This window comes from Bufo gargarizans, chromosome 3 (genome assembly GCF_014858855.1).
Source record: "Bufo gargarizans isolate SCDJY-AF-19 chromosome 3, ASM1485885v1, whole genome shotgun sequence".
Lineage (NCBI taxonomy): Eukaryota > Metazoa > Chordata > Amphibia > Anura > Bufonidae > Bufo > Bufo gargarizans.
Window position 1 is genome coordinate 177,676,205 of NC_058082.1, and position 144,179 is coordinate 177,820,383.

Consider the following 144,179-nt stretch of genomic DNA (forward strand, 5'->3'; position numbering starts at 1 on the left):
TCGAAGTGATGATATTCACGATTAAAATTCGCAATTCGAATATTTGCAATCAACTATAATTTGCAGGAGTTGTGTGCGGTTCTGCTGAGATACCCCATCTATACAAAAGGGACAAACGCTATTAGAATAAATAATTTCAACTGGTGTGATATACCAGTTGCCGCCCCAAAAAAATTGATTGAAGCAAGGGATGTGATATACCTAGAATATACTTTCCAAATTGTACAATTGCAATTTGCAGGAGCTGTGTGCAGTTCTGCTGAGGTACCCCAGGTATACAGAGGGACAAACGCTATTTGAACAAACAATTGCAACTGGTGTGATATAACATTTTCCCCCTAAAAAAACTGATTGAGGCAGGGGTGTGATATACCTATAATATAATTTCTATATATTGCATTTGTATTGTGCAGCAGTTGTGTACGGTTCTACTTAGATACTGCAGCTATACAGAGGGACAAACGCTATTGGAACAAATCATTTTAACTATTGTGATATACCAGTTTTCCCCCAAAAAACTGATTGAGGCAGGGGTGTGATATACCTATAATATAATTTCTATATAGTGCATATGTATTGTGCAGCAGTTGTGTGCGGTTCTGCTGAGATACTGCAGCTATACAGAGGGACAAACACTATTGAAACAACTAATTGCTGGTGTGATATACCAGTTGCCCCCCCCCCAAAAAAAAAACGTATTAAGGGATTTGAAATAACTGATTCCAGCAGATAATTATTAAGCGGTTTTATATACCTGCTTCCACAAATACTGCTCTTCTATAGGGACTTTGTCACAGGGTCATTTTGAAAATGACAGGCAGAGAAGGAGGCCGGCCGTTCTACAGGGGTGGTAGGCATCGAGCAGGCGCACCAGGCTGGAGCCTAAGTAGGAAGTTAGAGAAGGTGCGTGCGATTAGGTCAAAGGACACACCAGAGTTGGTTGAGTGGCTTTCTCAGCCTTCTGCTTCTGCACCCTCCTCACTCTCTGCTGTGTGCACTCCAAAGACACCACCACCACCATAGCCCCTCCACTTGAGTCAGAGGAATTATTTTCCCATCCATTCCCAGACCTTAACAATGCACAGCCATTCTTGGCATCAGATGAGGAAGAGGAGGTAGCAATGGCCGCCACCCAGCGGTCTGACAACAGTACCCAGATCAGCCCAAGGAGGGTGGTCCCCGCTGTTGCTGCCTACTCCTAGGAGCAACTCATTTACAATGAACACCCATGGAAAAACAAAATAGTTTTCTATAAACGCTACATTGATGATCTACTACTAATCTGGGATGGCAGCCTGGATGAGATCATCGACTTCACCGCCCATCTGAATAACAGCAAGTTCAACCTCGTCTTCACAGCCAACTACTCCATGAGATCTATCGAATACCTGGACTTAGTCCTTTTCACCACAAAAAACATCATTGAAACTAAGACCTTTTTTAAAAAAAAAGTAGACGGCAACAGCTATTTGGACTGCCACAAAAAGTGGAAAAACAACATCCCCTTCAGTCAGTTTAAGCGCATTCGCCGGAACTGCACAAAGGACGAAGATTTCAAAAGACAAAGCAAGGTTATTGAAAAAAGATTTGATAATAAAGGGTACCCAGGTGCTGTCTTTAAGGCAGCTCTACGGCAGGCACAAGAACACACTCAGGAAGACTGCCTACCATCAGGAAGCAAACAACCGGCGATGAAGAAAACGGACCCAGACATCACCAAGAAGTATAAAACCTCCTTCATAACCACATTCAACACCAACCATAACATTCTGAGAAACATTTTTAAAAAACATCGGCAGATATTACAAGTGGATCCTTTTCTAACAAAACACATACAACCGGAGCCACACATAACCTTCAGAAGAGCACAAACAATTAAGAACCTTATTGCCCCCAGCCGTTTGCGCCCTCTAAAGAAAGACCCCCCTCCTATTTTGAGTCTATTTCCCAAGGTGGTTGGCAGTTATAAATGCGGACATGGCAGATGCAAGTGCTGCCTCAACATTTCAACCCGAATTACAAAGTTACGTAACAGGAGAAAACTTCCAAATAAAACATTTTTTGAATTGTTCATCAACTTTTGTCATTTATCTACTGGAGTGCACATGTGGACTGCAATATATTGGCCGCACCACCCTCACCCTAAGAGAGAGGATGAGCAAACACCACTGGAACATCATAAACGGCTTTCTCAAACACGGAGTCTCCCGGCACTTAATCCAGGCACACAATAAAGATCCAGGGGAACTCTCTCTGTTACCCATTGAAGCAATTCCAGCCACTGATGGGAACCGTTACCAAAAACTGAGGAGAAAAGAAATGTATTGGATTTTCAAACTCCAAACCATCGAACCATATGGTCTAAATGAATCCCTAGAGACCAACTGCTTCTAATCTCCCAACTCACGTAGTTACTCCTCATCAGCTCCAATATGCGCCACCCTCACCATCTCCCTATCCCACAATTTCCCCCTCCCTCTTACGCGCCCACACATCACTTCATATCTATTCCCAGCATAATAAAAGTTCACCTTACTCTTTTATTCACTCATCCTTTCATTTACTCATTCATCCCTTCATTCACTTTCACATTTATATTTATTTTTATTTATTATTTTTTATATATATATATATATATATATATATTTTAATATATTTTTTATATTTTCTCTTTATTTTATTTGTATTTATTTTCATATGTATTTATATTTATATATGTATTTACATCTATTTATATGTATATTCATTTGATTTTTACTTTCATTTCTATTTTTATTTTTCTCTTTTTTTCATTTTTCATTTCATTCTTATTTTATTTTTTGTTTATATTTTTCTTTTTTTGATATTTCTATATTTATCCATACATTCATCTGTCCATTCACCCATTTACCCATCCCAGATTCCTCCTCCATCTGTCATCCAGTCTCACCATTTTCCCCCAGCCCCCCCCCCTTTTCCCTTACAACCAGCTGCGCTGCATACACCTACACTACGCTATTAATATATCAGCCTGATCCACCCCACGTTCGGCCTGCCGCATCCAACTTAGTGCCACCCCCGGAGCACCAGCCTGAGCGCTCGATCGGCATAATATCACTGCAGCAAGAGGATTCCCCCCCGGCCTCCAGCGCACCAGCCGAACAGCGCCGCCCACAGAGGCTTCCCCCCAGTGACGTCACTGACCCAGTCCCCACCCCCCAAACTTCAAAAGCGCGCGCTCCCAGACACATGGTGAAGCGACACCAGATACAGCATCAGCTACTACAGCAGGAGTCCCCAGGTAAGCCATACTACAGCCCTATAGAACTTCAATGTCTCTTTTCCTCTACAGGTTCTACTCAACTCCCCTCATTTTTTATACCTAAATATTTACTTTGGGCCTCTTCACTCATATACTCCATTATTGACAGCTCATTTGAGCCACATTGCCGCTTCCCTCTGCAGCTTATCCTTATACATCCAGACAGTGGGCGTTTTTATTTTTATTCAATTATTTTATTCAATTGTGCTATCATCCTTTTATTCATTTAATCATCCTTCTTCCTCCTATAGCCACCCGGCCACCTTTTGCCTGTTGCCCCTTGCTGTTGGCGCCCCTAAGGTAAACCCTATACTTCCCTCCTGTTCCCCAATAAAAAAAATTAGGATTAATTACAAGCAGAGACTAGACCACCCAACATCACTATTCCAATAATACCGACATCTATCCACCACACTCCGTTTTATGTCGCCATATGACACCTCCCAAGCACCACATACTATATCATAGGGATGAGCGAACTCGAACTGTATAGTTCGGGTTCGTACCGAATTTTGGGGTGTCCGTGACACGGACCCGAACCCGGACATTTTCGTAAAAGTCCGGGTTCGGGTTCGGTGTTCGTCGCTTTCTTCGCGCTTTTGTGACTCTTTCTTGGCGCTTTTTGAAAGGCTGCAAAGCAGCCAATCAACAAGCGTCATACTACTTGCCCCAAGAGGCCATCACAGCCATGCCTACTATTGGCATGGCTGTGATTGGCCAGAGCACCATGTGACCCAGCCTCTATTTAAGCTGGAGTCACATAGCGCCGCCCGTCACTCTGCTCTGATTAGCGTAGGGAGAGGTTGCGGCTGCGACAGTAGGGCGAGATTAGGCAGATTAACTCCTCCAAAGGACTTGATTAACTGATCGATCTGCAGCTGTGGATCATTGAGCTGCTGATCCTCAATTGCTCACTGTTTTTAGGCTGCCCAGACCGTTTGTCAGTCACATTTTTCTGGGGTGATCGGCGGCCATTTTGTGTCTTGTGGTGCGCCAGCACAAGCTGCGACCAAGTGCATTTAACCCTCAATGGTGTGGTTGTTTTTTGGCTAAAGCCTACATCAGGGTGAAGCTGTCACACCAAGTGCATTTAACCAGCAATAGTCTGTTCATTTTTTGGCCATATACAAAATCAGGGGCAAGCTGCGCCTGTCACCAAGTGCATTTAACCCTCAATGGTGTGGTTGTTTTTTGGCTAAAGCCTACATCAGGGTGAAGCTGTCACACCAAGTGCATTTAACCAGCAATAGTCTGTTCTTTTTTTGGCCATATACTAAATCAGGGGCAAGCTGCGCCTGTCACCAAGTGCATTTAACCCTCAATGGTGTGGTTGTTTTTTGGCTAAAGCCTACATCAGGGTGAAGCTGTCACACCAAGTGCATTTAACCAGCAATAGTCTGTTTATTTTTTGGCCATATCCCAGTCTAATTCTGTCCTTAGTGCTGTAGCTGGGCGAGTTATTTAGTGTCCGTTCAAGCACATTTCTTGTTCTGGGTTGAAATACAATTCCCAATTTAGCAATTTCATAATTTAGTGGTTTCTGCTATATCAGAGCTATTTGAAATCTATCCCTAAAAGGGTATATAATATTCAAGGTGCACATTGGGTCATTCAGAATAACTTCACACACACCCGCTACTGTGTATTTCCAAGTCTAATTCTGGCACTAAACCCATACCTGTCACCCAGCGCCTAAATACTAGGCCTCAAATTTATATCCAGCTAAATCTGTTCCTAGTGCTGTAGCTGGGCGAGTTATTTAGTGTCCGTTCAAGCACATTTCTTGTTCTGGGTTGAAATACAATTCCCAATTTAGCAATTTCATAATTTAGTGGTTTCTGCTATATCAGAGCTATTTGAAATCTATCCCTAAAAGGGTATATAATATTCAAGGTGCACATTGGGTCATTCAGAATAACTTCACACACACCCGCTACTGTGTATTTCCAAGTCTAATTCTGGCACTAAACCCATACCTGTCACCCAGCGCCTAAATACTAGGCCTCAAATTTATATCCCGCTAAATCTGTCCTTAGTGCTGTAGCTGGGCGAGTTATTTAGTGTCCGTTCAAGCACATTTCTTGTTCTGGGTTGAAATACAATTCCCAATTTAGCAATTTCATAATTTAGTGGTTTCTGCTATATCAGAGCTATTTGAAATCTATCCCTAAAAGGGTATATAATATTCAAGGTGCACATTGGGTCATTCAGAATAACTTCACACACACCCGCTACTGTGTATTTCCAAGTCTAATTCTGGCACTAAACCCATACCTGTCACCCAGCGCCTAAATACTAGGCCTCAAATTTATATCCAGCTAAATCTGTCCCTAGTGCTGTAGCTGGGCGAGTTATTTAGTGTCCGTTCAAGCACATTTCTTGTTCTGGGTTGAAATACAATTCCCAATTTAGCAATTTCATAATTTAGTGGTTTCTGCTATATCAGAGCTATTTGAAATCTATCCCTAAAAGGGTATATAATATTCAAGGTGCACATTGGGTCATTCAGAATAACTTCACACACACCCGCTACTGTGTATTTCCAAGTCTAATTCTGGCACTAAACCCATACCTGTCACCCAGCGCCTAAATACTAGGCCTCAAATTTATATCCCGCTAAATCTCTCGTTACCGCTGTCCTGTTGTGGCTGGGAAAGTTATTTAGTGTCCGTCAAAGCACATTTTTTGTTCTGGGTTGAAATACAATTCCCAATTTAGCAATTTCATAATTTAGTCGTTTCTGCTATATCAGAGCTATTTGAAATCTATCCCTAAAAGGGTAGATCATATTGAAGGTGCACATAGGGTCATTCAGAATAACTTCACACACACGCTTCTGTGCATTTCCAAGTCTAATTCTGTCACTAAATCCATACCGGTCACCCAGCGCCTAAATACTAGGCCTCAAATTTATATCCCGCTGAATTTGAATACAATACATTGGGCCAAATAATATATTTGTTGTTGTGGTGAACCATAACAATGAGAAAAACATCTAGTAAGGGACGCGGACGTGGACATGGTCGTGGTGGTGTTAGTGGACCCTCTGGTGCTGGGAGAGGACGTGGCCGTTCTGCCACATCCACACGTCCTAGTGTACCAACTACCTCAGGTCCCAGTAGCCGCCAGAATTTACAGCGATATATGGTGGGGCCCAATGCCGTTCTAAGGATGGTAAGGCCTGAGCAGGTACAGGCATTAGTCAATTGGGTGGCCGACAGTGGATCCAGCACGTTCACATTATCTCCCACCCAGTCTTCTGCAGAAAGCGCACAGATGGCGCCTGAAAACCAACCCCATCAGTCTGTCACATCACCCCCATGCATACCAGGGAAACTGTCTCAGCCTCAAGTTATGCAGCAGTCTCTTATGCTGTTTGAAGACTCCGCTGGCAGGGTTTCCCAAGGGCATCCACCTAGCCCTTCCCCAGCGGTGAAAGACATAGAATGCACTGACGCACAACCACTTATGTTTCCTGATGATGAGGACATGGGAATACCACCTCAGCATGTCTCTGATGATGACGAAACACAGGTGCCAACTGCTGCGTCTTTCTGCAGTGTGCAGACTGAACAGGAGGTCAGGGATCAAGACTGGGTGGAAGACGATGCAGGGGACGATGAGGTCCTAGACCCCACATGGAATGAAGGTCGTGCCACTGACTTTCACAGTTCGGAGGAAGAGGCAGTGGTGAGACCGAGCCAACAGCGTAGCAAAAGAGGGAGCAGTGGGCAAAAGCAGAACACCCGCCGCCAAGAGACTCCGCCTGCTACTGACCGCCGCCATCTGGGACCGAGCACCCCAAAGGCAGCTTCAAGGAGTTCCCTAGCATGGCACTTCTTCAAACAATGTGCTGACGACAAGACCCGAGTGGTTTGCACGCTGTGCCATCAGAGCCTGAAGCGAGGCATTAACGTTCTGAACCTGAGCACAACCTGCATGACCAGGCACCTGCATGCAAAGCATGAACTGCAGTGGAGTAAACACCTTAAAACCAAGGAAGTCACTCAGGCTCCCCCTGCTACCTCTTCTGCTGCTGCCGCCTCGGCCTATTCTGCTGCTGCCGCCTCGGCCTCTTCCTCCGCCTCTGGAGGAACGTTGGCACCTGCCGCCCAGCAAACAGGGGATGTACCACCAACACCACCACCACCACCTCCGTCACCAAGCGTCTCAACCATGTCACACGCCAGCGTTCAGCTCTCCATCTCACAAACATTTGATAGAAAGCGTAAATTCCCACCTAGCCACCCTCGATCCCTGGCCCTGAATGCCAGCATTTCTAAACTACTGGCCTATGAAATGCTGTCATTTAGGCTGGTGGACACAGACAGCTTCAAACAGCTCATGTCGCTTGCTGTCCCACAGTATGTTGTTCCCAGCCGGCACTACTTCTCCAAGAGAGCCGTGCCTTCCCTGCACAACCAAGTATCCGATAAAATCAAGTGTGCACTGCGCAACGCCATCTGTGGCAAGGTCCACCTAACCACAGATACGTGGACCAGTAAGCACGGCCAGGGACGCTATATCTCCCTAACTGCACACTGGGTAAATGTAGTGGCAGCTGGGCCCCAGGCGGAGAGCTGTTTGGCGCACGTCCTTCCGCCGCCAAGGATCGCAGGGCAACATTCTTTGCCTCCTGTTGCCACCTCCTCCTTCTCGGCTTCCTCCTCCTCTTCTTCCACCTGCTCATCCAGTCAGCCACACACCTTCACCACCAACTTCAGCACAGCCCGGGGTAAACGTCAGCAGGCCATTCTGAAACTCATATGTTTGGGGGACAGGCCCCACACCGCACAGGAGTTGTGGCGGGGTATAGAACAACAGACCGACGAGTGGTTGCTGCCGGTGAGCCTCAAGCCCGGCCTGGTGGTGTGTGATAATGGGCGAAATCTCGTTGCAGCTCTGGGACTAGCCAATTTGACGCACATCCCTTGCTTGGCGCATGTGCTGAATTTGGTGGTGCAGAAGTTCATTCACAACTACCCCGACATGTCAGAGCTGCTGCATAAAGTGCGGGCCGTCTGTTCGCGCTTCCGGCGTTCACATCCTGCTGCTGCTCGCCTGTCTGCGCTACAGCGTAACTTCGGCCTTCCCGCTCACCGCCTCATATGCGACGTGCCCACCAGGTGGAACTCCACCTTGCACATGCTGGACAGACTGTGCGAGCAGCAGCAGGCCATAGTGGAGTTTCAGCTGCAGCACGCACGGGTCAGTCGCACTACAGAACAGCACCACTTCACCACCAATGACTGGGCCTCCATGCGAGACCTGTGTGCCCTGTTGCGCTGTTTCGAGTACTCCACCAACATGGCCAGTGGCGATGACACCGTTATCAGCGTTACAATACCACTTCTTTGTCTCCTTGAGAAAACACTTAGGGCGATGATGGAAGAGGAGGTGGCCCAGGAGGAGGAGGAGGAGGAGGAGGAAGAGGGGTCATTTTTAGCACTTTCAGGCCAGTCTCTTCGAAGTGACTCAGAGGGAGGTTTTTGGCAACAGCAGAGGCCAGGTACAAATGTGGCCAGCCAGGGCCCACTACTGGAGGACGAGGAGGACGAGGATGAGGAGGAGGTGGAGGAGGATGAGGATGAAGCATGGTCACAGCGGGGTGGCACCCAACGCAGCTCGGGTCCATCACTGGTGCGTGGCTGGGGGGAAAGGCAGGACGATGACGATACGCCTCCCACAGAGGACAGCTTGTCCTTACCCCTGGGCAGCCTGGCACACATGAGCGACTACATGCTGCAGTGCCTGCGCAACGACAGCAGAGTTGCCCACATTTTAACCTGTGCGGACTACTGGGTTGCCACCCTGCTGGATCCACGCTACAAAGACAATGTGCCCACCTTACTTCCTGCACTGGAGCGTGATAGGAAGATGCGCGAGTACAAGCGCACGTTGGTAGACGCGCTACTGAGAGCATTCCCAAATGTCACAGGGGAACAAGTGGAAGCCCAAGGCCAAGGCAGAGGAGGAGCAAGAGGTCGCCAAGGCAGCTGTGTCACGGCCAGCTCCTCTGAGGGCAGGGTTAGCATGGCAGAGATGTGGAAAACTTTTGTCAACACGCCACAGCTAACTGCACCACCACCTGATACGCAACGTGTTAGCAGGAGGCAACATTTCACTAACATGGTGGAACAGTACGTGTGCACACCCCTCCACGTACTGACTGATGGTTCGGCCCCATTCAACTTCTGGGTCTCTAAATTGTCCACGTGGCCAGAGCTAGCCTTTTATGCCTTGGAGGTGCTGGCCTGCCCGGCAGCCAGCGTTTTGTCTGAACGTGTATTCAGCACGGCAGGGGGCGTCATTACAGACAAACGCAGCCGCCTGTCTACAGCCAATGTGGACAAGCTGACGTTCATAAAAATTAACCAGGCATGGATCCCACAGGACCTGTCCGTCCCTTGTCCAGATTAGACATTAACTACCTCCCCATAACCATATATTATTGGACTCCAGGGCACTTCCTCATTCAATCCTATTTTTATTTTCATTTTACCATTATATTGCGAGGCTACCCAAAGTTGAATGAACCTCTCCTCTGCCTGTGTGCTAGGCCTAAATATATGCCAATGGACTGTTGCAGTGGTGGCTGACGTGAAGCCTCATTCTCTGCTATGACATGCAGACTGATTCTCTGCTGACATGAAGACAGATTCTCTGTTACGGGACCTCTCTGCTCTGCCTGTGTGCTAGGCCTAAATATATGCCAATGGACTGTTGCAGTGGTGGCTGACGTGAAGCCTCATTCTCTGCTATGACATGCAGACTGATTCTCTGCTGACATGAAGCCAGATTGTCTGTTACGGGACCTCTCTGCTCTGCCTGTGTGCTAGGCCTAAATATATGCCAATGGACTGTTGCAGTGGTGGCTGACGTGAAGCCTGATTCTCTGCTATGACATGCAGACTGATTCTCTGCTGACATGAAGCCAGATTGTCTGTTACGGGACCTCTCTGCTCTGCCTGTGTGCTAGGCCTAAATATATGCCAATGGACTGTTGCAGTGGTGGGTGACGTGAAGCCTCATTCTCTGCTATGACATGCAGACTGATTCTCTGCTGACATGAAGACAGATTCTCTGTTACGGGACCTCCCTCCTCTGCCTGGGTGCTGGGCCTAAATATATGCCAATGGACTGTTGCAGTGGTGGCTGACATGAAGCCTGATTCTCTGCTATGACATGCAGACTAATTCTCTGCTGACATGAAGCCAGATTGTCTGTTACGGGACCTCTCTCCTCTGCCTGGGTGCTGGGCCTAAATTTATGACAATGGACTGTTGCAGTGGTGGCTGACGTGAAGCCTGATTCTCTGCTATGACATGCAGACTGATTCTCTGCTGACATGAAGCCAGATTGTCTGTTACGGGACCTCTCTGCTCTGCCTGTGTGCTAGGCCTAAATATATGCCAATGGACTGTTGCAGTGGTGGCTGACGTGAAGCCTCATTCTCTGCTATGACATGCAGACTGATTCTCTGCTGACATGAAGCCAGATTGTCTGTTACGGGACCTCTCTGCTCTGCCTGTGTGCTAGGCCTAAATATATGCCAATGGACTGTTGCAGTGGTGGGTGACGTGAAGCCTCATTCTCTGCTATGACATGCAGACTGATTCTCTGCTGACATGAAGCCAGATTCTCTGTTACGGGACCTCTCTCCTCTGCCTGTGTGTGTGCTGGGCCTAAATATATGCCAATGGACTGTTGCAGTGGTGGCTGACGTGAAGCCTGATTCTCTGCTATGACATGCAGACTGATTCTCTGCTGACATGAAGCCAGATTGTCTGTTACGGGACCTCTCTCCTCTGCCTGTGTGTGTGCTGGGCCTAAATATATGCCAATGGACTGTTGCAGTGGTGGCTGACGTGAAGCCTCATTCTCTGCTATGACATGCAGACTAATTCTCTGCTGACATGAAGACAGATTCTCTGTTACGGGACCTCTCTCCTCTGCCTGGGTGCCGGGGCCTAAATATCTGAGAATGGACTGTTCCAGTGGTGGGTGACGGGAAGCCAGATTCTCTGCTATGGAACCTCTCTCCAATTGATTTTGGTTAATTTTTATTTATTTAATTTTTATTTTAATTCATTTGACTATCCACATTTGTTTGCAGGGGATTTACCTACATGTTGCTGCCTTTTGCAGCCCTCTAGCTCTTTCCTGGGCTGTTTTACAGCCTTTTTAGTGCCGAAAAGTTCGGGTCCCCATTGACTTCAATGGGGTTCGGGTTCGGGACGAAGTTCGGATCGGGTTCGGATCCCGAACCCGAACATTTCCGGGATGTTCGGCCGAACTTCTCGAACCCGAACATCCAGGTGTTCGCTCAACTCTACTATATCAGTATAATACCAATGCATATTGCATACTACGTTCTAACATTATACATCCTTCACACCATTCTCGTGCGTATGTACACATATATATATATATATATATATATATATATATACACCTCACTTAAACAGCGTCTAATTCAGACATTTTGGAGTACACTAAACCCTTGCCAATACAAGTGGTCAGAAACTGTCTTTGCGTTCACGTTTGGGCTAGCACTAGTTCCACCAACTATCCAAAATGTTAAAAACCCAACGTGCAATATATATATTTTTTATACACATATATATATATATTTTGTATATATATTTTTTTTATATTTTCATATGCTGTAAGTTTAATTGATTTATTCACTACAACTGAATTTTATGCGCATATATATATATATATATGTATTTCTCCCATAGATATTTTCTCCCCCCAACCGTGTGGGGGCCCTTTTTGTGGAGTTTCTGTTGTTTTTTTAACTTCGGCAACTCTTCCCCCCCTTTTCTTCTTTTTGTTGTTTCACTTTAGACTTGATAAAGGAGTTATAAACTCCGAAACGCGTTGTCAACTGAACAATAAATATTATTTATACCAAAAAACCTTGAAACTGTGGTCGTCCCTGTGCGCCAAAGAGGTACCCTATCGTGTGTTTTCGGACACAAATTACTCTTCTCCCCCTTAACAATACCAAGGAGTTTTTGGCAACTCCATCCCAAGGGATTGAACGGGTACCAGCAGCACGGACCTCCCTCACCCTCCCGACCTATTGTGTGTCTAAACCTGTTGTGCACGTACACCTGCACAACACTCAAAGGTGAGCACATTCAATCCATCACGGTTATCTGCGTATCATCGCTTACTACCCTATGAGCGCCTCTCCCTTCTCTCTTTTGCCTCAAATTCCTAGATCTCTAATGTCAGTGATGGTGAAGGTCACGATGATGACATGTCGATGGACGTCACGTGGGTGCCCACAAGAGAGGAAGAGGAGGGGAGTTCAGAGGGAGAGACAGAGCAGCAGATAGGGAGGAGAAGGAGGAGAAGGAGGAGAAGCAGGAAGAACTTGCATTGCACAGGAGGCAAAAAGCAGACTGCAAATGTATCTGGAAGCGAGCCATCCACCATGCACAGTAACATCTTGCCCTCCCAGGTTTCTGGCATATGACTCCCCAGTGTGTTTTTTTTTTTTAACTTGTCAGCTAGTAACATATGAGGCCGAAAAAAGACATTTGTCCATCCAGTTCAGCCTGTTATCCTGCAAGTTGATCCAGAGGAAGGCAAAAAAAACAAAAAACTCTGAGGTAGAAGCCAATTTTCACCACTTAAGAGGAAAATAATTCCTTCCCGACTCCATTCAGGCAATCAGACTAACTCCCTGGATCAACGACCCCTCTCTACTAGCTATAGCCTGTAATATTATTACACTCCAGAAATACATCCAGGCCCAGCTTGAACTCTTTTAGTGAACTTGTGAATCGAGAGCAAGGCAGGTGGTTTATCTCCACAACCAGAAAAGAGTGTGTACTCAGTGGTCAAGTTCAAGAAGATTGTATTTACTATAGATTATTGAAGGCAGGTTAATGGTGAGATAATAGGGGTAAATACAAGCAAAATATTCAGAATAACGTAAACAATTCAAGTCAAATGGTACAACAATTTTCACAGTTTCTACATCCGTATTTGCAGTGCAAACACTCAATAAGCAATAGTCCCACAAACTGTCTCTAACTGACCCTAATCTGTACAACTGGGTGTGCAACCTCTTGTTCGGTGGGGCCTGATGTAATCCCTTTCTTCCAGTGAACGCAGGATCTGTAACAATGAAATCCTCCTCAGCAGGCTGGGAAACCAGTTGGATATAATGGAGTTCAACAGCAGATGTGCTTTAGCACTCTGATCGTCCTGCAGAATGTATATAGGTCATCAATATCAGATCGGTGGGCGTCCGACACCCCCCCCCCCCCCCCGGTCAGCTGTTTGAAGAGGAGGTAAGCGCAGTGCCAGCGCTGCCTCCTCTTTGTTGTTTACCTTCTCGCCGTTGCATCTGCAGTGGTGAGCAAGTGTAATTACACCCAAGCTGTCCCATTCATTTCAATCGGACAGCTTGGGTGTAATTACTCCTGCTCATCACTGCAGATGCAACAGCGAGAAAGTAAACAGTGAAGAAGAGGCAGTGCTGGCACTGCGCGTGCCTCCTCTTCAAACAGCTGATTGGTGGGGGTGCCGGATGTCGGACCCCCACCGATCTGATATTGATGACCTATCCTGAGGATAGGTCATCAACAAAAATAACTTGGACAACCCCTTTAATAACCACCCTCTGTTTTCTATTACTGAGCCAGTAAGGCCTCTTTCACACAGGCGTTGCGGGTGACATGCAGTAAAAGATGCGGGTGCTTTGTGGGAAAATGAGCGATTTTTTTCCCCCCCGTAAGTGCAAAGTGTTTTAATGCGTTTTGCACGCGCGTGAGAAAAATCGGCATGTTTGGTACTCAGACCTGAACCCGGACTTCTTTACAGAAGTTCAGGTTTGGGATCGGTGTTGTGCGAATTGTATTATTTTCCCATATAACATGGTTATAAGGGAAAATTATAGCATTTTTAATACAGAATTCAAAGTAAATTAGGATTGAGGGGTTAAAAAAATAAATAAATAAAGATTCAACTCACCTTATCCACTTGTTTGCACAGCCCGGCTTGTCTTCATTCTTCTTCTTTGAGGGCCTGGGAGGAAAAGGACCTTTGGTGACATCACTGCGCTCATCACATGGTTCAATACCATGGTGATGGGCCATGTGAGGCCAGGTGATGGCTCTACGCTCATCACATGGTCCATCACATGGTCCATCACCATGATGATGGGCCATGTGATGAGTGCAATGACGTCACCAAAGGTACTTTTCTCCCAGGTCCTCAAAGAAGAAGAGAGAAGACAAGCCGGGCTGCGCAAACAAGTGGATGAGGTGAGTTAAAAAAAAAAAATATTTTTTTTAACCCCTCCATCCCTAATTTACTTTGTATTCTGTATTAAGGATGCTATTATTTTCCCTTATATCCATGTTATAAGGGAAAATAATAAAGATCGGGTCCCCATCCCGATTATCACCTGGCAACCATGCGTGAAAATCACACCGCATCCGCACTTGCTTGCGAATGCTTGCGATTTTCACACAGCCCCATTCACTTCTATGGGGCCTGCATTGCGTGAAAACCGCACAATATATAGCATGCTGCGATTTTCACGCAATGCACAAGTGAGGCATAAAAATCACTGCTCATGTGCACAGCCCCATAGAAATTAATAGGTCCGGATTCTGTGCGGGCGCAATGTGTTCATCTCACGCATTGCACCCTCGCGGAAAACTCTCCTGTGGAAAAGGAGCCTTACTTACCCACATACAGACATTTTCTCCCAGTCCAAGCATTCACATTTTATATACTAACCTTTTATATACAGTGTCAAATGCTTTGGAGAAGCCCAGATACACTGTACAACATCCATTGATTCGCCGCTGTCAAGTCTAGAACCTATCTCCTCATAGAAACTGATTAAATTAGTCTGAGATGACCATTCTCTTATTAAGCCATGCTGATATGGCGTTAATTGCTTATTTTTATTGAGGTGCTCCAAGATAGCATCTATTACAAAACCTTAAGTTTACCCACGACAGATGTTAAACTTACCGGCCTATAGTTTCCGGGCTCTGTTTTTGGACCCTTTTTGAATATTGGCACAACATTTGCTATGTTCCAATCCTGTGGAGCACTCCCTGTCAGTATAAAGTCCTTAAATATCAGAAATAAGGGTCTGGCTATGACATTACTTAATTCTCTTAGGATACGGGTGTTTATGCCACCCAGCCCTGGCGATTTGTCAGACAGGACACTTTTAAAGGGACACTTCTAAAGGGCAATTTACTTTTACATTCTGCATTTCATGTGACAGTTTATTTTCTTCAGTGAATACAGTAGAGAAAAAAATATTTAATAGCTTTCTCCTCATCGCTCTCTGCTACTCCCCCCTCTTCACTCTGTAGAGGGCCAACACCTTCAGATTTATACTTTTTACCAATTATATAATTGAAGAACATTTTAGGGTTAGTTTTACTCTCTATGACAATTAATCTCTCGGTCTCTAGTTTGGCCACTTTTATTTGTTTTTTACATATTCTATTTTTTTCAGTGCTTCCTCGCTACCCTCCTGTTTTAGTGATTTAAATGCTTTATTTTTTTCATTAATTGTCTTCTTTACAGTTCTATTTATCCACATTGCTTTCTTCTTGTTCCTTAACCTGTATTCCCATAAGGTATGTATCTCTTACAATTTGATTTTTGGATGCTTTTAAAAATATCCAATTTTCTGGCAGTATTTTTATTTTTTAGGACTCTGTACCAGTTAGTTAGGCCTATGGCCTCTCTTAGGTTGCTAAATTTTGCTTTTTTGAAGTTTGGTAATTTTGTTCCTCCCTGAAGAAACACCTTTTTTTAATGATAATTGGAAGGTTATTACTTTATGGTCATTATTTCCCAGGTGTCCCACAAGCTGCACATCTGTTGTTCTGTCAGGTCTATTGGTTAATACTAAGTCTATTATGTCCGTCCCTTTAGTCGGGTCCTGAACCAGTTGGAAAAGGTAATTGTCATTGGTTATTGCCAAGAACCTGTTTCCTTTATGAGATGTGCAGGTTTCAGTTTAACAGTCTATATCTGGGTAGTTGAAGTCCCCCATAATAACAACCTCATTATAATTTGCCACCTCGTCTATCTCGTTTAGTAGCAGATTTTCTGTGGCTTTAGACAGGACTTTACATAAAGGCAGACCCCTCCCCCTCTCCGGTTTTGGCAATCCTTTCTAAACAGACAGTAACCCTGTACATTAACTTCCCAGTCATAGCTATCATCCAGCCATGTCTCAGTTATTCACACTATGTCGTAGTCCTCATCACATGTCACTAATTCCAGTTACCCAGTTTTATTAGTCAGGCTTCTGGCATTAGTACACTACGTGCAGAATTATTAGGCAAATGAGTATTTTGACCACATCATCCTCTTTATGCATGTTGTCTTACTCCAAGCTGTATAGGCTCGAAAGCCTACTACCAATTAAACATATTAGGTGATGTGCATCTCTGTAATGAGAAGGGGTGTGGTCTAATGACATCAACACCCTATATCAGGTGTGCATAATTATTAGGCAACTTCCTTTCCTTTGGCAAAATGGGTCAAAAGAAGGACTTGACAGGCTCAGAAAAGTCAAAAATAGTGAGATATCTTGCAGAGGGATGCAGCACTCTTAAAATTGCAAAGCTTCTGAAGCGTGATCATCGAACAATCAAACGTTTCATTCAAAATAGTCAACAGGGTCGCAAGAAGCGTGTGGAAAAACCAAGGCGCAAAATAACTGCCCATGAACTGAGAAAAGTCAAGCGTGCAGCTGCCAAGATACCACTTGCCACCAGTTTGGCCATATTTCAGAGCTGCAACATCACTGGAGTGCCCAAAAGCACAAGGTGTGCAATACTCAGAGACATGGCCAAGGTAAGAAAGGCTGAAAGACGACCACCACTGAACAAGACACACAAGCTGAAACGTCAAGACTGGGCCAAGAAATATCTCAAGACTGATTTTTCTAAGGTTTTATGGACTGATGAAATGAGAGTGAGTCTTAAATGGGCCAGGTGGCTGGATTGGTAAAGGGCAGAGAGCTCCAGTCCGACTCAGACGCCAGCAAGGTGGAGGTGGAGTACTGGTTTGGGCTGGTATCATCAAAGATGAGCTTGTGGGGCCTTTTCGGGTTGAGGATGGAGTCAAGCTCAACTCCCAGTCCTATTGCCAGTTTCTGGAAGACACCTTCTTCAAGCAGTGGTACAGGAAGAAGTCTGCAAGGTAAGAAAAACATGATTTTCATGCAGGACAATGCTCCATCACACGCGTCCAAGTACTCCACAACGTGGCTGGCAAGAAAGGGTATAAAAGAAGAAAATCTAATGACATGGCCTCCTTGTTCACCTGATCTGAACCCCATTGAGAACCTGTGGTCCATCATCAAATGTGAGATTTACAAGGAGGGAAAACAGTACACCTCTCTGAACAGTGTCTGGGAGGCTGTGGTTGCTGCTGCACGCAATGTTGATGGTGAACAGATCAAAACACTGACAGAATCCATGGATGGCAGGCTTTTGAGTGTCCTTGCAAAGAAAGGTGGCTATATTGGTCACTGATTTGTTTTTGTTTTGTTTTTGAATGTCAGAAATGTATATTTGTGAATGTTGAGATGTTATATTGGTTTCACTGGTAAAAATAACTAATTCAAATGGGTATATATTTGTTTTTTGTTAAGTTGCCTAATAATTATGTACAGTAATAGTCACCTGCACACACAGATATCCCCCTAAAATAGCTAAAACTAAAAATAAACTAAAAACTACTTCCAAAAATATCCAGCTTTGATATTAATTAGTTTTTTGGGTTCATTGAGAACATGGTTGTTGTTCAATAATAAAATTAATCCTCAAAAATACAACTTGCCTAATAATTCTGCACTCCCTGTATACATACATTTGAGAAGTTTATGCATATTTTTTTTACCCTACACATTTCCTTCTGAACTGTTCTAGTCCCTCCATCCATTCCTCCACCAGTCCCATTACCTTGCCCCCAGTCTCTATCTTCCTCTCCTATAATTAATTTACCCTCCCCCAGTCCCTATTTTAAACACTCCTCCAACCTTTTAGCCATCTTCTCTCTCAACACAGCTGCCCCTTCCCCATTTAGGTGGGCTATTCAATTTAATGGCAGGCGACCCTGAAAAATCTTCAGTTCATATTTGCAGCCACCAAATACTTTATAGAAGTGCACAAATAGTCCCACAACATGGACAGTGACATACTATAGGGGAATCAATTACAAAAATTCCAACAAAAAAATATGTATCTTAATCAGAGGACATTTTTATATGTCTTAAAGGGAAATTCTCTAAAATGTGCCCTGTTGGAGCGTAGAAAAATGTTATTTTAGACCACTGGAGTACGGGCCTTAAAAATTTGGTATTCATCTGACATTAAAGAAATTCTTATTATGTGGCTCGAGGTACGTACATTAGTCAATGGATAAAATTTTTACTGTTGGCCACTGGACTACAGGCCCCAAACATTAGGCATTCACCGGACAGAAAATATCATGTGATTATGTGGCTGGAGGTAAATTAAACAGTCAATTGATATAAATTTTACTGCAGGCCTGTACAAATACAGGTCAAATACATATGTTTAAAATAAATAAAAATATTAAATTGTATTAAAAAAATGGCTAACAAAATCCACCCTCTTGAAAAAAAAAAAAGATAATCTGTGGTCGTCACTGGTCTTGAATTCTTCCGAGGCCCCAACAATTTTTCATTCACCATACAGAAAAGAACAAGTAAGTATATGGCTGGAGGTAGATTTCACGGTCATTGGATATCGATTTTACAGCAGGCCAGTGGACTACAGGCCCCAAAAATAATTAATTCACCGTACAGAAAGTAACAAGTAAGTATGTGGCTGGAGGAAGATTACACGGTTATTGGATATCAATTTTACAGCAGGCCATTGGACTACAGGCCCCAGAAATTATGCATTCACGTGTAATTATGTTGACGGAGGTAAATTAGACGGTCAATGGCTATCAATTTTACTGAAGGCCAGTACAAATACAGTTCAAATACATATGTTTAAAAGAACTAAAAATATGAAATTGGATTAAAAATATGGCTAACAAAATCTCCCCTCTTGAAAAATACCTTAATGATAATAGTTGAAACACGTGGTCGTCACAGGTGTTGAATTCCTCTGAGGCCCAAAACATTAGGCATTCGACGGACAGAAAATTACTTTTATGCCTCATTTTTTACATAAGACAGGAACCATTCTTTGTTCTTTGTGTTGTAAGATATGTGTGGGCTGGCATGAGGAAATTCAATTAAATGTGGTCATCGCAGATGTTCAATTCCTCCGAGATCCATGCCTCATTCATTTTGAGAAATGTGAGGTAGTCCACACTGTTTTTAGCTAGGCATGTGAGCTTATCGGTCACGATCCCCCCCTGCTGCGCTGAACGTCCTTTCAGACAGGACACTGGACGAGGGGCAAGCCAAGAGTTCCATGTCAAATTGTGCCAGCTCTGGCCACGAGTCAAGCCTGCACACACAGTAGTCCCGGGGTTCCTCGCTTCTCATAGCATCTAAATGGGCCGTTAAAACGATGTAGTTGAACACATGTCAGTCTAGGCGTTCTCTAAGTCTGGATCTGAAGGGCGGCTGTCGATGGGTTGGCTGCAAGAATGATCTCATATCCGAAGTGACCAACACATCTTCAAACTGCCCTCTTCTTGCATGCGTTATTGGATTGGTACCCGCAACTGTATCTCTGTGCGTGGAAATTCCTCTGCCAGCGCCCGCAAAAGCAGAATGCATCATTTTTCGAAGCAATGCCTGGAAGTGCTGCAATCCGATAGCCCTCTGTCATTTTGTGTTTGTACCGGGGGTCTTAGTACATTTCCACTCAGTACTGGTCTTTGCACTTTATGCTTTTTATGCGGAGGTCCCTCTTCAAACACTGGAGCATGAAGGCCCTCATTTGCACTAAACTGGAAGCGGTGGAGTGGCCTGGCTCCTGTTCATCGTCCAGGATAATGTCATCCTCGGTCTCCTCCACCCAACCACGGAAAACACCAGGGATCCCAGAAAAGTTTAAAGTATGCTCTTCTTGCTCCTCCTCCTCTGCCCTGGCACCATCCTACTCTGACTCCTCTTCAGACTCTTGCTTAATTGTCTCAGATGGAGTAGCCCCCCCCCTGGAAATTCATCCAGCATTGATACTTCCTCATCTTCCTGTTCCTGTTCCTCGACTGCTTAATAAATGACCCGAAAGAAAGCGTAAGGTATGATGTCATTGATGGCACCTTGGCTTCAACTCACCAGTTTGGTGATCTCATCAAATAGCTGCAGAAGTTGGCATGTGGCGTGCGTGAGCAGCCACTGGTGCGGTGAAAAAAAAAAAAAAAAAAAACAAGCTCCCCAGAACCTGTCCTGCCACAGAGTTCATACAGGTAGTCGTTAACTGCACATTTCTGCTGGAGCAGCCTATCAAGTATATACAATACAAGGTGGAGTTCCAGCGCGTCGGGCATTCACAAATCAGACATCTGTCGGGCAGGTGGTATCACTGCTGAGCATCAGCAAGGCGAACCATGGCCGTGTAAGATCTTCTAAAATGGCCAGAGATTTTCCTGGCCTGCCGCAAGAAGTCCTGGACCCCTAGGTATTTTGCAACATATCGCTGCACCACTAAGTGTGCCAATGGCCACTAATTTTCTAAAGGCCTATGAGTCTACCAGTTTATATGGCAGTAGTCGGTGGGCTTGCAGTTCCAACAAGCCAGCAACCAGCCATTGGGAAAGAGGGATATCCAGCGTGGAAGGTGTAGTGGAGGAGAAATGGGAGGAGAGAGGAGAAGGAGAAGAGGCAGGACGTGGAGCGCAGGCAGTGTGGCTTTGTCGGTTCTGATGGTGTTGCTCCCACTGGGCTTGGTGATGGGAAGCCAGGTGCCTTCTTAAGGCAGTCGTCCCTAGGTGAGTGTTGGGGTTATCGCGACTTATGCATTGACAGAACAGGCTGCAGATGGCAACACTATTGTCAGCAGCGGACATGTTAAAAAAAGCCCACACTGCAGAGCCATGTGCCGGCGTCCTGGGAGCGCAAGATGTGACCCTACATGGTGGATGGCTCATTCCAGATACATTAGCAGTCTGCTTTTTTGCCCCCTATGCACTGTAAGTTCTGCCTGCTTCTCCTCCTTCTCCTCCCTATCTGCTGTTCCGTTTCTCCCTCTGAACTCCCCTCCTCTTCCTCTCCTGTGGGCACCAATTGACGTTTATTGACAGGTCATCATTGTGACCTTCACCACCACTGACATTAGAGATCTCAGAGTGGGCAGCAACTGCGGGGACCACCCTCCTTGGGCAGATCTGGTTACTGTATTTAGACTGCTGGGTTTTAACCATAGATACCTTCTCTTTCTGATCCGATGCCAAGAATGGCTGTGCATCTGTAAGGTCTTGTAATGGAGTGCAAGGCTTACTGAGCCACTCAACCAACTCTGGTAGCGCAGCAGAACCACAAACCAATACTACACTATCCAAATGCACTATATAGAAAGTATATTATTGGTATATCACACCGCTGCCTCAATCAGTTTTTTGTGGGGGCAACGGGTATATCATACCAGTTGAAATTATTTGTTCCAATAGCGTTTGTCACTCTGTGTAGCTGAGGTAATGCAGCTAAACCGCAAACAAATGCTGCACTACCCAAATGTGCTATATATAAAGTATATTATGGGTATATCATACCCCTGCCTCAATCATTTTTTTGTTATTGGGCAACTGGTAATATCACACCAGTTGAAATTATTTGTTCCAAGAGCGTTTGCCACTCTGTATAGCTGCAGTATTGCTGCAGAAATGCACACAACTGCTGCATAGTACAAATGCACTATAATATACTTTCTATGTTTTAAAGTATATTCTAAGTATATCACAACTCTCAGTAAGGTGGTCTCTCTCTAAGGAGAGTTAGTTACCCCCTGACCCAGACACAGGCCTCTCACCCAGTTGAGCCAATAATCTCTGCTCTGCACTGGTAAAACTGCTGTCTTCAGATGAGGTGCTGGCTTATTTAATATCCAAGTCCTGTCTCAAGGCTTATTCTAATAGCTGAACATTGACTTATAGGATAGCAGGTGGCATTAGAAGCAGAGCTTGTAAAGAGCTAATTTGCATCCTTTCCATGGCACACCTATACCAGTCCTTAAAATGACTTTTGTGGCCCTATTAGCTAGTGTTTGATGTCTCTAACAGTTTGATCCTGCTCCACACAGCAACCTCTCCCTGCACTGGCAAAAGACTTAATGTAAAATGGCGGCCAGATCGGGATTATTTATAAGGTAGGGGATGTATCCATGTGCTGAAATGTCTCAATTGGCTGTCCTGTACCACCTGATGGATGTGTCATGGGTCAAAATTATTCACAATCTGAAAGAATATGGCGCCAGCGGACCTCGTTATATGTTCGCCCATTCAGCAAACCGCGAATGAGCAAAGTTCCCCGAGAAATGACCGCCAGGCGACCTGCAAGGCCATCTCTGTGTGAATCAGGCCTTCGTGGTAGAATATCTGCTAGAAAACCACTGCTAAGGACAGGCAACAAGCAGAAGAGACTTGTTTGGGATAAAAAACACAAGGAATGGAGATTAGACCAGTGGAAATCTGTGCTTTGGTCCAAATTTGAGATCTTTGGTTCCAACTACTGTGTCTTTGTGCGACGCAGAAAAGGTGAACGGATGGACTCTACATGCCTGGTTCCCACCGTGAAGCATGGAGGAGGAGGTGTGATGGTGTGGGGGTGCTTTGCTGAAGACACTGATGGGGATTTATGCAAAATTGAAGGCATACTGAACCAGCATGGCTACCACAGCATCTTGCAGCGGCATGCTATTCCATCCGGTTTGCGTTTAGTTGGACCATCATTTATTTTTCAACAGGACAATGACCCCAAAAACACCTCCAGGCTGTGTAAGGGCAATTTGACCACGAAGGAGAGTGATGGGGTGCTGCACCAGATGACCTGGCCTCCACAGTCACCGGACCTGAACCCAATCAAGATGGTTTGGGGTGAGCTGGACCGCAGAGTGAAGGAAAAAGGGCCAACAAGTGCTAAGCATCTCTGGGAACTCCTTCAAGACTGTTGGAAGACCATTTCAGGTGACTACCTCTTGAAGCTCATCAAGAGAATGCCAAGAGTGTGCAAAGCAGTAATCAAAGCAAAAGATGGCTACTTTGAAGAACCTAGAATATGACATATTTTCAGTTGTTTCACACTTTTGTGTTATGTATATAATTCCACATGTGTTAATTCATAGTTTTGATGCCTTCAGTGTGAATCTACAATTTTCATAGTCATGAAAATAAAGAAAACTGAATGAGAAGGTGTGTCCAAACTTTTGGTCTGTACTGTATGTATTTGACATCTATTTGTACTGGCGTGCAGTAAAATTGATATCTAATGACTGTCTAATATACCTCCAGTCACATAATTACTTGGGCTTTTCTGTCCGGTGAATGCCTAATGTTTGGGGCCTGTACTACACTGGCCTGCAGTAAAATTAATATTGAATAGCCATCTAATATACCTCTAGCCACATAATCACTTGATCATTTACAGTATGTACGGTGAATGCATAATTTTGGGGGCCTGTAATCTAACTGGCCAAAATTAAAATTGTTATAAGGTGACCGCCTAATGTACCTCCATCCATATTATTGATTGTTCTTATTTGTCCGGTGAATGCCTAATGTTTGTGACCTGTCCTACACTGGCCTGCAGTAAAATTGATATTAAATGACCTTCTAATATACCTCCAGCCACATAATTACTTGTTATTGTCTGCCTGTTGAATACGTAATGTTTGGGACCTCGGAGAAATTCAACACCTGTTGAAGACGACTACGTGTTATCGAATTTCAACTATTATCATTTAAACTTTTTTCGAGAGGGGGTTTCGTTAGACCATGTTTTTAATTCAATTTAATGTTTTTTGTTTTTATAAACATATGTATTTGACATCTATTTGTAAAGATTGGGTAGAACCGGCACTCAACAGTCAGAATACACGTGGAAATTGAATAAAAATATTTATTAAACAATAAACACTATATCCTGTGTGCACCAGGGTAAAATTCATATAAATTCATTTAGATTTTTGTGCCCTAGAAATATATATTCTTCTGGTTGACACATATGTTATATATGCTTTTTATATGCTTTTTATATGAATTTTACCCTGGTGCACACAGGATATAGTGTTTATTGTTTAATAAATATTTTTATTCAATTTCCACGTGTATTCCGACTGTTGAGTGCCGGTTCTACCCAATCTTTACTATATCCACCAGAATCAGGGGGTGCTTCTTTGAACCCGTGCACCTGTCGTGTCAAATCAGAGTGAGCCACCTGCATAGTACTCCTTGCAAACCACTTTGACATCTATTTGTACTGGCCTGCAGTAAAATTGATATCCAATGACCGTCTAATATACCTCTAGCCACATAATCACTTGATCATTTACAGTATGTACGGTGAATGCATAATTTTTGGGGCCTGTAATCTAATTGGCCAAAATTAAAATTGTTATAAGGTGACCGCCTAATTTACCTCCAGCCACATTATCAATTGTGCTTTTCTGTACGGTGAATGAATTATTTTTGGGGCCTGTAGTCCACTGGCCTGTTGTAATATTGATATCCATTGACAAATATACCTCCGGCCACATAATTACTTGATCATTTATGTACGTTGAATGCTTCATTTTTGTGGCCTGTAATCTAACTGTCCAATAGTAAAATTGCTATAAGGTGGCCGCCTAATGTACCTCCATCCATATTATCAATTGTTCTTATTTGTCCGGTGAATGCCTAATGTTTGTGACCTGTCCTACACTGGCCTGCAGTAAAATTGATATTAAATGACCTTCTAATATACCTCCAGCCACATAATTACTTGTTATTGTCTGTCTGTTGAATGCCTAATGTTTGGGACCTCAGAGGAATTCAACACCTGTTAAAGACGACTACGTGTTATCGAATTTCAACTATTATCATTTGAAGTTTTTTCGAGAGGGGGTTTCGTTAGACCATGTTTTTAATTCAATTTAATATTTTTTGTTTTTATAAACATATGTATTTGACATCTATTTGTACTGGCCTGCAGTAAAATAGATATCCAATGACCGTCTAATATATCTCCAGCCACATATTCAATTGATGTTTTCTGTCAGGTGAATGCCAAAATTTTGGGGCCTGTACTCCTTTGGCATAAAAAAATAAAAAATTCTAGGCTCCAGCAGGGCACATTTCTGAGAATTTCGCATAAAGACGCATAAAAATGGCCCCTGATTAAAATACATATTTTTGCCATTGATCCCCCTGTGGTATGTCACTGTCCATGTTGTGGGACGATTTGTGCACTTCTAGTAAGTATTTGGTTGCTGTAAATATGACCTGAAGGTTTTTCAGGTTCGCCTGCCATTAAAGTGAATCTGGCCCACCTCAAACTTGCAGTTTGCGAACATTTGATCACGTTCACGGGATCACGTTTGCGAATCGTCCTAGCCGATGTTCGTCCATCACTACAGCTTGGACATTCAGTAGTTGTAAGGCACTGAGGGATCATTAAGGATGCTGACACGGTCTGCTATGTACTCCTTCACCATCTTCCAAAAATTTTGCCTCCTTATGACACTAGGCCGTGCATCAGGGTGAGGGTGCTGGCGGGTGTCATGAAACTTGCCCAGGCTTTGGAGAGTGCTGCCCTGCCTCTGTTGGAACTGCTGTGTGTTCCCCTTGTCTTCCCTCCTCGGTTGGCCAAGGAACTACAGACTCTGCCGCCAGCTTTGTCCGATGGAATTTTTGGAGCAATTTTTCAACAAGGATCTTCTGGTATTGTCCAGTTTTGCTCGTCCTCTCCACCATAGGAATGAGAGATGAGAAGTTCTTTTTGTAGCAGGGGTTGAGAAGAGTGAACAACCAGTAATCCATGTTGTCTAAAATGCGTAAATCACGCGGGTCGTGGGAAAGGCAGCCTAACATGAAGTCAGCCATGTGTGCCAGAGTACCAACAGGCAAGACTTTGCTGGAGTCATCAGGAGGATCACTCTCAATCTCCTCATCCTCTTTCTCCACTTCTGCCAATCCACGCTGAACAGATGGAATTAAACTTCCATGGGTACTACCCTCTGTAACGGAAGTAACCGTCTCCTGCTCCTCCTCCTTCTCATCTTCATTGTCCAATTCGCACTGAGAAGACAAACTAAGAGAGGCCTGGCTATCACCACCCTGTGTAATATCTTCCCCCATTTCCACCTCTTACACATGCAAAGTGTTGTCCTTAATTGTGAGCACCGAGTGTTTGAGTAGACACAGAAGTGGGATGGTTATGCTGATAATAGCGTTATCGCCGCTCACCATCTGTGTTGATTCCTCAAAGTTTCTTAAAACCTCACAGAGGTCAGAAATCCATGCCCACTCCTCGCTTGTGAAGAGCAGAAGCTGACTGGAAAGGTGATGACCATGTTGCAGCTGGTATTCCACTACTGCCCTCTGCTGCTCACAAAGCCTGGCCAACATGTGGAACGTGGAGTCCTAGCCCATGGTCACGTCACACAACAGCCGGTGAGCTGGCAATTTTAAGTGCTGCTGAAGCATTGACAGACTGGCTGAAGCTGTTGGTGACTTGCAGAAATATGCACACACGCGGCATATCTTCACCAGTAGCTCAGGCAAATTGGGGTAGGTTTTAAGAAACCAGTGATCCACAAGTTTGAACACTTGGGCTAGGCATGGGATGTGTCTGAACTTGCCAAGCTCTAAAGCCGCCACCAAGTTACAGCCATTATCATACACAACCATGCCTGGTTCTAGGTCTAGTGGCGAGAGCTACAGCTCAGTCTGGTCTTTTATCCCCTACCAAAGCTCTGCAGCGGTGTGCTGTTTGTCCCCTAAGCATATCAGCTTAAGCGCTACACTGCTTCCAGCTACCAACTGATGACTGACTAGTGCTGCACGCGGATAATTCGGAGGTGGAAGTGGAGGAGGAGGCGGAGTAGGAGAAGTGGGGGTTGGAGCCACTAACATAGGTGCTGGCAGAAACCCTGATGGAAGTAGGGCTTGCAATTCTTGGCATCGGTAGCAGCTGTGCCATTCCAGGGTATGTCTCGCTACCGGCCTCCACAACGTTCACCCAGTGTGCCGTCAGGGAAATGTAGCATCCCTGGCCGAATGCACTTGTCCATATGTCTGAGGTTAAGTGACCGTCCCAGTAATTGCGTTGGTCAGGGCACGTGTAATGTTGCGGGACACATGTTGGTGTAAGGCGGGCAGGGCACACCTTTAAAAATTGTGGCGGCTGGGGACTGCGTAATGCATGACTGCTGCTGATATCAAGCTGCAGAAGACCTCAGTGTCCACAAGCCTAAATGGCAACTTTCAAGGGCCAGTAATTTGGAAAGCCGCACATTTAGTGCTATGGCCTGTGGGTGGGTGGCTCGGTATTTGTGCTTGCGTTCAAATGCCTGGAGTAAGGACATTTGTATGCTGCGCTGGGACATGGAAGTAGACGTGGTTGCTGATGGTGCTTGCAAAGGTCTAGGTGCAGAGCAGAATGCATCTGAGCCTGTGCCTTCGACATGGAATTGGCCAGCACGTAACACAGTTGAAAAGGAGGCAGTAGTGTGACCCGTAGACACAGATTGTGGACCCAGGCGTTCGTCCCACTTATTTCGGTTGGCGGATCATACTGGTGGTGGTGAGGTTGCTAGTGTTCACGCCCTGGCTCATTTTTGTATGGCACAGGTTGCAAACTAATATTCTTTTGTCATCCGCTCTTTCCTCAAAAAAGTGCCATACTGCCTTTGTACTGCTGTCCTCACTCGGCTTTCCACCTTTGCAAGTTGGGTCAGTGACCTCATCGTCCACTACCTCCTCTTCCACTTCCTCACTCCGATCAACCTCCTAACTTGTTGACCTAACAACAACCTCAGTGATTGACAACTGTGTCTCATCCTCTTCATCAACCTCTTGAGACAGTAATTGCGTTTGACTCATTGGCAGCTGTGTCTCATCATCATCCACCTCATTAAACACTAATTGCCGTTCCCCACTGTCTTATTCTTGTGACTGTGGATGTTCAAGAGGTTGGGATCAAGGCACAAGATCTAATTTCCCTCTTCAAGCCTGCTTGGCAAGAGGGACAAATCAAGTAATGGTGATGAAAAGAGGTCCTCGGAATATCCAAGTGTGGGATCACTTGTTTGGCCAGACTGTAAATGGTGGGAGGACAGAGGATCATGGTGAGGATTGTGTTGACACTCCTGGCTACTGAGACTGGACTTGGTGGAAGACAGTGTGGTGCTTAATTGACTAGAAGCATTATCTGCTGCAATCCAACCGACCACCTGGTTGCACTAGTCTGACTTAAAGAGTGGTATCCTACGCCGCCCTGCAAACTGGGACATGAAGCTGGGTATCTTGGATGATTGTTTTTCTTGTGCTCTGGCAGCAGGCACAGTTTCACCACGCCCATGGCCAAGGCCTTTGTGTGCATCATCAGCATCCCAGCCACTTCCCCATCCCTTACTGCTTGCCTTCTTCATTTTAAATGTGATATATGCTTAAAAGTTTGTCGTACACGTACAGTAGAGTAGGATTTGGAAATGTATGTGCAAAAAATTTTAAAAAGGTATTTGTGATAAGGAAAAGTTATACAGGCTATACAAGTTACGATAAAAATTTGCATTTAGAATATTTGCGTTCTACACTAGGTCAATATCTGACACTGGGAAAGCTGGGTTATAACTCAGTGTAGATCGTGAGTTATTACCCAGCTATCCCAGTGTCAGATATCATCCTAGTGCAGATCGTGAATATTCTAATTGCACATTTTTATTGCAAATTTTCCATGCAAAAGGCTACACTAATTAGCTTGTTATAAGGATTAGTCTAGTATGCTTGTCAGAAGACTATTAAACCTATAGATGGTGACTTGAGTTATGAACAGTGCCCTCTATTGGTTTCATAGTCTTCTGACAAGAATATTTGTCTTGTCATAAGACTATGAAACCAATAGAGGGCACTGGTCATAACTCAATAGTGCCAGCTATTGGTTTTCATAGTCTTATGACAGCTGAAAAACAATGCAGATTCTGCTCATTTGCATGTCTTTCCCATATGACCATGTTTATGCAAATGAGTTTTTACATGACATAACTGTATAGAAAGGTTATTGAATATTATGTTTGGACAATCAGAAAACTTTTTGTCGCCCTAATGATATTGATCTAGGTGTCCAGGTCCACCCAAGCCATCCAACAGATGCAAAATAACTTTGAGGTTTACTGGTTCTCAGTTAGATGATAGCTGGTTTGGAATATCTCATAGTGCACAAGGCTGCCATTGGAAGGTATGCTGACTAAGCCTGTGATCTTTCTCATGGATAGATTGATGGCTTGCACATACTTGGCTTTTGGCATACAGCCTTTGTGTAGTTGTCTACTGTATGTTGTACATAATAGGAGTCTAAGACGCATCCAGCTATCTTCTTAATGCTGTTTCCAAACCATTTTGATGGGGTTTCCATTAATTTATAACCTTTTTTATGAACCAGACACCCTCTTCTCTTCCAAACAGGGGGTGCCTGGTTTTCTCCCATTGCCTTCCATTATACTCGGGTGCTCGGCCGAGCACACAAATATAGCAATGTGTTCGGGCTGAACACCTGAATACTTTGGTGCTTGCTCATCACTATCTGTAATGTTTTATATTTAAATACTGTATATTACTAGTTTTGAGCGAGCATGCTAGGCCAAATACCAGATCGGCTCGAGCATTGCTATGCTCGGCACATGGCGGTACTCGGCCGAGTACCACATGTGCTGAAGTGCAATACTCGAGTCTCTTCGCGCACGTTTTGCCGCTGCTAAGCAGTCAATAAACGTGCAGGTATGTACTGCCCTCACTGTAATGCCAGTAGCCATATTGGCTACTGGCATTACAATGATTGGCTGGCAGGAAGCAAAGCATCATCGGGTGCTATATAGCACCCGATGATGCGTGTTCAGCTCATTCTAAGTCAGGGAGTGCTGAGCATAGGAAGGGACAGAGAGTGTAGGGAGTGTAATTGAATTAAATTTTTCCACAAAAGCATTTCATAGACCCAAAAGTCCTTGTGAGGACTATTGTGAGTGACAGCAACAATATATGTTTATAGCGTAACCTGCGCTAAATTGCTTAGTGTTAGGGAGAGTGGTGCATAGGAAGGGACAGACAGTGTAGGGAGTGTAATAGCAAGATTTTTATTCAAAAAACTTTTCAGAGACCCAAACGTCCTTTTAAGGACTATTGTGTGTGACAGCAGCAATATATATTTTTTGTGCATCCTGCGCAAAATACTGTGTAATAGGCCACTGCAGACAGTTAAATTATTTGCGCCACATCTCCTGTGTAAATTATGCGTATCCCTAAAATATCAGTGACATCCAGTGCACTTTTTCCGTACCCAGTGTCCGCTGCGGACAGTTATTATTTGTGCCACATATCCTGTTTAAAGTGCGCAAATTCTTAAAATATCATTGACATCCAGTACACTTTTTCCGTAGACCGTTTCCGCTGCGGACGCTTAACTTATCCGCGCCATATCACCTGTTTAAAGTGTGTGCATGCCCCAAAATATCAGTGACACCCAGTACACTTTTTCCATAGACGGTTTCCCTTGCGGACAATAAAATTATCCGCGGCAGTACACTTTGTCTATTGTATGTCGTACATAATAGGAGTCTGAGACGCATCCAGCTATCCTCTTAATGCTGTTGCCATACCATTTTGATTGGGTTTCCATCAATTTCTAACCTTTTTATGAACCAGACATCCTCTTCTCTTCTGAGAAGGGGCTGCCTGGGGTTCTCCCATTGACTTCCATTGTATTAAATTGTATTTGAGCACCCAAATTATTCGGCCGAACACTCGGATCTGCCAAGCATAGCGATGCTCGAGCCGAACAGCAGTTTGGCCGAGCACGCTCGCTCATCACTTATTACAGACCAACTCATTTTGACACTTAGTGAAAGGGAATCTGAATTGAACGTGTCTGTATGGTAGACCCAGTACAGTGGGTCTACCATACAAAGGGATCTAAAATACAATCAAATAGCTTTTTTTTCTTTGCACTGTAAAGTACAATGGATGCATAGCATCTGGACACAGGTGGGCAATACTGGCCCACATCAGAATAACAAGATCTTAAACTGTAGAATGAATCCTCATATAAACTGTAGTTTTATCGAAAACTGAAATCCCAGCTTTTCATAAAATTTCACAGTTGATATTCTATATAAAAAAGGTGAAAAGTATGCTGCCTTACTGTTTTGCATCTATTTTAAGTAGCTTCTTGTTTTTTCTACATTGAAATTGTTACCGCAATGTGTGTGAAACCACTGTGTCAACCAACAGTTTTGACTTCGGGATAGTCCCAAGGGCATTATCCTGGCAGTCCCCTTGTATTCATCTTTTAATCACTGTTCAAGGACTGTTGCTGCAGGGCAACCACCAGGCCACTACTTTTTGGAATAGTCTCTGTTTTATTTACAGTTTACCCATGGGGATCAGTGACACCAGTGCAGGATGCTGAGGGTCAGACATAATCATAGCAAGGGACTAGCTGAAGTCAGGGAAGGCAGAGTACCTGCTATAGTCAGAGATCATGATGGTCCGTAAAGGGTCAATACAGAGGTCAGGCACAAGTCAGGTAGCAGAGAGTAATCCAGTCAATGTGCAGAAAGCTGGTACATAGGCAGACAACAGGACAGAAAACAGGACAGTAGGATTTATACTAGAACACCTGTTACTCAGGCACCCTCTCACAGTACCCCAAAGTTGCCAGCCATTGACTGATGAAGATTAGGGTGCATATGTATTGGCCTTTTAAGAGCCAGAGGGAATATGTGCACACCCTATGAACAGAGGAGGAGAGGCCTTCCTGGCAAGTAGTACGCAGCCTGCATGTAGGAACAGAGCAGACATAGAAGGAAACGGGCCTAGGCCATTTAGGGAGGAAAGCAGAACAACTGTACAAAGTTGTATATTTCAATACACATTTGTAATGCCTGTAGGTATTGACAGAAAAGGACAGTAAGCCCTAACCTAGAACTCAGCCCATTCTCTCTATAAGCCCTACTTGGCAGTACCGCAACTGGATGAAGGCCCCCACTGTAAATAAGTGCAGTGATGGAAAAACACCTATAGACAAACAAACATTAAAGACAAGCCAAGGTGAGAAGCACATAGGAATCAATATGCAAATGCAGGGACAGGGAACAAGGAGCTTAGCTAGTGAGGAAAACAAGACTATCACTAGTGTATTGCCAGGAAGTGATTTAAAATAGAGGGCAGAGTCCCTGGATCAAAACCTGACAGGTCCATTGATTCGGTGCTCCATAAGGCAGAAACACTAGTACATAGTAAGAGAGCAGCTCAGCCAATCAGACCATGGCTAATCTCCCCCATCACATGCCCGCTGCAGGGAAAAGCAGAGCATTGTATCCTGTTACTAAGGATGCTGTCACATGACTATGGGGCGTGGCTCTACAACGTGTCTCTCCTGGTGCAACCGTGCCAAGTTTGAGGATCATGCTGCCTCCCGGACAGGTAAGTTTATTGCAACATTAAACATTCTGTTGGTTTAATTTAAACTAGACAGTAGTTTAATGTCATTCCACCATATGATCATAACTTATCAGCTCATGGCATATTTCTTCTGAACTCCAATTATGCTATACAATCTGTCACATTTCTCTGAATAGTTAATTAGCATTATGTAGAAAAGTGGTTTTAAATGCAGAGTAAACTTTTGATGTAGATTTTATTTGTGGCAGTGCCACCAAATAGTAGCACTGTAATTTATATTTTGTTTAAAAGGGAATAAAAAAAATATGGCAGTAAATGTACAACCCAGCACTGAGAATTTTCTCAGAAATATTTCTTAGTCAATACCAAGTAGTCTGTCAATCAAGACTCCTTATTCCATCCTCATTTTCAAGTTTTATTCTTGACATTATTGGCATTTCCAAGGTAACCCCTATAATATCAGCAGTGTTGGTTCTTCCTTTCTTTTACTATTTTCCTGATTCAAGTCTTCAGTGTTTCTGAGTTCCTTGTCGGTATAATTTTCTCAATATTTATTTATTTTATTCCTGATGTATTTGTCTTTTTTTAAAAACCCTTGGCTTATACTATATTTACCTGTGTTTCTCAGCTCTTCTGTGGTTGCTAATGGTTATAGAAAGTGTAGAGTGAATCAAAGTATCCAAAGTGGACTTCGATCCAAATTTCAGTAAAAATTTGATCTTGGCACAGTCAGGGTCATAAATTGCAAATCTATTAACCCATGATTAACCCCTTAGCAGCTGAATGTTAGTTACATATGCCATGAACAGCGTTGAAAGCGGCATCTGAGAGGTTAAATGATGGGGGTTGCATACAATGCAGCAGTTCCATACATTGGAAGACAATTTATGACAATTTGTCAGAAATCAAAATTATTGTCAACATTTTCAAAATATTCGCTCAGCTCTAGTTCGGCTAGGTTCTTTGGATATATCTTCTGTGCATGCAGTTTGACTCCTGATGTACTTTGGACTATAATTTCATTTATGTACCAAACTCTGAGAACAATGACTTGGGACCACACCGCAAAAAATGCCATATCTTTATGCTTAAATGACATACTACCTTGCAGGCTGAATACCAAAGCTTCCATAAAATTCACACTACAATAACACCAGACCAAGTCAGACCAAGTTTTTTGACAGCACCAAAAACTGCTGGACAGCTGAGCAAAAACGACCTCCCATTGTTTTCAGTGGGAGGCTGCAATTTATGACCCTAACTATGCCAAGAAATCTATACCAAATTCATCTGTCAAAAACTGTGTGCAAATAGCTCTGGAAACTGAAATAGATTAAACAGTTTAATATATTTTTAACTATTAGTATATATTGTATTTTAACGTGCACAGTGTCTTTCCTCAGCCCTTTGTGGAGACTGATTTGAGTGCCTTGGGCATATTAATATAAAAAGATAAAGTGATAATTAACATGTAATCTTTCCAAATAAATGTAGCTCAAATTAATAAAATAAAAAAGAGGTAATTGCAGTGTGTAGCACTATTCTTAAAGTCAAATACGATGAAACTGTAATGGGATCCAGACAGATCATGTTATGAGGGTGTTTTTTTGTGGGAAAAAAATACTTTTTTTTTAGAGGTTTGTCATGCAAAATACAGTACATTGATACAAAAGAAATGGGAAAAAGACTCGAAAAGGACTTGAAGGATATATCTTCTTGCAGGATCCATTTCTAACTTTTGCTCAAAGAACTGCATCTAAAACGGCAGTGGCTTAAAAACAAACACACCCTAAATTAGCATGCGTGAGGCCTTTTTGATCTCTAATACAATGGGTCTTTCACAGCATTATGGCTTCCATAATAATCTGAAATGATAAGCGCAATGCAGCCATATGTAGAGACTACGGTAGATTGGGTGCCCTGGCATTGTTTTTTTTTTTTTCTTAAAAAAATAAAATAATAATAATTGTGTGAAACCACACTAAATCAAGAAGATCTGTTTCTGATCATTTGGATATATAATACAGCGGGTCGTTTACATCATCATGGTTTCCATAATGAAATTAAATTATGGTCCTTAAGCTGAAAGTGATGGCAGGCTAACATCAAAGTGAATCAGTCACAAGTATTATAAAAAAATAAAAAAATAAAACATTGATGAAAACTGATATAAACCAATGTACTTTGGAATAAGTTTTAAATAATTGAATTTCTGAATCAACGATACTGGCTAAAAAGGCTGTATTTTTAAATTGTACTATATTAAGGGTAATGTTAACCCTTTCACGTCTGCAATCTGTATATATACGTGATAGCTGCACATACCCCGTGCAGCTACCACGTATATATACGTTCTGGCAGCTCTTTAATCCAAGCGCTGCAAAGCGCTTGGATTAAAGCTTCTGCTCCTGTCCTGCTGCTGTCACGGACAGCATACAGTGCAGTAATGCCGGCAAGGGACCAATCAGAGTGGTCCCTTGCCGGCAATCGATCCGATTGGTTAGTCTGTGCAGACTAACCAATCGGATCGCGGCAGCGTTAAAATGCCGGTTTCAGGCTCTGATCTGCGCTCTGCAGATCAGAGCCTGAAATCGGTAAGGTGTCCTCGTGCCCCCCGATCCTCCAAGCTTTTGGTGCCCGCCTTTGGTGCCCCTCTGTGGTCCCCCCCCCCATCTGTGCCACGCCGATCTGTGCCTCCTGCGCAGCTGCGCTGATCTCCTTCCTGCCCTGATGCGGTCCGCCCCCTCCCCGCCCCCTGCATTAATTTTCTGGCCGCCCCCCCCCCCCCCAGCGCTGCCCCCGATTCCCCATTCTGTGTGCGATGGCGGCGGCTCCATTCCTGAGCCGCCGCCATCAGCAGAGAGTGTCAGCTCTATGCTGACACTCTCCTGTAACCCCATAGATGCTGCGGTTGCGGCATCCATCGGGTTAACAGAGGGAGGGGGCTCCCCCTCTCCACCATCGGGGCTGCAGCGCTGTGATTGCAGCGCCCGATGGTTGCCATGGCAACCGGACGCTTTGCAAAAGCGTCCGGTTGCCATGGCAAAGGCGTCCAGTGCTGCCACCTACAGGCAGTCTGGAAGTATTATACTTTGCAAAGCAAGAGCATTGCAAAGTATAGTACAACTATCAGCCCCACTGGATCTTCAAGATCCAAGAGGGAACTGATAAAAAAAAGTGAAAATAATAAAAGTAAAAATAAATCAATAAATAAATAAAAATGTAAATAAAAAAAAGACATTGCCTTTTCCTATAAAAAAATGAAAAAATAAAATAAAATACACATATTAGATGTCACCGCGTCCGTAACGACCGTCTCTATAAATATATCACGTGATGGACCCCGTCCGATAAACACCATAAAAATAAATTTAAAAAAAACAGTGCCAAAAAAGCTATTTTTGTCACCTTACATCACAAAAAGTGCAACAGCAAGCGATCAAAAAGGCTTATGACCCCCAAAATAGTACCAATCAAACCATCACTTCGTCCCGCAAAAAATGATACCCTATTTAAGACAATCGCCCAGAAAATAAAAAAGCTATGGCTCTCAGACTATAGAGACACTAAAACATAATTTTTTTGGTTTCAGAAATGCTATTATTGTGTAAAACTTAAATAAATAAGAAAAAGTATACATATTAGGTATTGCCACGTCCGTAACGATCTTCTCTATAAAACTATCACATGACCTAACTCCTCAGATGAACGCTGTGAAAATAAATAAATGAAAACTGTTCCAAAACAGCCAATTTTTGGGTCACCTTGCCCCATAAAGTGTAATAATGAATGATCAAAAAATCCTATGTACCCAAAAATGATACCAATAAAAACCTCAACACTTTCTGCAAAAAACGAGCCCCTGCACAAGACGATCGGCAGAAAAATAAAAAACATATGGCGTTCAGAAAACCAATCCAGCACAATCTGCCTTCCAAAAACCGTATGGCATTCCTTTCCTTCTGCGCCCTGCCGTGTGCCCGTACAGCAGTTTACGACCACATATGGGGTGTTTCTGTAAACCGCGGAATCAGGGTAATAAATATTGAGTTTTGTTTGGCTGTTAACCCTCAATGTGTTAAAGAAAAAAAATATATAAAATGGAAAATCTGCCAAAAAAGTGAAATTTTTTAATTTCATCTCCATTTTCCTTTAATTCTTGTGGAACGCCTAAAGGGTTAACAAAGTTTGTAAAATCAGTTTTGAGTAACTTGAGGGGTGTCGTTTCTATAATGGGGTCATTTATGGGGGTTTCCACTATGTAAGCCCCACAAAGGGACTTCAGACCTGAACTGGTCCTTAAAAAGTGGGTTTTGGAAATTTTCTTAAAAATTGTAAGAATTGCTTCTAAACTTCTAAGCCTTCTAACGTCCTAAAAAAATAAAATGACATTTCCAAAATGATGCCAACATAAAGTAGACATATGGGTAATGTTAAGTAATAAATATTTTATTAGGTATCACTTTCTGTTTTAGACGCAGAGAAATGGAAATTTGGAAAATTGTGAATTTTTCCTAATTTTTGGTAAATTTGGGATTTTTTCATAAATAAAGGTGAAATATATTGACTCAAATATATGACTATCATGAAGTACAATGTGTCACGAGAAAACAATCTCAGAATGGCGTGGATAAGTAAAAGTGTTCCAAAGCTATTACCACATAAAGTGACGCATGTCAGATTTGTAAATTTTGACCTGGACACTGGGGCATCAACGACCCTTGGTCATGAAAGGGTTAAGCTGCCGGCTATACAGAAGAATTCATTACTGACCAGATATACTGTAGTTACAGGCAGAATATAGAGAATATAGTGTAAGGACACAACCTTTGAGAATGGTAACACTCAGTTGTCAACTAGGCCTGGCTTACACACAGACTTACTTTAGTACTACAGATTAATTTTAAATATCCAGTTATAGCACAATATATAGATCTTCTATAGAAAATATAAAATATCCTGACATCATTTCATCCCTGATTCTTTGAGTTTCTCTAAAAATAACCATTCTCAAATTCTCTGAAGGTCACATGCATGGTTCTTCAAAAAGGACAAAATTACAGAATGTCTCAAAAGAAAATTGTCCAGGATAGCTGAATGTGCAGTACTAGAGTTGAGCAGACACCTGGATGTTCGGGTTCAACGTGTTCAGCCGAACTTTTTTTTTAATGGCATCAAAATGTGGTTAAGAGCATGGCAAGTGCTCTGCAAACAAATGTGGATAGGGAAATGACTTAAAATAAAATAAAATACGTAAAAATAAAAAAATATATAATCTTGATCTAGGAGGATGAGGTCCATATGGAGTAGAAGGTTGAGGAGGCAGTGGATGTGGCGGTGTAGGTGGAAGCTGCAGTGGAGGAGGAGGAGGTAGCATACACTGCTTTTTTTTTTTTTTTTTAATTTTAATTTTTTATTATACTTTCATAATCAGAAAATATACAATGTAAGCACTACACCTATAAAGGCGTATGAAGACATACATGGCATACACATCGTAACAACAACGGTATAACAGTCGGTATCAGACATATATCCTCTGGAAGAGGCATAACTGGAGAGAATACATATTGATTCTTCAATAGATACAGGTAATTGGACCAATGTTATAATACTAGTAACTGAGTGACACAAGAAGGCTTAACCAGGGGGGGGGGGGCGGAGCTTGCGCCAGCCTGAGATGGCCGCTTGAATCTGAGCTCCGTCTGACTGACGTTCTTTAGCACCAGCTATCTTTTGCTCTTCACCCGAAAATGGTGAAAATAGGTAACCCCAAGGCAGGGGAACACCCTAGCTCTAACAAGGGCCATGTCCAGGGAGGCGAAATGGACAGATTTGTTAAGAAGGCGGCTGCAGCCTTTGTCGCTCGTGACTCCAAGATGGCGCCGACTCAGCAACAGAAAGCGGGCCTGCAGGACAGATCGGACGAGGAGAGTGAAACGGAGGAGCTACAGGGCAGGGGGGCCCTTCCGATTACAAGGAATTATCTGAAGAGCATTTTGAATAAAGCCTTGGAGCCCCTGCTCAGCGAATTTGCCGCACTGCGCCAAGACGTGAGGCAGGTGGGGGACCGAGTTGAGACGCTCGAGAATAACCAGGCCCTGATGCTGGATCACCAGAGGGCTACAACAAGCTCGTTCCGCAGATGTGGCACTTACCTGAACGAGATGCAGAACGCCTTAGAAGACCAGGAGAACAGGGGACGCCGGAACAACCTGCGGATAAGAGGTATCCCTGAGTCTGTTCTCCCTGGTGAGATTCCTGCTACCATCACCTCCCTCTGTGTCTCCCTCCTAGGCCCTGACTTCGCTCCAGAGATCATAATTGAGAGGGCTCACAGGGCCTTACGGCCTAAACCTAAAATAGATGAGCCCCCAAGAGACATCATCTGCAGGTTCTTGAACTTTCAGGTTAAATCTGCGGTGCAGGAGGCAGCCAGAAACAGATCCGAAATAGTGTTTGAAGGCGCACTAGTCTCAATTTACCAAGATCTGGCCCCTTCCACCTTAAAGAAGCGCAAACATCTTAAGCCTCTGACGGAGTGGTTGCGAGCTAATAGGATCCTATACAAGTGGAACTTCCCGTTTGGACTGTCCTTTTCCCAAGGGGGCCGCCGCTTCAATATCACCTCGCATGCTGACCTGGATAACGTCTATGAACACCTTCAAATCCCACCTATGCAGATAGAAAACTGGGAGCAGTTTCAAGACCTCTTTGCCCTACCTACAGTTCCAGAAGTGGCTCCCTTCTCCCTGCACCATACTCCTAAAGCTCACAAGTCAGGGAAGAGAGGCCGACAGTTGACGCCTAAGAGACTGGCTCAAGAATGATACCCCTGGCCCTCCAGATGTAACCGTGGACAGTGGTGGACTTCGCTAGCAGGACTGTAGTGGATCTTTCCAGAGAAGTAGCTCCTTTGTTTAGTTTGTTCATTTCTGCTCGTAGATCCGCTGCGTCGCTCCTTGATAGTCATGTCTTTGATAACTATGATCAGATATTGTTTTAGCATTGCATGTCTATGGGCCAATCACCTCTGTTCACATTTAACACCCAGTGGGTTCTCCTCAATTCGAATTCGAATATCCTTAGAATTTCCTATTGAGGCCCTCCTAGGCCCCTATCCTTCTCCCCATTAGGGTTCCTGCCAGTTCTTTGTTCAATTTCTGGCCCGTTTTCAGGTTGCTCTCAAACGTGCTAAACGTCATGTAAACTGGTCTTTGACCGATTTTCCCCCATGCTTTATACTAGTGGTTCACATTCCACTCTTTGTTATATCCTGTATTTTTCTTTTGTTCTCATTGTTTCCCCTGTCCTGTTATTTTGTTTTAGGTACCCGACACAGACCTCACTGATTCACCAGCAATGCTCGCAGGTTTGCAAGACTTCAGCTTCTCCTCCGGGCGGGGTAGGGCCCCTTCAAAAAGTAAGTGCTCTCTCTTGGGGGACCAGCACACACTATGCTTCTATGTCCACAACACAGATTAGTCATGGCTGATATCCATATAGCTTCCTATAATGTGAAAGGCTTTAACTCGCCCTCTAAGAGAAGCCAGATTTTCTCCATATTGCGCAAGGAGGGAGCGGATGTGCTGCTCCTCCAAGAGACTCACTTTAGATTCAACCATTTTCCCAACATGGAATTTTCTCACTACCCCATTTGGTTCCATAGTGGGGGGGCCACTGCCTCATCAGGAGGAGTAAGCATTGGTTTTAAAAGGAGAATACCTTTCAAGCCTACCAGTCACCTACAAGACCCAGAGGGCAGATTCATTATGGTGAAGGGCTACATAGGTTCCCAAATGTATTCCTTTGTTAACCTGTATGTCCCAAATAGCAACCAGGCTAAATGGCTTTCTTCCATAGCCCAAACAATCTCTTCTTTTAAGGAAGGTATAGTTTTAGTGGGAGGAGATCTCAATACGGCCCTCGACCCGCAGATGGATTCTTCCTCACACAAGACTCCTCAGTCTAGGCGCTCCTTAAAATTCATTAGGAATTTTTTCTGGGACCTACATTTGGTGGATGTGTGGCGCACCTTACATCCTAGTACCCTAGACTATACGTTTTATTCACATACCCATGGATCATACCACCGTATAGATTATATCTTCGTATCCAAAGAACATTTGCAGCTATGCGATAAGGCTTACATTGGGTCTATACACTTGTCAGATCACGCTCCTATTTATTTAATGTTATTATCCCCAACACAACAATCCAAAAGTTTTAATTGGAGACTGAATGAGTCCATCTTAGGTGACTCCGCGTCTGTAGAAAAAATAGCCTTGTTATTAGACGAATACTTTAACCTTAACTCCCTTCCGGAGTTATCCCCCCAAGTTACGTGGGATGCCCATAAACCCTTTATTAGAGGTGAATTCATTAGCATTGGCTCCCATTTAAAGAAACAACGGGAAGGTAAAATTAACAGTCTCCTCTCCACAATAAGGAAGTTGGAGGCAGGCCACAAACAATCCATGGCTGAGTCCCAACTCCAGGAACTATCCAAATCTAGAGCAGAACTGAAAACCCTATTACAGAGTAGATCGGCCAAGTATTACCTTAACTCCCAATATAAGTTTTATGCACATGGTGACAAAGCCACCAAATTTCTAATTAGCAGAATTAAGGCCAGGAGGGCAGACAATTACATACATCAACTCACATCCCCGAAAGGCGAGCCAATTTTTGCATCACAAAAAATTGCAGCTCAATTTAGGGATTTTTATGAGGCCCTTTATAATATTCCTCCTTCTTTCTCCTCTTCTGCTCATTCCTCATTAATTGACACCTTTCTACAACCCTTGTCCTGCCCGACCCTATCAGTTGACCAGAAACGTTCCCTGGAGGCTCCTTTTACCATCGAGGAATTAACCCTAGCTCTGGCCCAAATGCCCCAGGGTAAAAGCCCAGGCCCAGATGGCCTTCCCGCTTCCTACTACAAAACTTTCAAGAAACAACTCCTGCCCCGCTTACTCACTGTGTGCAACCAGTCCTTACAAAATATCTCCCTTTCTAGGGACATGACGATTGCCCATATTGCTCTTATTCCTAAGGAGGGGAAGGACCCCAAAGTGTGCGCTAACTATAGACCGATATCTCTACTCAATATTGATCTTAAGCTTCTAGCGAAACTTCTAGCTAACCGCTTGGCAGTCCTTCTCCCTCTTTTAGTACATATGGACCAGGTGGGGTTCGTTCGCGGTAGGGAAGGTAGAGATAACACGGCTAGAGTTATCAACGTATTTTGCCATGCTAAATGCACTTCCTCCCCACTACTACTCCTCAGTACTGACGCTGAAAAAGCGTTTGATCGCATAAATTGGAACTACCTAGGCCGCGTGCTAGAACTGTTCGGCCTGCCTGGTCCATATATCAAGGCAATATTTGCAATGTACGAACGAGCCACGGCTCGGGTTATGGTCAACGGTGACCTCTCTATCCCCTTTCAAATACGGAACGGTACGCGCCAGGGTTGTCCTCTATCCCCTCTCCTTTTCATCCTAGCTATGGAACCCCTCTTAATAAAACTTAGAGCAGACACAAGGATTAAGGGTATGTTTTTGGGGGGTAGGAGCCATAAACTTGCCGCCTTTGCGGATGACGTCATGATAATGACTTCCAACCCTAGAATCTCCCTCCCCTTAATTCAGGAGCATTTAAGAAGATACAGTGACGTCTCTGATTTTAGGATCAACGAAAGTAAGTCCGTCATTGTTAGCACGGGCCTCTCCTCTCAGCTTAAACGCTCCTTAATGGAAAACTCGCCATTTAACTGGTCGTCCCCAACAGTAACTTACTTAGGTGTGAAGATTGGTCCTAACATTTCTGACCTCTTTTCACTTAATTTTACCCCCTTGAAATCCTCACTATTCGAGGCAGTAGATAAACTCAGCAAGTCAGCACCGACACTCTCGTGGTTTGGCAGGAAAAACATCCTCTCTTCACTTGTCATTCCCCGCCTCACTTACCTCCAACAGGTCCTACCGATCCCTATACCTAAGTCCTACTACGTAGCCCTCAGACAAAAATTTAGTGCTTTCATATGGAATGGTCGTAGACCCAGACTTTCTTACTCGTTTTTGTCCCGTTCTAGAGTTACAGGTGGAATTGGCTTGCCAGACCCTGAACTTTATGGAAGGGCCATATCGATGACTAGAGTCATTGATTGGCTGAGGAATTCAAAGAACAAGTCTTGGGTTGCCCTAGAACATGACATTATAGGCACGCCAGCCCGTGCTGTCTGCTTAGGTTTTGACTCTCCCCCCTCCATCAATCTGCAGTCGTACCCTATAATCAAAGCCACCATTGATACTTGGAAATGGTGGAACCAATCTCATTGTTCAATCCCCTTTCCTTCCCCCCTGATCACAATTGGTGACATTCTAGGTTTGGCCTCTTCTGGACCTCGCAATACCTTCTCGAACTCAGTTAGATCCTCAACAGTCCCTATTCTTCATCTTCTAGAGTCGCCGGGCTCACCAACCACATCAGAAGCTATTGAATCGTTGCTTAAACCCCAACCCCGTTACCTTACTCTTGTCCCACTTATTAAGACATTCATTCGGAAAAACAATGCAAAAGGTGAGCTATTACGGCCTCTTACCTGGTTTGAAGCCTTAATAACAAATCCAAACCCTCCAAAAAAAGCAATCTCACTTATATATAATAAATTGAGATCCCCTCCCATAATTTCCAAACCGGCTTTCATTCGATACTGGGAGAAGGACACGGGCTTAGAAATACCTTTTCAATCCCTCCCCTTATTATTTGAAACCTCTCACAAACTGTCCAGATGTGTTAGAGCCCAGGAAAATGGCTACAAGGTATTGTCACAATGGTACATTACACCCGCTAAGTCTGCACGTTTCACTAGACCCTCCTCCAATATATGCTGGAGATGTCAGGAGGAGGTAGGCACCTTCTTCCACATATGGTGGTTGTGTCCTCTCATCAACAAATGGTGGAAAGAGATCTTTCAGGAATGCAACCGAATTTGCTCCTCCGATGTGCCCCTTTCCCCGTATGGGGCTTTACTTACCTTTTTTGATAAGGAGGCTTCTCCGGCCCCATCGTACCTCTTTAAGCAGCTCCTGCTGGCGGCCCGCTTGTTGATTCCCAAATTATGGCTGCAAACATCTGTGCCCACATTGGAACAGTGGAAGCTCAAGGTGGATCAAATCCATCGATTTGAGGAACTAGCTTCTTGGGAGTCGCGTTCGCACTTGGCGTTCTCGAAAAGATGGGCCCTTTGGACGAACTATAGGTTCCCCCCCTCCTCTCTAAACCCTGCTTAAGTGCGAGGACCCAAGTCCGTCAAACTAAGTGTTAGACCCAGTTCCCTACAAGTCCTGCCTTGGGTGAGGTCAGGGCCTAGGACCTAAACCTGGTTTTGCCCCCCCAATGAGCTTTGGGTTGTTTGCCTACCTACTCTAAGTCCGGAGCTTCTCCTGTCTATATATACTTCTAAGTATTGCTGGAATTGTATTGAATAACTAGGCTGTGCTCTTAGCTTCCTGTATGGTAACTGCTTTTTGTCCATTCCATGTGCAGTCTGTATTTTCATTGCTTTGTATGTGCTCGGTGCCGTGTTACACCATTGTTGGTGTTGTTCACTTTGTATTTTCTTAACTTGAAAATAAAGCATTTAAAAAAAAAAAAAAAAAAAAAAAAAGGCTTAACCACTCTACTCACACTCATAGCTTAACAGAAGAGATGAGATGAGAAGGGGGGGACAATCACGTAATTCAGAGTGGGGGCTAACCACAGACAAATTTTCCTGGAGTAAGATCCCCATATACCATTTTTAGGAAATTAAACAGTCAACAGGTTAGATGATTAGACATTTTAACAATTCGACTCATGAGGTCGCACCTAGCGGGTCTCGTATCATGTCGCCACGCAGCCATCTAGAGGGCTGGTGAGGCAGGACTCGCTCTCGGCATGCCAGCTGAGACTTACGTCTTATTGAACCTATATGTTGACCAAGGGGCCCACTTTTTAGTAAATGCAAGGTGAGTGCGAGCTTGCCATGAGGCCATTTCTTCAAATCGGTGTAACTGGTCGACTTTCAGTCTCCATTGTTCTACCGTAGGTACAGTAGACTGTAGCCAATATTTAGGAATCAGAAGGCGGGCCGCTATTATTAGTTGTTTAAAGAGGGGCGAAGGGGAGGAAATGACGTCTCCACCATAATAAGATAATGGAGCTCCACAAGGAGATGGGCTTATTGCTGTGGAGCAGATAAGATTTGATATAAGGAAGACCTCGGACCACCATTTTTTTATTGGGGAGCAAAGCCACCAGATGTGAAGAAATGAGCCTTCTGTCTCCTGACATCGCCAAAACAATATAGAAGAGGACGAGGAGAAGCGTGAAGATTTAATCGGGGTGATATACCACTGAGACAGAATTTTGTACCCGTTCTCTTGAATTCTGGTGCACCTGGATGATTTATGGGGCGTCTCTAAAAGTGCCGGTAGGTGTGAAAACGGGATATCAACCCCCGTATCTTTTTCCCACAATCTAATGAAAGCAGGTTTACTGGTCATGGGGGGAGTTTTAAGTTTGGTATAAATTTGTGAAATAAGCTTTCTAGGGGGTTTGGTAGTAGAGATTAGGGTTTCAAACCATGTTAACGGGCGTAGTAGCTCACCTTTCGTATTATTCTTATGAATAAAAGATTTTATAAGATAAACAAGGGTGAAGTCGCATGGGCTTGGGTTTAAAAGGGTTTTCAGGGTTTCCGACGAAGGAGGTAAGCCTGGAGGGTCAAGGAGATTTGAGATCGGGATCGTGGACAGTCTGGGTAGATTAGAGGTACTATGGCGTAGTCCAGTGGAAGTAGGACCTAATAAATCGCTAATAGTGACGAGGGGAGATGGGAAAGGGACAGACGAGTGCGATTGGTTCAGCCATTTCCAGGCTTCCAATGTGGCCTTAATTACTGGGAAGTTATGTAGATTAATGTTAGGTGGATTACAGTGGCCCAGGCAAAATGTTCTTGCTGGCATTCCTAGGATGCTTTGTTCCAGCGTCACCCACGATTTGTTCGTTGAGTCTCTGAGCCAGTCCACAATTCTGGATAGCAGAACGGACTTGCCATATAGTTCTGGGTCTGGGAGACCTATGCCCCCTAAATGGTAGGGTTTGGACAGAAAGGAGTAAGAAAGTCTTGCTCTTTTACCATTCCATAGGAATGATCTGAATTTTTGTCTAAGAGACTCGTAGTAGGATTTGGCTATTGGGATGGGGAGGACCTGTAGGAGATATGTAAGGCGAGGGATAATGAGAGACATAAGGAGATTTTTCCTACCGAACCAAGATAAAGTTGGGACCGCTTTACTAATCTTGTCGATAGCATTAAACATTGAGGCTCTTAAGGGGATGTAATTTAGAGAAAAGAGGTCTGAGACGTTGGGGCTAATTTGTACTCCGAGATATGTTATAGTAGGGGATGACCAGTTGAATGGAGAGTTAACTTTTAGAGAGAGTTTGAGTTGGGGAGAGATACCTGCGCATAAAATGATGGATTTATTTTCGTTAATCTTAAAATTGGAAAGTGCACTATAGGTCTTCAGGTGTTCTTGAATTTTAGGGAGGGAGGTTTTGGGGTTAGTAGTCATTATCATGACATCATCTGCAAATGCTGCAATTTTGTGGGTGTGACTCCCAATGTCTAATCCTCTGATACCAGGGTCCGAGCGCAATGTGGACAGAAGGGGTTCCAAAGCAAGTATGAATAAAAGGGGGGAAAGGGGGCAGCCTTGACGCATACCGTTATGGATTTGAAAAGGGGAGGAAAGGTCCCCATTCACCATGACTCGAGCTGTGGCCTGTGTATACATAGCAAAGACTGCCTTAATATATGGATCAGGTAGGCCGAAAGCTTCTAGAGCAAGGCTTAAGTAGTTCCAATCTATGCGATCAAACGCTTTTTCAGCGTCTGTGCTTAGGAGTAGCAACGGAGAGGAAGCTTGTCTAGCATAACAAAGAGCATTTAAGACCCTTACTGTGTTATCTCTACCTTCTCTATTGCGGACGAAGCCTACCTGATCCATATGCACCAGTAGAGGGAGGAGCTTTGCTAGGCGATTAGCCAACAGTTTAGCCAGAAGTTTAAGATCTAAATTTAGGAGGGATATGGGTCTATAATTTGCGCAAGATTTTGAGTCTTTCCCCTCCTTAGGAATCACTACTATGTGGGCCATCGTCATGTCTCTAGATAAGGGCGAACCTAATAGGGTTTGATTGCAGACAGAGAGGAGGTGTGGAAGTAGCTGAGCTTTAAAGGTTTTATAATAGGATGCGGGCAGACCATCCGGGCCCGGGCTCTTACCCAGGGGTATCTGGGAAAGGGCTGAAGAGAGTTCGTCCATGGTGAATGGGGCCTCCAAGGATTGTTTCTGTTCTAACGATAGCGAAGGGCAAGAAGCAGAGGCTAGGAACTCCGCTATTAAGGGGGAGTGCACATCCGATGGTGAAGGGGAAGGGAGATTGTATAGATTTTCGTAAAAATCTCTGAACTGCCTAGCTATTTTGCATGAGGCAAATATCAGGCCTTCTGTAGGGGAGGATAATTGGTGTATATAGTTATCCGCTCTTCTATTTTTAATTCTGTTCACAACAAATTTTGTGGCCTTGTCGCCATGGGCATAATATTTAAACTGTGAGTTGAAGTAATATTTGGCTGATTTAGCTTGCAGCAAGGTTTTTAGCTCCGCTCTAGCATTAGAAAGGTCTTGTAATAAGGATGTAGAATGGGCGCGTTTGTGGTCTGACTCTAACTTGTTTATTTTTAGTAGGAGTTCATTTATGTGTTTCTCCCTAGTCTTTTTTAAATGTGAGCCAATACTTATAAATTCGCCCCTAATAAAGGGTTTGTGAGCATCCCATATAGTTTGAGGGGAAAGGTCAGGGAGTGTGTTCATTTTAAAGTATTCCTCCAGGGATAGGGTTATTTTCTTGATGGAGTCCGTATGTCCCAGGATAGATTCATTTAATCTCCAATTAAAACCCTTAGGTTTCTGAATAGGAGAGGAAATTTTAAGATAGATTGGGGCATGATCTGAAATGTGGATAGAGCCTATTGTTGCTTCAGAACATAACTGAAGGTGTTCCTTGGAAACAAAAAGGTAATCTATGCGGTGATATGTGTTATGGACATGGGAGTAAAAAGTATAGTCCAAAGTGTCAGGGCAGAGTGTTCGCCAGACATCAATTAAGTGTAGATCCCACAGGATGCTTCTGGCATGCTTTAAAGAGCGGTTGGAATGAGAGGTTTTGTGTGAGGATGAATCAACACGAGGATTCAGGGCTACATTGAGATCCCCTCCCAAAATAACTATACCCTCCTTGAATGAGGAGATAGTCTGAGCTATGGACGAAAGCCAAGGAACCTGTCTGTGGTTAGGCGCATAAAGATTAATGATGGTATATGTTTGGGAACCAATAGACCCCTTTACCATAATATATCGCCCCTCTGGGTCTTGTAGGTGCGTGGCATACTTGAAAGGAACCTTTCTTTTAAAACCGATGCTCACACCCCCAGACGAAGCAGAGTTCCCACCACAGTGAAACCAGAGCGGATAATGCGAGAATTCCAAGTTGGGATAATGGTTAAACCTAAAGTGTGTCTCCTGGAGGAGCAGCACATCTGAACCCTCTTTACGTAAAATAGAGAATATTTGGCTTCTTTTGGAGGGTGAGTTGAAGCCTTTTACATTATAGGAAGCTACCTTAATATCTACCATGGCAAAGGTAATGTAGAGCAAAAGGGTGTGGTGTGCTGGTCCCCCAGGGGAGGGCACTTACAGTTTGAGATGAACTGGTCACGTCTGGAGGGAGGTCAAAGGTCACTGGTTCCTGAAAACCTGTATCAGCTAGTACAAGCGTTCGTATCTGGTACCTGAACAAAAACAAAGGGATAGGGGAAGAACTGGGATTGAGATATGTAACCAAAAAATAGTATTGTGAATATCTCGGCACAATACCATAGAACATGGGGGTAGTGTGGCCAATGGACCAGAGAATAAGCCAGACAGCATTATATATAGTGATAACCCGTGAGGGGCTGAGTATGCAAAGTAAACTCAAATTAAAGCTTAGTCTGAAGCCAGGGGAGGCAGGATAGTAAGAAGAACACATTCAAGGCCCAGGAGGGGGAGGCAAGAAGACGACAAGGGGAGGCAAAGCATGTAAGTAATGACAAAGGGGAAGGGTTGCAGATGAGGCAGAGACGATGAGCAGAGGGAGAACAAAAACAGAAAGAACAGAAAGAAAAGGGAGTAATAGAGATCTAGAGCTAGTAGTTAATTAGGTTATGCACAAAGCTCAGGGCCCATCACCATAGGGATTATATCCCTTGCGACAGATACAAACATGTGATGGGGAGAGACTATGAGACAAAATAGGGCCTCAGGAAAGGGGTTAACATATGGAAGACCTGATCCTGTGAAGTCCTCATTCTTGAGAGAGTCTCTTGGGAGTCAGATGCCTGCTCCTCTTACCCACTCTGTGTGCTTTGGGAGTATGCAGCACAGTGAAGGCAGCCACAGTGGGGACTTCTGGCAGCGAAGCGAGGTCCTGGAATAAGTCCCAATTATCAATCTGCATGGGGGGTATCTGCAGGTGTTCATAGACAGCTTCTAAGTCCGCATAAGTAGTGATGTTGAGACGGCGGCCTCCATGAGAGAACGAAATTCCAAAGGGAAAGTTCCATTTATATAAAATTTTGTTGGAGCGCAGCCATTCCGTCAGAGGCTTAAGCGATTTACGCTTTCTCAGGGTGGAGGGGGCTAGGTCCTGGTAGACGGACACTTGTGCCCCTTCAAAAATGATGTCAGATCTGTTCCTTGCAGCTTCTTGAACGGCCGACTTTACTTGGAAGTTCAGGAACTTGCATATAATATCCCTGGGGGGATCTTCTGGCTTGGGCCTCGGGCGCAGGGCTCTGTGAGCTCTTTCAATAACAATTTCCAGTGGGAACTCAGGGCCTAACAGCATGGTGCAGAGGGAGATTACTGCCGCTGGGATGTCACCCGGTGGGACGGTCTCTGGAATCCCTCTGAGGCGCAGGTTGTTCCGGCGCCCCCTGTTTTCTTGGTCCTCAAATGCTGTGTGGAGTTCGTTCAGGTAGGAACTGCACTTCTGAAATGAGGATGTAACGGCCCTTTGGTGATCCAGTATTTGTACCTGATGCGTCTCCAGTACCTCCACCCTGTCGCCCACCTGCCTCATGTCTTGTCGCAGCGCAGCGAATTCACTTAGGAGCGGTTCCAGGGCCTTGCTTAGTGTGGACTTCAGGTAGTTCCTGGTAATCGGCAGCGCTCCCCTGCCCTGCGTCTCCTCCGGTTCACTGTCGTCCTCAGATTTATCTTGCGGCGCGGCCTTCTGTGGAGGGGCCGGCGCCATCTTGGGATCTCGTGCAACGAACGAGGAAGCCGCTTTCCTGATAAACTTATCCATTTCACCGCCTGGAACAGGGTTCTTGGTAGAATTCGAATGTTCCACGGCTTTAGGGTTGCCGATTTTAACCATTTTGGGGTCTGTAGCTACTGATTGCTCGTGCTGTGTCTAGGCTTTCCACGGAGCTCAGAACAAAGCGGCCATCTCAGACCGGCGCTGGCTCCGCCCCCTGCTTTTTGGTTTTAAATGGGAAATATAACCTGGGATAACCCCCTCCAGTCGTGCTAAACACACATTCGGACACTAACTTAGCTGCAGGGCAGGCCAGCACCTCCAAGGCGTAAAGGGCAAGATCAGGCCATGTGCCCAATTTGGAGACCCATCAGTCAGTTCGTGTAGGCATGTGCACACATACTGCCCCACTATGTCGCATGTCACCTTGACTTCCACGATCCATTTCAATATCTTCTCTATCAACTTTCGATGTTCTTTTCTGAGCCTACCATGTTGATCACTGTTATTGGCAAATCAGGGTTCCACGCCAGAGAGGGAGTGTGAGAAAGAGAGACCACATACAAGGGAGATCAATGGATGAAATTTAATTGTGATCGAGCGGACATATGGGAAAAGTTATTAAAGCAGAAGAAGCAAAGGAAAGGCAATTACCCACTCCCGACTCGGGGAGGTAGTGACGATAAATAACAATACAGGACTCTTAAGATGCCCTGTTATTGGAATGATTAATACAAAATTATAGGGAATGTCACTGGGGTATTTAGGATTTGGAAACATTAGACAGGAGAGGCCCTGCTGCCGCTCTAGATAACTTCTGCCTGATCGTACGTCACGTCCACGTTCCATTTGGATATCTTCTCTATCAACTTTCAATGTTCTTTTCTGAGACCACCATGTTGATCACGGTTATTGGCAAATCAGGGTTCCACGCCGGAGAGGGAGCGTGAGAAAGAGAGACCACATCCATGGGAGGTTAATTTTTTTAAATTAAATATGATCGAAAAGTGGGACAAATTATTAAAGCCAAATGTGAGACAAGTTATTAAAGTTTAGGCATTGAATAAAAGGAGGTGGTGCGCATCAATTAAGGAAGAATTTTTTAAATTTAATTTCCTGTCACCTATGCAGAACAGATGATTTTTTGAAATTTACCTATGCAGAGCAGGGGTTTAATCACTGTAAAAATGGTCAAATGTCACCCAAGAATGTAACAGACAAATTAGTGATTTTTTTTATTTTATCTGTTTAATATGGTATTAAGGTATAGCAGTGGTATATCACATCCCAAAATTTGTGAATTTCAAACGAATATGTAACAGACAAATTCATGTTTTTTTTTTTTTTTACCTGTCTACTAAGTATAGCAGTGGTATATCACACCCCAAAAAATAGTGAATTTTTCCCAAAAATGTAACAGACAAATTAGTGAAATTTGTTTACCTGTCTACTAGGTATAGCAGTGGTATATCACAACCAAAAATGTAATAAGCCACTGAGGAAGGGGTCTGCTTTGTAAATCCCCGAAACGCGTCTGGTATCCTTCCCCCCACAAGGAGAAAGTGGGTCTGCAAGTCCGAGAAGCCTGGAAGCTACCATCTGTGGGCCAGAGCAATCACCGGAACCATCGGTGTTGCACCACGCAGGTAACCTAAACCGCGTGCAACAAACTTTTCAACTGGCGCCAAATTTGAAACAAGACATCAATCCTTGAGACCGGTGCAGTATACCAACACACCGTGTCGAGGAATTACTATCCAGAAGCCTCGGGTAAGCACTTGTATACCCCACTCGTAAGCGATCGCATCATTACAGCGGGACGCCGCTGTGCGTATTAGCAGCCAAACTGATATCTAATATAATTAGTTAGCTGCATACGCTTGGGACTCTGATCCTTCTTGCTTGAAAAAATCACTCAAAGACTGGTTGTCGGAGCGGATTATTATACATGGAATTTTTCTTCAAGATTCAACTAGTGAGTGCTTCCATAGTTGATGTATGAACTCAATATTTTAACCATATCCATCGGGATCTTTATCAATTTATTCATTTAACTAGTCATATTTAATCCTTTTTTATTACATTTTATTGTTGTTATATTTATTGCCTATCATCGATAGTACCGTATTTCATTCACTCACTTTTATTGTAACCTTGATATTATATTGCATTATTGATATTTTATTGCGTTTATTGTACTTCTATTGTCTTAATAAATTCAAGATCCCTATACTTTTAGTGAGTGCCCCACTTCAATTTCTTATATTTATCCTCTTTATCAGACTGGGTGCTGTCTGTTAGTGGGTGCACCCCTTTTGGATCCCCTTCACATTTTAGTGTGACATTCCCTTGTAATCAAAGTATCTAAAGCGTGTATCTCACATTGACAGATGCATTAAGGGCTGTAAAATTGAGTATTTTGCCCAAAAAGGGTGTTTTTTTTAAAACCCAGGAGAAATATTGCTGTATTTCTAGCTTAAATTGCACAATGTAGATCGCTGAGTTAACAAGCACTTCAGATTAAAGATTCTTTCCTTTTCTCTCCCTCACAGCAGCAGCATCATATCCCTACACTAAGCACAGCAGAGTGATGTGCAGCGCAACATGACTCCAATTTATATAGAGGCTGAGTCACATGCTGCACTGGCCAATCACAGCCATGACATTAGTATTCATGGCTGTGATAGCTTCTAAGGGCACAGAGTTAAATGCTTGTTGATTGGCTGCTCTGCAGTGACAGCAGGGCAGCCCAGGGAGAAGGCAGGGACAGTCATGTGACCGCCGGGGACTGGGAAGTGCAGGAGCTGTTGGGTCTTCCACAGACTTCGATCACCTTTGCGATTAGGCTGTATAGCGCAGTATTCTGCTGTACAGACTCTCTGGGGGATGTATTTCCTCTGTAACTGGGGCTACTACAGTATGTCAGCCCCAGTTACAGGTTAAATCAATGGTGGAAAAAAAATGTTAAATGTCCCCCAGAGGTCTTGTATGACCTTATGGTGGACACAAAATGTAAAATAAAAATTACACAATAAAGTGTTTAAAAAATAAAATAAAAAGTTTCACATATAAAAAAAAAAAATCCCCAATAAAGTAATAAAAAAAAAATTTAAATAGAAAACGACCGGCTCTATAAATATATCACATGATCCACCCCGTCCAATAAACACCATAAAATAAATAAAAATAAAAACTGTGTCAAAAAAGCCATTTTTGTCACCTTACATCACAAAAAGTGCAACTCCAAGTGATCAAAAAGGTGTATGTCCCACAAAATGGTACCAATAAAACCATCACCTCATCCTGCAAAAAATGAGACCCGACCTAATATAATTGGTTGAAAAATTGAAAAAAACTATGATTCTCAGACAATGGAGACATAAAAATGTTTTGTTTTTTTTTTGCTTCAAAACTGCTATTATTGTGTTGAAGTGAAACAAATAAAAAAGTTGACATATTAAGTATTGCCACATCCCTAACAAACAGCTCTATAAAAACATCACTTGACCTAACCCCTCAGATGAACACCATAAAAAATAAAAATAAAAACAGTGCCAAAAAAATAAATTTTTGTCACCTAACATCACATAAAGTGCAACACCAAGCAATCAAAAAGGCATATGCCCCCCCCCCCCCAAATAGTAGCAATCAAACCGTCACCTCATCCTGCAAAGAATTAAAAAGCTATAGCTCTCAGACTATGGAGACACTAAAGCATCATTTTTTGGTTTACAAAATGCTAGTGTTGTGTAAAATTTAAATTAATAAGAAAAAGTATACATATTAGGTATTGCCATGCCTGTAATGATCTGCTCAATAAAACCCCCTCATTTGAATGCTGTAAAAATAAATAAATAAAAACTGTGCTAAAACAACCAAGTTTTTTGGTCACCTTGTCCCATAAAGTGCAATAATGAATGATCAAAAAATCATATTTACCACAAAGTTGTGCCAATAAAAACGTCAACTCTTCATGCAAAAAACAGCCCCTGCACAAGACCATCTGCAGAAAAATAAATATGGTGTTCAGAAAATGGAGACACAAAAACATATATTTTTTTCTTAAATGCTTTATTATGTTAAACTGTACAAACATATCATTGCAGCCGTAGCAACTTGCTCTATAAAAATAGTACATGATGTACCCTGTCAGATGAAGATTGTACAACATTTAAAATAAAAACAGTGCCAAAAAAGCCTGTTAAAGGGGCTATTAATTATTGATATTTATGCAAATCTCAGTAATTAATATTCATAAATAGGTGGAGATCGTCTAGTGATGACTCCGCCTATTTATGCCTAAATTAACAACAAATCACTACTGATTGCCTTACGCTAATTACTAAACTAGCTGCATGCGCCTTACTAACTATCGCTAGTAACCACACGTTACACAATAGGTATAAATAACATAGTATTTATTAATCCTCACAGAACATAACACACGTAATACACTAATAATACAGTACCAACAATACACTACAACTATTGCTACGGTGCCTTACAACTACAAGGAATATATATGTTTATAACTATATATATCTATATCAAGGGAATTGATATATCCAGTTATAACAGCACACAGCAATATAAGTACACACACTAATACGGTTCTGCCTACACTAACACAGCCCCAATTTCTCCCCAGTATCTAACTATTATTACAATGACACACATACATTCACTTTACCATCAGCCCACCCAATCCTGACAATATACTATCCCTACAGGGAATAACAAGGGGTAAATACAGACACTCAGAAAAAGCAATGCAAAATGAGGGGCACTCCGCGTTTGGGAATAGAGACAGCAAGTGTATACTGGCTAAATAGTATTTATTACATATATATTATAAAAAGCCAATACATCAAGCAATAAAAACATCCATAAAATAATCATAAAATAAAACTTATAAACAATGGATAGGGGCCTCAAAAATTCGCCAGAAAATTGTGAATGTTCATAGATATATAAAAAACATTCGTATTCGCAAATAATTGGCTGTTCCCACAGTATTTTTTTTTTCTTTATGAATAATCGCAGGAGATACTTGTGCACTTGGAGTAATCGTTCCTATCTCCGGCCTGATGTCAGGCTCCAAATAATTTGCATACAAGATCTTACTGTATCAGATAATATCGTACCACACACTGTCCGAATTTAGTCCTCCGGCTTATTTGGATGAGCCGATATATTAGTAATCTTGAAGGAGAACTCTTACCCTGTTTCATCACCAGCTCGATGTTGTAAATCGAAGATTCAGCCGATCATACCCTGCGCGGCGTCCCACGTGGTATGGAGTCTCGAATGTGACGTCTCACGTGACTCCTCGGCTTGGCAGCTGTGAAATCTTTAGATCCTTCTCAATGATTCTGCCTCTGGTTCGAAACAATGGTAATAGTCCATATGCAAAAGTCCACCGGACTTGTAATCTTTTCCTGTAGGTGGGAACGGTTCACTGTCCCAGCTGACCCAGACACGTTTCAGGGTATACACCCCTTCCTCAGTGGTGGTGACAGTGAGCACTTCACAACATTTTATACCTCCCTAAAAGATAAGCTATGGGTGGAACTGATCTGATTGGGACATCATGGAAACCCGGTCCGGAGTCCTATTTTCGGTCCGGAGTCCTATTTTCATTTGTCTCTTCATAAGGAGTGGACCATATTGATCTCCAGTCCTTAAGTCAAATCCTCTTATAATCACAAATTATATCACATATCCATTGAATACTCAATATCTGGAATGATATAATATAAAAGGGGGGGGGGGGGACGCCTTTTTCAACCATTTCACAATTACACATTGTCTTTGTCATTTTTACCTTCACTTTATGGGGGTTGGGGTGTTATTTGTATAAATAAAGCATTTCTTATTTTTGGCATACCTGTAGACTAGTACTGGTCTCCCCATAGGATCACTATCATCGGTCACCTGTATCAGGGTCCTCCAGGGCACTATAGGAGGTACGAGATACGGGATCGCCCCTATCGGGGCGGCCATTCCGTTTTCAGGCAGGGCCATAATTGTAGGGGAATCCAATAGGGATATTGCCCCCTATCATTCACTTGATTGCCTACATCCAAACAGTCAAGTGGGATAGATTTAGTTTTGCTTTATTTCTTTTTCTTGTTTATATCTATTTCTTATACATTATGGGTCTTTAATTTTAAATATAAATATTAAAAGTGAAGCTTTAGAATTAAATGGTTCTTTCTGTGACACCCATGATATAATATAAAAGACAGATGATAAAAACTAATATAAAATATAATATAAAATATATGAAATGTATGGCAATCCCATCATTCCATATAAAAACATGTAAAAACGTATGTGGATATAACCCAATAAAAAAATTATTTAAAAAAACGCACATGCGGTTGCATGCGTTTTTGCTGCATTTTCGGTGCGTTTTTCGCGAAAATGCTAAATCCTCCATCTGGGAGGTCCTCACCATCACACCAGGGGATACAACTTCATCATATTCAGACAGAACTTCTCACATGGTTTTTTTTTTTCTCCGAATTGCATCTACAGCCTATATAGGGTAAAGGGGAGGAGAGCCGGGCAGGGTGGGAGGGAACAGAGTGCTGATAGACAGCCAAACTCTGAACCTGTGTCACCAACCGGCTCGCCCCCCGCCCCTTAGAGGAATCCAAATAGTTACCATTCAGCATTGAGGCCCCTAGGGATTAGGGATTCAAATTCAAAGATGCGACGGGATTCCTGCCTGGACATAGAGGCCACATGATTGCCACCTCTCCAAGGTTTCTTTACCCTCTCCAATGCAAAGAATGACAGGGACGAGGGATCGCAATTATGTACATCTTTAAAATGTTTAGAGAGGGAGTGTAGCACATAGCCCTTCTTAATATTGGCCAAGTGTTCCGCCACCCTCTTCTTCAGTGTCCTCTTAGTCCTCCCTATATATTGTTTACGACATCCACATTGCAGTAGGTAGATGACATCCGTTGAGTCACAGGTCAGACATTCATTGATGTCTAGACTGAACGTATTCAGAGTCAAGGTATTACTAGTAGTTTTCGTTGCAAAATTAGTAGCCTTGCAATTATCACACCTTCCACATCTGCGGAAGCCTCCAGTGGCTAGCCAATTCTGACCTTTAAGTGGACCCCTCCTATCCATTTTTAATGTAGGTGCTACTGTTGCTGCCAGATTAATAGCTCTTGTGTAGGTAATCCTTGGGTCTCTAGTAAGAGAGGACCCTATGATCTTATCATCTAAAAGGAGGTACCAGTATTTCCTAATGATTTTCTCTACCTGTCGATATTGTGAATGATAGGGTAGGATCACCCTTATCACCTCATCCTGTGGGGGTGTGCACTTCTGAATGAAAAAATCCTGCCTATTCATATTTCTCACTTTCTCCAAGGCTTTCTTAACAGTCTGCACTGGGTATTCCCTATCTATAAACTGTTGGCTCAGAGACACAGCCTCTTCTTCAAATCTCCTGTGGTCAGTGCAATTCCGCTTCAGTCGCCTGATTTGGCTGACTGGTATGTTCAATAACCATTTTGGTAGATGGCAACTTGAGAAGAGTATAAAGCTTTTCCTAAATACAGACACTGCTGCTGCTGGGGTAAGCAGGGCAGCCGGGAAGGGGTATCAGGGGTAGAGGCAATATAAGGGTTGTGTTCAGGGGTTATACCAGGGTAGCGGGGTATTTGAGGGATCCTGGTGGAACACAGGGGGATTAGGCTCAGGGCAGGGGAAGGTAAGGATTAATGAGCTGCAGGGGAAGGTAAGGGTTACCAAGGTTTATAGGGGGAAACCAAGGGAAGCAGGGACTATAGGGGAACACAGGGGTTGGTGGTGTAAGGGTTAATGAATGCAGGGGAATCAGGGGATCGTTGGTGGTATAAGAGTTAATGTAGGGAATGCAGGGTAATCAGGGAGCAGGGGATCGTTGGTGGTATAAGGGTTAATGTAGGGAATGCTGGGGAATCAGGGAATATAGCAGGGGATCGTTGGTGGTATAGGGCAGGGGGATTATATATATATATAGATACTTAGCGGTATAATGCTCATTGTCCGGGGGGGGCTCGTATGTCCAGGGGATGCTTCTTCCTGCTCCGGGTGGTCTTATCTGCCTGTTGAGCAGAGCGCCGCCGGCCTATTTAAGCTTGGCGGCGCCCATTCGCAGTCTCCCCATTGCCGCAGTGTGCATGCACACCGCTGGCCTGAACACGTGGGCCGGCGCGGTGATATGACGAGGATCTCGGAGCGTGCTTCCAGGCGGGGGGATCCTTTGATCCTCCCGCCTGTGGAGTGGACGCCTACCTCCGGCACTGTAATTACAGCGCCGGAGGTCAGCCACCCACAGGGGCATCCGAACTCTTTGTTCCCATGTCTCTGTTCGGCACACCATCTCTGGCGCGGCCGGAGATGGTGACAAAGGGCAGAGGATCTTATTGATCCTCTGTCCTTTGTAGAGGCCGATGCTGGACAAAATTGTCCAACTGTCGGTCTCCTCCACCCCCCCACCCAGCAGGCGCATTTGAGCGGGATTATGGCCATATATGTTTATAGATGCTTGGGGCACATCTATAAACATATATGAATGGACATTATATACACAAAGGGGCAGGAATAAGCCCACCTATATAATATACCCTATATCACAGGGGTACATATACATATATATGTACCCATACCCCTGCAACCCACCCCTATAATATACCCTATATACATAGAGATGTATGCTGCCAAGGGGGCACACATACATCTCTATGTATGCATACACATCCTACCTGGATGGGCCCAGAAAAAGGGCCCATATATATATACATATATGTCAGGGCATTTATATATATATATATATATATATATATATACTTGAATATGACACTTCCCTCAACAATCCCCCTGTTGTCGGGAACACGACAATAAACATTTTGGGGGAAGGGTTGGGATGTATTTGTCCCCTCTCAACCGCACTCTAGGTAACACTTCAGGAAGGACTGAAGTAATATGACCCTTAGGTACCTAGACATCACCCATCATGACTAACATCTCCGACCTGCCCTTCACCAAACGTTTCCATCCACCAAATACACCGTCTTCTCTTTGGATAACTTCTTACATTATGATCCTCAGGTGTCAGCCCCTCCCTATGTAATCTATTCCTGACTCCGAAATGGCTTCACCCTCGCCGTCTTTAGATCACTCCACTCAGCGACCATGTTCTCTCTCTTTGCCAGTGTTGTTCTTCTGGCGTCCGTCATCCCCAATGTCAGTGCCGGTAATCCATGTAGCACCTCCTTATGGGGTACGGACGGCCGTAGGCTGGCCTTTTAACACAAGTATGACTTTCATCTTGATTGAAGACTCAGTTGTTGGAGAGGTTCTCCCATGGACAGATACATAAGTTTTTACAAGGCAGGTCAGAATTTCTGGTGAGAGGTGATGTCATAGTACCTAAATTCTAACAGCGGGAAGGAACCCCGCACTACCATCATTCAGTCCAACCCTTTCAAAAAGTCACCATTGTCGATGTTGAAGCGGAAAATACCTTAACAAATGAGGGGCCTGACCCTAGGGAATCTACTCTACCCCACTCACACAAACATGTCACATCCCTCCCAATACAGCCCAATTAAATTCAGCGTGTACCCATAGAGACTCATGCAACCTGGCCTTACTCTCGATACCTCCCAAGGTAGTTAATAGACCCTCGTATCATTGGGGGAATGACTATAGGATGCAAGTGTGCATCCAGCCATATTGTAGTATGGCTGTCGCACACTTGCACCTAGAGTGTCCATCGGTACACGAGGAACTCACATGCAAATAATCAATATGAATCTATACACAATATGATGAGGTCACAGGGTGGCCTATGATTATACCCCGAGCCCTCCTACAAAAATCTACTACAATACGTGATATACATACACACAATGCTATGAGGTCACAGGATGGCTTTGGATTTTCATCCCGACCCTCATAGGAAACAGTATGTCCATGCGATCTCTGGCTTCAGGACTTTGTTGAAGCTAAGTCCTGAGCCTCCTATGATTAACTTTGTGAAGTTCTGTCTGGTTCTGGTTTAGCTGGTCTGCAAGTCTCTTGACCCTCCTGTAGATTAGACACAGTCCCGAGTACATGACGATTACCAGAACCAGAAGAACTATCACTGGGTGTATCAATAGGTTGAAGAAGGATGTTGCCTTTGGACTGTAGCCGAATAGACTTTCCCACCAGGAAACCTTGGAGTCCTTGTCAAAGGCGGTAGTGATTGCCGTTATTTTGTTCTTGTCGTGCGTCAATTGGATGGTGGCCTGTTTCTCTGTTTCTCGAAGATTCTGAAGTATTTCGTCTTCTTGGTTGAAATCTAGCAGGAGATGTTTGAGTTCTATCCCAAACCCAAGAGAAATCTTCTGGAGTCTCACGGGTACATCAGGGCGGATGTCGAGTCTCTTCTCCGGGGTGATTGGTGTCCTTCCTTGTAGCTCTGCAACATCTAAACCTAGGACGGGACTAAGGGTGCAATACGCTCCAGAGAGGAGTACTCCTCTCTCGGTGCAATTAGTCCCATAAATGGTATAAGACATATTTTGCCTTTGATACCAAGACCAATACCCTTGTCCCAAGTATATAGGGGAGGAGGGTATTGGGCTGGCCTTCATCTCACAGGACCCCTCGGTGCTCCAACATTGGTATCTTAACACCCGATCCTGACTACCTTGACAGAGGATAGCATCCTCTTTCTTCCAACATCCTTCTGTGTCTAACAGATAAGGATGGCCTCCCTCATAGGTTAGAACGCCCGAGGGGAGCTGTGGATGGAGCACCGTCTGGTTATTTATGACAATCCCTAGGTTAACTGCACTGTAACCCTGTCTGAGATGGCCAGATACAGGAGCCAATGACGACGCAGTGCACGTGAGATTCCTACAGCCATGCCACTGGACTACCCACCAGTTGGTGTGATTGGCTGCAAAAGGAGATATAAGAGGACTTACCCTTTGGCGGAGCTTATATGGGAAGTGGCCGCTGTACAATGATGATACAATATGTTTAAGGTTGCTCAAGAGTTCACTTTGGACTTGCGTACATGCCAGAGTGAGCTGAGCTCTATCCTGTACCTCCAAGAGACCCACAACTAACCTTCTAAACTTCTCTCGTAAAGCAGAAGATAGAGAGGTAGTGGCATCTATGTGCGAATGCTGCAAACCCTCTAAGACAAGGTTTACATCAAGCTGGGTCTCGAATCCTTCTCGCAACATCCCCAAGTTTACCTCTCATGACTTCCATATCCATAGTGTTCAGGGCGCCCACTCCCAATGCACCTCCGCCTAGTCCCATGGCTATCAGATCTCTTCTTCCCTTGTGATTCCTGTGTATGAGATCGTCCTTTCTTACCTCTTGACCCGCCTCTATCCAACCTCTTATCATGTCAATTTGGTTTCTCACAAACTCCCCACAGCTGTGATCCCACTGGTTGACTCGGAAGTCATCTACGGAAATTCTCCAAGTAAATTGGACGAATTTTGTCCCCGTGATGATCTTCCATGAGGATGACAGTTGAGGAGCTATAGGATCTGCCAATTGAAGGATAGGGGCACTGCAAGAGTCTAAATGCATTTTTACAGGTTGGAGACCTGTCGCTTCATAGGGGATACTCACCACTGTTACACAAACTTGCCCTCTACCTCTGAACGGATACCATTGGTCACTTTCTCCAACCTGTAACACTAGTTTTCCTACGAGTTTGGATTTAGACAGATAGACCCATTGTGTAAATGTCCAGCACCCTTCATCTACTGCCTCGCAAAAGGGCCATCTAAATGAACCGTCTATATTGATGTCAAAGTTAATATCCCTGCCACTGGGGTCTTTCCAATCAGAAGACACATACCTACCCCGGTATTCCTCATTCATAGGGGTACGGTCCATCCATACATCCACTGTAGGGGTATCCACCCCATTCCACACTAAATCCCAACTCCAGGGATTAGTGTCCAATGTTACCATCTGGGTATCTTGTTCCCAGTGGGCATAGGTGATGAAATAGTATCCAGTCACCTCCTGAACACAATTGTCTCTCATTATGGTGATCATAAAGGATCGTATGGATGGAGATCCCTTTAACTGAGCATACCTGGGATCCTTGGCATCTGTGTGTACTTTTAAAATGGTGGCTCGGTAAAAACCTTCCAGTTTTACCGGACCTCTCTGGTCATTCCATAGGGCCTGGCCAGAGTTACTGCAGTTTAACTTTAACATCATTATACTGGTTTGTATGTAATCTGTGGACAAATGTCCCTGAACATAACTGGATTCCCTAGTGATAATCATCTGGGAATCTCTTAACATACAATAAGCTTTTAGGGTGCCCTTTACCGGAATGGGTATGTCACCCAGCAGCAGCAGAACACAGGTCCAGAGAACTAGTAGCTTAAGAAGTGACGATGCTCAAGGCAGAGCTACAACTGAAAAGAGAAGTATAATCCACGCCCTGCAATAGGAGGAGGGGTGATTTAAAGGCAGGGTAATCAAACGCAGGAGGAACAGCTGATAGTAAAGACCTCATCACAGGGGCGGAGAGACAGAAGAGTGAGAACACCTCCAAACTCTAAGTGACATCATCACAGGGGTGGAGAGACAGAGCTGTGAGAACGTCTCAAAGCTCTGGTAGTGACAAAAAGTTCTCGTATGGTTTCAGGATTTTGCCCTCCAAACATTCCACCATTAAAAGGCTGGGTTTATTCATAGATATGTCAGCCATATCATTATTAACTCCCAGACCCTCCCCCGAAGAGGTTGAGCCTGCCATCATCATGCTTACCACCAGTGCCACAAGTTGGGGATATGCCATGTTCAGAGGATTTCTATATCTTTTCTGGCTAGTCGTAACCTTGGTGAGTCTCCCTCCCGTGATCTGTTAATTCAATATGAATGTGATTAGTTTCATGGATCCACCCTCGACCCACCAAACCCCCCCCCCCCCCGTCACCCAACTCTTCGAGGGTTCATGTTATTGAGTTGGTGAGGATCGGGTGGCCTTGGCCTGGTCGATATGGATCCATAAAACTCCCTGCCGCCTACGTGACTTTTTCTTGGTCGTCATCTGCCTTTGCACCTTTAGCATGGTGTCACCCATTACTTCAAGAACCTGATAGGGTCCTTCCCAGTTTGCATCCCAGGGGCTGGCCCAACGGAAGATTGTCACCATCACCAGCTCTCCTACAGAGGGCATTGGTGTTTCCCACTGTAGATACGGTCTGTGTAGCTGTATTGCTGCATGAGGCAATAACTCCTTCAGGTTTAGTTATACCTGTTGGAGAAACAGGTCTCTGGCGATGGTGTTCTTCACTGGCTCTGACACTAGGGGTTCATTGGGCAGGCATAGGGGCATATTGCGTCCGGTCATTAGTTCGAACGGGGTGATACCGGTACTGGTAGCCTCGGTAGCTCGGATTCCCATTAGCACGGCTGGCAGGAATGTTACCCATGAGGAACCTTTCTCCAGTAGTGCTTTAAAAAGTTGTGTTTTTATGGTCTGGTTCATCCGCTCCACGATGCCCGCAGACTGAGGGTGGTAAGGCACATGAAACCTTTGCTTTATGTCTAAAAGACCACAAAGCGCTTTCATTACCTTACCCGTGAAATGGGTCCCTCTGTCTGACTCTATCAATCTGGGGATACCCCATTGTGACAGAACCTGTCCCCAGAGAACACGGGCAGTGGTTGTAGCCGAATCATTAACTGTGGGGATGGCTTCTACCCACTTAGAGAAGACATCCACTACCACCAGTGCGTGACGATAGTTACGACTTCCTGGTGGTAAAGGTCCTATAAAATCTATTTGTAGTGCGGACCACGGACCATCTGCAGGAGGAACTCGCTGCAACACCGGCTTCAGGGCTGACGCCCTTGGGTTAACCTGAGCACATACCAGGCACTGTTGTGTTACTTCCTCTACTGTGTTGGACATTCCCGGCCAGTATAATTTGTCTCTCAGGAGAGACAAGAGTTTATCCCGGCCCAGGTGTCCAAACAGTTGGTGGTTCAATCTGGTTATCTCTGCTTGCAGATGCTGTGGAACCACGGGAAGAGGAAGTTGCTGTGTACCGGTATCGTAACACAGGATCCCTTGCTGTATTGACCAGGGATGCTGTGGAGATGTGAGGTGTGTCATTAGAAGAGGATGTTTTGCTTGTTCCTCCTCAAATGACACCGGGCCTTTACTCAGGTTGGTACGAACTGCAATCTGGTAGGCAGGTAGCGAATCAGTGTCTGTTTCCTGAAGGATCCAAGATACTGCCGCTAGTTTGGCCAATTCATCCGCCTTGTTGTTACCTAGCGTCAAAGGCTCATCCCCTTTCTGATGCGCAGGGATTTTTATGATGGCTGCTTCCGTCGTGTGTGCCATGCCCCATTCCCAAAGTTCTTTCAGGACCGACAAATGAGCCAGAGGTTTGTTTTGGCTGTCCACAAATCCTCGTCTTTTCCATGTGTCCAGGTGCAGGGTGAGAGAACGAACTACATATGAACTGTCGCTATATATAGTTTGTTTCTCTGGGGGTTGAAGAAGCAAGGCTTCCTTGACCACCTGCAGTTCCGCCCGCTGTGCCGACATGTGACCTGGTAACTTGACAAGATTCTGGGCACCTGTGGTCTCATCGAGCACAGCAAAACCTGTGACATAGGTCCCATCCATGAAAAATCGAGAGCCATCAACAAAGATGACTCTGTCTTCTGGATGTTTATCGGTCCTGAAAATTTGTGGCGTGTTGATATGCGCTGGTTGGCCACAGTCATGTTCGGTGCCAGTTAGGTTCAGTAACTGGGACAGAACATACTTGGCTTTGTGGTTCACCTGCAGACTCCGGCCACAGAGATCCATAATCCACCTCCCGAATCTCTGTTGGAAGACTCCAGGGAGTGTATCACGGAGCAGGAGGGCCAATGGAGAGTGTTGAGTCTGCAAAGTGAGGGGCCTGAAGCCTACAATATGCTCGGTGGTTTTGACGGCATAGTGTATGGCTGCCAGTTGTTTGGCACACTCATCGAACCCTCGTTCAACAGGCGAAAGTAACCTGGAGAAGTATCCCAGCAGTCTAGTGTCATACCCTATCTGCTGTAGGAGGACCGCTGAGATAGACTTCGTCCCTGCATGCGCCTGTATGGCTATTCCCCTTCAGGATGGGGAGTGGCCAATACAGGGGCAAAGGAGAGGTCCCTTTTCAAAGTAGAAAAGGACTCTTCCTGTGCATCAGACCAACCTTTGATTGAGGGGTCTTCTCCTCTGAGGAGTTCATAGAGGGGTTTTGCTTTGGCAGCAAAATCCTCTATGAACTCCCTCATGAAATTAGCAACTCCCAGGAATTTTCTCAAATCCTGTAGAGTGCCCGGCCTAGGTAACTTTACCATGGCTTCCACTCTGGCTGCCGCGATTCCTTTGGCTCCAAAAGAAATTTGGACTCCAAGGAAAGTCACCTCTATTCTGGTCAAATTTGCCTTGTGGGGACTCAGCTTGAGTCCTAACTTGGCCAGGAGTCCCAATAGCTCTTTTAACAGAACCAAGTGTTCTGCTACGGTTTCTGTGTGTAAGAGAAGGTCATCCACGTATTGCAGAAGGCATCCCGGCCATGAAAATACACTCAGAACGGCCGCCGATGCCTGGTGAAAATACGTGGGACTACTGTGGAATCCCTGGGGAAGTACACCAAACATGTGCTGTTTGTCCCCTACTGTAAAGACAAATTTGTACCTACAGTTTTCAATGAGTTCAATTGAGAAGAACCCATTGGCAACATCTATGGTTGAGAATATGCAATATTTGCCGCTTATTCTGGCCATGATCTCGGGAGTCTGTGCCACCACTGGAGCGGACATTGGGCTGTATTTGTTGAGGACCCGGAGGTCTATGGTGAGCCTCCATGCATTGGTGTCCTTTTTCTTTACTGGCCAGAGGGCATTGTTGCATTTAGAATTGCCCTCTATGACCACCCCCCTAGTTTTCAATTCCTGGACAGTGTCCAAAATTGAATGGGAGGCTTCTGGCGGAAAGTGGTATTGGCGTTGAGGTGGAGGGTCGGGACCTTGTATGTCCACCTGAACTCCAATCAGTCTGCCACAATCGTTTTTTCCCTGGGCGCACAGATCGGGGTACTCATACACAATAGGCTCAAGGTCTGGATTATGCAAGATCTCAGGCCATTTGTGTTCGAGTACTTCAGTAGAGTCATCTATTGTTGGCAATGGTGGTCCCAGAAACTGGCGTTGGATGACAAACACCTTGGATTGTCTGGGACCCTTCCATACAATACTATTTGCCAGATCTAGGATCCACCCATTTTGTGTCATTACGTTGGTTCCAATAATGTTGTCAGAACTGGGGTAATACCACATGGGGATCCTAAGGGTAGTGTATCTGGTAATCTGGACAATTACTTCTTCTATTCTGTGGGCCTTCACCCCCCCCCCCCTTGTTGGTGATCAAATCCGATCACCACACACTGAGGGCTGTTGGGATGTAAATCATGTTTGACATTGGTAATGGAAATTTCCGCACCAGTGTCAAGCATGATTTCAGCATCCTGATTTTTGATTTTGGCTTTTATGTGGGGTCTCCCTGAAGAATCCAGTATGATAGGACATACTGGCGCCAGATCTTTTAGGGATCCCTGATCTTCAATCAATTTCTACCAGACTCCCAGTAGGTACCTGTGAGGTACATACTGCCACTTGTGGGTTCTTGCTATGGACCCTTGGTGTGGATTCCAGGGATTACACACTCCTTACCGAACGCGCTGGGTCATTCACAACAGCCACATGTTTTGGTGTCTGGACCTGTGAATGTCCCAGATATTCCCCCACTGGTTTGGCATAATTAGGTTTCATCTTGGAACCGTTATTATTGCCCGTTCTCTCAGGATTTGTCCGGTTATTACGTGACCATTGTGGACAATTCCTCTTTATGTGCCCGTATTGTAAACATAGGAAGCATTGAATGCCTTCTATCTTTTCCAATGGCGGGGCCGTGGGGCGAATAGCTGAATTACCCTTTGTGTGCTGTACCCGTTCATCTTGAGATGTATCGTGTACAGGCGCACGCTCCGTCACTTTGACAAATTCCTTATTGAGCAGTGTATCTTGTCTGCACTGCTCAATAATCATAGCAGCATCCATGAGGGATGGCTCCCTGGCTGCGCTCAACCAGATTGCAGTGTCAAGGTATGGGAATTTTTCCACAAACATACGTATCATACCCTGTGGAATTCCGATACCGTGATCCTTTGTAACCCTTCTATACATGGCTTCAAACCGACTACACATAGAGGTTCATCATGTATAGTGGGTTTAAACTTGGACAGGATATCTGGAGTGACGTCCTAATGGCCCGTTGCCAGTCTCATGAGTATGGAGAGACGTTCCTCCTTGTCATAAAACTGTCCATTCATGGGTTGCGTCCTCCCCGTTACCTCATACCTTTGGTTTAGGTGTGTAGGTAACCATAACTTGAATAACTCCATGCGATATTCGTGAGCCACTGAATACTTGTTACAGTGACCCTCGAAGATATCACATGAAGTAAACGGATCTACACTGGGATCATATTTTGGGATCTCCTTGCAAATCCGGAACAGGAAGTTTATCGTTTCCATACTGGAATGGTTAGGATAAAAATCTTCCTGTCTTTCCGGACGCGTTGGCGGATTGGAAGTGGTAAATGGCCAACCACTTTCCTCTCTCCAATCGTTGTCATGTGTCACGGAAGGTGTACAGGAGACAAGACAACACAAAATGAATATACGACTCACTGGATCCAAAACTAAGGAACAAAAAGGGAGACCGCTGCATCAGACCTGGCACTCTCCCTGACTGCTCAGCCTATGCGAAAATCCCAATAGTAGATTATCGCATATCCTCGTACCTCGACTGTATAACACCTGAACACCCTATAATAGTGAGGGGACACGACCACCGGCTCCCTACACTAGATACGGAGGGAGTCAGAGTCACCTGGGATCCAGCAAACAGAAAAACACAAATTAATGCACAACACTTATCTTGTAGAAGACTGGGAAGTAGGATCAGCATGCACACACACTCCAGGAAGTAATATAAACCGCAAACTGATGCACTATGGGGAGGGATTTAAAGGTATGCAATCAGTAGAACTACATGACAGCTGAGAGAGGCTAACGAGATGAGGAACTGAAAGCAAAACAAAGGAAGCTCAAGGAGGAGGTTCTGAAAGGCATCTGTCAGAGCTTCTCAGATGTCTGGTGGTGACAGTACCCCTCCTTCTATGAGTGGACTCTGGACACTCAGAGCCCACCTTCTCAGGATGGGACCTATGGAAAGCCCTGATGAGACAAGTGGCCTTAATGTCCGTCACTGGGGCCCACATCCTTTCCTCAGGACCATAAACCTCCCAATGAACGAGGTACTGGAGAGAACCGCGGACAACACGAGAATCCACAATCCTAGAGACCTGAAATTCAAGATTACCATCAACCATAATCGGAGGAGGAGGCAAAGACGAGGGTACAATGGGTTGGACATAAGGTTTTAATAAGGACTTATGAAAAACATTATGGATCTTCCAAGTCTGAGGAAGATCAAGACGGTAGGCAACAGGATTGATGACAGACAAAATTTTGTAAGGCCTAATAAACTTAGGACCCAACTTCCAGGAGGGAACCTTCAATTTGATATTCTTAGTAGACAACCACTCCAGATCACCAACATTCAGGTCCGGACCAGGCACACATCTCTTATCCGCCACACGCTTATATCTCTCACTCATGCTCTTTAGATTATCCTGAATCTTTTGCCAAATAGATGACAAAGACGAGGAGAATCTGTCCTCATCAGGTAAACCAGAAGACCCCTCTCCCGAGAATGTCCCAAACTGCGGATGAAACCCATATGCACCAAAAAATGGTGACTTATCAGAGGACTCCTGAATACGGTTATTTAAAGCAAACTCAGCAAGGGACAAAAAAGAACACCGATACTCCTGATTCTCCGCCACAAAACAGCGCAGATATGTCTCCAGATTCTGATTGACCCGCTCTGTCTGGCCATTCGACTGCGGGTGGAAAGCAGAAGAGAATGACAACCGAACCCCCAAGCGAGAACAGAAAGCCTTCCAGAATCTGGAAACAAACTGCGTGCCCTTATCAGAGACTATGTCTGAAGGAATACCATGCAATTTGACAATGTGATCAATAAATGCCTGTGCCAGCGTCTTAGCATTGGGCAAGCCTGGAAAAGGGATGAAATGCACTATTTTGCTAAAACGGTCCACCACCACCAGAATCACAGTCTTCCCCGAGGAATGAGGCAGGTCCGCAATGAAGTCCATGGACAGATGTGTCCAAGGACGGGAAGGAATGGGTAAGGGAAGGAGAGGACCTGATGGCCGTGAATGAGGGACTTTGGAACGAGCGCAGGTCTCGCAGGCTGCCACAAAACCCTCAACCGACTTACGAAGCGCCGGCCACCAGAATCTCCGAGCGATGAGATCCACTGTGGCTCTTGCACCCGGGTGCGAGAGGCACAAACAACCTCCCAGAAGGACAAAGATCAGGAGCCTCTGACTGGGCTACCTGCACCTCTGCCTCTAATTCAGGAAAAAGAGCAGAGACCACCACACCTTCAGCCAAAATGTGACCCGGGTCTTCAAAATTCCCACCTCCCGGAAAACAACGTGACATCTGCCTTCACATTCTTAACCCCAGGGCGGAACGTGACAACAAAATTAAACCTTGAAAACAACAAAGACCATCTGGCCTGTCTCGGGTTCAGACGTTTGGCTGACTCCAAGTAGGCCAGATTTTTATGGTCAGTAAACACGGTAATAGGGTGTCTGGCTCCCTCTAGCCAATGGCGCCATTCCTCAAAAGCCAACTTGATGGCCAACAACTCCCTATCTCCCACATCGTAATTTCTCTCTGCGGAGGAGAGTTTCTTCGAGAAAAAGGCACAAGGTCGCCATTTGGCAGGAGAGGAACCCTGAGACAAGACCGCACCCACACCCACCTCAGAAGCATCAACCTCAACTATGAAGGGTAGAGAAATATCAGGTTGTACCAAGATGGGAACGGAAGCAAAACTCTCCTTGATATTAGAAAAGGCCTTACGCGCCTCTACCGACCAGGAGGAAAAATCTATCCCCTTTCTAGTCATATCAGTGAGTTGCTTAACAACAGAGGAATAATTCAAAATAAACTTCCTGTAATAATTGGCAAAGCCCAAAAAAACACATCAGCGCCTTCTGATTCTCAGGAAGCTCCCACTCAAGCACAGCGCGGACCTTCTCAGGGTCCATGCGAAAACCAGAAGCGGAGAGAAGAAATCCCAGAAATTGAATTTCTGGAACAGCAAACACACATTTTTCCAGTTTAGCGTACAATTTATTCTCCCGCAGGATGAGCAAGACCTGACGTAAGTGTTCCTTATGAGTTTTGAAATCAGGAGAAAAAATCTAAATGTCATCCAAATACACTAATACAAATTTCCCCATTAAATGATAAAAAATGCTGTTCACAAAATGCTGAAAAACGGCTGGAGCATTCATCAAACCAAAAGGCATAACCAAATTCTCAAAATTGCCCTTAGGGGTATTGAAGGCCGTCTTCCATTCGTCTCCTTCTCTGACCCTGACCAGGTTGTATGCCCCTCTTAGATCTAATTTGGAAAAAACTTTAGCCCCAACAATCTGGTTAAACAGGTCCGGGATCAGAGGAAGCGGATAAGGGTCATGAATTGTGATACTGTTCAGCTCCCTGAAATCCAGACAAGGTCTTAAAGAACCATCTTTTTTCTTAACAAAGAAAAAAACAGCGGCAACAGGTGACTTCGAGGATCGTATGTGTTCTTTTCTCAGACTCTCAGAGATATAAGCACGCATAGCGACCCTTTCAGGTTGGGAGAGATTGTATAAACGAGATTTAGGCAGCTTGGCGTCTGGGATGAGATTAATAGGGCAATCGTACTCCCTGTGCGGTGGCAAATCCTGAACTCCACTCTCAGAGAAGACATCCGAAAATTCAGAGAGAAAAGATGGTACAGTCTTAGTAGAAACCTCAGAAACAGATGTCGTGAGGCAATTCTCTCTGCAAAAGTCACTCCAACCATTTATTTGCCTCGCTTGCCAATCAATGGTGGGGTTATGTTTAGTGAGCCAGGGTAGCCCCAACACTAGAGGAGTAGGCAATCCGCTAAGGACGAAACATGACAAATCCTCAACATGAGCTTTACTCACAATCAAACGGATATTGTGAACTATGCCCTTTAATGATTTCTGAGAAAGTGGAGCGGAATCAATAGCAAAAACAGGAATATCCTTTTTCAAAGTGCATACCTGGAAACCATGAGTTATCGCAAATTGATTATCAATGAGATTGACAGCTGCTTCACTATCTACAAAAATCTCACAAACAATGTTCTTGCTCTCTAGCGCCACACTGGCAGGCAGGACAAAACGGGAACTACAAGCAAACGGAAAACCTTCAATTTTACGTCCCAGGTGCATTATCTTGCACTTATCAACATTAAATTTTAGTTGCCAGATTTTTTACCATTCCTCTTGATTTCCTAAGTCCTTTTCCATTTGGTGTATCCCTCCAGGAACATCAACCCTGTTACAAATCTTTGTGTCATCAGCAAAAAGACACACCTTACCATTGAGGCCTTCTGAAATTTTGCTGATAAAGATATTAAACAATATGGGTCCCAGAATAGATCCCTGAGGTACCCCACTGGTAACAAGACCTTGGTCTGAATATACTCCATTGACTACAACCCTCTGTTGCCTGTCCCTCAGCCACTGCCTAATCCATTCAACAATATGGGAGTCCAAGCCCAAAGACTGCACTTTATTGATAAGCCTTCTATGTCGGACAGTATCAAAAGCCTTACTAAAGTCTAGATAAGCAATGTCTACTGCACCTCCTCCATCTATTATTTTAGTCACCCAATCAAAAAAATCTATAAGATTAGTTTGACATGATCTCCCTGAAGCAAACCCAAGTTGTTTTTCATCTTTCAATCCATGGGATTTTAGATGTTCCACAATCCTCTCCTTAAGTATGGTTTCCATTAATTTCCCCACTATTGATGTCAGGCTTACTGGCCTATAGTTGCCCGATTCCTCCCTACTACCTTTCTTGTGAATGGGCACAACATTTGCTAATTTCCAGTCTTCTGGGACGACTCCTGTTGCCAGTGATTGGTTAAATAAATCTGTTAATGGTTTTGCTAGTTCACCTCTGAGCTCTTTTAATAGCTTTGGGTGTATCCCATCAGGCCCCTGTGACTTATTTGTATTAATTTTAGACAGTTGACTTAGAACCTCTTCCTCTGTAAAGAGACATGCATCAAAAGATTCATTAGTCTTCTTTCCTAACTGAGGTCCTTCTCCTTCATTTTCCTTTGTAAAAACTGAACAGAAGTATTCATTGAGGCTAGTTCTTTATCTGCTTCCATATACGTTCCTTCTTTTGTTTTTAATTTGGTAATTCCTTGTTTTAGTTTCCTTTTTTCACTTATGTATCTGAAGAATGCCTTATCGCCTTTTTTCCCTGACTGAGCTAATTTCTCTTCTGCCTGTGCTTTAGAAGCTCTTATAACTTGTTTGGCCTCTCTCTGCCTAATCTTATAAATTTGTCTGTCATCCTCATTTTTTTTTATTTTTATAATTCCTAAATGCTATCCTTTTGTTTTTAATGATTTTGGCCACTTCTGCTGAGTACCACAGTGGTCTCTTCCTTTTTTTGCTTTTACTGACAAGCCTAATGCAATTTTCTGTTGCCTTCAATAGTGCCACTTTTAAGAAGTCCCATTTCTCCTGGACTCCAATGAAACTGTTCCAGTCTGATAGGGACTCGTATACCACTAATCTACTTTTAGAAAAGTCAGTTTTTCTAAAATCTAAAACTTTTGTTTTTGTGTGGTGTGACTCAGTCACTGTACTTATAGTAAACCACACTGACTGGTGATCTCTAGATCCCATGCTTTCCCTTACAATAATACCAGATACCAAATTCCCTTTTGTGAATACTAAATCTAAAATGGCCTCCTTCTGGGTTGGCTCCTCCACTACTTGCTGTAGAGATAATCCCAGTAGGGAATTTAGAATATCTGTACTCCTGGCAGAACTAGCTATTTTGGTTTTACAGTTTACATCTGGAAGATTGAAGTCTCCCATAATGATAACTTCCCCCTTCAATGTCATTTTAGCTATTTCCTCAACTAGTAGATCATCTAATTCTTTGACTTGGCTAGGTGGTCTATATATCACACCTACACGAGTTACCTTATGATTATCAAGCTGCAAGGTAACCCAAACTGACTCTAAATTGTTCTCACTAACTTGTATCAAATTAGATTTTATGCTATCTTTCACATACAGGGCCACCCCTCACTACTTCTTGCCTTCTCTGTCTTTCCTGTATAGAGAGAACCCTGGTATTGATATATCCCAGTCATTACTCCCCTTGAACCACGTCTCAGTAACAGCCACTACATCTATATTCTCAGATGCCATTATAGCCTCAAGTTCATTGATCTTATTCCCTAGACTGCGAGCATTTGTAGACAAGACTCTGAGCTTGTCATTTCTTAACCTTTGTGCTACTGGCCTCTTCTGGCATTGTTCCGGGGGGCAGTCAGACTGCTGGATTATCACTCTTTTGCCCCCCTTTCCTAGTTTAAATGCTCCTTAGCAAATACTTGGAACTGTTCACCGAGGACATTTGTTCCCTTGAGAGAAGGATGCAAACCATCTTTCTTGTACAGTTCTTTTCCATTCCAACAAGAGCTAACATGAGACACAAAACCAAACCCTTGGTTCAGACACCATTCACCAAGCCATACATTGAATTCCTTAATGCACATCTTCCTGTCATGCTGAAGGTTATGCACAGGCAAAACTGCAGAGAATGAAACAGTTGACGCAACCTCTCGTATATCCTTTCCAAGTGTGTGAAAAGCTTCTTTCAGAGTAGAAACTCTCCTTGTCCGAGAGTCTAGACTCTAACACCCAAATCTCCCTGCCCCTCTCGACCGTACACTGGGACTTCTCTTGTAGTTGTGTTTGTAATGTGAGTAACTGTTTAATGTTCTCAACACAACAATTGCAGTGAAAGTTTGCCGTGTTGGAAACGTCCTCTGCCTTTGTTGTGCTGTTAAGTGTTTCAAGATGTTCTGGCTTCCAAATGATATCCTCAAAGGTGTGAACCAATTTGGCTAACATTTGGAGCCGTTTTTTTTTTTTTTTTTAAACACTCAGTGGATTTGAATGTGGTGGGGATGATGGGGTTTTATGTGCTATGTTTGCTGAGGTGTTGCAGTGTGGCGAAGTTCATACTCACTTTTTGACGAGAGGCCATCTTCATTGGTGTCGTTGTTAGTGTTGAGCGCGAATATTCGAATATCGAATTTTTTTCGCGAATATCGGCACTTCGCTAATTCGCGAATATTTCGAATATAGTGATATAAATTCGATATTTCGAATATTCGTTTTTTTTTTATTGTTATATTTTTTTCTTTCCCACTTCCCTAAAGTTGTTCTTACCTGTCCTTTGGATTCCTGGCTTCCTGGCTGCTCCAGTCAGTGCCCGTTGCCGCTTCTGCCGACTTCCATGCTCATGGAGCGTCCCCATCACCATGGGAACATCTCCATATACTAGAATGTACTGTCGGATTTGAGAATTACGTTGAAATCGCAATTCGATTTTTTCAAGTTATAATAATCGAATTTCGATTTTAACTTAGCACTGCTATATGCCATATTAGGCTAACTAATATGGCATATAGCAGTGCTAAGTTAAAATCGAAATTCGATTATTATAACTTGAAAAAATCGAATTGCGATTTCAACGTAATTCTCAAATCCGACAGTACATTCTAGTATATGGAGTCGTTCCCATGGTGATGGGGACACTCCATAAGCATGGAATATGGCTTCAATGGCTTGGTAGAATTAGCGAATTGACGAATATATTCGTTATATTCCACAAAACGAATATAACGAATGTATTCGTCATATTCCACAAAACGAATATAACGAATGTATTCGTCATATTCCACAAAACGAAGATAACGAAGTATTCTGCATCTTCATTTTAGCCACCTATTCATCAATTTCGCTAATTCTAGCAAAGATATAGGAAAGTTGACTATAGAGACAGCTAAGTTTAATTCGCTATGCGATTATATTACTGCTTTTTTTTTTAAATAAATAGAATAATTATAATACCTGATAATTATTATAATTATACTATTTATAAAAAAAAGCAGTCATATAATCGCATAGCGAATTATACTTAGCTGTCTCTATAGTCAACTTTCCTATATCATTGCTAGAATTAGCGAAATTGATGAATAGGTAGCTAAAACGAAGATGCAGAATACTTCGTTATCTTCGTTTTGTGGAATATGACGAATACATTCGTTATATTCGTTTTGTGGAATATAACGAATATATTCGTCAATTCGCTAATTCTACCAAGCCATTGAAGCCAACCATATAGTAAACCAGGTCCAAGTTGGAATCGCAATTTGATTATTTCAAGTTATAATAATCGAATTTCGATTTTAACTTAGCACTGCTATATGCCATATTAGGCTAACTAATATGGCATATAGCAGTGCTAAGTTAAAATCGAAATTCGATTATTATAACTTGAAAAAATTGAATTGCGATTTCAACGTAATTCTCAAATCCAACAGTACATTCTAGTATATGGAGTCGTTCCCATGGTGATGGGGACACTCCATAAGCATGGAATATGGCTTCAATGGCTTGGTAGAATTAGCGAATTGACGAATATATTCGTTATATTCCACAAAACGAATATAACGAATGTATTCGTCATATTCCACAAAACGAAGATAATGAAGTATTCTGCATCTTCATTTTAGCTACCTATTCATCAATTTCGCTAATTCTAGCAATGATATAGGAAAGTTGACTATAGAGACAGCTAAGTTTAATTCGCTATGCGATTATATTACTGCTTTTTTTTTAAATAAATAGAATAATTATAACACCTGATAATTATTATAATTATACTATTTATAAAAAAAAGCAGTCATATAATCGCATAGCGAATTATACTTAGCTATCTCTATAGTCAACTTTCCTATATCATTGCTAGAATTAGCAAAATTGATGAATAGGTAGCTAAAATGAAGATGCAGAATACTTTGTTATATTCGTTTTGTGGAATATGACGAATACATTCGTTATATTCGTTTTGTGGAATATAACGAATATATTCGTCAATTCGCTAATTCTACCAAGCCATTGAAGCCATATTCCATGCTTATGGAGCGTCCCCATCACCATGGGAACGACTCCATATACTAGAATGTACTGTCGGATTTGAGAATTACGTTAAAATCGAAATTCGATTATTATAACTTGAAAAAATCGAATTGCGATTTCAATAGGAGAGTAGCCTTTAAGTTAAAATCGAAATTCGATTATTTAAATCGCATATTAATCGCGATAACAAGAATAATGACGAATATTCGATTTTGACGAATATAAAACGAATATTCTATCGAATATTCGCGAATTTCGTCGAAATCGAATATGGCACCTGCCGCTCATCACTAGTCGTTGTTCGTCGGACTGTGTTGCTGCATGGAGGAGATCCTTCAATATTTGGAACGTCTTCTCCTGACCAGCCAGACGACTTTTGCTTCATTGATGATGGTTCTCTCTTCAGTCTTCAGCGTGTAAGGGAATCAGAAAATATTAATATACAAAAATCAGAAAAGATTTTAGATTCTCTGCTGTAGAGTTTGCTCTGTGTCTAGTTCTGATTGAGAAAAAACACTCTACCTGTCCGAACCTTCAGGCTATGGACGCTCAGAATCCACTGACCGCGTCCTTCCCACCTGATTATTTCACAGCGTAAGCGATTTTTCTTCCCCAAACCAAACACAGATACAAACTTCTAGCAGTGGGCCTGGCTCGCCAATGGTAAAGGGGCTATTAATTATTGATTTTTTTGCAAATCTCAGTAATTAATATTCATAAATAGGTGGAGATCGTCTAGTGATGACTCCGCCTATGTATGCCTAAATTAACAACAAATCACTACTGATTGCCTTACGCTGATTACTAAACTAGCTGCATGCACCTTACTAACTACCGCTAGTAACCACACGTTACACAATAGGTATAAATAACATAGTATTTATTTATCCTTACAGTACATAACACACATAATACACTAATTATACAGTACCAACAATACACTACAACTATTGCTACGGTGCCTTACAACTACAAGGAATATATATGTTTATAACTATATATATCTATATCAAGAGAATAGATATATGCAGTTATAGCAGCACACAGCAATATAAGTACATACACTAATACGGTTCTGCCTACGCTAACACAGCCCCAATTCCTCCCCAGTATCTAACTATTATTACAATGATACACATACATTCACTTTACCATCAGCCCACCCAATCCTGACAATATACTATCCCTACGGGGAATAACAAGGGGTAAATACAGACACTGCTGCTGCTGGGGTAAGCAGGGCAGCCGGGAAGGGGTATCAGGGGTAAAAGCAATATAAGGGTTGTGTTCAGGGGTTATACCAGGGTAGCGGGGTATTTGAGGGATCCTGGTGGAACACAGGGGGATTAGGCTCAGGGCAGGGGAAGGTAAGGATTAATGAGCTGCAGGGGAAGGTAAGGGTTACCAAGGTTTATAGGGGGAAACCAAGGGAAGCAGGGACTATAGGGGAACACAGGGGTTGGTGGTGTAAGGGTTAATGAATGCAGGGGAATCAGGGGATTGTTGATGGTATAAGGGTTAATGTAGGGAATGCTGGGGAATCAGGGAATATAGCAGGGGATCGTTGGTGGTATAGGGCAGGGGGATTATATATATATATATATAGATACTTAGCGGTATAATGCTCGTTGTCCAGGGGGGGCTCGTATGTCCAGGGGATGCTTCTTCCTGCTCCGGGTGGTCTTACCTACCTGTTGAGTGGAGCGCCGCCGGCCTATTTAAGCTTGGCGGCGCCCGCTCGCAGTCTCCCCACTGCCGCTGTGCACATGCGCACCGCCGACCTGAACACGTGGGCAGGCGCGGTGATATGAAGTCACCGCGCCGGCCCGAGGATCTCGGAGCGCGCTTCCAGGTGGGGGGATCCTTTGATCCTTCCGCCTGTGGAGCGGACGCCTACCTCTGGCGCTGTAATTACAGCGTCGGAGGTCAGCCACCCACAGGGGCATGGGAACTCTTTGTTCCCATGTCTCTGTTCGGTGCACCATCTCTGGCGCGGCCGGAGATGGTGACAAAGGGCAGAGGATCTTATTGATCCTCTGTCCTTTGTAGAGGCCGATGCTGGACATCATTGTCCAACTGTCGGTCTCCTCCACCCATCCCCAGCAGGCGCATTTGAGCGGGATTACGGCCATATATGTTTATAGATGCTTGGGGACATCTATAAACCTATATGAATGGACATTATATACACATAGGGGCAGGAATAAGCCCAACTATTTAATATACCCTATATCACAGGGGTACATATACATCCACAGATGTCTGGGACACATCAATAGATATATATGTACCCATACCCCTGCAACCCACCCCTATAATATACCCTATATACATAGAGATGTATGCTGCCAAGGGGGCACACATACATCTCTATGTATGCATACACATCCTACCTGGATGGGCTTGGAAAAAGGGCCTATATATATATATATATATATATATATATATTTATACTTGAATATGACACTTCCCTCAACACAGCCATTTTTTGGTTACCTTGCCTCACAAAAAAAAAGTAATATAGAGCAATTAAAAATCATATGTATCCCAAATAGTACCAATAAAACTGGCACCTTATCCTCTAGTTTCCAAAATGGGAGTTTCTACTGTAAGAGTGCATCAGGGGGGCTTCAAAGGGACATGGCATCTAAAAACCAGTTCCGCAAAATCTGCATTCCAAAAACCATAGGGCACTCCATTTCTTCTGCACCCTGCCGTGTGCCCTTACATCAGTTTACAACCACATATGGGGGTGCTTCTGTAAACCGCAGAATCAGAATAATAAATATTGAGTTTTGTTTGGCAGTTAACCCTCAATGTGTTAAGGAAATTTTTTTTATTAAAATGGAAAATCTGGCAAAAAAGTGAAATTTAGAAATGTCATCTCCCTTTTCCTTTAATTCTTGTGGAACACCTAAAGGGTTAAAAAAGTTTGTAAAATCAGTTTTGAGTAATTAGAGGGGTGTAGTTTCTACAATAGGGTCATTTATGGGAGGTTTCCACTATGTAAGCCCCACAACGTGACTTCAGACCTGAACTGGTCCTTAAAAAGTGGGTTTTGGAAATTTTCTTAAATATTTTAAGAATTGCTTCTAAAATTCTAAGCCTTCTAACGTCTTAAAAAAATAAAATGACATTTCCAAAATGATGCCAACATAAAGTAGACATATGTGTTAAGTAATAAATATTTTATGAGGTATCACTTTCTGTTTTAAAGTCAGATAAATTGAAATGTTGAAAATTGCAAATTTTTCAATTTTTTTTGTATATTTTGGATTATTTTATAAATAAAGGTGAAATATATCAACTCAAATTTACCACTGTCATGAAGTACAATGTGTCACGAAAAAATAATTTCAGAATTGCTTAGATAAGTAAAAGCGTTCCTAAGTTATTACTACATAAAGTGACAAATGTCCAATTTTGCTAAATTAGGCTCTGTCAGGAATGGGGAAATGGCCCAGATGTGAAGTGGTTAAAATATCTTTCTCAGAAACCCAAAGGTAAGCAAATTAGCTTTCCTTTATGGAAAAGCACTGATGAGTAGTTTGAGGCTACTACCAGGGAAAAATCTGGTGGTATCTTTGAACGGTTCAGTCTGCTTTTTCATAATACAATTCCCCCTGGTGGCAGCCTCAAATTATTTAATCAATGATTTTTACCTGGTGGTAGACCAAAACAGTTTAATCAGTAATTTTTGGTAGGCTTAGCCTGACAGCAGGGGTGTTGTTGGGCTGCTGGGTTGTGCTTCAGGTATAGTGTTGGTGTGGTGTTGTTTGCCATGTGGAGCCAATTTAGAATATGGTCCCTCTCAAATGAGGTCACCTGCTTTGGTAAGTGGGCTTATGCAATTTGATCAAAAACTATACAAAGTACCTGATATACAATTTATAAATGACACTGAGAATATTTCTTAAATATTGGTACCACAATTGGTACTATTTCTGCCTTATTCCTATGGTTATCTTTTAGAAGACCACTATTATTGTCAAGCCCCTACTTCACATACTCCCATGGTCTATAAGGGGCTCGACGGGCAGTTAAACACCTTCCTACTAGCCAATAAAGGAAACTGGGTAGAAGTCTGTTGCTTTATTAATCGGATATAGAGTAGGGTTAGGATAATGCCTCTTGCACGCTTTTTCAGTATTTTCCATTTGTAACAGATTTGTTCTTCCGTTATTTATTTCCGTTGTGTTTCTGTTCCGTAGTTCCGCAAAAAAAAAATCTCCGTATGGTTTCCATATGCAATCCGGTTTGCTGATCGCAAATAGAAACATAACATTTTTAATCATTAATGTAATGTACAGTAATGTGTTTTAACAGCATACACATAGGCAAAGTTGGCATGGATCAGCAAAAAACGGATGACATACGGATGTGTTCCGTATGCATTCTGTATTTTTTTGCAGACCCATTGACTTGAATGGAGCCACAGACCGTTATTTGTGGGCAATAATAGGACATGCTCTATCTTTCAGCGGAATGGATAAACGGAATTATGGAAATGGAATGCATATGGAGTACATTCCATTTTCTTCTTTGCGGAACCATTGAAATGAATGGTTCTGCATATGGACCGCAAATGGAACCCTCAAAAACGGAACGTAAACCGAAAAAAATAAGTTTGCAAGAGGCCTAAGGCTAAGCAAAATTTAAGTATCAAACCCCAAACCAGTCTCCAAAAATATAGACCTTCTGACAGTCACTCATCATTAATTAAGCGCAACTTCGAGTGGCACAGAGGATATCAAGACCAGTACAGAAAGTTCCGGTCTTGATAAATCTCTTGTCGTATTATGTTCAATACCTCACTTTAAGGCCACCTTGGTTTCATTTTATTCCTGGACATTTTGTTACCCATGGGTATTAACCTACTACAGAGGTCTTGTAATATCTGTTTGAAAGCTCCCCATTTTAGCTTCAGGGGCCCTTTTTACCAGAACCTGATTCCAGTCTACAATCTACTGAGCTCTTTTAGTTAACTGAATTTAGATTTTCCAAAGTTCCAGGTTTTTATAGCTTTCCTTTGTGGAATCTTATTCTTTTTTTTTTATTATTATTATTTTGGTATTTAATCCAGTAAAGTACAAAAAGAGCAGTAGTAATACATTTAACAATTACATAATAAAAACATCAGGCATCAACCAAGAGGGAGTAAGAGTGCTTAATACAATTGCACCGATAAGAGTAGCAGGGTATTCATTCCCCTGCCACTAAAACACCCCCTACATGGAGATACCGGACCTATCTAATACATTACAGTAGATAGCACATTACTTATATTACCTTTAAACCTTTAATCCTTATTTCCCCCCTCCCCCCATCCCACCCTTCCCAAACCCATATCCCCCCACCCTATATCCGCCGGGAAGGGGGGGGAGGACAAAAAAATAAATAAATATAGATATAGATATATATAAAAAAATATCTATATCTATCTATTTATATATTTTGACCACTGAGCCCAAATTTTCTCATGTCTATAACCTATGTTACTCTTAATGTACCGTATTTTTCGCCCTATAAGACGCACCGGCCCATAAGACGCACCTAGGTTTTGGGGAGGAAAATAAGAAAAAAAAAATTTTTTAACCAAAAGGTGTGCTGTGTGTTTGGTGGGTTTGGAACTAATGGTGGTCTCTGGATGGCACTATTACTGGGGATCTGTGGATGACTGACACTGTTATGTGGGGGATCTGTGGATGACGGACACTGTTATGGGGGGGATCTGTGGATGACGGACACTGCTATGGGGGGATCTGTGGATGACGGACACTGTTATGGGGGGCATCTGTGGATGACGGACACTGTTATGGGGGGCATCTGTGGATGACAGACACTGTTATGGGGGGCATCTGTGGATGACGGACACTGTTATGGGGGGCATCTGTGGATGACGGACACTGTTATGGGGGGCATCTGTGGATGACGGACACTGTTATGGGGGGCATCTGTGGATGACGGACACTGTTATGGGGGGCATCTGTGGCTTGCACTGTAACAGGGGGATCTGTGGATGGCACTGTTACAGGGGGGGATCTGTGGATGGCACTGTTACAGGGGGGGGGGGTCTGTGGGTGGCACTGTTATATATGTGCCATCCACAGACCCCCAGCCCATAACAGTGCCATCCACAGACCCCCCCCAGCCCATAACTGTGCCATCCACAGATCGACACCCCCCGCCCCCCCCCCCCCCCCCCCGCCGCCGCCAGTATACTAAAATATAATGTCATATTCAATTAATACTAATTAAACATGCCCCTTCAGTCCTATTACTACCTTAAATCCTAATCGCTTGTGTAGAATGCAGGCAGGACGGGCGGCGCGTCTCTCACTGACGTCACTTGCCTGCGCCGCCTGCTTCATTCATAAAGTAGGCGGCGCAGGCACGTGACAAGAGTTACGCTGCCGCCCGCCCGCCCGGCCTGCCTGAATTCTACTGCCGCGATTAGGAAGTAAGGTAGTAATAGGACTAAGGGGGCATGTTTAATAAGTATTAATTCAATATGACATCTGATTTTATCGGAGCGGCGGGGCGGTGCTATATTACACTGACTGCACCGCCCCGCCGCTATTGCCAGCCCCCAGCTCCTCCTCCCAGTCCCTCCCCGAGTCCCCGCTCGCTCTAAACTGCACGCATTCGCCCCATAAGACGCAGGGGCATTTCTCCCCCATTTTGGGGGAAGAAAAAGTGCGTCTTATGTGGCGAAAAATACGGTATCATACTTTTTCTATTATACAATTAGAGTTCATCAAGTTTTCCCATTCTTTTATTTTGGTACCTCGGGGCGCATCCATCTTCTTGCTATCAATAAATGAGCTATAAAACATGATTTGTATAACATTATTTCATTCTCCTTTGATAGCTCATGGGAAGTTTCACCCAAAATACATACAGAAGGCGTCCATTGGATTTTAAAATAAAAAATATCCCCAATTAATTCAATTAGACTGCACCAAAATGGTTGAATCTTTGGGCACCTCCACCACATATGGGTAATGTCCGCTTTATCATTCATACATCTAGGGCATAGTACTGGCATTTTAGCTGAAACTTTCTTGAGCCATTTTAGTGTTATATTGTCACCACCAGACATCTGAGAAGCTCTGACAGACGTCTAGAACCTCCTCCTTGAGGTTCCTTTGTTTTGCTTTCATTTTCTCATCTCGTTAGCCTCTCTCAGCTGTCATGTAGTTGCACTGATTGCATCCCTTTAAATCCTTTTCCCGTAGTGCATCACTTTGCGGTTTATACAACTTCCTGGAGTGTGTGAATGCTGTTCCTACTTCTGAGTCTTCAACAAGATAAGTTTTGTTCATTTATTTGTGTTTTTCTGTTGCTGGATCCCAGGTGACCCTGACTCCCTCCGTATCTAGTGTAGGGAGCCGGTGGTCGTGTCCCCTCACTATTATAGGGTGTTCAGGTGTTATACAGTTGAGGTACGAGGATATGCGATCATCTACCATTGGGATTTTCGCATAGGCTGAGCACTCAGGGAGAGAGCTAGGTCTGATGCAGGGCTCTGCCTTTTTGTTCTTTAGTTTTGGATCCAGTCAGTCGTATATTCATTTTGTGTTTTCTAGTTTCCTGCACACCTTCCGTGACATTATAAACCGCCAAAACTGTCTCAAGCATGGATCCGGTTTCACTTTTGACTGAACGCATGCAGGGTCTTTCATTGGAGGTAGCAGATCTCCGTAAGACTCTTTCTTAGTTTCAAGTGACCGGTTCAGCTTGCGTTCATGGAGCTTGTTCTGAGCCTAAGATCTCGCTCCCGGAAACGTTCTCCGGGGGTAGTGAGAATTTTGTGCGTTTTAGAGAATTTAGAATTTTCGCCTTCTTCCCCATTCCTCTGGTGATGAGGAACGGAGGGTGGGGATCATCATATTGCTGCTCAGGGATAACGCTCAGTCGTGGGCCTTTTCGCTGCCGGTGGGGGCACGGCCCCTCCGTTCAGTGGATGAATTATTTTTAGCCCTGGGTCAGATATATGATGATCCGGATCGTGTTGCTCTGGCTGAGTCTAGACTACGTCTTTTATGTCAGGGTAAACAATCCGCAGAGATATACTGTTCAGAATTTCGGAGATGGGCAACTGATACTGGTTGGAATGATGCTGCACTCCCAAGTCAATTTTGCCATGGTCTTTCAGAGGGATTGAAAGATGCATTTGCCTTTCATGAGAGGCCTACCTCCTTGGACTCTGCCATGTCTCAGGCCGTTCGTATTGACAGGCGTCTTAGAGAGAGAGGAGAGATCACTCCTTCCTGTCATACTCAATCCCAGGACAGTGCGGCGGTCTCATTCTGTGCACAGGGGTCTCAGTCGCTGTCAACCCCTTCTGAGCAGGAGCCCATGCAGCTGGGTTTTATTGCCTCTAACAAAAGAAGATTCAGCCCTCATAGGAAGGTTTGTTTCTGTTGTGGAGGTATAAATCATTTGGCAAATGTTTGTCCCTCTAGGAGATTCAGGTAGTTTTTTGAGAGTAATAAAGAAACAAAAAGGAAAAAATCCTTTAAAAATGTTCCATCTGTTACCATTGGCAAGGTTGACGCGGAAATTGAAGGTTTTCCGTTTGCTTGTAGTTCCCGTTTTGTCCTACCTGCCAGGGTGGCGCTAGAGAGCAAGAACATTTTTTGTGAGATTTTTTGTAGATAGTGGAGCAGCTGTCAATCTCATTGATAATCAATTTGCTATAACTCATGGTTTCCAGGTATGCACTTTGGGAAAGGATATACCTGTTTTTGCTATTGATTCCGCTCCAATTTCTCAGAAATCATTAAAGGGCATAGTTCACAATATCCGTTTGATTGTGAGTGATGCTCATGTTGAGGATGTGTCATGTTTCGTCCTTAGCGGGTTGCCTACTCCTCTAGTGTTGGGGCTACCCTGGCTCACTAAACATAACCCCACCATTGATTGGCAAGGGAGGCAAATAAATGGTTGGAGTGACTTTTGCAGAGAGAATTGCCTCACGACATCTGTTTCTGAGGTTTCTACTAAGACTGTACCATCTTTTCTCTCTGAATTTTCGGATGTCTTCTCTGAGAGTGGTGTTCAGGACTTGCCCCCGCACAGGGAGTACGATTGCCCTATTAATCTCATCCCAGGCGCCAAGCTGCCTAAATCTCGTTTATACAATCTCTCCCAACCTGAAAGCCAGACACCCTATTACCGTGTTTACTGACCATAAGAATCTGGCCTACTTGGAGTCAGCCAATCGTCTGAACCCGAGACAGGCCAGATGGTCTTTGTTCTTTTCCAGGTTTAATTTTGTTGTCGTTCCACCCTGGGGTTAAGAATGTGAAGGCGGATGCCCTGTCACATTGTTTTCCGGGAGGTGGGAATTTTGAATACCCGGGTCCCATTTTGGCTGAAGGTGTGGTGGTCTCTGCTCCTTATCCTGAATTAGAGGCAGAGGTTCAGGTAGCCCAGTCAGAGGCTCCTGATCTTTGTCCTCCTGGGAGGTTGTTTGTGCCTCTCGCTTTAAGACACAAGATTTTTAAGGAGCACCACGATACTGTCCTTGCTGGGCACCCGGGGGCAAGAGCCACAGTGGATCTCATCGCTCGGAGATTCTGGTGGCCGGCGCTTCGTAAGTCGGTTGAGGGTTTTGTGGCAGCCTGCAAGACCTGCGCTCGTGCCAAAGTCCCTCATTCACGGCCATCAGGTCCTCTCCTTCCATTATCCATTCCTTCCCGTCCTTGGACACATCTGTCCATGGACTTCATTACGGACCTGCCTCGTTCCTCGGGGAAGACTGTGATACTGGTGGTGGTGGACCGTTTTAGCAAAATGGTGCATTTCATCCCTTTTCCTGGCTTGCCCAATGCTAAGACGCTGGTGCAGGCATTTATCGATCACATTGTCAAATTGCATGGTATTCCTTCAGACATAGTCTCTGATAGGGGCACGCAGTTTGCTTCCAGATTCTGGAAGGCTTTCTGTTCTCGCTTGGGGGTTTGGTTGTCATTCTCTTCTGCTTTCCACCCGCAGTCGAATGGCCAGACAGAGCGCGTCAATCAGAATCTGGAGACATATCTGCGCTGTTTTGTGGCGAAGAATCAGGAGGATTGGTGTTCTTTTTTTGTCTCTTGCTGAGTTTGCTTTAAATAACCGTCGTCAGGAGTCCTCTGATAAGTCACCATTTTTTGGTGCATATGGGTTTCATCCGCAGTTTGGGACATTCTCTGGATAGGGGTCTTCTGGTTTACCTGATGAGGACAGATTCTCCTCGTCTTTGTCATCTATTTGGCAAAAGATTCAGGATAATCTAATGAGCATGAGTGAGAGATATAAGCGTGTGGCGGATAAGAGACGTGTGCCTGGTCCGGACCTGAATGTTGGTGATCTGGAGTGGTTGTCTACTAAGAATATCAAATTGAAGGTTCCCTCCTGGAAGTTGGGTCCTAAGTTTATTGGGCTTTACAAAATCTTGTCCGTCATTAATCCTGTTGCCTACCATCTTGATCTTCCTCAGACTTGGAAGATCCATAATGTTTTTCATAAGTCCTTATTAAAACCTTATGTCCAACCCATTGTACCCTCGTCTTTGCCTCCTCCTCCGATTGTGGTTGATGGTAATCTTGAATTTCAGGTCTCTAGGATTGTGGATTCTCGTGTTGTCCGCGGTTCTCTCCAGTACCTCGTTCATTGGGAGTGTTATGGTCCTGAGGAGAGGATGTGGGTCCCAGTGACGGACATTAAGGCCACTCGTCTCATCAGGGCTTTCCATAGGTCCCATCCTGAGAAGGTGGGCTCTGAGTGTCCGGAGTCCACTCGTAGAAGGAGGGGTACTGTCACCACCAGACATCTGAGAAGCTCTGACAGACGTCTAGAACCTCCTCCTTGAGGTTCCTTTGTTTTGCTTTCATTTTCTCATCTCGTTAGCCTCTCTCAGCTGTCATGTAGTTGCACTGATTGCATCCCTTTAAATCCTTTTCCCATAGTGCATCACTTTGCGGTTTATACAACTTCCTGGAGTGTGTGCATGCTGTTCCTACTTCTGAGTCTTCTACAAGATAAGTTTTGTTCATTTATTTGTGTTTTTCTGTTGCTGGATCCCAGGTGACCCTGACTCCCTCCGTATCTATTGTAGGGAGCCGGTGGTCGTGTCCCCTCACTATTATAGGGTGTTCAGGTGTTATACAGTCGAGGTACGAGGATATGCGATCATCTACCATTGGGATTTTCGCATAGGCTGAGCAGTCAGGGAGAGAGCTAGGTCTGATGCAGGGCTCTGCCTTTTTGTTCCTTAGTTTTGGATCCAGTCAGTCGTATATTCATTTTGTGTTTTCTAGTTTCCTGCACACCTTCCGTGACATATATATATATAAACGGTGTAATATTATAAACTGAGTTTCCCTATGAGAGGGGTTCCTCAGGTAAGGTTTAAAACGCCAAATTTTTCCCCACTGATCGTCTGTTATTATCCCTATATTATTCTCCCATTTTGATTTACTATTACAAATAAATCCCTCACTTCTAGTTTCTCGTATCTTTTTTTACAAGCTTGACACCAATTTGTGCTTTCCTTTCCAACCTACTATATAATTAATCACCTCATGTGGTTTTGTCACTATATCTTCCTTTTTTATAACCGTTTTGACAATATCCACCAGCTGAATATATCTAAAATAACTTTGTCTATCTTCCCTTACATTCATTAATAATGTGTCCCTATCCTTCAGTGTTTCATTTTGAAAATATTATGAAATATGCCATAAATCCTTATCAGTCCAATATTTGGCCTCTTTCAAGACGGTAGCATTACCTAACCTCCTATTATACCATAATGGTGTGACTTTAATCTGCCCCTCTAAATTCAGTGACTTTTTGACTTTACTCCATACCCTCACCAATAATTTTACCAATGGGATTTTATATAGGTGCATACTTTCCAGCTGTCCTGATTCAAGTAATGTGAATATATCGGGTAGGGCACCCTCACTTTTATGTACCAAATGGCTCAGAAAGCCCACCTGTGTCCAGTTCATCATTGTTGCAATATTAGCTACCATATAGTACAATCTGATATCTGGGACCTCTGATCCTCCTTGTTTGTAAGGTCTTGTAAGCCAATATATCTTTTTCCTTACCCTTTTATTTGACCAAATGTCATGAAAAAACGATTCCCCTAAGTAAATGGGACTGTTTCTAATGACATAGAGCAGCTGAGGTAGCAGTATCATTTTAATTAGTCCAATTCTATCTGCTTTGTTTATTGGTAGTTTATTCCAGACTTTAATCCTCTCCTTCATATTATCAAGTAATGGTTTAATGTTCAATGCTACAAATTTATTAGGGTCCTTAGATATTTCCAGGCCTAAGTATTTGAAACTGTCCTGGGGACTAAGAATCTTTAACTTTGCCTCTGAAATCACATTCTTGTTATTCAGAGGAAGGAGAGTCGATTCATCCCAGTTAATTAGTATACCTGATTGTCTACCAAACTCCTCCACCAGCGACATGACACGTTGCAGATCCTTATTTGCATCATCCAGGAAGAAGAGCAGATCATCTGCATATAGAGAGATTTTGTCCTCACTCCCCCTTAGTCCAAAGCCCCGCAAATCCACTTCCTGCCTAACCTTTATAGCCAGGATTTCTATTGTCAGGGCAAAAACCAAGGTGGAGAGAGCTATCAGATAAATATACCATTCACTGATATTCTGGCTTTGGAATCTTTATATATAATCTTCATCCAGTCTATAAAGCCTGGGCCAATACCAAATTTTGTCATATCTTCCCATACAAAGTCCCAGTTCACAGAGTCAAATGCTTTATGCACATCTAATGATAGAATAGAGAATAATTCTTTATTATTCTCTGTAAACTGGATATTTGCAAAGACCCTCAGCAAGCTCATTGTTGTGGACCTATCCGGAATAAATCCGTTTTGGTCCTCATTGATCAGATGTACTATGACCTTCCTCAACCTTTTTGCCAAAATCCTGGCCAGAATTTTACAATCATTATTCATGAGTGAAATTGGACGGTACGATATGGGATCCAATCGGTCCTTATCTTTTTTTGGTATTAGAATAATCGTCGCGTCTCCCATAGACTCTGGGAGACATCCTGCAGCTTTTGAGTATTCAAATACTTCCATAAGTCTATTTGCCCAGAATTCTTTATCTCTTTTATATAATTCATTTGGAATACCGTCCGGGCCTGGTGTTTTACCAGATGGTGCTTCATTTATTGCTACTAATATCTCCTTTACGGATATAGGCCGGTCTAATGCTATCTGTTGATCATCATTGAGTTTTGGGGTTCCTATTTCTCGCACATATTTTATCATCTCTTCTCCATGTATCTGGGTTTTTACTGAGTACAGTTCTTTATAAAAGGTCTTAAATATATCCCGTATTTTTTCCTGAGCATTATATAGTAGGCCATCTTTTCCTCTAATTGCGGCGATATTCTCAACCGCCTCCATGTTCTTGATTATCTAGGATAGAACTTTACCCGGTTTACCTCCTTCCCAGTAATTCCTAGTTTTGACAAATAATTCTTTATTCTGTGCCCTTTCCTTGATGTAATTATCATAATTATTAACCGCTTTTATCAACTCATCTTTGGTTTCCTGTGTTTTTTCCCTTATCATCTGTGCCTCCTTATTTATCACCTTAGTTCTTAAATCTTCCTCTTTTTTGTTATATCCTTTTTTAAGCTCAATAATCTTTTTATTTATCAATCCTCTTATATAGGCCTTAGCAGTGTCCCAAACCACATTCACTCCAGCTGTATCCTTATTAATTGGAAAAAAAGAAAGTCAAATCCTTTAATATTTGATCTTCTTTACCTATTAAATTGAGCCATATGGGATTTATCATGTAGTTTTTACGCTTCCCTTTCAGATTCTCGACTTTCAAACCCACCTTTACCAGTACTGGAGAGTGATCTGAGATACATCTCGGTTAATACAAGACCTTTATATTTTTTTGTAATACATAGTAACATAGTACATAGTAACATAGTAACATAGTACATAAGGCCGAAAAAAGACATTTGTCCATCCAGTTCGGCCTGTTATCCCGCAAGTTGATCCAGAGGAAGACCCCTCTCTAGTAGCTATAGCCTGTAATATTATTAAGCTCCAGAAATACGTCCAGGCCCCTCTTGAATTCCTTTATTGTACTCACCATCACCACCTCCTCAGGCAGAGAGTTCCATAGTCTCACTGCTCTTACCGTAAAGAATCCTTTTCTATGTTTGTGTACAAACCTTCTTTCCTCCAGGCGCAGAGGATGTCCCCTCGTCACAGTCACAGTCCTGGGGATAAATAGCTGATGGGATAGATCTCTGTACTGACCCTTGATATATTTATACATATTAATTAGATCTCCCCTCAGTCGTCTTTTTTCTAAAGTGAATAACTCTAATTTTGATAATCTTTCAGGGTACTGTAGTTGCCCCATTCCAGTTATTACTTTAGTTGCCCTCCTCTGGACCTTCTCCAGCTCTGCTATGTCTGCCTTGTTTACAGGAGCCCAGAACTGTACACAGTACTCCATGTGTGGTCTGACTAGCGATTTGTAAAGTGGTAGGACTATGTTCTTATCACGGGAATCTATGCCCCTTCTGATGCAACCCATTATCTTGTTGGCCTTGGCAGCAGCTGCCTGACACTGGTTTTTGCAGCTTAGTTTGCTGTTTATTAAAATTCCTAGATCCTTTTCCATGTCAGTGTTACCGAGTGTTTTACCATTTAGTATGTACGGTTGACTTGCATTTTTCCTTCCCATGTGCATAACTTTACATTTGTCAGTGTTAAACCCCATCTGCCACTTATCTGCCCAAGCCTCCAGTCTATCCAGATCCCTCTGTAGTAGTATACTGTCCTCATCAGTGTAAATTACTTTACACAGTTTAGTGTCATCTGCGAAAATTGATACTTTACTATGCAAGCCTTCTACAAGATCATTAATAAATATATTGAAGAGAATAGGGCCCAATACTGACCCCTGTGGAACCCCACTAGTGACAGTGACCCAATCTGAGTGTGTACCATTAATAACCACCCTCTGTTTTCTATCACTGAGCCAGTTACTTACCCACATACAGATGTTTTCTCCCAGTCCGAGCATTCTCATTTTATATACTAACCTTTTATGTGGTACAGTGTCAAATGCTTTGGAGAAGTCCAGATATACGACATCCATTGATTCGCCGCTGTCAAGTCTAGAACTTACCTCCTCATAGAAACTGATTAAATTAGTCTGACATGACCGATCCCTCACGAAGCCATGCTGATATGGCCTTATTTGCTTATTTCTGTTGAGATGCTCTAATATAGCATCTCTCAGAAAACCTTCAAACAGTTTACCCACAACAGATGTTAAACTTACCGGCCTATAGTTTCCAGGGTCTGTTTTTGGCCCCTTTTTGAATATTGGCACCACATATGCCATGCGCCAATCCTGTGGGACATTCCCTGTCAGTATAGAGTCTGCAAATATCAGAAATAAGGGTCTGGCTATGACATTGCTTAATTCCTTTAGGATACGGGGGTGTATGTCATCCGGTCCTGGCGATTTGTCTATTTTAATCGTTTTAAGTCGCTGATGTACTTCTTCCTGGGTCAGACAGGACACTTTTAATGGGGAATTTATTTTTGCATTCTGCATGTCATCTTACAATTTATTTTCCTCAGTGAATACATTGGAGAAAAAAATATTTAACAGCTTTGCTTACTCCTCATCGCTCTCTGCGACTTCCCCCTCATTACTCTTTAAAGGGCCGACACCTTCAGATTTATACTTTTTAACATTTATATAATTGAAGAACATTTTAGGGTTAGTTTTACTCTCTTTGGCAATTAATCTCTCGGTCTCTAGTTTGGCCGCTTTTATTTGTTTTTTACATGTTCTATTTTTTTCCTTATAGTTTTTCAGTGCTTCCGTGCTCCCCTCCTGTTTCAGTGAATGATATGCTTTCTTTTTGTCATTTATTGCTTTCGTTACAGTTCTATTTATCCACATTGGTTTCTTTTTATTCCTTAACCTTTTATTACCATACGGTATGTACCTCTCACAATGAGATTTTAGGATGTTTTTAAAGATATCCCATTTTGTGGCTGTATTTTTATTTTTGAGGACTTTGTCCCAGTTAGTTTGGCCTATGGCCTCTCTTTTTTGAAGTTTGGTATTTTTGTTCCTCCCTGTAGAAACGCTCTTTTGAATGATAATTGGAAGGTTATTACTTTGTGGTCACTATTTCCCAGGTGTCCCCCAACCTGCACGTCTGTTGTTCTGTCCGGCCTATTGGTTAATACTAAGTCCAGTATGGCCGTCCCTCTAGTCGGGTCCTGAACCAGTTGGGAGAGGTAATTGTCTTTGGTTATTGCCAAGAACCTGTTTCCTTTATGAGATATACAAGTTTCAGTTTCCCAGTCTATATCTGGGTAGTTGAAGTCCCCCATAATAACCACCTCATTATGATTTGCCGCCTCGTCTATCTCGTTTAGTAATAGATTTTCTGTGGTCTCTGGTATATTAGGTGGTTTATAGTAAACTCCTATTAGTAATTTATTGTTGTTTTTAGCTCCATGTATCTCTACCCACAGTGACTCCACATGTTCATGTCCCTCATTTATATCTTCGCGGAGTGTGGGCTTTAGACCGGACTTTACATAGAGGCAGATTTATATCTTCGCGGAGTGTGGGCTTTAGACCGGACTTTACATAGAGGCAGACCCCTCCCCCTCTCCGGTTTTGACGATCCTTTCTAAACAGACTGTAACCTTGTACATTAACCGCCCAGTCATAGCTATCATCCAGCCATGTCTCAGTTATTCCCACTATGTCATAATTCTCCTCACACATAACTAATTCCAGTTCACCAGTTTTATTAGTCAGGCTTCTGGCATTAGTATACATACATTTGAGAGGTTTATGTATATTTTTTACCCTACACCTTTCCTTCTGAACTGTTCTAGTCCCTCCTTCCATTCCTCCCCCAGTCCCATTACTTTGCCCCCGGTCTCTATCTGCACTATCTTCCCGTCCTATAACGTAATTACCCTCCCCCCCAGTCCCTAGTTTAAACACTCCTCCAACCTTCTAGCCATCTTTCTCCCCAGCACAGCTGCCCCTTCCCCATTGAGGTGCAGCCCGTCCCTACGATAGAGCCTGTAGCCGATAGAAAAATCGGCCCAGTTCTCCAGGAACCCAAACCCCTCCTTCCTACACCAGTTCTTGAGCCACTTGTTAATCTCCATAATCTCCCGCTGCCTTTCTTGTGTGGCTCGTGGTACAGGCAGTATTTCGGAAAATACTACCTTTGAGGTCCTTGCCCTCAGCTTTTGATCTAAATCCCTGAAATCATTTTTAAGGACTCTCCACCTACCTCTAACTTTGTCATTGCTTCCGATATGGACCATGACCGCTGGATCTTCTCCAGCCCCTCCCAGTAATCTGTCAACCCGATCCGCAATGTGTCGAACTCTAGCGCCAGGAAGACAGCACACTGTTCGGCGATCACGGTCTTTGTGACAGATTTCCCTATCTGTTCCCCTAATGTTAACTGATTACCAAATATCAAGTCTATTCTTGACAAAGAATCGTAGCTCGTACTATAACATGAGTACTGTTTTGCTTCTGGATTCTGAATCCTCCATATGTCCCCCCACCCAAATTCTTGCATTAGTTTTTTCAGCGGAGTAACTACCGTTTTTTTAGGGTTTTCACTTTTTGTTACTCTATCTAAGTCATTATTCATTGTGCAGTTGAAATCACCCATTAATATTAATAAAGAGTCACCTTTGTCTAGTAGAGCACCTCATGTCTATAAGGTGGGGGAATGTATACCCCAGCCAGTACACATTTTACATTTTCAAAATATCTGTATAAAAATATATACCGTCGAGATTATAGAGCACGTAATATCATTATGAATAATAATGCTAACCCCCCTGCTATACCCTTTGAACACAGAGTGGAATTGGTGAGCTATCCATTTTCTTTTAAACAAGTTTAGTCTGTCTCTAACCATATGAGTCTCCACCAGACAAACAAGCGCTGGAAGATATCTCCCAATGATATCACATACTGCAAAATATTTTAATTTCTCCCCAAGGCCTCTCACATTCCAACATAAAAGTTTAGTATAGATCATGTTTTTTTACTTTTCATAGTATATATCCAAGTGCCAGTGGAAAAAAAAAAAAAATATATATATATATATTCTTTGTCCTCCCCTATCCACCCCCTTCTCCCAGATCCCTCCCTCCCCAACCCACACATGATGCATTCGACCCAAAAGGGGATTGAAATCCTACCCAACTGGCGTATACTCCGTATCCCCTCCCCCCTTCCCTCTCCCCCCAACCACCATCAACAAATTACTACGTACATTTGTGTTATATTGTTATCCTAAGCCCATAGTTTCCAACCATTTCTGTACCTCTTGTGGAGAAAAGAAAAAAACTAACTTTATCATTGTACACCACTCTAAGTTTTGCCGGGTACAGAAGGGAGTATTTAATCTCAGCCTGGCGTAGTCTTTTTTTCACTTCTATAAATTTATCTCGTTCTTTTTGCGTTGTTGCAGAGTAATCTAGGTATATTGAAACCCTTGAGCCATTAATTTCAACCGATTCTAATGCTCTTATTCTCCTCATAACCATTTCTTTATCCTTGGATGGAAACATTTTTGCAATAATATTTCTAGGTAGGTTTCCTGGTATATTTTTCCCTGGGATTCTATGTGCTCTCTCAATTGTGAATTGACTGGACAAGTTTTCCCTTCCTACCACTTCAGTAATCCAGTTCTGGATATATTGTACACAGTTCGTACCCTCCTCTTTCTCTGGTATACCAATAAGCCGGATATTACTTCTCCTATGTCTTCTAAGTCAGTGATCTTCTTAATTAAATTAGAGTTCTAAGTTCTTTTGATAGTTCAGAGACTTGATCTTCTACATCACTAATTCTTTCTTCTGCCTGTTTTACTCTCTCACCTAGCTTTCTGGCATCATCTCTAACCATTTGGACTTCTGATTTCAATTCACTCATCTGTGTCGTAATTACTTCTAAGACACTATTGGATTTTTTTACTGCTAGCATAATATCACCGAGTGTTTGTTTTTCCAAGGTGTCTGGTTGAGGCAATTCATGCATTTGCCCACTTTCCCCGGCCAAGGGTTTATTTTGAATATTTGATTTAATTTGGCCTCTACTTGAAATCGTATCCGTGGTCTGGAGAAATGTATCCATTTTCCCTTCCCGTTCGGCTCTAGTTCTTCCCATATCCTGTTTTGGCAAACCATACGCTCCAGATCTTCTCAGTTCCCCCCCTCTCTCCTTTTCAGTTCTCTTATCCATCATTGCTCTCACTATAGACGGGACCTTAAAGGTACAACAAGATTTAATATAGGATCGAAGAAAACAGTTTCTACCCCATAAATCACCTGTAAGACGTGGGACGAGAACCGCTGGCTGTAACACCTATACACCACTAGGTGTAAACCAGTATAATCCCTGAGCCACCTATATCACTTGAACCCCCTAACTTCACAGAGGATAATTTATTTAGATATACCTTATATATCACCCATAAGTCATATATAGCAATTTGCACAAAATACTCTACACGCCAGTAAATTCACTTAGTGTAACTGACTACCATATCCACGTGTCTACGTGTCTACCTGTTGCGCCCAAAAAAATGTTTTTTCTTTTTTTCCCTTTCCCCTCTCTATGTCCACAGTGTTAAATAACTTCAATTAGTGTACATATGTGTTCACAATTGTACTTGAGACACATAAGACCTAATTGCCCGTTGTGTCCACAGCAGTAAGTTTGCTTATTTATAACTAGCAAGATTCACATATATCCATTTCTGCTCATGGGTGATATATATTGCGGGTAAGCAGAGTGTGCACAGAAGTAGATCAATTCCGTCACCACACATTGGTAGACTCTAACTCATGTACACAGTTTGCCTGCTTATACCCCCTGTGGGGGTTTGCTCTGGTAGGCAGATGGTAGCGGTGGCAGTATAGAGGCTCAGGAGACAGGCTTTGTGTCCAAACCGTGCTCTTTTATTCACTCCAGTGCATCACATCAAAACTGTGCAATTCAACACAACAGCAATGTCCATAAACCCCACCTCCCACAAAGGATCCCCAAACGCTGCAGGCGTCTTGGTGCCTGTTCACACAGTCTCTCACATCCGTGGTCAGTACTACACCTTGTCATGGGGTGGGTTTGTCCAAGTTCATGCAAGTTAGACAGGCCACGTGTCGGCCTGGACAAGGGATTGGCTCCGGCCACAGGATCCCTTTCTTTTGGTCCTTCGCTGAGCCTGCAGCAATTGGGCAGTCCTTGGTAGACAAGCGGACTACAGCGCTCAGCCCGACCGAGCGATCAGCCTCCCATACAGCTTCCTGCAGTGAGACAGGAGACCACACTTCATCAGCAGCCCCACAGTCAGTGAGCATCAATCCTATATCCACAGCCCTGGGTGTAGCAGGCAGACCACACCCAGCAAGCATAGTGAAGGATTAACTCCTTCCCTACCCAACTAAGGCCAGAGATAACCAACCTGCCAGGATCAGTGTAGACTGACACCAACAACTGAAACCCGTCCACCCGTGGTGGTCCGTGGGGAACAGACACCCACCCTGCTCTTACTCCACCAGGGCCACGACCCCCGGTGGTACGTATCTTCCATCCACTACCACTCCAGACATTCTCTTACATATCCCCCCCCTTTGTTCACCCCTGAAGGCTTGACGACCCTGTTCAATCCTATCAGGGTGAACACACATATAGCAGTGTACCCGGGACAGGGCATCAGCGTTCCCTTGCAGACGACCTGCCCTGTGCTCAACCCTGAATTTAAAATTCTGGAGGGATAAGAACCATCTGGTGACCCGAGCGCTCCCCTCCTTAGCCTGGCTCATCCACCGGAGAGGGGAGTGGTCAGTCACCAGATGGAACCTTCTCCCCAACAGGTAATACCTGAGAGATTCAAGTGCCCACTTGATGGCGAGGCATTCTCTTTCTACCACGCTGTACCGGGTTTCCGCTGGGGTGAGCTTGCGGCTCAGGAAACCAACGGGGTGCTCTTCACCATTGATTTCCTGGGAGAGTACCGCCCCGAGGCCTACTCCAGAGGCGTCCGTCTGGACTATAAACTCCCGTCCGAAGTCGGGCGTCACCAGAACTGGGGACCCACATAGGGCCGACTTCAAACGGGAGAACGCCTCTTCCGCCTGCTCATCCCAGCGAACCATTACCGACTTCCTACCTTTCAGGAGTCCTGTCAACGGGGCAGCTATAGTGGCGAAATGTGGGATGAACCGCATATAATACCCTACCATCCCTAAAAATGACCGCAGTTGCCTGGTCGTAAGGGGTGTAGGCCAATTTCGGATCGCCTCGATCTTATTTATTTGGGGCTTAACGACTCCGCGTCCAATGACATAACCCAAATACCACGCTTCCTCCAGGCCCACTGAGCACTTTTTTGGGTTGGCGGTCAATCCTGCCTTCCTGAGCGAGTCTATCACTGCTTGAACCTTCGACAAGTGACTTTCCCAGTCCTGGCTAAATATGATTATATCATCTAAATATGCTGAGGCATACCGGAGATGTGGTCTGAGGACAATATCCATCAGCCGTTGAAACGTGGCTGGAGCACCGTGCAACCCGAAGGGCAACACTCTATAATGGAACAGCCCCTCCGGCGTGACAAAGGCGGTCTTCTCTTTTGCCGTCTCTGTTAAAGGTACCTGCCAGTACCCTTTTGTGAGATCTATCACCGAGAAATACCTGGCTTTCCCCATTCGCTCTATTAACTCATCTACTCGCGGCATGGGATAGGCATCAAACTTTGAAATCTCGTTTAGTTTCCGGAAATCATTACAAAAACGTAATGATCCGTCGGGCTTTGGGATAAGAACGATCGGGCTAGCCCACTCGCTTCTAGACTCCTCAATGACCCCTAACTTCAGCATAAACTTTACTTCCTCTGAAATGGCTTGTCGCCGAGCCTCCGGTACCCGGTACGGTCGTAAACGGACCTTTTCCTGGGGCTCGGTGACAATGTCATGTTGGACGAGATTGGTACGTCCCGGAAGGTCAGAGAACACGTCTTTATTCCTGCTAATGAACGCCTTCACTTCTTGAGTCTGCTTAGTCGACAAACCGCTACCTATCTTTACTGCAGGGGTGTCCTCTGGTACCACTGTAGGGCCGGGGACGTTCTCTGCAGCCAAGACAAAGCGCGGGTCATCCCCAAGGAGACTTTCTCTATCTATCCAGGCTTTAAGTAAATTAACGTGGTACACCTGCTCAGGCTTCCGCCTTCCTGGCTGGTATACCCTGTAATTCACGGGGCCTAACTTCTCTCTTATCTCATATGGTCCTTGCCACCTGGCCAGGAATTTGCTGTCTACGGTGGGCACTAGTACTAACACTCGGTCGCCCGGGTTAAACATCCTTACCTGGGTGGCCCGGTTGTACACGCGGCTCTGGGCCAGCTGTGCCGCTTCCATATGTTCACGGACTATGGGCAGAACTGTTCCTATCCGGTCCTGCATCTTCTCAATGTGCTCGACTATGCTTTTGTGAGGGGTAGGCTGTTGCTCCCATGCCTCTTTAGCGATATCCAACAGGCCTCGGGGATGCCTACCATATAACAGCTCAAACGGTGAGAACCCCGTGGACGCCTGGGGCACTTCTCGCACCGCAAATAACACATAGGGCAGCAAGAGGTCCCAGTCCTTTCCATCTTTTGCCACCGCTCTCTTGAGCATGGACTTTAGGGTCTTATTAAAGCGTTCCACCAGCCCGTCAGTTTGGGGGTGATAGACGGAAGTACGCAAGTGCTTAATATTTAATATTTTGCAGAGTTCCCTCATCACTTTGGACATGAAAGGGGTCCCTTGGTCCGTCAATATCTCCTTTGGGATCCCCACCCGGGAGAACATCCCCATCAGCTCCTTGGCTATCAGCTTGGCTGACGTGTGGCGCAGGGGTATCGCCTCAGGGTAGCGAGTAGCGTAGTCTACTATAACCAGGATATGTTGGTGGCCTCTGGCTGACTTGTTAATGGGGCCTACCAGGTCCATTGCGACCCTTTCGAAAGGTACTTCAATAATGGGCATGGGCACCAGGGGACTACGATAATGAGGCTGGGGGCTGGTCTTCTGACACTCTGGACAGGACTGGCAAAACCTCCTGACTTCCTCATATATCCCCGGCCAATAGAAACGCTGCAGTATACGTTCCTGAGTTTTCTGGACCCCCAGATGTCCTCCTAACACATGAGTATGCGCTAGGTCTAATACCATGCGGCGGTATGGCTGGGGTACCACCAACTGTTCTATTACCTCTTGCCGGACTTTGTCGACCCGGTACAGTAGGTCCTGGTTACAGGCCAGGTGGGGAAATTCCGAGTCGGCTCCCGGGTGCTGAGCCACTCCATTGATGACAGTCACCCCTTCTCTGGCCCGTGACAATGTAGGATCCAGGAGCTGGGCGGTCCCGAATGTGTCTCGGGATACTTCTAGTTCTGGAACAGATGGGGCTGTCACCGGCTCACCAGCCAAACCTTCTAGGTACAAGCTATCGGGTTGACACTCTTCCTCCTTATTGGTGACCCCTACAGCTGGTAGCCCCTCTTCAGGATCAACGGGCACCGGCTCTGCACCCCGTCCCTCCCAGAGAGACCAAAACAGGGGACAATCCCTACCTAGGATGGCAGCGTAAGGGATTTGTCGCCCCACCCCAACCACCTGCTGTATCTCCCTTCCGAGGGTAGACAAGGTCACACAGGTTGTAGGATATTCTCGCTGGTCCCCATGAATGCACACAATCCTGATGGTTTGCTTGCCTGGGCCGCGACTGGCCACCAGGGACTCGTGCACGAGGGTCACTAAGCTCCCCGAGTCTAGCAATGCCTTAACTGGGTGTCCATTAATAGAGATGGCACACAACGGAGGTGTATCAGTGGATAGCAGTGAAGCAGCAACATACACCGGCTGGCCGAAAAAGGAGGACCGGCGTGCGAACCCGCAGTCCATGGGCTCTGCCGCCCTCGGGCAGTTGGCAGCAATGTGTCCCAGGCCCTGACAGTGCCAACATCTAATCCCCGGGGCCTCTCGTCTCCCCAGGTTTGGCCTCCCAGGAGTGGAAATCACCTCCCCCCCTTAAGCGGTTGAGCCCCCTTCTCAGGTCCCCTTTGTGGCAGGGAGAGTGAACGCGGCTTTTGCAGGAAGGCAGACTCTCGGACCAAGTCCTGGGTTGCCATGTATCTCTCGACTAGGCCAACAACTTGATCCAGGGTGCCTGGATCACCTTGTCCCACCCAGCGCTGTATTGCTCTTGGGAGGGTACGCACCAAACGATCCACCACCACACGTTCCACCATCTGCGAGGGGCTCAATGTCTCAAGCTGCAGCCATTTTTTTATGAGGTGTAACAGGTCATAGGCCTGGGACCGAGCAGGCCGGGACTCTGAGAAAGCCCACTGGTAGACTCGATGTGCACGCACATAGGTATTAACCCCAAGACGAGCCAACACCTCCCCCTTCAGCCTCTCATAGGTCTTGGCTTCCTCCTGACTGAGGTCGAAGTAGGCCTTTTGTGCGTCACCCACTAAAAATGGCGCCACTACTTCGGCCCACTGTTCTGCCGGTAACCTTTCCTGTTCCGCAGTGCGTTCGATGACCATCAGGAACGCCTCGATATCATCCTCGGGGCCCATCTTTCTTAACGCTGAGCGCACCTTATCCCGGGCAGCAGGTAGGATTGCGGTCCCCCCCGGGACGGCTTGTTGTTGTAACACACGCATGGACTCCTGCATAGTCGCCAGTTGCTGGGCCAGTAGACTATTCAACTGCCGCTGGTCTCTCAGGGCTTCCTCATGTCTCCGAGTAGCCTCCTCATTACTTTGCACCAAGTGTCTAATAGCCTCCTCCATCTTATCTGGAGCCACAAAACTTGCTGGCTTAATATATGACATACAGTCCAAACAGCACAATTTTCAGCCTCACTGCCGTTTGCCCGCATCCTCCACCAATTGTGGGGGTTTGCTCTGGTAGGCAGATGGTAGCGGTGGCAGTATAGAGGCTCAGGAGACAGGCTTTGTGTCCAAACCGTGCTCTTTTATTCACTCCAGTGCATCACATCAAAACTGTGCAATTCAACACAACAGCAATGTCCATAAACCCCACCTCCCACAAAGGATCCCCAAACGCTGCAGGCGTCTTGGTGCCTGTTCACACAGTCTCTCACATCCGTGGTCAGTACTACACCTTGTCATGGGGTGGGTTTGTCCAAGTTCATGCAAGTTAGACAGGCCACGTGTCGGCCTGGACAAGGGATTGGCTCCGGCCACAGGATCCCTTTCTTTTGGTCCTTCGCTGAGCCTGCAGCAATTGGGCAGTCCTTGGTAGACAAGCGGACTACAGCGCTCAGCCCGACCGAGCGATCAGCCTCCCATACAGCTTCCTGCAGTGAGACAGGAGACCACACTTCATCAGCAGCCCCACAGTCAGTGAGCATCAAACCTATATCCACAGCCCTGGGTGTAGCAGGCAGACCACACCCAGCAAGCATAGTGAAGGATTAATTCCTTCCCTACCCAACTAAGGCCAGAGATAACCAACCTGCCAGGATCAGTGTAGACGGACACCAACAACTGAAACCCGTCCACCCGTGGTGGTCCGTGGGGAACAGACACCCACCCTGCTCTTACTCCACCAGGGCCACGGCCCCCGGTGGTACGTATCTTCCATCCACTACCACTCCAGACATTCTCTTACACCCCGGAGGTAAAGAGAGTTGTTCATAGGGCATAGCATATAGTTAGAGTGTGTCTCAAAAGATTATGTTCATCCATTGTTGCATAAGGTCATCCATGACATATATATTGAGCTTCAATGCTTGCATCCACAGGTCATATATACACAAAAACCTAGTATCAGGTGGGTATAACCACATAGATATGGTCCACTTCACGCCTTCATCCAAGCTTTGTAAGATTAATAAGGGGTTAATAAAACAGAGCAGATCAAGGCATCAGGCCAAAGCTACTAGGCTTCAAATTCTTACCCCTCTTCACCCCCCCCCCCCCCCCCATGGGGTCAGCAGTTGTCACCTCTAGGATAATAAAAAGTCAAATCCAAGAAAGTAGCTTAAGCGTTCTTTAACCGCAGAGGTGCATAGGTAGTAACACACTTATAGGCATCCACAGAAGGGGAGAGTTAACCAGAGTTAGTCAGTAAACCAGTTAGTAAGAAGTTAGTAAGAAGTTAGTGAAGTTTAACAAACCGGCACATAAGACTGCCATTCACCATTACTCCGCAAATCTCACCCATCTTCAACCCCCCTTGTCGGGTCAGCAGAAGTCACCACTATTTCTTATGGTGGGTGCATCAACTGTAGCTGTAATATTCAGAGAGCAAAGCGATGTATATTAGAGCGGCACACTCCCAGACCGGAACAAAGGGAAAGTGACGTTTTTCAGCTTGAACGTTATTCAATATTATATTTAAGCTAACCATTTTCTGAATGCTTCTGCCCAAATGTTCCTGGATCTGCACATCCAATATTCTATCTGGACTGTTTGACAAAATAGATCCAGCAAATTATCTTGTCTGGTCATTTCCTCAACCAGCTACAAGAAATAATTGTCTTGAATTGTGGATAAAAGTTTCCATTTTCTAGGACAACAGACTTAAAAAAGACCTGTCATCAAAAAATGCAGTAAAATCTGCAGGCAGCATGTTATAGAGCAGGAGGAGCTGAAAAGATTATAAATACAATATTTTTGTTGGAAAAGATTCAGTGAAACTAGTAATTGTTGCATTTATATCTGCAGCCCTGTGAAGGGCCATCGGTACAGGAGGGAGGTAATTTCAGTGACTGACAGCTGTCTCACTCAATACATGTATGTACACATATACACATAATGCTATCAATCACTGATAACACTTTCCTCCTGTACCAATAGATATTCACAGCTGGCAGAAAAAAAGCTGAGATATAAATGTATATATTTCAAGTTCTACTGAATCTCTACCTACAAATATATATATATATATATATATATATCCAGAAAAAGGACGGCACTCCGGTCTTGTAAAAGTGGAAAAGTTCTTTATTCAACCATGCGGTGCAACGTTTCGGCTCCACTGAGCCTTTCTCAAGCCGGCTTGAGAAAGGCTCAGTGGAGCCGAAACGTTGCACCGCATGGTTGAATAAAGAACTTTTCCACTTTTACAAGACCGGAGTGCCGTCCTTTTTCTGGATATATTAACTTGGGGTAAGAAGTCTATTCCCTTGGAACGTGCACCCAATTTTCTCCACACAGGGTCAGTGCCGCCATTTTTCGTATCTATCTATATATATATATATATAGATAAATAGGGGGGCTCACATTAAGGCGTATTGGATATTGCGTATCGGTTTGGGACAACCAATCCCAATCTTCCAAAAATAAATATGTAAATAAGATAGGCACTCCTTCTTCTAGTATGTATGTGTATTACCAATTGTATATTACATGCACATTTATATATTACAATGAAAAAAAAATATATAAATACAAATAAATAAATAATAATAAAAAAATATAAAAGTAAATGTTTCAAAGTTATTACCACATAAAGTGACATGTCAGATTTGAAAAAAAAAATTGCCTAGGTAGGAGGAATAACGTGGACTACACAACATAACTACATTTTTATTTTTATTAAAATTTTTATTTCTTTTTATATTCTTCTTTTATATATGCTCTTTATTAAAAATAATGAGCCATTCTGTCACAAAGGGTTAACTGTTTTTCTTAGCTGTGTGAATCATACTTTCACTTTGTCATCTAATAACCCTTACTAAAAGCTATAATGAGTGTTCATAATGTTAGAGATCAGATATAAGGAGCCTGTCAGTTGAGTTGGCTGATGGAACAGAGAGAAAATTCTGATCTTGCTACTAGCGAAGCAAAGCCCTGTACAGAGAAAAGGGCTCCATAATTTAATAATGACCAATTTAAAAAATGATTTTTAGCTCAAAAGGAGTACAATGCAATAATTAAAAATTGCCCCAAAAAGTTTGCATAGCATTTAGGGCCAAAGTTGTTTGCATAATTAAAGGAGTGCTCTGGTTTCATAATAAATTTAAGTGTATCTTCCTATTGTACCCCAAAAATAGTAGCATAGCTTGTAAGGATAAAAAATAGACATCCTTCCATCCAGTTCAGCCTGGTGTCCTGCAAAAACATAAGGGTAGAAGCCAATTTTCTTCAATTTAAGGGGGGGAAAAAACATACTTCCCGATTCCAATCAGGCAGTCAGATTAACTCCCTGGATCAACGACCCCTCTCTAGTAGATATAGCCTGTAATATTATTACGTTCCAAAAATACAACCAGGCCCCTCTTTAACTTTTTTAGTGAATTCACTATCACCACCTCCTCAGGCAGAGAGTTCCATAGTCTCACTGCTCTTACAATAAAGAATCCTCTTCTATGTTTTGGTAGAAACCTTCTTTCCTCTAGATGCAGAGGATGTCCCCTCATCACGGTCACCATCCTGGGAATAAATAGATAATAGGAGAAATCTTTCAGTCATGTTTTTTCTTAAGCGAATAACGATAATTTTGGTAATCTTTCTGGGTACTGTAGTTCAACCATTCCAGTTATTACTTTAGTTGTCCTCCTCTGAACCATCTCCAGCTCTACTATGTCTTGCATGGTCACAGTAGCCCAGAACTGTACATAGTGCTCCATGTGTATTCTGACTAAAGATTTCTAAAGTGGCAGGACTATGTTCTCATAATGGACATCTATGCCCCTTAAGATGCAACCCATAATTTTATTGGCCTTGGCAGCAGCTGTCTGGTACTGGTTTCTACAGTTAAGTTTGCTGTCACACATTACATATTTTTTGCCCTATTTTCTTGTTTTTCATGTCAGCACTTTCTTTCCCTTGTTCTCAACTTAACTGTATCCTGGCAGAAAGGTAAAGTTCAGACTTATCAAACCCAGCATGCTTTGCTCTGTAATGTTTCACATATGTCTCTTCTCCGAATGAGATGTAGAGGGCATCACTACTGCAGAAATAACAGTGTGTCAGGAGAAGCTCTGTGAAATATTACTAAGCAAAGCATGCTGGCTTTTGTTAGAAACATACTGCCCAGATGTAGGATGCAGAAAATGGGGGAATGAAAGCGCTGACATGAAAAACAGGTTTATATGGGGCAATATATGGAGAGTTTCGGGTACGCTGGGCAGATTTTAAAAAAACACATCATTTTGAAACCAAAGCCATAAGTTCTAAAATATGACAATAACATAACATACCATATTAGGGCTTTCTTTCTGGGACTAATTGTTACTTTTTTCAATAAAACTTTTGCACAATACTGTAAATCCTTAGTATAATCATTATTTAATGATTCATTTTTTCCTAAGCCATAATAAATATTTGTCAACTATTACTCTTAAAAAAAAAAATAAAGAATGGAGATTTTACATTGTTAAGCAAAATGTATCCTAATGAACAGTCAAAGTGTCTTTGTTGAATATATATGATCGTTTCACACCTCTATAAATTTTACAGAGTTCAAGTCCCAATTAGAATGTACACAGAGGAATTTATATCCTCATTAGTGGTTATAAAACAGCTTGAGAATTATACATCAGACGAAAAATGTCAATCCGCTCAGAGGCAATTTTTATGGGCTACAATTTTTATAATTAAGTATGGGACTTTTAAGTTTAAGATAAGAAAAGAAAGCAAAAAATGGATCAAAGTTATGAATTCTACAAATAGTTTATGACACATTGCTTGATGAACCTATATTTTTAAACTTTATCCTTTAACGGAATACATTTGTCAAGTACAGAATAAACACCTATGAGCAGTATAAGCAGTATAGTAAAGTATATAGTAGGCTACATTACATGTGTATCATTATAGCACAGAAGATTAATTATCTACAGTGTAGGCTAGAATTAAAGGCTTATATTATAGGCACTGTGGGGGAGATTTATCAAACTAGTATAAACTAAGACTGGCTTAGTTGCCCACAGCAATAATTTTCCAAAAGAGCTCTGAAAAATGAAAGGTGGACTCTGAGTGGTTGCTATGGGCAACTAAGCCAGTTTCCCTTTACACCAGTTTATTAAATCTCCCTCTGTCTATAAACATTTTAGTTTCACAGTAACTGTCATTGTTATAAGGGTTCACTGTCTGTGACAGTTACGGGGACATTGTAGTGCTCAAAATGTGAGCACTGTGCCTGTTAAAGTTTTGGAATGCTACAGTATCATTGCCATTATAGATTACAACTAGATATCTCTATTAAATAGAAGGCATGGGTACTGCTTATAGGAGGCATTTGTGCATTATAAGAGTGCTACTAATTCCTTGTCATCTAAGGGAATCCCGGATCCAAAACTGCCAGGCCCAACTATACAACAACTATAATAAAGTCCTGTGATTATTATGCTCTGGGGCCTACTGCATTTTCTAAATGGGGGCATATTACAGATAAGACCAACTTGTGTTTTTCAGGCAATGACCTATTTTTAAGGCCACACCAAGCCATACTGACCTCTCACTGTGCAAAGATAGCACCTGATGGCATGTCCCTAGCCTCTGGACTTGCTACAGAGATCTGGCAGATAAAAAAATAAGAATCTAGTACACAAATTCTATAGGTATAATATAATTCAAAATAAGACCAACCTTGGGGCAAAGCCATAACATCAATTACAAGTGTGCACAGAGATAAAAAAAGATCACATCAGTACCTGCCATACAACCCAACAACACCAAGCACAGACCCTTATATGGCCTTTAGGTAAAGACAATCATAAACAAGCCTTTCTTAATTGGTGTAGAATGCATATTTATTAAGACTATAAGCACCAGGTGTGACCCAAATTAAGACCAGCCTCTGTCATTTAGGACATCTCCTTTATAATACTCTGTCTAAGCTCATTGCCTAGAACCTTAACCAACTCTTGCCAGTGAATATAAAATGCTGCAAACTTTATATATCTTAGACTAGAACTTGGACCAGAACATAGCTTGATTGTCAACATTGCCAGACATCACACCCTGAGAACCTGCAGGTCCCTTAAAAAACTTAAACTAAACTATAATATATTTTGACATCACTTGCTCCAAAGATGGACAACTTGTCCTGCCTCCAAGCTTTTATTTAGATAGCAAAGTTTCTTCTTTCAACACCCTGACAAACTGGGGATCCAACTTTAAATGGACCAAATGAGTTGAACAATCTTTTATTATCAACATGTCTATTATATACAGTCAAGTCCATAAATATTGTGGCATCGACACAATTCTTACATTTTTGGCTCTATACACCACCACAATGGATTTGAAATGAAACTAAAAAGGTATGCTTTAACTGCAGACTGTCAGCTTTAATTTGAGAATATGATCATCCAAATCAGGTGAACGGTGTAGGAATTACAACAGTTTGCATATGTGCCTCCCACTTGTTAAGTGACCAAAAGTAATGAGACAAATAGCTTCTCAACTGTTCCATGGCCAGGTGTATGTTATTCCCTCATTATCCCAATTACAATGAGCAGATAAAAGGTCCAGAGTTATATTCAAGTGTGCTATTTGCATTTGGAATCTGTTACTGTCAACTCTCAAGATGAGATCCAAAGAGCTGTCACTATCAGTGAAGCAAGCCATCATTAGGCTGAAAAACTAAACAAACCCATCAGAGACATAGCTAAAACATTAGGCGAGGCCAAAACAACTGTTTGGAACATTCTTTAAAAGAAGGAACGCACGGGTGAGCTCAGCAACACCAAAAGACCCGGAAGACCACGGAAAACAACTGTGGTGGATGACCGAAGAATTCTTTCCCTGGTCAAGAAAACACCCTTCACAACAATTGGCCAGATCAAGAACACTCTTCAGGAGGTAGGTGTATGTGTATCAAAGTCAACAATCAAGAGAAGACTTCACCAGAGTGAATACAGAGGGTTCACCACAAGATGTAAACCATTGGGGAGCCTTAAAAACAGGAAGGCCAGATTAGAGTTTGCAAAACGACATCTGAAAAAGCCTTCACAGTTCTGGAACAACATCCTATGGACAGATGAGACCAATATCAAGTTGTACCAGAGTGATGGGAAGAGAAGAGTATGGAGAAGGAAAGGAACTGCTCATGATCCTAAGCATACCACCTAATCAGTGAAGCATGGTGGTGGTAGTGTAATGGTGTGGGCATGTATGGCTGCCAATGGAACTGGTTCTCATGTATTTATTGATGATGTGACTGCTGACAAAAGCAGCAGGATGAATTATGAAGTGTTTCGGGCAGTATTATCTGCTCATATTCAGCCAAATGCTTCAGAACTCATTGGATGGTGTTTCACAGTGCAGATGGACAATGACCCAAAGGATACTGCAAAAGCAACCAAAGAGTTTTTTAAGGGAAAAAAGTGGAATGTTATGCAATGGCCAAGTCAATCACCTGACCTGAATCCGATTGAGCATGCATTTCACTTGCTGAAGACAAACCTGAAGGGAAAATGCCAGAAGAACAAGCAGGAACTGAAGACAGTTGCAGTAGAGATTTGGCAGAGCTTTACTGGGGATGAAACCCAGCGTCTGCACCTGATTTTGATGTAAATACTCAAATATTTAAGCTGACAGTCTGCAGTTAAAGCACATCCTCTTGTTCGAGGGGGGGGGGGGGAGCAAGCACCAGTACTGAATGGCTGCATCTGGCTGAAGCTCCTGTTTTCAACCTGCTGTGGGGACGGCATTTATGAGCCGACGGTTCACAGAATGGTCAAGTACGGTGGACCCAAGCACGGGGAACCTGCCCTCAAGCCAAGGTGACCCCTGTTGTGGCGGACATGACTAAATATCTGAAAAAACAACATGCAGCCGGATCAACTAAATATTCCAAGATGGCCGCCACTCTCAACAGCTTCGGGACAATCCGACTGCGAAGATGACTGCGGGGAAGCCAGTGAGTCATACAACCTCCTGATCTCCCGCCGCTTTATTAAACAAGCCCTGGAAGAGGCTTTAAGCCCTATATATTCCAAGCTACAGGAGGTGTCCCTTGATGTCCAGCAGATAGGCCACAGGGTGGACTCGCTGCAAGCTGCACAAGCTGCTACCATAGAACGTAGTGCAGCAGTCACGCAATCCCTTTCACTTTGACAAGCGCATATTATTCTGCTTTACGCCTCCATGGAGGACCAGGAGAACCAGGGCAGGCGGAACAATCTCCGGTTCAGGGGCGTTCCCGAATCGGAGATTAAGCCGTAGATATCCCGTCAGCAATCCTGAAGATAGTCACCTCTTTACTTGGGGACTTCGATCCCTCCATGCTAATCATATAGCGGGCCCACCAAGCATTACGCCCGCGCCCTAAGGACACTGATCCACCAAGGGACATTATATGTTGTTTCCTGAACTTCCAGGACACGGAGGCAATACTCAAATCGGCTAGATCGGCGCCATGTATTCTCTTGGACAAGGCCCCTATCCAGATCTTCCAGGACTTATCTCCGTTCACTCTTTAAAAGAGAAGGGCCCTGCGACCTCTTTCTTCCCTCCTTAAGTAGAGACAGATTCCTTATAAATGGACCTTTCCATTCGGCCTTTTGTTTAGTGTCTCCGGTAAGAGGATTAACATCTCTTTATTCATGGATCTCCCAGAAGCCTACAACGCGCTGGAGGTCTCCTCACTGGATATATTGGACTGGGGCAAAGTGCAAGACATCACCACATTGCCATCACTTCCAGTTCTTCAACCCTGGGATCTCTCAGTTACCCCAAATAAACAAAAAACCAAGAAAACCGAAGACTCTACGACCCCTAAGAAGCCGCCTGTTTCACAGGATGTCTCCTGACTTTTCTACGTCCAAACCACTTTTTGAACCCCTTAGGGGTCTCTGATTCGATTCTACCTCAGCTTGCCTACTTTTACTATTTGTGATGGGTAACTAAATGGATGTCTGGTCCTCCCCTCCTCTCCTTCTTTCTGTCCCCTTAACACTTTTTTCCACTTATGTCCACCTTTTGTTTCTTCTTACCCACCTTCCCTTCACTAAGCCTACTCTGTGATCTGTTGTTTCTTGCGCTTTCAATCCCCCATCTTACTGCAGGTTTCATGTGTACTACCATTCACCCCCCTTCCCTCCTAACCTTCCACTGCTCTTTGTGCAAATACATATCATGGTATTGTTCCTTCCATCATGGTTATTTGTTTTGGTTGATTTTTTCTTAGTTTGCATGTTGGGCTCACTATACTTGCCACAATAAATGTACTCAGCATTGGTTAATGCCTTTGATCAGATGAGATATGGCTGATTTAAATGTGGTATCTTACAATGTAAAGGGTTTGAGGTATTCCTCTAAATGATGCCAAATATTCTCCCTACTGTGGAAGGAAAAAAGTTTGCCAGTGTTCCTCCAAGAGACCCACTATAAACATAACAACTACCCCAACATCTCCTTTTCTAAATTTCCATTATGGTACCATTGCGGTGCAAATGGCGCAGCTTTGCAGGGAGTCAGTATTGGGTTTCGTAGGGCATTCCCTTCACATATCTGAACCATATTCAAGACCCGGATGGTCGTTATTTATCCTGAAAGGCCGTGTAGGCAAGAAGCTTTACACCTTTGTCAATGCCTATGCGCCCAATACTGACCAACCCAGGTGGATTGCTGACCTTCTTTCCTTGGTAGAGATACACAAGGAAGGTATCCTTATTTTAGCAGGAGATTTGAATTTAGCTCTTAATCCTCTCATTGACACCTCCTCAAAGAAGTCTGCTATATCTTTTAGGGCGATCTGAGCTACTCTGGCTATATTGTTCAGTCTCAGGGCTAACTGATGTATGGAGATGTTTGTATCTAAATGTCATTGACTACTCTTTTTACTCCCCAGCCAACAACTCTTACAGCAGAATTGACTATATATTTGTGTCGAAGGAGCATCTGCAACTTTGTACCACAGCTAGAATTGGGGTTATGACGCTTTCAGATCATGCACCTATCTTTTGCACCCTCTGTCCTCCCCCTGGACCAGGTAAGATGTCTTGCTGGAGGCTCAATGAGTCCATTCTGGGTAATGATCATCACCAAAATCGGTTATCTTCCCTCTTGAAAGAATACTTCACCCATAACCAGTCCCCCTCTGTTTCCCCTAATGTACTTTGGGACGCTCACAAAGTTTACATCAGGGGTCAAATTATCAGTCTCTGCCCCTTTTTAAAGAGAGGATCCGATAAAAATATAACTTCCCTACTCTTACGGATTAACTCCTTGGAAACAGCCCACAACGTTTCTCTGCTTCAGCTCCACTTGTCTGAACTGTTGTCCCTTAAATCGGAACTGATGAACCTTCTTAATGAACATTCTGCTAGGTTCTATCTAACCTCCCAACAAAAGTTTTTCGCTCATGGCAATAAAGCCACAAAATTTCAAATACAGAGAATCAAGTGTAGAAAACTTGCGAACTATGTCCAAAGCATCACAGCTCCTTCAGGTGCCTCCCTATTTAGATCGGAAGATATTGCAGAGCAATTAAAGCTCTACTATGAATCCCTCTACAATCTACCCCCCACCTGACCCACAACATGATAAAGAACACAACATTTCTTATTTTCTCAAAACATTAAACCTCCCGTCTCTCTCGCCCGTCCAACACACCGCGCTTGCAGCCCCATTTACCTTGTCAGATTTGGCAGCTGCACTCAAATTCTCCCCTACAGGGAAATGTCCAGGACCGGATGGTCTACCACTGTCTTATTATCATTCCTTTACAAACTTACTCTTACCAAATTTCCTCCCTGTCTGTAACCTTGCTTTGCAAAACAACCCTGCTTTAGCTGACATGACTAGAGCCACCATAACAATCTTCCCTGAACCCGGGAAGGACCCAACGTCTTGTTCAAATTACCGTCCCATTTCTTTACTAAACACTGACCTCAAGCTGCTTGCCAAAATGTTGGCTAATAGGCTGCAATGACTACTCCCTTCTTTAATCCACCCGGATCAGGTGGGATTCGTGAGGGGAAGAAAGGGGAAAGACAATGTAATGAAAATTTTAAATGCCGTCTATTTTTCAGGGCAATCCCATTGGTCATGCTTGGCACAGATGCCCAGAAAGCTTTTGACAGAATCGACTGGACGTATATTAGGCTTACTCTAGCCAAGTTTAATATCCCAGTACAGTTCTCGAATGCAGTTTCGGCTATGTATCATTCTTCCTCGGCGTCTGTGTCGGTGAATGGCATCTTAGCTCCCTGCTTTCGTCCTAGGAACGGCACTAGACAGGGCTGTCACCTCTCTCCCCTTATTTTCATTTTGGTCATGGAGATGTTGTTGCAAGCCTTAAGACAACAAAAAGACATTGTAGGTCTTTGTGTTGGGGATCGAGAGATTAAACTGGCGGCCTTTGCCGATGACCTCCTGATTCTCACAACAAACCCGAAAAAGTCCCTGCCTGCTATCCTCTCCCCTTTGGACCTCTTTGGTTTAATCTCCAAATTTAAAGTCCTGATAAATCCCAACTCCTTTATAAGGGTTTCTCCCTTGTTGCCCTTAGGTTCCTCCAAACTCAATCCCCGTTTAACTGGACCACCCAACAGCTAACATACTTAGGTGTGAAGCTCTCCCCTAACACTGCATACTTATATAAACTTAACTACTTGCCACTCTTGCATTCTATCATGGCCCAGATGGACTCGTTGGACCTCCGTACCTCCCCTAGTACGGCTAAAAAAATATGGTATCTGCGCTAGTACTGCCCAGATTGACCTACCTAATGCAATCTCTGCCTATTAAGAGCCCCCAATTTTTTTTTATTTCTTTCAATAGACTTATTTGTAAATTTATTTGGAGGGGAAGATGTTCTAGGATCTCTTTCGACACTTTGACCAAGCCTAAACGAATGGGAGGGAATTGGCTTACCTGACCCAGAAATGTACATGAGAGCCATACCTCTAGCCAGAGTAGTGGACTGGATCAGATCCCCCCTCACAAGGCATGGATCCATATGGAGAACACTTTTCTCCCTTCCTCCCTCCGTGCGCTCCTTCTATCCGGTAAGACCATCCCACTACCGCAGAAGGTCCCAAACCCTCTGATACAGAGCACGCTATCAGTCTGGGATTGGTTGGTTCACCTCACGCGGTAAGCAGTTGACAACGCCCTCGCCCCTTCTCACTCTAAGAGATATTATCGATTTAGCCCCTGTTGCTCTAAAGGAGAGCTACCCTCCCTCAATTAGACTCTAGTCTACACCCTTATCAGAGTTATTAGATAACGAAGGATGTGTTAGATCCCTGTCGGATTTCAGTGACGGTTCAGGAAACCCCATAACTCATACTTTTCTACAGCGTTTCCTTAACTCAGAAATCCTCTCCCTCCTTAAATCATCCCCTTTGCAGCCCCTGTCCTCCTGGTTTGACAAAACACTTGGTGCAAAACACCCCCCCAAAAGAGTCATCTCGGCTTTATATAGCCATCTGAAAACTCACTGTATCTCCCGTCAAACCAGCAATAATTGGAATTGGGGAACAGGACTTGGGTCGTTCTTTGACTTCCACAGAGATCACTACGGCCTTTTTGACCCTTCACAAAATATCTAGATATGTATATATCCAGGAAAATGGCTACAAAATTCTGACGAGATGGTACAAGACTCCTGAGTCAATCTCGCTCTATTTTCCAAATAGCTCTAACTTAAGCTGGAGATGTCCGACTTCTGTAGGCTCCTTTTTAATATTTGGTGGAAGTGTCAATCTATTAATGACTGGTGGTGCACAATAGTGAAAAACTGCAACCACATATGCCAGAAGACCCTTGCCTGCACCCCAGACCTAACTCTCCTCAGCCTGGGACTCAGGGGTTTGAACAAATGGCAGAAATCTCTCTTCCTTATTCTTCTAGCTGCAGCCAGACTTCTAGTAGCATCCTCCTGGCTTTCCCCTGAAGTCCCTGCTGTGGTGAAGTCGGTCCAAAAAGTGGACCAGATCTACAGATTAGAATAACTTATCAACTGGGAACTCTGTTCCCGATCCTCTTTTCTAGTCATCTGGTCCTCTTGGAAGCAATATAGAAAGTTCCACTGACCCTTTCCTGTACCTATGCTCACTATCATGTCTCAGACTGACCGCATAATCTAACTTGTCCTATCTGTGGCAACGTGGCTTCCCTCTTTTAAAACATGTCTTTTGTTTTGTTTTTTTTAGTTTTACTTTTTTGTTCTATACTATGCATATTTTCCCTATGCTGCCTTTTGTAATTCTGACGTGATGTGATCTATCTTTATTGTCTCATCATGCATATGTAATGTATGTATACCAGATGATTTATGCCTTTTATCTCTTTGGTGTATGTCTTCAAAACCAATAAAAACTGTCAAAAAAACAAACAAAAAAACATCTTGTTCGTTTCATTTCAAACCCATTGTGGTGGTGTATAGAGCCAAAAATGTTAGAATTGTGTTGATGTCCAAATGGACCTTACTGTATGTTCTAGGCCTTTTATAATAGTCATTAAATAATTATCTAAAAGCTTTTTCTCATCTAGTTAAACCTTGTAAAATATATTATTTTCCCACTAAAATTACACCTTGGAACAGTTTTATCATCAGAGCTGATTTATGATATGGTTAGTTTGATAGAATACATATCATCATTCCTTATTTTTACTACTGTATGGTTCATACCCTGTGGAGGACTGATACCAACCATACGTAGTAAAGTTGAGGCACACAGTTTTCAGTGTTGCAATTTCAAAAGGATTTATTCATTCAAATCATATTGTAGTTTCATCCGTTTGCCCAATATTTGTTTTAGTGAGTATGAACAGTATTCTTAGACCGGATGTTTCGGTCACATAGCACCTTCATCTGCGGTCACATTTTTATCTAACACAATAATTGACATGAGCTGGATTAGAACTACTGAAACAATCAAGCTAGATACATATAAACATATTTCAATGTGTAAGTCCTAAAAGGTCGGTGCAAAATAACAAATCTATGTGGAGTCAGAAGTCCACAAAGTCCATAATGGGGAATTTTGTTAGGCACTTATTGGGTAATCATGGGTAATGGAGCATTTATCTATATAGTGCCCCCCAATCTCATAATAAATACATGCTAAATCTATGTACAAAGTGTTAAATGCCACCTGGTGAGCAATATGGTTTGGAGCATCTGAAACTAGTTTAACCACATATATGCCAAAGTATATAGTCTGAATACTGGTTACATTCAACAAAATCAATATGATCTAATGAGGTATATGTGATTTATATTTGGGTTACTGCAGCTGTGTGAGCAGGTTCTCCAAACATAACATAACACATGTAGATTTCTCCCAAATGAACGTTTTACATTTAACATTTTCGCCTCTTACAGCCTGTTATGATCCATCCATATCATAAAATAAAATACATAGTAATTTTCACCCCTAGCGGCCCGCTCCGTGATCCCCTATGTTGGTCGAGTGCTGAATATCAATAACCTGTAGGGAATAAAAGTCTTATTAGAGCTGGTTAGTGTCGGCGGTACCTGTTCTGACGGGTATGGAGGCATGTGGGGTGCTGGATGCATGGCGTCTGGATCGCACTGCCGCGGTTTAAAATCGTATGGGCTAATGGTAGTTGGGGTCATGTGATTGGAAGTCACGTGACGCCTGCGACGAACGCGTGCGTTCCAATAGTAACGTCGCGTGAGCGCTGCGTTCCACCATTCTGCACTATGGGCACAGCGCTGGTTCTAATCTTGGGAAAGGGAGGTTTCTATACATGGCAACGTCACATGAGTGCTGCTTTCCACATTCTGTACTATGAGGACTGCGTTAAATCTAATCTTGGGAAAGGGAAATTATTAGGAAAAGTAACTCAGTATAATCAGATAGAAAATAAATAATAAGGTGATAAATAACTAACAAATGGAAATATATAATATGATAGAGGTTAGTACACTATAAAAGGGAGATAAAGGGCAAGTAAAGCAAGGTGGAAAAAAGAAGAATAAAATAAAAAGAAGGGAAACAGAAAACAAACAGGCACAGGCAGTGGGGGGGGGGGGGATGGGAGAGTGGCGGGGGGAGTATCTCACCCACACCCGATGCAGACTAAAATTATTCTCAGCGAGTCCGTGGAAAAAATTGAATAATATTTAGAACATATTCTTAACATTTACCATGGTACAATCAAGTATTGATTAAAAAAATCACATTCGCGATTCATTCAGACCATTAGGTGAAAGTGTCCCTAACTTGTGGATCCAAAAAGCCTCCCTTTGTTTCAGGAGGAGTGTCCGGTTACCACCTCTCCTGGGTCGTTCCACTTTTTCCAGGATCTGGAACCGAAGTTGCGAAATTTGGTGTTTCTTGTTTGAGAAATGGTGTGGTATTGGCAAGAAATGATGACCAAGTCTAATAGTTGATTTATGTTTGCTTATTCGGTCTCGCACATGTTGAATAGTCTCTCCAACATATGCGGCAGGATCCAGACTCCATGCATCCAGTGCCCCACATGCCTCCATACCCATCAGAACAGGTACTGCCGACACTAACCAGCTCTAATAAGACTTTTATTCCCTACAGGTTATTGATATTCAGCACTCGACCAACATAGAAGATCACGGAGCGAGCCGCTAGGGGTTAAAATTGAGCGGGCCGCTAGGGGTTAAAATTACTATTTATTTTATTATATGATATGGATGGGTCATAACAGGCTGTAAGAGGCAAAAATGTTAAATGTAAAACGTTCATTTGGGAGAAATCTACATTTGTTATGTTATGTTTGGAGAACCTGCTCACACAGCTGCAGTAACCCAAATATAAATCACATATACCTCATTAGACCATATGGATTTTGTTGAATGTAACCAGTATTCAGACTATATACTTTGGCATATATGTGGTTAAACTAGTTTCAGATGCTCCAAACCATATTGCTCACCAGGTGGCATTTAACACTTTGTACATAGATTTAGCATGTATTTATTATGAGATTGGGGGGCACTATATAGATAAATGCTCCATTATCCATGATCCAGCATTGCATATATTATACACGTGTATTATATGGTTGATGTGAAATAAGTGCCTAGCACTAACAGAATTCCCCATTATGGACTTTGTGGACTTCTGACTCCACATAGATTTGTTATTTAGCACCGACCTTTTAGGACTTACACATTGTAATATGTTTATATGTATCTAGCTTGATTGTTTCAGTAGTTCTAATCCAGCTCATGTCAATTATTGTGTTATAGATAAAAATGTGACCGCAGATGAAGGTCCCATGTGACCGAAACGTCCGGTCTAAGAATACTGTTCATACTCACTAAAACAAATATTGGGCAACCGGGTGAAACTACTATATGATTTGAATGAATAAATCCTTTTGAAATTGCAACACTGAAAACTGTGTGCCTCAACTTTACTACGTGTATGTTGGCTTCTTGCAGCCCTTAGTTGTTACCAGAACCTAATAAGTAGAGTGCGGTTCTCCATCTTCTCAAAATGATACCAACCATAGGCATATCCAGGAACCATATGAGACTTTTTTAGAGTTCATCCAGCAAGTGACTTCTTTATTATATTTTTTTTGCAAATTGGCAATTTTTTTCTGAATATGTTTCTTTCAAAACTCTCTACTTCCCCACCTTCTGATTCCCCCTATGATGGAAATAAATGGCAGAAATCTTAATATTTGTGCTGGCCCCTCTTAAACTGTTGCATAAACATGGATATGACTTGAACAATACAGCAAAAGTCATCCAGCACTTGGTAAAATCACTATTATTTGCTTTGTTTTCATCTTAATAAAATGTAACATTCTCATGGCATTGAGGATTACAAGGTTTAAATAACCTCTCTGGAATAAGTTTAAATTATTATACAAAAAATAAAATAAAAATTCCAGTCTGAGTATTGTTCTTTTCCATGCAAAATACTTTAGGTCCAGAAATGTCACCAATCTGTGATTTTTCTTTTACAATTGGTTTGATATTGTATCTTGTTTTACAAGTGGTATTATAGCATTTCTAGGGGGTGAGGTCAGCATAACAATTCAAAAATCAATGCTATTTATCTAACCCTCTAGCATCAACTACGTACATTTCTTAAAGTGAATGTCATCTCATACCTTGATATATATCCATCTGAAATGGAAAAGGAGCACTGGTCATTACATTGTAATGCCCTTATTAACAGGTGTGTGGGGGGCACACTTCAGAAGGAAACACTAAATGGGATAGTGATGATACACTTTATTATATAAAAAGATATATATTTAAGAACATACCCCTTAAAACATACATAAAATATGGTACATCAATCAATATGAACCAAATAAACCAAGTATGAACACACTCAGTTGTAATATAACCACCAAGTGCAATTTCTGTTGTAATACAACCGCCAAGTGGTTGTCAGTTGCGATTTCTGTTGTTATACACCACTAGCGGTGCTGTCCACAATAATTTCCAGCAAATGTCCAGCAACTATTATTGGTTGAAATAAATTGTGTCCCACAAGTATATAAAACGGATGTATACGTTTGCGTTCACTAGCCCACCAAGCTGTAAATGGGCCTATTCAGTCCAGTACGCTTCTGGTATACTGCCCGTGATTATGAGCTCAATGCCGCTGTTGTATAATGATAATATTTGTGCTCAAAAACGAGCCCGGTCTTACCCGTCACCGCTGCTGTGGCGTTGGTCCAGGAGGCCGCACACCCGCAGCGTCCCACGTGGTGTGCTTCTGCCTGTACGCGGCGTCCCATGTGACCTGGTAACCAAGGGGACCGGATGCAAGCTCGTATGACGTCAGACTTGTGCGTCCACTTTCAATCAATGCTGCTTTATCTGCGTCTCTTTCTTTCCTTGCCGGCTTTGTTCCTTTTCTTTACTGTTCGGTGGATCAACGCTCACTCTAGACAACAGCCAGACGCGTTTCGGGGTCTCAAGCCCCTTCCTCAGTGGCCTACTGAGTGAACGGATCCTCACTCTTTATATGTGGTCAACTCCACCCACCATCCTCCATATTGTTTTAGCTCTTTCTACTATGTGGGGTGGATTTGCCTTCGATGAACCGGATTCATATCCTTATAAGTACCTTTTAATCACACATTTTTATTTAAAATGCATTAAGACAATAAATAAATACATAATTATACCCTACATATCTTAAAATTCAGTACTGGAGAAGGCTACAAGGTCTCACACAAAAACGCATGAAAAAAATGCATCTAAACCGCAATGGTGTACCCTGCGTTTTCCATGTGTTTTTTTTATTTTATTTGCTATCATATAAGGAGATGACCAGCCAAAAAGTATATGGGAAAATTCATTGACTTTTTCATTTAAAAGCTTTGAAAAAAAGATTCATTGACTTTATGTGGTTGAGAGGAGATTCATTTTGAGGCATTCATCAGACGGTTATGCCTCAAAAAGTATTTTTTTTAAAATCCGATCAACAGAGAAATGGATATTGAAGGAAATATTAGTAGGTATCCACACACTGATCTAATAGCCAGATCAAATAAATTCCCCAGGCAAGAGATCAGTAGTGAAATGGCGACATTCAGAAATAATGTTGAACGAGACTTGAGGGGAATAAAAAGCTGTAGGATGAATGCTAATCTGAATAGAGAAGAGATAAAGGCGATTAAATCATTACAGGAAACAAATGATATTATAATTAAGCCAGCCGACAAAGGTGGGGCGGTAGTGGTACAGAATATGGAAGATTACGTAAAAGAGTGTCATAGGCAATTAAATTCAGAAAATACTTATCAAAAATTAAGAGGAGATCCTACAGAGGAGTACTATAAAACGTTAAAAATATACTGCGAAAAGGGCATGGAGATGGACTTTCTTTCTGAGCAGGAGGCCAGGTTTATATTGAACACTGAGAAAAGGATTCCAATGTTCTACTGTATCCCCAAGATCCATAAATGTCTACAGTCACCTCCGGGGCGTCCGATAGTGTCGGGGATTGAATCCATATCATGCAATTTATCTAAATATATTTATCAATGGCTTCAACCCTACGTGAAACGAGTACCGTCATATATACGCGATACTACAGACATAGTCGGAACCCTGGAGACTATTAGGTGGTCGGATGATTGGATCTTGAGGACACTGGATGTGGGATCCCTGTATACTATTATTAACCACACTCAGGGTATACAGGCGTTACAGGAACAAATGTCTGGAGATGTTGGTCTCCCGAGTGAGCAGTTGGAGTTCCTATTGGGCGGGGTTAGATATATATTGGCCCACAACTATTTTTCATTTGATCAGGAATTCTATGTACAGCGAACTGGCGCCGCCATGGGCACCAGGTTCGCCCCCAGCTATGCCAACTTGTTTTTGGCTCAATGGGAGAAGGAGGTCATCATGCCGAGGCTGGGGACGGATCTGGTGCTATGGCGGCGCTACATAGATGACATCCTGTTCATATGGCAAGATACGTCAGAATCCTTGGAGTTATTTCTTCAGAACATCAATAAGAATGATAGAAATTTGGTGTTCACCCCTAGTGTTAGTAAACTGAAAGTGGAATTTTTAGACCTTGAGATATGGGTGAAGGGGGACCAGCTACAATGCAACACTTTTTTTCAAACCAGTCGCTAAAAACAGCTTTATTAGATACGCCAGCTGTCACCTACCCCGTTGGCTGATCAATGTGCCAACCAGCCAGTTCCGTAGGCTGTGGCGGAACTGCACTGATGATAGTAGATTTGAGGAGGAAGCGACTGTTTTGAAACAACAATTGCTAGAAAGAGACTATCCGGTACAGGTGATCGAGAGGTCACTGGAAAAAGTGAAGAAAATGGAAAGAAAAGATTTCTTTCTGGCAAGGGATCCCCAACCCTGTGATGAGGTATTGAGGATTATTTTACCTTTCAATTCTCAATATAAAACAATTGAGAAGAGTATTCGCAAACATTGGGGACACCTACTAAATGACAAGTTGGTTGGTCCCCTTTTAAGAGAAGTACCCAAAATCACCTACACTAGGGCAAATAACCTGGCCGGGAAAATAGCCCCAACGGTGAAATTGAGAAAGGATAGCCAAAAGAAAGTAAAAGAAAATTGGTTAGCAGTAAATGGATTCTTTAAATGTGGCAGGTGTTCCAACTGTAAAATGACTAGTTTCCCAAAAAAGACCACAAAAGTGGTGTCCACAGTGAATGCGTTTAGTTTGGAGATACAGGAATGCCTAACCTGTGATTCTACAGATGTTATATATCTGCTACAATGTGGATGCAGGAAGCAGTACATAGGCAGAACCAAAAGAACATTGAAGAAGAGAGTAGCAGAGCATGTGGCAAATATCAAAAAGGGCCTAGACACGCACTCTCTATCCAAACATTTTAAAACAACACATAACTGTGATCCTACAAGTTTGAAATTTGTGGCAATTGAAAAAGTAAAAAAAGCCTGGAGAGGGGGAAACCATATTGCACACATGTCACGTCAAGAATCCCGAAGGATCTTTGAATATGACACTATCATCCCTAGAGGCCTTAATGCCGAGATGGAGGTCTTTGGGTTTCTATGAGGGTTGTCCCCTTATATGATAGCAAATTTTTAAGAAAAAACGCATGGAAAACGCGGGGTACACCATTGCGGTTTAGATGCATTTTTTTCATGCGTTTTTGTGTGAGACCTTGTAGCCTTCTCCAGTACTGAATTTTAAGATATGTAGGGTATAATTATGTATTTATTTATTGTCTGAATGCATTTTAAATAAAAATGTGTGATTAAAAGGTACTTATAAGGATATGAATCCGGTTCATCAAAGGCAAATCCACCCCACATAGTAGAAAGAGCTAAAACAATATGGAGGATGGTGGGTGGAGTTGACCACATATAAAGAGTGAGGATCCGTTCACTCAGTAGGCCACTGAGGAAGGGGCTTGAGACCCCGAAACGCGTCTGGCGGTTGTCTAGAGTGAGCGTTGACCCACCGAACAGTAAAGAAAAGGAACAAAGCAAGGAAAGAAAGAGACGCAGATAAAGCAGCATTGATTGAAAGTGGACGCACAAGTCTGACGTCATACGAGCTTGCATCCGGTCCCCTTGGTTACCAGGTCACGTGGGACACCGCGTACAGGCAGAAGCACACCACGTGGGACGCTGCGGGTGTGCGGCCTCCTGGACCAACGCCACAGCAGCGGTGACGGGTAAGACCGGGCTCGTTTTTGAGCACAAATATTATCATTATACAACAGCGGTATTGAGCTCATAATCACAGGCAGTATACCAGAAGCGTACTGGACTGAATAGGCCCATTTACAGCTTGGTGGGCTAGTGGACGCAAACGTATACATCCGTTTTATATACTTGTGGGACACAATTTATTTCAACCAATAATAGTTGCTGGACATTTGCTGGAAATTATTGTGGACAGCACCGCTAGTGGTGTATAACAACAGAAATCGCAACTGACAACCACTTGGCGGTTGTATTACAACAGAAATTGCACTTGGTGGTTATATTACAACTGAGTGTGTTCATACTTGGTTTATTTGGTTCATATTGATTGATGTACCATATTTTATGTATGTTTTAAGGGGTATGTTCTTAAATATATATCTTTTTATATAATAAAGTGTATCATCACTATCCCATTTAGTGTTTCCTTTTGAAGTGTGCCCCCCACACCTGTTAATTAGACGCAATTTTACACTTGGTCCTGAGGGTGGGACCAGGGGGTGTGCACCTTATCCATATAGGAAGGGGGTGAGCCGCTGTATTTTTATAATTCTAATGCCCTTGGTCCCATCACCATGCATCCTCTAAATTTGAGAAATCAACCTTCTAATTTTATGCAAATTAGCCCTTTGGTGCAATTAGGGCAGTATCTGAATATGCACCGACCACACTGCCGTAAGTACTTCTATGCCGCCTGGCCCTGTCAGTTAAAGTGCTGAGGGTGCAGCCAGCAAGGAAGATAAGCAGAACCTTTGAGTGCAGTGCAAAGGCAACACCCTTGTTGCACCAAGAGGCTAATTTTCATACAATTAAATGGCTTATCTCTCGAAATTGGGGGCACAGATCATGATATGACCAAGAGCTTCTTCCATGTCAGATGGATATGTGTCAAGGCATGAGGTGACAGATTCCCTTTAAGAATAAAATCAGAAGCCAGCTTGTGAAATTGGGAAGTATATTTGCTCCAAATACAGGTCAGGCCCAATGGTTTGGGCAAGCCTTAGAAAAGTTTCCCTTGCAAAAGATTTAACGATATTAAGAGGAGACATAAATCTTGCTTTAAACCTTAAGTTGGACTCATTCACAGGGATATCTGATATGTTTTTACAAGAACAGATATTTTTTAATGCTTTTAGAATGATGCTTCCAACAGATAAGGTCATTTCATACTACTCAGTAGTTCACCAATTATATCAACATTGGATGCCATTATTTGTTAGCTTTTTCACCAGGATAAAACTTGAAACTGGATACATATAGTACTTCTATCTGATCATAAGCATGCATTTCTAGAATTTAAATTACAGTATCCTAAACTATAGAGAATGGTTTTCTTATGTCAAACTCCTAAGTCCAAAGTCAGATGAGCATGGAGGACCAAAATATGAAGCAGCAACTTTCACATATGAAAGTGCCTACACCCTGCAGAGGTCTGACTTTGTGGGCATGTTGCAAAGCCATACTATGCTGTGTTTAAGAAGGTGCATCTGTTATGTGATGAAGCTTATGCTTTACAGTAAAAGCACTATGCATGGATTGTTTATTCCCTATACTCCTCTAGGTTCTGTGATAAACAGCACTCAGCTACCTCAAAAACTCAACTAATGTAATCTCATGGTTCTTTTGCTTAGGGAAACCACCTTGACTGTGTTTCTTTTGTAGAGACACTTACAACCCTCAGGCATGCATGATTAAGAGGGAGTGACAATTGAAATGTCATGTAGCATGGGGTAGTAATCAGTTCAGCGCTCTCAGGATTACTATGCATTATAGCGATTTATTTATATGAAAAAATAAAAGGACTAAAAAATACAAGCAAAGCTTCAAAAGCGTGAGTATTATTTATACCTCACAAATAACCTTTTGAAAAAGACTAATATACTGAGTGGATTATGTGGATACAATTGTGGAGCCTGAGTGAGGTTCTGAATCAGGTCGTGGTATACTACAGGTTGAGCAACCGTTGATGATTGAAGTTTCTTTTGTAGAGCTCATTATTATGTAAGCATTTAAATGGTTTGTGGCATTGGAGAGCACAGGGGGCACAGTAATGAGGTTAGCAGAAGGAAAACAACTTTGAGGCACAAGGATGAGGTGGATGATATAAAAGTGATGAATCTAGGATGTCTGTGTGGAAAGCTACAGATACGAGATGTCGGGGAAAATAGACATCAAAGCGGTTTAGCCCAAAGGGAGAAGAGAAAAGAGAATGTATAAATCACAGGAGACATCACTGGATGTAAAATATATGTAGGTATAACAGTACATATATATAATAGTAGGGCTGAGGGAGAGGTTGAATTGATAATTTAGCTTGGGGGGGGGGGAGTCATTTTAATCTCTGCCTCAGGCACCATAAACACTAGGTGTAGCCCTACTAGGAGCATATCTAACCCAATTCAAGTTCTTTAAATAAAAAAAGTGAATAGTGACATACCATATATGGTGATGAGTAAATGCATGGTTGACAGTGTTCAAAATCCTGTTGAAAAACACAATTTACTGTCGGATTTGTTATGCTTTAAAAAAATAAAATAAAAATGATCTCTTGTTGGGTGCAGATTAGAGTTGAGTGGACACCTGGAAGTTCGGGTTGAATGGGTTCGGCTGAACTTCGCAAAAAGGTTTGAGTTCGGGACCCGAACTTTCACCCCGAACCCGAACCCCATTGAAGTCAAGGGGGAACCCGAACTTTGAAGCACTAAAATGGCTCTAAAAAAGTCATGGAAAGGGCTAGAGGGCTGCAAAAGGCAGCAAAATGTGGTTAAAAGCATGGCAAGTGCTCTGCAAACAAATGTGGATAGGGAAATGACTTAACATAAAATACGTAAAAATGTCACATGCATGGTTCTTCTAAAAGGACAAAATTACAGAATGTCTCAAAAGAAAATTGTCCAAGATAGCTGAATGTGCAGTACTAGAGTTGAGCAGACACCTGGATGTTCGGGTTCAACGTGTTCGGACGAACTTTTTTTTAGATGGCAACAAAATGTGGTTAAGAGCATGGCAAGTGCTCTGCAAACAAATGTGGATAGGGAAATGACTTGAAATAACATAAAATACGTAAAAATATAAAAATATAATAATCTTGATCTAGGAGGAGGAGGTCCATATGGAGTAGGAGGTTGAGGAGGCTGTGGATGTGGCGGTGTAGGTGGAAGCGGCGGTGGAGGAGGTAGCCAACACTGGTTTTGTTTTTTTTATTTTATTTTTTTATTATTATTATTATTATTATTATTACTATTTTTTGTTGTTGAAATTTGGGTAGACCCCAAAACATTGAGAAATCTAAAAATTAAAACAAAGAGAAAGTGTGCTGGTGTACAACAATGGCTGGGTGAGGCCGGTATATATGTCCTGTAGGATCCCTGCCTGGTTCATTTTAATGAACGTGAGCTTGTCTACATTGGCTGGGGACAGGCGGCTGCACTTGTCTGTGATAACCCCTTCCTGCAGTGCTAAACAAACGTTCAGACAATACACTGGCTGCAGGGCATGCTAGCACATCCAAGGCATAAAGGGCAAGCTCAGGCCATGTGCCCAATTTAGAGACCCAGAAGTTGAAGGGGGCAGACCCATCAGTCAGTACGTGTAGGCGTGTGCACACATACTTCTCCACCATGTCGCACGTCCCTGTGACGTCCACGATCCAATTGGATATTTACCCTATCAACTTTCGATGTTCTTTTATGTGCCTACCATGGTGATCACGGGTAACGGGGAATCAGGGTTCCATGCCGGAGATGGAGCCTGAGCAAGGGATACCACATCAAAGGGAGGTCACTTATTGGGTGGAGATGGTGGAACAAGTTATTAAAGCAGAAAAATCACTGATAATGAGCAAATAGATATAGATATATGAATGTCAATCTAGATATCACGGCTAATAACGTCATATAGATATAACAAGAAATATAGGTAAATGAAGACGCCAGATATCAAGGATGCAGGCAAAGTCATAGATAATGCAACCGGATGAAAAGCCAAAAACAGTACAAGGATAGGTAAAGTGCTAAGTGCCAAAGTACAAGAACAGGTCCTTCTAAAAAAATTAGCATATTGTGATAAAGTTCATTATTTTCTGTAATGTACTGATAAACATTAGACTTTGATATATTTTAGATTCATTACACACCAACTGAAGTAGTTCAAGCCTTTTATTGTTTTAATATTGATGATTTTGGCATACAGCTCATGAAAACCCAAATTTCCTATCTCAAAAAATTAGCAAGGTATTTTATGCAGACTGCAGAAAGCCACAGTGGTTGGCACCTGTGATTCGTCATCATCCGAGACGTGCTGCGGTGTTCCCCCTATGTGGCTCTGTGCGACCACTGCCTCTTTCTCCGAACTACACAGGTCACTCGCATGACCTTGATTCCATGTGGGGTCAAGAACCTCATCGTCCTCCTCCTCATCTTCCACCTAGTCTTCACCCCTGACCTCCTTGTCGGTCTGCAGACTGCAGAAAGCCGCAGCGGTTGGCACCTGTGTTTCGTCATCATCCGAGACGTGCTGCGGTGGTCCTCCTATGTACTCATCCTGAAACACTTCTGGGGCAGGGCTATGTGGATGACCCTGGGAAACCAGCAGAGTCATCAAAAAGCAGAAGAGACTGCTGCATGACTTGGGGCTCAGACTGCTTGGCTGATTTGCAAGGGGGTGAGGTGAAAGACTGATGGCCATGGGCTGCAGGTGCCAACTCTGATCTTTCAGCAGCGGACTGGGTGGGAGACAATGTTTAGTGTGACAGATCCATCTGTATAGACCTATATTGCTGGTTCGACTGTTTGCCTTCATTTCGCTGGATTTCCTGTCCGTATGCCCATGTTCGTGTGTTTCCCCACATACCGATTGTAACTACTGAACGGACGGCCACACAGGAGAAGAGTGTGCTGCTAGTTAACCTAAATGGCCTCATTGTTCACAAAGGACTTGAACCAACTTGAACTCCTGGTCTAATTTGTGCCATTGTGGGACGCTAAATGTCTGTGTATTGAAAAGGGTTGTGACATTGTATGTTTAAATGGTGATGTCTGTTCTGTTGTCCCCACATGTGTATTGGTGATTTCCCTCTGTCTTGAGAGATAATTGGATTATTCCTCGGGTGTCGCCAGGGCAGAGAGGAGAAAACCATAATGCATTGTGGGGATGTATTGTCTCTGTAGTGCTGCATGTCTGTCCTGTGTCCCAGTCTCCATTCTGGTCCCCTAGGGGCATGTCCACCAGATGGGGACCTGCATAAAAATGGGTGGGTAGCCCTCAATAAAACATTCCCCGTTTGACTTTCAAGACGGAGCTTGGTCTCGTTTATGGAGGGATTTATTATTGGGACACGCTTTCGTATATTGCTAGCTGTGGAAGGAGTTTGACTGAATTGCGGCGTCATCTACCTGGCGGTGAGTGTCTTAACAATTGGTGGCAAGCAACAGGATGAGTCCCTCCGCCCAGAAGGCCAGCTACAAATCCCAGGGTGGAAATGCAGTATGAGGAATTAAGGCGTGCTACCCTTAAAGATATATTGGAATGCAGAGGACGATCAGCGAGTAATCTCAAGAAGAGAGAGATTATTTCTATATTATTGGAGATGGATGCAGCACAGGGAACGGAGAGAGCTAATGTGCCTGGCATACTGGATTTAACACCCGAGGAGGTACAATTTAACCGGGCAGTCCAGATAAGGCTGGCACACCTTGGCCCCAACCCTGCAGCAGATATTGTGGTCCAGGTGCAAGCAGCAGTAGCAGCACACCAGGCGCTCCAGGGAAGAGGAGCTGCAGCAGCAGAGGTACCCCATAATAATAATGGAAGGAGAAAGGTACCTTTTGCTGCATTTAGACATTTTGTGGAAACGGAGGGAGAGATTGACGGGTTCCTGGCAGATTTTGAAAGGCAGTGTGCCTTACACCAGGTACCTGCAGAGGAATGGGTCACTATCCTCTCTGGGAAATTATCCGGCCGGGCCAGTGAGGCTTTTCGGGCCATCCCAGAGGAGGAAATTACAAGTTACCGGGCAGTAAAAGATGCCCTTTTGGCCAGATACGCTGTCACCCCTGAGGCGTACCGGCGGCGATTCCGGGACACTAACAAGCAGGCTGGCGATTGGATGGCAGGGTGCCAAGCGGTAACTGGGGAAGAGGTGCTGCAAGTATTTTTGTTGGAGCACTGCTTTGATTGGTTACCTGCAGGAGTCAGAGAGTGGGTTAGGGACCGCAAACCCGCTACCTTACCTGAAGCTGCTCATCTGGCCGATGAATACACAGATGCACGAAGGCTAGACCAGACAGCAGCCAAGGTCCCTACCCGAGTGGAGTACAAACCGGCAGCACCTCCAACCACTACTGTGTATAACCCCCCAGCGCAATGCACCCCCACAATACCACCAGCGAACAATTATGTTCAGCCAGCTTGGTTCAACGCCCGGGATTACTCTCAGCCTATCCGGTGCTATGGGTGCAAACAGTTGGGGCACAAGAGACCGGAGTGCCCATTGAACAATACCAACCCAGCGCAGTCGTGGAGAAAACCAGCCGGCGGAAATCAGCAGCCACCCCAGCTTTCCGCTCACTGTCTTGAGCAGGAGGAATTTGGGGGTATACTATATACTATATATATTGTAGTACGTGTGACACTTGTCAACGGGTAGGAAAGCGGGGGGACCACCCAAGAGCTAGGCTTATGTCTATGTCTATTATTGGGGAGCCCTTTGCCCGCATAGCCGTTGACATTGTGGGTCCACTGGCCAGGGCTAGTCCATCCGGTAAGAAGTATATTCTCACCGTGGTTGACTATGCCACTCGCTATCTAGAGGCAGTAGCACTGTCTAATATAGAGGCAGAGACAGTTGCTGATGCCCTGGTTAGGATTTTCACTAGGGTCGGGTTCCCTAAGGAGATTCTCTCTGACCAGGGAACCCAATTTACCGCTGTGCTCACCCAGCAACTGTGGAGGGTGTGCGGCATTAAACCGATACTTGGTGCCCCGTACCATCCACAGACTAACGGCCTCTGCAAGCGATTTAATGGCACCCTCAAACAGATGTTGAGGACCTTTTCTGACACTTGCAGAGACTGGGAGCGATTCCTGCCTCATCTGTTGTTTTCTTACAGAGAGGTGCCCCAGGAATCTACTGGGTTCTCCCCCTTTGAGTTGCTCTATGGGAGGAGGGTCCGCAGACCCCTAGATCTCATTAGAGGCCACTGGGAGGGGGAGACAGAGCAGGAAGGGACCCCCATAGTACCGTATGTCCTGGAACTCCGGGACCGCATGGAGAAACTGTCCCTGATGGTAAGAGAGAATCTCCAGGTGGCCCAGGGCAGACAGAAGAGATGGTACGATCGGGGTGCCCGGCAGCGAGTCTTCCAGGTTGGGCAGAAAGTGCTAGTGCTCAAACCTGTGAAGGCGAACAAGATGCAAGCATCTTGGCAGGGCCCGTATAAGGTGTTAGCTCAGGTGTGTGATACTACCTGCCTTATAGCCAGCTGTTCAGATGAAAGGATTCAGCGATCCTTTCATGTGAACATGCTAAAGGAGTATCAAGAGAGACCGGAGGATGTCGCTGCAGTATGTGCCCCTGCTGCAGACGATACAGAGAGTTTACCCTTACCCGATTTGTTAGAGAGGGACTCCCAGATGGACCTTACTAGTCTTGTACAGCTAGGGGATAGATTAAGCCCCACAGAGAAGGGACAGGCAAGACAGCTTCTGTGGGAGAAGCAGGCAACGTTCTCCCAAGAGCCTGGCTACACTACCCTAGCTGTACATAAGGTAGAGACCCCTGGACAGAACCCTCTGCGACAGCCCCCGTACCGTATCCCTGAAGCAGTCCGAGAAGGAATGCGGAAGGAGATACAGGAGATGACCCAGCTTCGCCTGTAGTCCTGGTGCCTAAGAAAGATGGGACCACCCGGTTCTGTGTAGACTACAGGCGGCTCAACGAGAGGACCACCACTGACGCCTACCCGATGCCCCGGGTAGACGAATTATTTGATCGTATTGCCAGGGGACGCTATCTGACCACCATAGACCTGTGTAAAGGTTATTGGCAGATCCCCCTGGCCGAGGATGCTATCCCCAAGTCGGCCTTCGTCACCCCATTTGGCTTGTACCAATTTAAGGTCATGCCATTTGGGATGAAGAATGCCCTATTCGGGCTGCTGGCCTGACATTGAAGCCAGAGAAGTGCCATCTAGGCATGGCTGAAGTGCAATACCTCGGTCACAGAGTGGGGTGTGGGAGCCAGAGACCGGAGCCGGCTAAGATAGAGGCAGTAGCTAACTGGCCCACACCTATCACTAAGACCCAGGTGTTAGCCTTCCTAGGGACAGCAGGGTATTACAGATGCTTTGTCCCAGACTACAGAACTTTTGCTAAGCCCCTGACTGACCTGACCAAGAAAAATCTCCCTAAGCAGGTCCTGTGGTCTCCGGCTTGTGAAGCTGCATTTCAAGCACTCAAACAGGCTCTTGTAAATGCCCCTGTCCTGGCTGCCCCAGTCCCTAACAAACGTTTTCTCGTCCATACAGATGCTTCCATGTATGGAATGGGGGCTGTGCTGAGCCAGGTCGGGGAAGATGGAGGAGAGCAACCTGTCGCATATCTCAGTAGAAAGCTGTTACCCCGAGAAGTGAGTTATGCGGCAGTGGAGAAGGAATGCTTGGCCCTGGTCTGGGCATTGAAAAAGTTAAGCCCTTATTTGTATGGACAGGAATTTTCCCTTGTGACGGACCACAATCCCCTTGTCTGGCTTAACCGGGTCTCAGGAGACAATGGGAGACTGCTGTGGTGGAGTTTAGCTTTACAACCGTATAACTTAACCATCAGCTACCGACCCGGTAAGCAGAATGGGAATGCAGATGGATTGTCCCGGCAAACCGACGTTCTTGCTACCTCCTAGTCCGGTCATCCCCAAGTTGACCCGCTAAAGGGTCAAGCCGGGTCTGCCGGAGTGTCCCACTAGGGGGGAGCCGTGTGACAGATCCATCTGTATAGACCTATATTGCTGGTTCGTCTGTTTGCCTTCATTTCGCTGGATTTCCTGTCTGTATGCCCATGTTCGTGTGTTTCCCCACATACCGATTGTAACTACTGAACGGACGGCCACCCAGGAGAAGAGTGTGCTGCTAGTTAACCTAAATGGCCTCATTGTTTACAAAGGACTTGAACCAACTTGAAATCCTGGTATAATTTGTGCCATTGTGGGACGCTAAATGTCTGTGTATTGAAAAGGGTTGTGACATTGCATGTTTAAATGGTGATGTCTGTTCTGTTGTCCCCACATGTGTATTGGTGATTTCCCTCTGTCTTGAGAGATAATTGGATTATTCCTCGGGTGTCGCCAGGGCAGAGAGGAGAAAACCATAATGCATTGTGGGGATGTATTGTCTCTGTAGTGCTGCATGTCTGTCCTGTGTCCCAGTCTCCATTCTGGTCCCCTAGGGGCGTGTCCACCAGATGGGGACCTGCATAAAAATAGGCGGGTAGCCCTCAATAAAACATTCCCTGTTTGACTTTCAAGACAGAGCTTGGTCTCGTTTATGGAGGGATTTATTATTGGGACAGCGCTTTCGTATATTGCTAGCTGTGGAAGGAGTTCGACTGAATTGCTGATCGGGAGTTGCCACGTTCGTATGCTCCATTCGGGGGTTTGATGATCGGCTGGATTAAAAACTGCATTCCTGGAGAAAGGGGCTTATTCACTAACCAGCGGCGTCATCTACCTGGCGGTTAGTGTCGTAACATGAAGGAACTGGAGGCACTGTCAGCCACCTAATCTACTATTGCCTGTATTTGTTCTGGCCTCACCATTTGTAGAGCAGCATTCGGCCCTACCAAATACCGCTGCAGGTTCTGTCACCTACTCGCACCTGAGGAAGGTGTTTCACTTTGGCGTGTAGCTGGCACTGATCGACCACGTCCTCTCCCTGCAACAGGAGCTCCACCAAGACCAGCAGCACCACGACCAGGGCCACGTTCCTTGTTTGACGCTCTCCTCATTTTTTGCAGTCACCCACCGAAGTAACAGACGTTTATACTAAATTAAGTTACTTGTTAAAAATGCAGAGCAGGTGTTTTTTGACGGCTGCAGGAGAGGCCCTGCAGCTGCTTTGTTGACTCTAGATAACTTCTGCCTGATCGCACGTCCCTGTGATGGCCACGATCCAATTTGATATCTTCCCTATCAACTTTTGATGTTATTATATGTGCCTAACATGGTGACCACCGGTAACGGGGAATCATTATTCGATTTCGGAGAGGGAGCCTGATAAACGGCTATGGCTACTAATTCAACAATGGAACAGACAAATTTTAGAAATTTTGGTCCCTGTCACCTACGCAGAGCAGATGGATTTAACTGACATTATGTTTTACTCTCACAAATGAAGCACAGGGTTTTTTTACATTAAAAATTGTGTATATGTCACCCCTACAATGGAGCATATGGATTTGCTAAATTTATGTGCCTGCCTGTCACATGTGCAGGCCTCAGAGGTACTTTACACTCAAAAGTCGGGATTTGAAGCCCAAAAATGTAACAGCGGTATTTAATGGCTTTATTTGGCTGACAGGAACGCAGCGTTGTCCGCAAATGTACTTTATAGCAACAAAAATTTGAATTTTTGGGCAAAAAATTTAACTGCAGTATTTGGCGGTTTTACTGGACTGTCAGAAATTCAGCACATAGCAAAAAGGTACTTTATTGCCCCCCAAAAAGTTTTTTTTTTTTTCATAACCCAAAATGAAGCTGAAATTATATGTCACTCTCACAAATGAAGCACAGGGGTTTTAACATAAAAAAATTGTGGATATGTCACCCCTACAATGGAACAGATGGATTTGCTGAATTTATGTGCCTGCCTGTCATATATGCAGTGCGGGCCTCAGAGGTACTTTACAACAAAATATTTAAATATGCCACCATTTAATGGAACAGATGGATTTAACTTATTATATTCCACTCTCAGAAATGCAGCACAGGGGTACTTTACAGAAAAAAATGGGGATATGTCATGCCCTGGGTCCCTGAACTCACAGTCGGTATTATTTTCCCTTCCCTGGCACATATACAGTGTAGGTGCACTTTAAAAATGGGTATATTTCGGCAACTGAACTACAAGAACAGGATTAAATAAATGTCCCTGGCACATATGCAGTGCTGGTGCACTGCTTTTGCACAAAATGACCGCCAACGCCCACCTAAACTAACAGACGGATAAAAAAAAAAAAAATCTGTCTCACTGGGCTCAGGGAAGGGTACAAAAATGTTGCATTTCACCCCAAAAACAATAAACGCTGTAGATCACAGACTTCACACCACGTGCAGATATCAGAGTCTTTCCTAATCTCTCCCTCACGGCAGCAGCATCCTATCCCTACAACTAGTAAGAGAAGAATGACGTGCAGCACTACGTGACTCCAGCTTATATAGAGGCTGGGTCACATGCTGCACTTGGCCAATCACAGCCATGTCACATGAGGCAAGGAACTCTGGGAAGATGGGCTGACCTATATTGCCATGCGTGCAGCCAATCAGCAGCCAGCCGTCCTGTGATGTCACAGCTAGTGTTGAGCGAGCATGCTCGGCCAAACTGCTTTTCTGCTCGAGCATCGCTATGCTCGACACATTGCAGTACTCGGCCGAAAACTGCTGGTACTCAAGTACAATTTTTTTGGGGGGGGGGGGATTTAAAGACCTTCTCCATCTCCATGCTCCGTTATATGCGGTAAAATATTTTGGGACTTATTTCGGTGGAATATTCAGCGTTCAGCGCTGCAGTTATATGCAGTAAAATCTTTTGTGATGTATTTTGGTGGAAAAACAAATCATAATCAGCATTCAGTGATGCAGTTATATGTGGTAAAATCTTTTGTGATTTATTTCGGTGGAAAAACAAATTTTATTCAGCTTTCAGCTCTGCAGTTATATACGTTAAAATCTTTAGTGACGTATCTTGATGGACTTTGTGATTCTTCCGGGCTTAAAGCTATCTTTACGCTTTGTCTTCTCATTGTCTGTAGCTACTAGAGGCCTGTTCATGCCAGGCAGGTTCCCCCAGAAGAATCTTGGTCGATCAACACTCTGTCATTGTGCCATTCTGTGGCTTCCTCATGCTGCTGCCATCTCCAGAATCTGTCATTGTGCCACTCTGTGGCTTCCTCCTGATGCTGCTGCTGCCACCTCCAGACTCGGTCATTGTGCTACTCTGTGGCCTCCTCCTGATGCTGCTGCCACCTCCAGACTCCATCATTGTGCCACTCTGTGGCCTACTCATGCAGCTTGCGACCTCCAGACTCTGTCGTTGTGCCAGTCTGTGGCTTCCACATGCTCGTGCAACCTCCAGTCTGTCATTGTGCCACTCTGTGGCCTCCTCCTGATGCTGATGCTGCCAACCCAAGACTTGGTCATTGTGCCCAATCTGTGGCCTCGTCCTTATGCTGCTGCTGCCACCTCCAGACTCGGTCATTGTGCCACTCTGTGGCCTCCTTCTGATGCTGCTGCCACCTCTAGACTTTGTCATTGCGCCACTCTGTGGCCTCTTCCTGATCCTGCTGTCACCTCCAGACTCTGTCATTGTGCCACTCTTTGGCCTACTCATGCTACTGTCATCTCCAGACTTGGTCATTGTGCCATTCTGTGGCCTCCTCCTGATGCTGCTGCAACCTCCAGACTTGGTCATTGTGCCACTCTGTGGCCTAGTCTTGCTGCTGTCACCTCCAGACTTTGTTGTTGTGCCACTCTGTGGCCTACTTATGCTGCTTCCACCTCCAGACTCTGTTGTTGTTTCATTATGTGGCTTCCACATGCTGCTTCCACCTCCAGACTCTGTTGTTGTTTCATTATGTGGCTTCCACATGCTGCTCCCACCTCCAGACTCTGTCAATGTGCCACTCTGTGGCCTAATAATGCTGCTGCCACCTCCAGACTCGGTCATTATGCCATTCTGTGGCCTACTAATGCTGCTGCCACTCCCAGACTTGGTCATTGTGCTACTCTGTTGTCTACTTATGCGGCTGCCACCTCCAGACTCGGTTATTGTGCCACTCTGTGGCCTCCTCCTGATGCTGCTGCCACCTCCAGACTCTGTTGTTGTTTCATTTTGTGGCTTCCACCTCCAGACTCTGTAGTTGTGCCACTCTGTAGCCTACGCATGCTGCTGCCACCTCCAGGCTCGGTCACTGTGCCACTCTGTGGCCTCCTCCTGATGCTGCTGCCCCCTCCAGACTTTGTCATTGTGCCACTCTGTGGCCTCCTCCTGATGCTGATGCCACCTCCAGACTCCGTCTTTGTGCCAGTCTGTGGCCTACTCATGCTGCTGCCACCTCCAGACTCGTTAATTGTGTCACTCTGTGGCCTCCTCCTGATGCTGCTGCCACCTCCCAACTTCATCATGCTGCTGCCACCTCCATACCCTGTCATTGGGCGACTCTGTGGTGTCCTCCTGCTGCTTCCACCTCACCACTATGTCATAGGTCTACTCTGTTAACTTATCATTCTGTTCCTACCCTTCCCGACTTCATGACTGGGCCACTATTTTGGCTTTCGACCTGGCTGACATCATAATTTATTTGCCACTTTTTCTGATGTGTCAGAAGGAAGAAAAAATGAGATGCACAATGGATCCTGTCTGTGTAGCTGCTTCAAGGCCTGTATGGTCAAATTAGAACTGGCTTTTGATTTGGTAGTCAAAAACAGGAGTGGGTAGAAAACACAGAAGAGATGCAAATATTTGGTTAACATGTCATCTCTGTTTTAGATCCACTCCTGTTTTTTTTTTTTTTTTGGGCATTAGCAATACTGATGGATTGCTGACCGAGTAAAGGCAAATGCTCAACAGACAGGATCCGTTTTTTTGAGGTATTATTGTTGTGACGGATCAGAGGAAGGGGAAAATAATCAGTGACATCAACACAAACCTACTGCTGACACCCACTGTGTCGGGGGGGCTCTGCTTTTATAAGTGTTTAATAGAACAGGTTCTGTAGGCATCTATGAGCAATCAGCTGGTGAGGGTGTTAAAGGAGTGTGCTTCTTCTTGACGCTAACATTGACCTGTAAGGCTGAGTTCATACTTGAGTTATTTGGTCAGTTTTGGCCCCTTGACGGCCAAAAAAGAGAATCCGCAAAGAAAAGAGGTTAGTCAGCACATCCCAATGAACAGGTGCATGCTGCCATGGCTAAAAACAAAGAGAAAAAAAGAGACAATGCAACAGCATCCTGCATACCAGATAAAGTACAATAATGCCATAGTCACGAAAAATATTATAGTGCTAATGCTACGCTTATTTATAAAGTAAGATGCTTGGCAAATGCATTTTGCACAAAACTATCTGAGCCCGTCTGCCGAACGTCGAGGCGATCTCTGTAAGATGGGTCCTAACACTAAATACTACCTGTTATGCACCATAATGGCCACCATAGAGTTCAGGAAGTGTTGGATCCATATGCAGGCTGGATCCACTCTGCCTTTTACCATTTTTGGTGCCATAATGGCCTCCATTACTTACAAGGGATGCAGGTACCAACATGCATGCCGAGCCTACTCCATAACTTTCCTTGTGCCAGACAGATTCCAATGAATGTAGTGAGAGCAAGCCACAGCGTTATACTAAAACTAATTAAAATCAGCCTATGGGCAGACAGGCTTATCAGGAGTGCACGACTTGCTGGAGTACCACACCTCCAGCGCTGCAAATCTGCTAAGAAAAGGGGGTTAGTCAGCACATCTTAATGCGCAGGTGCACGCTGCTATGGCTTAAAACATAGAGAGAAAAAAAAGAGACAATGCAACAGCACCCTGCATACCAGATAAAGTACAATAATGCCATAGTCACAAAAAATATTATAGTGCTAATGCTACGCTTATTTATAAAGTGAGATACTTGGCAAATGCATTTTGCACAAAACCATTTACTACCTGTTATGTGCCATGATGGCCGCCATAGAGATCTTACTTTATAAATAAGCGTAGCATTAGCACTATAATATTTTTTGTCACTATGGCATTATTGTACTGTATCTGGTATGCAGGGTGCTGTTGCATTGTCTCTTTTTTTCTCTATGCCCAAATAAGTGAAGTGTGCAGTGATTGTAAGAGCGACACCTGTCACAGTATTGTTTCACTACCACATCACACTCCCTCTGTGTGTTACTGCAAGGCACAGTGTTCTACACCCCTATAAAGGCTCTCTGCAGCCCAGAAATAGACGTTTACTAACGCGATTCGCGACAAATAAATTTGTATCAAAGCAACTTTTTCTGAAAAATAAGGCAACCCGGCCGAATCGAATTTTTAAAAAATTTGCTCATCTATAGCCAATCTGCAGATATCCATCCCCTGTTATGTCACAGCCCTATAAAACACTCATCCTGTTCCGTCTCCGCCATTGTCCTGTGAGCTGACCATAGGGAGAGACGTGGCAAGTAGTGATGAGCGAGCATGCCCGGCCGAATACCTGTTCGGCTCGAGTATCGCTATGCTCAGCACATGAAGGTACTCGGCCGAGTCTCCTTCCCACATGTTTCGCGGCTGCTGCTAAGCAGACAATAAGCATGCAGGTAAGTACTGCCACAACCGTAATGCCAGTATAGCACCCGATGACGCAGGTTAGGGTCATTGCAGTCAGAGAGAGCTGCGCTTAGGAAGGGACAGAGAGTGTAGGGAGATTTTGATCGCAATTTATTTCAGTGAATAACGTTTCAAATACCCAAAAGTCCTTTTAAGGACTATTGTGTGTGGTGGCAGCAATTTAATTGTGCAAAGTTGTACAAAATTATTATTTTTTTATACTTTGCAAAATAGCGATTCTTTTGCTATATAGAAAGTGTCTGCAGTGACTTGTGTCATCTGTGCAGCAATACCTTCTGTGTGTCAGGGGCAGAGATATGAAGAATATTAGTGAAAACAATTATTTTTTCCCCATAATCCACATTTTTGCTGTCAACGGTGTAATCCGTAATTGTGGGATCTGCGCCTTAACACCTTGTGTGGTTGTCAGGCCCAGATGTAGGGAAAAAATTTAAGTACAGAAAACAATTATTCTGCCATAATCTGTCAACATTTTTGCTGTCAACGGTGTAATCTGCGCTTCAATATCTTGTGTGGTTGTCAGGCCTAGATATAGATTTAAAAAAAAGGAAACAATTTTTTCTCCCATAATCTATCCACATTTTTGCTGACAACGGTGTAATACGTGAATTGTGTGATCTGCGCTTCAACAACTTGTGTGGTTATCAGGCCCAGATATAGTGAAAAAATATATATAAACTACATCAGAAAACAGTGTCTGTATTGCAGATTCCAATAATCTGGGCCTAAAATAGTGTCCATATTCTGTAGTGTTCTGTGACATATACTGTCCTGCATCCGTAAACTGTTTCTTTAGGGCAAATTCCAATAATATGGGCCTAATATAGTGTCCATATTCTGTGTGTTTCTTAGCGGACTGTAAAACAATCTGCGCCACATCTAGTGACAAAACCAATAAAATGAAAAAGGCAAGCACTAAGGGACGGGGAAGTAGGCGTGATGCTGATGGTCCACAAAGAGGCCGTGGCCCTGGGCACAATGAAACTGTGCCTGCTGCCGTTACACCAGAAAATAAAAATAAAAAAACATCCACTGTACCCAGCTTCATGTCCAACTTTTCTGGGAGGCGCAGGACAACACTGTCCAATTCGGACCAGTTGCGAACAGTTGATCGGTTGGATTGCTGAAGATAATGCTTCCAGTCGGTTAAGCACCACCCTCTCTTCCACCAAGTCCAGTCTCTGTAGCCAAGAGTCTGGTCAACTGAATCCTCACTCTGATCATACTTCCTCCCAACATGGAGAGGCTTGCCAAATGAGTGATCCCACACTCGGATATTCCGAGGATCTCTTTTCAGCACCACTATTACATTTGACCCTCGCGCCCAGCAGGCTTGAAGAGGGACCTGAAATATTGTGCCCTGATTCCCAACCTCTCGAGCCTTCACAGTCACAAGAAGATGACTGTGGTGAACGGCAATAATTCATTCACGAGGTGGAAGATGATGAGACACAGTTGTCAATCACTGAAGTTGTGGTTAGGTCAAGTCAGGAGGATGAGCACATTGAGGAAGTGAAAGAGGAGGTGATTGATAATGTGGTCACTGACCCAACATGTGAAGGTGAAAAGCTGAGCGAGGAAAGCAGTACAGAGGGGGAGGGATCTGCAGAAACGCACTAGGCTGGAAGAGGCAGTGGGGTTGCAAAAGGAAGAAATCAGCCCACACTAAACAGGCCTGCAACTATTACACGAGCACCCCCATGCGTAAATCTACCTTGCCAAGGGGTAGGTGTTCCACAGTATGGCGCTTTTTTGAGGAAAGTGCAGACGACAAAAGAGTGGTAGTTTGCAACCTGTGCTGTACCAAAATGAGCCGTGGCGTGAACACTACCAACCTCACCTCCAACAGTATGATCCGCCACATGGCATCCAAGCACCCTAAAAAGTGGTCCGAACGTCTGGGTCCACAATCTGGGTATGCGGGTCACACCACTACCTCCTCTTCACCTGTGTTACGCACTGCTGGCCAATCCCAGCAGTGCGTAACACAGGCCTGAGGCACAGGCCCGGATGCCCCTCGCCCTGCACCTGGACCTTCGCATTAACCATCAGCAACAACATCCACTTCCCTGTCCCAGCTCAGCGTCCAAATGTCCATAACACAGTCATTTGAATGCAAGAGCAAATACCCACCCACCCACAGGCCATAGCACTAAATGTGCAACTTTCCAAATTACTGGCCCTTGAAATGTTGCCATTTAGGCTTGTGGACACTGAGGCCTTCCGCAGCCTGATGTCAGCGGCCATTCCTCGGTGTGCAGTCCCCAGCCGCCACTATTTTTAGTAGTGTGTCGTGCCAGCCTTACACCAGCATGTGTCCCAGAACATCACCCGTGCCCTGACCAACACAATTACTGGAAAGGTCCACTTAACCACGGACACATAGACAAGTGCTGGTAGCCAGGGATGCTTCATTACCTGATGGCACACTGGGTAAATATTGTGGAGACCGGGAGTGTGTTGTACCCTGGGATGGCACAGGTGCTACCCATGCCCAGGATTGCAGGCCTTACGTCCATCAGGGTATCTGCCAGCAGCTATGTTACTGGCTCCAACCCCCACTTCTCCTCCTCCACTGTCTCCTCCTCCTCCACTTCCACCTCCAGCAGCAGTCAGCCATCAGTCGCTAGCTAGAAGCAGTGTAGCACAGCTGTGGGTAAGCGTCAACAGGCCGTGCTGAATTTGATCTGTTTAGGGGACAAACAGCACACCGCCGCAGAGCTATGGTAGGGTATAAAGCACTAGACCGAGCTGTGTCTCTCGCCACTCAACCAACAACCAGGCATGGTTGTGTCTGACAATGGCCGTAACTTGGTGGTGGCTTTGGAGCTCGGCAACCTGACACACATCCCATGCCTAGCTCACGTCTTAAACTTAGTGGTTCAGCTGTTTATCAAAACCTACCCCAATTTGCCAGAGCTACTAGTAAACGCACACCGCGTGTGTGCCCATTTCCGCAGGTCATCCACAGCTTCAGCCGGTCTGTCAACGCTGCAGCAGCGGTTGCAGCTTCCAGATCACCGACTGTTGTGTGACGTGAGCACGCGCTGGAACTTTACGTTCCACATGTTTTCCAGGCTTTGTGAGCAGCAGAGGGCAGTTGTGAAAACCATATTACTTACCGGTAATTTTCTTTTCATGAAACTTCCATGACGGCATACCATAAGATGACCCGCCTCCAACCAGGTAGGGACAGGAAGTATAAAATAGACCCTCCTCCAGCATCTCCTCAGTGTCTTCTGGACCGACAGCCTAGAGAATCTATTCTTCCAAGTCATATATAATGTATATATATTTTTATATTTAATTTAATTTTTTATTTTTTTTGCACACACACATACGTAATACCTACTTTTTATAACAGTTTTTGTCTTTTTTTTATTTTTATTTTTTTTGGGGGGGGGGGGAAATCGCTGGAGGATTCATGAAAAGGAAATTACCGGTAAGTAATATGGTTTTTCCCTTTCATCCTCCATGACGGCATACCATGAGATATATCAGATCAATATTATCCTAGGGAGGGACGATGGCTTCTAAAACTCTCCTACCGAAGGAAAGCTCCTGCTTTGACCGTGTATCTACCCCATAATGCTTTATAAAGGTGTGAGGGTTGGACCATGTTGCTGCCCTACAGATCTGTTCTATTGAAACATTAGCCTTTTCTGCCCATGAAGTGGAAATCGATCTTGTGGAGTGGGCGTTGAAATTTTTTGGCGGAGAAGCCCTCATAGAGTTGTACGTTTCTAGTATTGCCGATTTAGTCCATCTGGCTAAGGAGTCTTTTGTGGCTCTATGGCCTTTAAATTTTCCCTGGAACTGGACAAACAAATAGTCTGATTTTCTGACATCCTTTGTGGCCTCCAAATAAACTGAGATGGCTCTGCACACATCCAGTTTGTGAAATTTTTCTTCACCTTCAGTTTTTGGATTGGGGCAAAAGGAAGGAACCACAATCTCCTCCTGTCTATGAAAATTGTAACCACTTTAGTTAGGAAGAAGGCATCCAACCAAAACACCATTCTGTCTGGAAATATCATGAGAAAGGGCTCCACTATCTTCAGTGCCTGAATCTCACATATCCTGTGAGCTGATGTGATAGCCACTAAAAACAAGACCTTTAGTGTGATATATTTTAAGGACAAATCTGACAATGGTTCAAAGGGTGCTATCGTTTATCCTGAAAGGACCAGATTAAGATCCCAAGGAGAGACATAAGGTCTAGTAAAGGGTTTCAATTAGAGTGGAGCGAACACCTGGATGTTCGGGTTCGAGAAGTTCGGCCAAACTTCCCGGAAATGTTCGGGTTCGGGATCCGAACTCGACCCGAACTTCGCCCCGAACCCGAACCCCATTGAAGTCAATAGGGACCCAAACTTTTCGGCACTAAAAAGGCTGTAAAACAGCCCAGGAAAGGGCTAGAGGGCTGCAAAAGGCAGCAAAATGTAGGTAAATCCCCTGCAAACAAATGTGGATATGGAAATGAATAAAAATAAAAATTAAATAAATAAAAATTAACCAATATCAATTGGAGAGAGTTCCCATAGCAGAGAATCAGGCTTCATGTCATAGCAGAGAATCAGGCTTCATGTCACCCACCACTGGAACAGGCCACTGTCAGATATTTTTAGGCCCCGACACCCAGACAGAGGAGAGAGGTCCCATAGCAGAGAATCAGGCTTCATGTCATAGCAAAGAATCAGGCTTCACGTCACCCACCATTGGAACAGGCCATTGTCAGATATTTAGGCCCTGGCACCAAGACAGAAGAGAGAGGTCCCATAGCAGAGAATCAGGCTTCATGTCATAGCAGAGAATCAGGCTTCATGTCACCCACCACTGGAACAGGCCACTGTCAGATATTTTTAGGCCCTGACACCCAGACAGAGGAGAGAGGTCCCATAGCAGAGAATCAGGCTTCATGTCATAGCAAAGAATCAGGCTTCACGTCACCCACCATTGGAACAGGCCATTGTCAGATATTTAGGCCCCGGCACCCAGACAGAAGAGAGAGGTCCCATAGCAGAGAATCAGGCTTCATGTCATAGCAGAGAATCAGGCTTCATGTCATAGCAGAGAATCAGGCTTCATGTCACCCACCACTGGAACAGGCCACTGTCAGATATTTTTAGGCCCCGGCACCCAGACAGAGGAGAGAGGTCCCATAGTAGAGAATCAGGCTTCATGTCATAGCAGAGAATCATGCTTCATGTCACCCAACTATGGAACAGGCCACTGTCAGATATTTAGGCCCCGGCACCCAGACAGAAGAGAGAGGTCCCATAGCAGAGAATCAGGCTTCATGTCATAGCAGAGAATCAGGCTTCATGTCATAGCAGAGAATCAGGCTTCATGTCACCCACCACTGGAACAGGCCACTGTCAGATATTTTTAGGCCCCGGCACCCAGACAGAGGAGAGAGGTCCCATAGTAGAGAATCATGCTTCATGTCACCCAACTATGGAACAGGCCACTGTCAGATATTTAGGCCCCAGCACCCAGACAGAGGAGAGAGGTCCCCTAGCAAAGAATCAGGCTTCATGTCATAGCAGAGAATCAGGCTTCATGTCACCCACCACTGGAACAGGCCACTGTCAGATATTTTTAGGCCCCGGCACCCAGACAGAGGAGAGAGGTCCCATAGTAGAGAATCAGGCTTCATGTCATAGCAGAGAATCATGCTTCATGTCACCCAACTATGGAACAGGCCACTGTCAGATATTTAGGCCC